This window comes from Mytilus californianus, unplaced genomic scaffold (genome assembly GCF_021869535.1).
Source record: "Mytilus californianus isolate M0D057914Y unplaced genomic scaffold, xbMytCali1.0.p SCAF_3, whole genome shotgun sequence".
Taxonomy (NCBI): Eukaryota; Metazoa; Mollusca; class Bivalvia; order Mytilida; family Mytilidae; genus Mytilus; species Mytilus californianus.
In genome coordinates this window covers 108,831,405-108,969,967 of record NW_026262679.1, presented here as the reverse complement: position 1 = coordinate 108,969,967, position 138,563 = coordinate 108,831,405, and the positions used below count along the sequence as shown (strand labels likewise).

General features: G+C 32.1%; 3 protein-coding genes across 9 annotated transcripts; 2 read left to right on the top strand and 1 right to left on the bottom strand.

Moving 5' to 3' along the window:
- Positions 1–6,726: 6,726 nt before the first annotated feature.
- On the top strand, positions 6,727–25,481 carry LOC127735738 (uncharacterized). Its single transcript, XM_052246023.1, has 14 exons — positions 6,727–6,780; positions 12,878–13,003; positions 13,361–13,438; positions 14,635–14,806; positions 16,012–16,088; positions 16,983–17,133; positions 17,549–17,607; positions 18,064–18,186; positions 18,412–18,483; positions 19,303–19,332; positions 19,822–20,021; positions 20,701–20,940; positions 21,457–21,520; positions 23,212–25,481. The coding sequence occupies exons 1-14, from the start codon at positions 6,733–6,735 to the stop codon at positions 24,061–24,063; spliced, it is 2,292 nt and encodes a 763-aa protein (XP_052101983.1). The 5' UTR covers positions 6,727–6,732; the 3' UTR covers positions 24,064–25,481.
- Positions 25,482–33,557: 8,076 nt separating this feature from the next.
- On the bottom strand, positions 33,558–121,880 carry LOC127735751 (complement C1q-like protein 3). 7 transcript variants are annotated; one of them, XM_052246037.1, is made up of 3 exons: positions 121,761–121,880; positions 117,861–117,911; positions 33,558–33,989 (listed from the first exon to the last, which is right to left on the bottom strand). In XM_052246037.1, exons 1-3 carry the CDS (start codon positions 121,846–121,848, stop codon positions 33,574–33,576), a joined length of 555 nt encoding a protein of 184 aa, XP_052101997.1. In that variant the 5' UTR covers positions 121,849–121,880; the 3' UTR covers positions 33,558–33,573. The 7 variants fall into 7 exon arrangements, 5 of the variants coding, with proteins under 5 accessions (XP_052101997.1, XP_052101999.1, XP_052101998.1 ...); XM_052246039.1 differs by lacking the exons at positions 117,861–117,911; positions 121,761–121,880 and adding exons at positions 82,485–82,535; positions 82,959–83,064; XM_052246038.1 differs by lacking the exons at positions 117,861–117,911; positions 121,761–121,880 and adding exons at positions 69,960–70,010; positions 82,959–83,063.
- Positions 121,881–128,195: 6,315 nt separating this feature from the next.
- Positions 128,196–133,515, top strand: LOC127735743 (uncharacterized). Its single transcript, XM_052246029.1, has 4 exons — positions 128,196–128,615; positions 129,017–129,076; positions 129,585–129,656; positions 132,059–133,515. Exons 3-4 carry the CDS (start codon positions 129,651–129,653, stop codon positions 133,016–133,018), a joined length of 966 nt encoding a protein of 321 aa, XP_052101989.1. The 5' UTR covers positions 128,196–128,615; positions 129,017–129,076; positions 129,585–129,650; the 3' UTR covers positions 133,019–133,515.
- The last annotated feature ends 5,048 nt before the right edge of the window (positions 133,516–138,563 follow it).

The following is a 138,563-nucleotide window of genomic DNA, read 5'->3' as shown; positions in this document are numbered from 1 at the left end:
TTTGTTTTAACAATATTACATATAATTATGTAGGAATGGCAAAGTCCATATAAAACCATGTTTTCCATGGAAAAGCTAAAAAAATCAATCTGATTGAAAATCATACAAAGTCTAACAACAATTATTCATAGCACATGAATATATTGTAATTGAGTAAGTTTTGTAAAATTCCAACTGTATTGTACTGTAGGAAATCTTGAGTTTAATAAACTCCTTAAATGAAGGAATGACAAAGATCCTTGTACATTATGGTTAGCCAAATGGCACCCCAAAAAAATATCTAATAAAATTGAGAATGGAAATGGGGAATGTGTCAAAGAGACAACGACCAGACCATAGAGCAGACAACGGCAGAAGGCCACCAATGAGTCTTCAATGCAGCGAGAAACTCCCGCACCCGGAGGTGTCCTTCAGCTGGCCCCTAAACAAATATGTATACTAGTTCAGTGATAATGGACGTCATACTAAACTCCAAATTATACACAGGAAACTAAAATTAAAAATGATACAAGACTAACAAAGGCCAGATGCTCCTGACTTGGGACAGGCGCAAAAATGCGGCGGGGTTAAACATGTTTTTTGAGATCTAAATTTGGATACATCTATACTACATGTACTAGACATGATACAACAGGAACAAAGCAAATTTGTCCTGTTCCAATATCAGTCAGGGGACTTACTTAAATGAGTGATTTTCTAAATCACTGATTCAAGTAACATTATGTCCATAAAGGTTGGAAGTAAGAGTTGTCTTTCTTTAATAATCACCTATTTAAGTAGTACAAATTAATCACCAGACTCAGTGATTTAATTTTATTGTAGCTTTAAATATAGAATACTAATGATCCAGGGACTAATTATGTTGCTAAAATTATCAGAACCAACATCTGTGTTGATAGGATGACCGGGTCATGTCAGGTGATGACCTTGTACTAAATCTAGGATAATGACATAAAAATCACTTGTTTAAGTATCATACCTCAATTTCCTTCCAAAAAATCACTTCTTTAAGTATCATTATTTTAATAACCCCCACTGATTTCAACACCCCCGAACAGTGAAATTTTGATCGCGAACAGTAGAATTTTAGTACATAATCTATAAGATGAAACCTTGAACTTTACAGGAAAAATACTCCCACTGCTGGGAAAAATCTGTTAAGAAAGTATCAGTTCATTATGTAAAGCCATTTTTATAGCATTTTTTCAACTAAAATAGAATTTGCAGCTAAATGATTGCATCAAAGGCATAAACCTTGCTGCTTAAAAGAAGCAAAAAGTTCATTTTTTTCAATTTTACTAATGAAAAGATATTATCTAAACCTATGTGTTTAAAATTTTGGTAAAACTACAAAATCACAATTTGTGACAAAACTTCGAATTTGCTACTTAAATAAGTGATTTAAACTTATTTCAATAAGTTGCCTGACTGAATATATTCAATTACATGAATTAAGGTAAACTGAAAGATTCTGCATCCAACAAATTTTCCCCAAATAAAAGTTTTGTTCTGTTCCTATTTGAACGGTAGGGTATTCCGGAAAACATTGGCGAAGAAGTCTACAGAGTCAAATACTTAGTATATAGTTTCTACTGATCCCTTTTGGGGTAATGAAATTCTGTGTCCAGCTGTAGCAAGGGAAAATCAAAACTTGCACATTAGAATATTTTGGAACTACAATGCATTTACATTGTTTTACTTCCATTTTCTAAATGTCATTATGAATATAATTCATAATTGCAATGTTAGAATTGCTATTCCCATGGCATGAACATAAAATTCAACATTGTAAAAGTGTACTTCCCTTTGCTCTTCATTGACCCATGACATTTTAGTCCCTTTAGGGAACAGTAGAAATCCCTAAAATTATAATTGCCTGTATTAAATATATCTTCAGACAACATTCTATTGATTAATATGCCATTATGGTCATGCTGTAAACACCACAAAATTTATTCTGAGTAAGACAAACATGTGCTCTGGAAAAGTTTAAAGACAAGGCCATGATACATTTAGTTGGACCATGATATAAACAAGTTTTCCTAAGTCAGGAATCTGATGTTCAGTAGTTGTCGTTTGTTGATGTGGTTCATAAGTGTTTCTCGTTTTTTATATAGATTAGACCGTTGGTTTTCCCTTTTGAATGGTTTTACACTAGTAATTTTTGGGGCCCTTTATAGCTTACTGTTCGGTGTGAGCCAAGGCTCCGTGTTGAAGACCGTACTTTGACCTATAATGGTTTAATTTTATAAATTTTGACTTGGATGGAGAGTTGTCTCATTGGCACTCATACCACATCTTCTTATATCTATTTATTCAGTTGGGAGTTTCAGAAAATCAAAAGTTGTTTTGGATCTTAAATCATTTTTTTGAAGCTTGCAGATTTCAAAATTCAAAGGGAGATAACTTTAAAGACAAAATTTTAGAATGACTATGAGAAGTATTTCTTCAGCTGACCCCTGGTATTTTCTCTATTGGTGTACTACTTTTTTATAACATAATCTCAAAGCTGAAATATGTAAGTTTTCAGAGAAAAAATTGCTATAGTGAGGAAAATTCTGATTAACTTGTGTAAAGCATATAAACAAGAGCAAAAAGCAAAAAACAGTCTGGAAAATTTAAATGAGTTAGTCTCCACACCTCATACCAGTGGTTTTTTTTCAAGGACAGAAACATTCTGAGCAACCAAAGCAGGTAAGCACTGATAGTAGACATATTTGTTAAGGTTCATCAAAAGGAATTGAAAAATATGGCCGTGTTTACACCAAAAAATTGACTATGAGTAGAGACAAACTGATGCATCTGGGAAAGTTTTAAGGCATGGCAGGACCTAGATATATAAAAGTTATATGTAGTCTATGTGTCAAAAAATTAAAAACTTACCTGGATTTTGATGTGCATTTTTTTCCAGTCTGCAGAAGATAGCAAAATAAACAAACACATGAGTTTCATTTGATACAGTCCACTCAGTTACGCAGTTAAAATCACCTATTGTTTGACAACTAACGATCAACTTTCAAAGTATAACAAATAAAGGCACTGAACTGTCAAACATCATATCAAGTTCATCTCCAGAAATAATAATTGGTACAGAAATACATCTGGATCCAGCTTATAACAATGCTGAAATATTACCACATGACATACCAAGTAGCCACCAGTACAAAATATACAGAAAAGACAGGAAAGAACTCTTAGACAAAAATGATGGAAGAGTCCTGATAATGGTAAGACCAGACATAAAATCAGATGACTGCCCCGATTTAGACACAGAATGTGAAATAAAATGGATTGAAATTATACCAAACGAAAAAGACCAAATACTTATAGGATCCTTTTACAGACCACCTGACTCAGAGGAGAAAGCACTACATGAATTAGAAAAATCACTTTCAAAGATCAAAAGTGATAAAAGATACAGAAATGCCAAAATATTCTTAGGAGGCGACTTCAACCTTGGTGACATCAACTGGGAGACAGGTGGAACGGTTCCTGGAGGGAGAAATATATATCGCAAAGCAACATCTTGATAAACATGTTGAACAACTTTTATTTGGAACAAATCAACAACCTACCAACAAGAAATGACAGAATATTAGATCTAATGGTAATGTCACATCCAACACTCATAACTAGAACCACCACATGTCCACCCATAGGGAAAAGTGACCACGACATCCTATCAGTATTAACAAATATAACACCGAAAATCGTTAAACAGCAAAGTAGATCAGTAGTCAACTATAAAAACGCCAACTGGGAAGAAATCATACAAGATCTCACATCACTCAAAAACAAATTTATTTTAGAATTCAAATCAGTACAAAATATGCACTCAGTAGAAGAAAACTGGGCACAGTTCAAAGAGGCCATCGAAACCTGCATTGATAGACATATACCAAAAAAGAAAATAGGGAAACACCACGACGTACCATGGATGACAACAGAGATCAAAAGACTTATCAGGAAAAAACAACGCTTGTACAACAAGAGCAAGAAAGCAAGAAACCATCACATAAAGAAGCCTTCAAAAACATCAGAAGCTTGATAAGGAATAAACTACACAAAAGCTACTGGGACTACCTTAATAACATGTTAGATCCAGAAAAAGACAACAACAGTAAAAAATTTTGGAAAAGCATCAAATCAAGAAACAAGACACAATGGGAATTGGTATTCTTAAGAACAATGGAGTATCAGCTGAAACAGCAGAACAGAAGGCTGAACTGCTAAATAATCAGTTCACATCAGTATTTACAACAGAAAACACCAGCAACATACCATCAAAAGGAAACTCACCATTTATACCAATGAAAGACATGACAATTGGAGAAAAAAGAGTAGAAAAAGCACTAAATAGACTAAATCCTGGTAAAGCAACAGGCCCTGATAAATTCCGGTGAAAATACTAAAAGAAACAGCCAACATCATTGCACCAATACTTACAAGAATCTATCAGCAGTCAATCAACACAGGTCAAATCCCAGAGGACTGGAAAAATGCCAACATTGTACCAGTATTTAAAAAAGGAGATCGTTCAAAACCATCCAACTACAGGCCAGTGTCATTAACATCAGTGGCATCAAAAGTACTAGAACACATTATAGTATCTCAAATTATGGACCATCTACATGATCTAGACGATCAAAATATCGTCAATGAAAATCAACATGGGTTTAGAGCAAAAAGGTCATGCGAAAGCCAACTTCTGATGACCACAGACGACATCACCAAATGGATGAACAACAATATCCAAGTCGACATAGCAATCCTTGACTTTGCAAAAGCTTTCGACAAAGTTGCTCACAAAAGGCTTTCAGAGAAGTTGCAATATTATGGCATTGGTGGATATGGAACAACCAGAACATGGATTGATACATTCCTCAGCAACAGGATCCAAAAGGTAGTTGTAGGTGGGGAATCTTCCAGGTGTTCCTTTGTAACATCAAGGTTCCCCAGGGTACAGTACTTGGACCAACATTATTCCTTGTTTTCATCAATGACATCGCAGACAATCTCCATTCCACTGCAAGCTTGTTTGCAGATGACTGTGTAATCTACAGACCAATTCACACAGAAAATGATCATCAACTATCATGACTATTGAAAGAAGATCTTGACACACTTGTTAACTGGTCCAGCACATGGCAAAGGGAATTCAATGTTTCCAAATGCGCAATAATGCAGGCCACAAACAAAAGATCGAAGACAGATTTCACCTATAAAATGAAAGGTGAAACTTTTGAAAAGGTTAGCCATCAGCCATATCTTGAAGTGGAACTATGCAACAACCTGAAGTATAATCTGCACATTGACCAAACTTGCAAGAAAGCATCAAGAGTCCTAGGCTTCCTAAAGCGCAACCTCAAACACTGTCCACCTAGTGTAAAGGAAAGAGCATATACCAGCCTTGTGAGACCAAAATTAGAATATTGCTCAACAATTTGGAATCCTCACACAAACAACAACATAAATAAATTAGAATCCATACAAAAGAACGCAGCAAGATTTGTCCTCAATAAACCACACGATTACAAAAAACCAGACAGCATAACAGAAATGGTAAAAAATCTAAATTGGGAAACATTAGACCAGAGGCGAAAAACATCTGACGTAATCCTCTTGTATAAGGTAGTCCACCACCTTATTGCCGTGCCTATACAACATCACCCTACTATGGCAGAAATAAAATCAACTCGCCACAGTCATGCATGGAAACTTCAGACAATTAGGAAAATTTGTCAATGTGTACAAATACTCATTCTTTCCACGAACAATCATACTATGGAACCAACTACCACCGCCTGTGATAGCCGTCCCAGAATTGGACGCATTTAAGGTGGCAGTCAGGGGAGTATACTAAACTTCCACATAATTGTAGTGTCCATTTAAATCAATACTACTCAAAATATTTATTATATAAGGGGAGCTTCTCAAACATCTTTCCCAACTTTGTTTATTTTGGCACCTTCTGCAGGAATGAAAAAAAATGAATAGCAAAATCCAGAAAAGTTTACAATTTTTTGCATGTTCGGAAACAAAATGCATTTAAAATTTAATTATCTAGTTCCTGCCATGCCTTAAAACTTTTCCAGGTGCACAGGTCTGTCTGTAATCGTAGTAAAATTTGTGGTGTAAATATGGCCGTATTAGCCAAAAGGTTATGATGAACCTTAGAATTGAGATTTTTTTTTAGATGTAACACTAACCATGCTAACACGTTACAGTATCAAAAACTCATAGGTAACACAATGGCATGTAGCATATATATGATATTACAGGAAAAGGGCTGGGACTATAACACTATATATTAGTCCTAGGAAAGGGTAACAAGCTAATGGTATAGATTTACATCGAGACGAGAGGACATTTCACTTACCAGGAATATTATTAAGTCTCTTGAATTTCAAATTATTCATAGAAATTGTTCAGTGTACAAAGTTGTCTAAAACTTAGATCTTACATGTGTACCCGTTTAAAATGACTTCTTCAGTGTATACTGCTGCTTATTTCAGTAAAATACAATTTAAATTTCGTGCCATTCTCCAAAATCAAAATCAACCGCTTACGCTCTACCAAAATATTTGAATTTCTCCAAATTGTCAATTATTTAGAAAATAAATTGATTTTTTTTACATCAAAATGTTATCAGGGAATTTATTTAAGAAAATTACAATCGCTTTTTGAACAATATTGTAGCATTGTTTCCATTTGTTGATATAAGCGATAAGCATGGCGGAAAAGTTTGATTTGTTGCTGATGAATGGACCATCATTTGCTGTAATGTCTTTCAATATAAACCAGATGTGAATTATATAACTTGAATGAAATGCATCCTTTATAAAATCTACTGTATTTTGACGTCCTATCGTTATTTTTCATGAAAGATGCACAAAACTTACATGGTTGTAAAAGATTTATACAGTTATGTCTTATGAACATTGATGTTATAAACATACTAAATTTTTAATTGAGACCTCTTGAAGGGGCATACATAATCAATAATGGCATTTTTGTTTTTGATACTGAATATCGGCATGAATATCAAACTAACCCACTAGGGCCAGCTGATGAAGTCAGTATCAAAACAAACATGATAAAATGCCGTTATTTTTTGTCTGCAATTTGTCCTAACAATATTTTTTTTAAGCTGAAAATATCAATTAAACTGCAAATATTAGTTAAACTATTTTTACACATTTAAAACATGATAGTTGTTCGGTTGTATGAATGAAGTGCATTTCATTGATACATAATAATTAAATGCAGAGGGACACCAACACGTGACATTGCTGCGCTGGTACATGATGTCATAACCTAACATTTTTGAGTATCAGGTCCTGTCCATGACATTAGGCAGTAGGATCAAACTGTCCATAAAGATGCATAATATGATAGTTTAATATTAATACTGTTGCCAAAATGTACATCTACAGGATACAAAGCATTGTTTTCATAGACCACTATACTTCTGAAATACTGCTTGCACTGCGTTAACAGTTAATAAAAAAAATGAAATTGATAAGATTGAAGTAGTCTGTATATGAGTAATTAAAGGAAAAGGAAAAAAGAGACAATTTGTTTGAGGAGGAAAAAAAATGCATTCTTGGTACTTCTGGGTACTGTACTTTTTATGTGTAGCGGCCTTGGGCATGCACCCATCAGGTACAACTCTTATCTTCTAGTCTCATAATCTAAATTGTTCTCCTCATAATGTCTAATGCCCTGCCTAGGACAATATTTTGTAAAGTAAAATAAACCATCTCAGACAAATCAACTAGGTGATCACATGATGGAAATTGTTCAGGTAAGCATATTTGGCAACGCATTCCAGTGAAAAAGTCCACACCATAGCATTCTGCAAAAGAAAATCACAAAATAATGTAAAAGAAATACATATTTTAGAAAACAAATTGAAGAAATTAAATGAGGGTACAAACAAAAAATGTAAAAAGGATGTTATTAACTCTTTTAAAGAGGAAATTAATATTATAGAAGAAAAACTTGGTAAACTATATGATTCAAAAACAAAAGGAGCACAAATAAGATCTAGAATTAAGTGGGTAGAAGAAGGAGAAAAAACACAAAATTCTTCTTGGGACTAGAAAAAGCTAGGCAAACAAGAAAAACTATAACAGTGCTCAGGGACAGAGAGGGGGTGATACATACACATCCTACAGAAATACTAAATCTTGAAAAGGAATTTTATGAAGAAATTTATAAAAGTTCAAATCCCAATAAAAATTTTATAAAAGATTATGTTATGAATACAGAATGTGATCATGTCCTAACAGATAAAGAAGGCGATAGTATGGAAGGTTTATTAAGCACTCAAGGATGCACAGATTCATTATTTAAAATGAAACTAAATAAAGCCCCAGGAATTGATGGCTTAAGTGTAGAATTTTATAGAACATTTTGGGAACATCTTAAAGAGTTTGCAGTCAAAACTTTTAATTTCTCAATTGATTAAGGGGAGTTAACAAATTCACAAAAATTAGGAGCTATTTCCCTTTTACATAAAAAAAAAATGATCCTCTCAGTTTAGACAATTATAGACCAATAACATTATTGAATGCTGACACAAAATTAGTCGCTTATTCACTTGCTCAAAGAATCATCAAAATATTACCCCAAATTATTCATGGAGATCAAAATGGGTATGTTAAAAACAGATATATAGCATATAATATTAGACAAATTCAAGATGTCATAGATTATGCAGACAAATTTAATATAGAGGGCGCTTTATTATTCTTAGATTTTTCAAAGGCATTCGATTCATTAGAGTGGGGTTTTATGTTCTTTGCTTTACAAAAATTTGGATTTAAAAATTCTATGATGAGATGGATAAAACTTTTATATTCTGACATAAAAAGTTCAGTTTTAAATAATGGGTGGATTTCAAAACCCATGAGTATATATCGTGGAATACGTCAAGGCTGTCCATGTAGTGCGATAATTTTTGTTATTGCTGTGGAGATTCTAGCTTGTAAAATTAGGCAAGACCATAACCTTAAAGGATTTGAAATCAAGATAGATGGAAAAACCCATACTTTAAAAATAAGTCAGCTAGCAGATGACACCACTCTTTTTCTCAAATCAAAACAAGATATTTCAAAAGCTCTTAACATGATTGAAACATTTGGTTCACTGTCAGGATTAAAACTTAACAGATCTAAAACGGAGGGTATTTGGCTAGGGAAACAAAAACACTGTAAAGAAAAATATGAAAATATTAACTTTACAGATAAACCAGTTGAAAGTCTGGGGATATATTTTGGGCATAACAAAGAAGAGTGTCATAAACTAAATTTTGAAAAACAGCTAGAAAAGTCTGTAAAAATTACATCTAATTGGAAAAAAAGAAACTTAACAATGATAGGAAGAATAACAGTTATTAAATCTTTAGATATTCCTATAATTACTTATTTGGCTACAGTCTCAACCTTGGGCAAAGAGTATTTAGATAAATTTAAAAAAATTATATATGAATTTCTATGGAACAATAAGACAGAAAAAGTTAAACGCACTGTATTAAGCTACAACCAACTAGATGGCGGATTAAAAATGGTAAATATAGATAAATATATAGAATCTATTAAGATAGGTTGGATAAAAAGATTAACTGCTGATAAATTTCTTAATTGGATGGTTATACCAAAATTTTATCTAAATAAATTTGGTAGCAATCTACTTATCTTAAGAATGAATACTTATAATATATACTCTCTACCAGGTACTAAAGAGCTACCAGAATTTTATCTTGATATGATTAAAGTATGGTTAAAAAATAAAAATAATAAAACTAAACATCCAAATAATTACAGACTTATCCGCCAAGAAGTCATTTGGGGAAATCAATTGATCAAATTTCAAAAGAAAACACTACTTTTCCAAAACTGGATAGATAGCAATATCATTCATATAAATGATATTATTGATGAAAATGGAGTCTTTTCAGAAAAAATTATAAGTTTAAAATTAAAAAATAAATCGAATTGTATAGCTGAAATCTCAAAATTAAGAAAAGCAATCCCAAAAGAATGGTTAAAAATATTAAATGAAGAAAGATCAATAAAAACTAGTGTTTTAACAAATAACTCACTATATATAAGTGAAAAAAATAATTGCAAACATAAACTAGAAAAATTAGATTCGAAGAAAATTTATACAATTTTAATAGAATATGATAAAGAAATTCCAATAGGGTATCATAAGTGGAACAGAATATTAAAATGTGAAAATATACAAAGTGAAGCTCAATATATGCAAAAATTTATTCATAACTATTTAAAAGATAATAAACTGAAAATGTGCAGATGGAAACTATTACACTTTATTCTTCCAAACAAAGTGTTGTTAAAACAATGGAAAATAAGCCATAACTCTACTTGTAATTTTTGTAACCTTACAGAAGACTATGAACATTTTTTTGTAACGTGCCACTTTTAAGATGAGTTTTGGGGGAAATATATAAGAGAGGGACAAAAGATACCAGAGGGACAGTCAAACTCATAGATCGAAAACAAACTGACAACGTCATGGCCAAAAATAAAAAGACAAACAGACAAATAATAGTACAGATGACACAACATAGAAAACTAAAGACTAAGCAACACGAACCCCACCAAAAACTGGGGGTGATCTCAGGTGCTCCGGAAGGGTAAGCAGATCCTGCTCCACATGTGGCACCCGTCGAGTTGCTTATGTTATTACAAATCCGGTAAATAGTCTAATTCGGTAAGTCACATTCGTGAAAAGGGAAGGGTATTGTAGTTACGACATAAGGAACATATCCGATATCATCTGTGAAACGGTTATTCCATAACGGTCAACCAACTCGTGATGGCGTCCGTAAAATTTACGAAGGGATGACTTCAACTTCACCATTTGGAACTCTTGGTTTAATAGCTTCCTTGTGAGCAGCAATCCTCTATCAAGGAAATCATGATAGGAAACACAAGCCCGGGAATATCGTATCAATTGGGAGATATATGCTCCGTATGCAGGCGCTGCTGGAATGTTGCTACATAGAAATGGAAAGTTCACAATTGGGAAGCTGAAATCATCTCTTTTGTCGTAAAGTTTTGTTTTCAACCGACCCTCATTGTCAATTTCTAGATGTAAGTCAAGATATGAGGCAGACTTAACTGTATCTGTAGTATCCTTTATCTCTAGTTCGATGGGATAGATTCGTTCAACATAGTCACCAAATTTTGTATTATTTAGTGAGAGAACATCATCTATACAGCGGAACGTAGAGTTAAAGGATATTGCTAACTTCTTATCTCTCTTCCTAAGAAGCTCCTGTATGAAGTCAGCCTCATAATAATAAAGAAACAAGTAGGCAAGAAGAGGGGCACAATTGGTTCCCATTGGAATTCCGACAGTCTGTTGAAAAACACGTCCTCCAAACGTAACAAATATGTTGTCAATCAAGAAATCAAGCATCTTGATAATGTCAGTTTCAGAGAATTTTTTGTTTGAATCAGAGTGATTCTTTACAAAGTAGGATTTATCCCTCCCCAAGACAAGATACTTGTATCTACGTTCGCCATTCTTTTTAATGAAACAAAGTAATACCAACTCTTTCAATTTGTCTTTTAGTTTGGAATGGGGAATACTTGTGTAAAGTGTAGAAAAGTCAAATGTTTTAATACTATTGCAAGATGAGAGAGTCTTAGATTGTATGTACTCTAAAAGATCTTTGGAATTTTTTAGTATCCACATCTGATTCACGCCACCTCTAGAATAAAGTTATTTGAAATAGCTAAGATTGGTAGACACATTTTCACTAAAAAAAATTTAATCTGGGGATATAAAATTAATGATGAACATTATTATGAAATAAACTTTTTACTTACAGTTATTGTGTTCACTATACACAAAATACACTATTTGTCAGAATATAGGACAAAAAATATCAATCTATATAATGTTTTTAGGTCAGAATTTAAAAAAGGATTATTATTACAAAAAAAATATATTAATATTGAAGGAAAAGGGATACTAGAAAAGATATATTCTTATATTTGACAACATTGTTATATTATTGTCAATGTTATTATTATATATGTATTTTACAGAACGGTTTGATAGATGATCATTTCATTTTACAATTTCAATGAGTTTTGAAAGTGAAAGTACCTCTTATTTCTTCCACAAATTTATATACTATAATTTTAGATTATATGGAAGATATACAAATTATGCTTACTATATGAGACCAAAATTTTTTTTGTGTACATACCTTCCGTGGCTAATGCAATTATATTTGGGAGACACGTGATGAAAGCAATTAATCCACACAAAAAAACAACAACAGAAAACGTTATACCGGACAACAGAGAAATATATTAAACCACAAACCAAATTCTGAACACGCTAAGATAACCCGTTATTCTGTTTTATTCTCAACATCTATCAGATAGTAACAATTGATGGTATATTAAAGAAAACTTTTTTTTTACTATATATATATAAAGTTCATATTCAGAGTTATAATAGTAAAATAATAGAGAAATAATCCATTAATGATAAACAATGTATTAAAGACATATAATATACATACTAACAAAATTATAAATATATACATGAAGATACCCTGGTCTTAGGGTACTAATATACAGGGATCTCCACTGAAATAGCTGTACCAGTGAAGAAATCTGTTAACAGCATGTGCAATATTGTTGTTGAATAAAAAAAAAAAAAGAAGAAAAAGTCTAGTCAATTTTCTTTCATGATCAGGCAAAATGGAAAAATTAAAAATGTGTAGCCTTTTTCTAATAAACATGGTGAATCACGTTGACAGTTAATAAATTGCATGATTGATATATGGGAGGCTACTAAAATAAGTTTATTTTGTTTGTTTTAGGGCAGGAGATTTTACAGTGCTCTCTTGAAATCACATAGTGAAATTATTCCAAAGAAAATGTTTTTATCAGATAACACTCTTGGACTGAGAGATGTTATTATGGAAGTGATTTCTATGTTGAAAGAGGTATGTAAGGAATACTATAGTTTTATTCAATTATTGTCTGGCCTGTGAAAAGTTAATGTCTCTGAAGATATTGGATAATTTTTATAATAAAGGGAAACATATTTTTTTTAGGTCCTATGGGATTTAAAACAAAAAAGTGCTACCTGTATATGTAGGTGTTTTTTACATTTTGCTGAAATGTCATTTGCATTTGGATCCTGCCTAAATCATAGTGTTTATGTCAGAAGCTTTTTTTCAAGGTCATGAAGGTTGTATAAATTCTCATACTACAATAAATTGAAAATCATATTCTTTTAACAGTATATATTGTATGGATATTATGTTTTTTAGTTTGAATGATTTTAATTTGTATTGTAGAATGAAAAGGTTGTGGTCAATGATGAAAACTGCAATAAATCAACCTGGGAGTCCTACATAAATATGGTGAAGAAAAAGGTACTCTTTTATATATTACTGTTCAGTTGATCAAATTTTGTAACATAACATAACATATCAGCTAAAAATCTGAAAATGAGTAAAAACACTTCTATTTATACAAGTTATATATATGATACTGTGGATTCATTATTAATTGTAGGATACCAATTTTCGTTGATTTCATGGGTATAGGTAAATCACAAATTAAATGTTCAACAAAGTACAAATTATATATAGGCTTGAATGCAGACTTCTTTAAAACCATGAAAGCGAATATCCATGAGAAAAACAATTTTTCCTAAATCCACGAAAAATTGGTATCAACTAAAATAAATCAATGTTTAAAATGTTCTCATGTTTTCTACAGTAAGACTTCTCCCACTTGTACTTTAAATGTCTTTTCATTACAAAATACAGCCCAATTTTGATGCTAAGCACCCTGCAGCCTCTTGGTTAAAAACTTAATACAAGGGAGAAGGTAATTCTAATGCCTTAGTACTATACCTTTTGTGAAGTTTTTATATAATTTATGGCATTGATGATAGATTTACAGGTAATTTGCACCATTATGATGGCTTTTTAAAATTTCATGAGAAAAAATACAATAAAAGAAAATTTCGGTTTATATATCGTGGTACTTAGTAAGTAATACTTTAAAAATTATTAAATGATTTCCATGTGCGTAATACATTTTTGGAATAACCATCAGGTTGGCTTAAAACAAAAATTTAGGAGACCCTAAAATATGAAACATTGAAGAGCACAAAAACTAAAGGAACTTAAACACAGCAGCTAAAATCTGTATATGGTAAACTGCATAATGGAGTTGCAACATTAGATTAAGCATAATTTCATAATTTTATGAATTTGAAATTTACTGGCAATATTTATGATTTGAATCATTCCAATACTGAAGCACTTATTTCTGGAGAAATGCCACCATAGAGAACTTAAAGAACACCACCAGTGGTACCAACCAACTGAAAGTAAAAAGGGAATGATATGATTTCCATTTGCACAACACATGTTTCTGGAATAACCTTTATCAGGTACGCTCAACACCATAATAATGGAAAGCTTAAGCCTTAACAGGTAAGACAATATTTAGCTCGTCTGTGAAAGAATTTTTTCAAGTACAATAAAACCTTATGTATTTTTGCATTTAATATTATTTTTAAAGTTCTAAATGTAAAAATATTATTTGCTTTTGCCAGACTCCATCAAAATCAATAGCTGTTGTATCAGTTCAACCCAAACATGGTTTGAAACAACTGTACTGGTCCCGTCAGTATTACATGCTGGATAATGATGGATGGGAACCATTACTGGACAGTTATTTGACCAAATGGTTTGATAGTTCCACAGAGGAACTATCTTATCATGTAGGTAAGTTGTAGATATACTAAGCATCTAGAAATACACAACTGACATGGTGGTATTGTTGTGGAGTGCTCGGCTAAAGGGGGGAAAGGCATTGATTCATTTCCAGCCCAGGTCAAATAAAGACTGGTACTTTTTAATTCTTTGCTAAGGACAGAGCATTTAAGAGCAGACTGGCTGTCTAGGAGTCAGAATAATGTGTCTGGGAAGATGACATGTCTTCCTGCAAACTGTTACCTGAACTATCACATTAAAAATCCAGCTCAGCATGATGGTCTAATACAAAACAGAGTTATATTTGTATCACATTGGCATTTTTCATTCTAATTCACATGTAAAACCGCTGAACATTGAACGCCAATCCGTATTAATAACATTACTTCTATAGGATTATCATTATAAAATAGTGACACATAATTAATACAGTAATATGATTGTAGTAATGATGTGACTTTTCTACCAGAAAAACATGGACCTTGAAATAAAAATTATGAACTCATTTTTTTTAACATGTCCTATTGCACAAAGGTTTTTTTTCCCTTTTAGCGAAAATGGAATATTTATGGAATTTTTTTTCTCTATCTTACATACTTAGTGAATTTTTGTTATAATACATGTACTGTATTTTAGAGACAGAAATTTCATTAAACACAAGGGAATTGAAGCCATAAAACAAATAATTAGAATATACCAAATGTATATATATATATACATGTTTAGACGTGTATATATATAAATGAGTCCCTACCATCACTTGTTTCCTGTAACTCAGACTTCAGTACAGGACTCTCACAGTTTTAAGGAATTTATTCCTCCTCCCAAACATCAATATTGAAAAAATTTACCAGCATATTGATTCGTGATAATTTGTATGATGTTCAAGATCATTATTTCAGTTCAACTACCACATGTCAAGATAAGGATCATTTGACATCTTACTGATGAAGGATATTAGTTATCCGAAATATTTAATATTTGTTCATGATTTTACTATTTTTTTTGTGATGTTGTACCCTTTTAGACTTGCTTATTATATATATATATATATATATATATATATATATATATATATATATATATATATATGAATACATCTAGATCTGAATTAATGTATTTGATGGATGTATGATACATTATGATTTTCACATTCAGGTGTCAAACATGTAGCCTTAATTCACCTTCTCCTTTTAAAATGTTATTGTTGTTTATAGTTGATGACCCAACATTAGTTGAAGATCTAAAAGTTATTGTTGAGGAATATCCTGTTATTCTACGAACAAATATTCAGGTAATGTTTAGGTCTTTAGGACTCATTGCTGTTAAATTTGTAATAGCTTATAATTTCTAATAAATTGTAAATATAAAACTATAAGTAATATACAGCAATTATACCAGATACACATGTATGTATCTGATTCATATTGTACAATGGATTAGAATGCTCTATTTTACTAATAATTATCATCTATTGCTGCAGTCATTTACTTTTCATCACAGGCTTTTTACAAAGCATGTTTTCAGTGCTATTTGTTTTTCCACTCATAGTTTCAATTCAGGTGAAATCATTCAAATATAATGCATGATAATTTATATATAATATCTGTTAACATGATGAAAGGCAGGTTGTCATTCAATACATATCTGAGTAGTGAACAGATTTGGATGTTGAGAATATATACTCATAATAACATGGAAAATTTCAGACGCAGTGTAAAATAATATTTATTTGATGAAATGCCAACTTTCAGCAAAGCATCAAATGTTAACACAGTATAACACAATTTAAAAAAAATTAATCTGCAATTTTTATTTGTAAAAATACTACTTTTAATACTTATTGTAATTTTGGATTGTAAAATGCATCCTTTTGAGATTTGTGTATCCAACATTGTCTAATATTTTGATATTTACTTGGAGCCCTGAAAATTTCTATTTTGTCCTTTAAGGACATCCACATACAGAAATATTGTAAATGTTCTTTTTTTTTGATAAAATACACTAATATTTGAAAGTATAAAAAAGAACAAATTGAGTCGTACCCTCACTAATACTTTTAAAGTCATTTTATATGCAATATTGTAAACCAGAATATTAACATGCTGCAAAATAATCTAAAATTTTCTATTAAGCGTTTAACAATGAGAAAAATTCTAACTTATTAGTTAACTTCCATTATTTTTAGCCAGATATCCCAGGACTGTTTTTCCAATGGGAGGCTGTTTTCTGTGAGGAGTCATTAAAGGCAGGAATTGTCAAGACTTGTCAGTTATGGTTCCAAAAATCTCAGCATGGAAGGATATTTATATTGTTAGATCTGACCAAACATCCTAGCTGTATGTTTATTTACCTTAAAACATGTCATCTTACCTTTGTGTAGAACAACCTTTTGTAAGAGAAACTAATTTATTGTAAATTACTTTTGAAGTAAAAAAAAGGTTATTGGCAGAGTTCATCATATTTGTAATAAATAGATTTGATATGGGTTAGATACTTATGAGACAGCTCTTAAATGAAGAATTTAACAAATTGAAAGTGAAAGTGCATAGGAACTCATTATCATTCCAAAAACTACTACAAGGTCTTCTGTTACGGCATCTAAAACCCTCAGCAAATTCAAAATTGTCACTTAAAAACTGGTCACCTTTATTATTTGTTTTTTGTACAGCAAGTACTATCCAGATATATGTTTTGCAAAGTCATTCATATCTTGTTTTATTTTATTTATAATTTCTACTATTATTTTTTAAGATATGGATTCCAGTTTTCAAGAAGAGGTTAAGAACTGTATGAAAGGCCTTGTCAAAAAGGTAATTGCAACATTGCAACACTGTTAGCACATTTTTACATATGAAATAAAGAGAACAAACTATGATATGGAAAGATATGTTGGAGGTAAAAAATCATATGTCTGACGGTTTAAATGTACTTACATATAACGAGCTACAGTCTTGTAATTCTCTGACAGAGCTTACTCTTTATAAAAAAAAATCTGTAAGAATTGAATTATTTTAGATAATTTTCTTTCCATAAACCTTTTTTAAGTACATGACATGTTTCAATAATCTTTATTTTCATTCCAGTAATTATTATTTATATGTTTATTAATTCTAAAAATTATATCTTTAAATTAGGCGAGGGAAATAACTCATTCTTCATTTTGTAAATCTAAAAATGTCACCAAAACTATTAAGGAGTAAAAATCTTATATATTGATTTTTTATGTTGTAAAATGTATTATAAAAAGGTTGTAATTTTTCTTGTAGCTAGAAGATGTTCCTGTGTATTTATACAGTGTTGATAAAGAAGCAGTAAAATATACAGTGCCTCCTAGTCCTGGGTTACTGGCAACAATTCAAGGGTCACATGGTATAGATTTGTTTAATAAGGTAAAGATACTACAATTAACCGTTCTGTTTTACATGAATAATGATAAGAATATGGTCAAGTCAGACATTTGGCCTTGAGGGTAACTTTTGTTTCATAATTTTGTTCATAAAAAAAATCCAGAAGCCTACTTATTCTGATCATTCATGTTTCATGGAAAGAAAAATTGTAATCATTAATGTAACTGGCCACTTTATAATATAATGTGTAATCTTTTATATCTGTAGAACACTGTCATGCTGTTTCAAGATCAACCATTTTCTAAAATGGCAGATTTGGCAGGTGTAAAACATGTAAATGTAAGTATCTGTATATTAAATACAAGTGTTAAATATAAAATTAGTTTTATCCACACAAGAAGAATAGAATTTTTTTGTAAAGAAATAAAAAAGATTTTTTTTCCCAGTTTCATTATGGATTTGAAGAAGTTATGCAACCATTAGAAAAGAAATAAAAAAGAAAAATTTGCTTGTGCAATCATTTCAGGATCAACAACAGAAAAAAAAAATCATAAAACTAAATACATATATTTTACTTTCAAGAAAAATATTTGGGCAAAATTTAAATGGATTAAGACTAAATATGAAATTATTTATTTTTTAAAATGAGTTCATGATTTGACATCGTATAGTAAATGCAGATCAATAAATTTCCCCATTTAATATTGATTAAATGATAATAGCAATTGGTAAATCAAAGAATTTACAACAAAAATTAAAAAAAAAAAAAAACAACTTCAGTACTGATGTAAATAAAGAGATCTCTAAATACAATAGCTCTAATGGAGCTTCTGTAAGTGGAAGTCATATAAATTTTGTGTATCAGCAAGAAAAAAATTATGACATATGCAATTTGGCATTACCTACATTTTACTGATGTAATAGATACAGGCAATGCAATGATATACAAAACCCTATTAAAGAATACTTCTTTACTGAAAGCATGCTCAAATAGTACTTAACATGGTGATATGACATCTCTTTCCATACATTACTGCAATATTACTGCTATACTTCTTTCCATCCATTACTGCAATATTACTGCTTTACTTTAATTAGAGAAGATTTCCAAATTTGTTAATAAAATCTGTGTTTATGCTCATGACTTGATTTTTTTAGGCTTCAAAGGTGTTACAGAAGCCAACATTAGTAAGTGTTATATGTTTTTTTTTAAATCTTTTTTTAAATCTATTTATTTCATTCTCTTCAAATATCCCTCAATAAGAGACCTTGATTGATAAAAAGATTGCCTGTCCCAGGATTTGTTAGAAAATATTATATTTCATTTTAAATTAAGGAATAATTTAGAATTATTGAATGTTTTATTCATGAGATAATTTCCTTTGATTTTTTTTATATTTCAGAACTTTTTAAGATTAAGAATAGTAATAAAAACATTACTGGTAATTCTTTGAGATATTTGTTATTTTGTATTTCATGCAATAGCTATCTAAGTTACCTTTACCCAATTTCTCTTTTAACTGATATCCAATTCTCCACAATTTTGAATAAATAAAACAAATATTACTTACTTACAACTCCTGTTAGCACCATGTGTCGCAAAACAAATATACACATTACAAATTTTGAAAAATTTATCACTTCTACTGTCATCAAATATTTTGCATTATATTTCAGATTTTAAATAAACTGATTTTCACAACACCACGTCAGCCAAATTTCCTTCAAGATATGGAGTTCAGAGTTGAAGAGGACCAATCACCTTGTTTACCTTTATATAACCTCAAAGATAGTTTCCATGGAAATTGTTTATCAGAAGAAGTAAGCCAGGGAATTAAAGCATCCCTGTATGGATCAAATATTGATTCCATTAAAAAGTAAGCTATTTTTTGGAATGTACCATAATTGCTTTATTTGAAACATTTATTGAACTTTCTCAACCTTTTCAAATGTTTCTTGGAAATCAGGATTTATTTAATTTCTTCTAATTATTAAATTTAGAATCTTACTTGTAGCGCATATAGATTACTAATCAATTCTCACCTTTACCATTTAGATATATTACACGTATTTTTTAAATGAAATCTTATACATCAAGTATATGCTATTAATGTAATAAAAATAGCATATTTATGGTTAATTAAAGTACAGATAAGTTTATATAATATTTATTATTTAATACAGACAGCTTACCTTAAAATTCTTGTTCACAAACACAAAGTGTCGTGATATCATTACAGTCATATGTTCAGTAGTTGTCGTTTGTTGATGTGGTTCATAAGTGTTTCTCGTTTATTATATAGATTAGACCGTTGGTTTTCCCGTTTGAATGGTTTTACACTAGTAATTTTTTGGGCCCTTAATAGCTTGCTGTTTGGTGTGAGCCAAGGCTCTGTGTTGAAGACCGTACTTTGACCTATAATGTTTTACTTTTATAAATTTTGACTTGGGTGGAGAGTTGTCTCATTGGCACTCATACCACATCTTCTTATATCTATATAGTATGCTTTAATTTAGGTTTATAGGTTGCCCAGTTAATACTTTCACTTATCTCAGTTTTCAGAAAAGTTTTGATGCCTACCTGATGAAAAAAGAAGACCCTTCTACTCAGTTGAATCCTGATGACAGTACACATGTATCTAGTGATGATGAAGTTGTACTTCAAAACAAATCTTTCTCAAGAGAGCTACCTAAGTGGATGTTGGGTACCAGTAAATCTACTTCATCTTCATCCCTGTCAAGTCATCGTTCTGACAGTGTCAACAGTACAGCTTCAGCAGATCAGAAGAAAGCCAAGTAAGAAAAAATATCATGACACAATATTTTACAGTTAACTGTTGATAGATTTGTTTTGAAAATTATCGTTCATGATTTTAAACAAGTTGATATGCAGTGCCCATGATGGTTATACATCAAGTTTGTAGTTCAAAATTTCTTCCTCTCTTTTTCAATATAAATTATGTTTTTTCAAAAGAAATTAATTTGTATGCATATTGATAGACTGTCAGAGTATTTTTATTAGACTGAAATATCTTGATTTAACTGGGCAATATTTAAAAACAAGAAACCTGTTGATACACCCAAGTACATTGGAAATTTTGAATCCTTTGTATGAATTCATTAGCAATAATTCAAGATGTCTTGATGACTGGAAATAAACCAATTAGTTCTATTTGTAGTGACAAAAATTAATATGAAAATAAAATGTTTTCAAATTTCTTGTCTTGTATATGTAACATGTGCTAATGTTGTCTAAATACATGAAATAGTGAATATTCACAATTCTGTAATTAGTTGTTAATATTTTCCCAGATCTACAGTTTATGTGATGTCAGAGAAGGAACTTGTAGAGGTAGCTACAGAAATCATGAAACAGGTATTTTTGTCGAGCCTTTGACTTTTGTCGAAAAAGTGAGACATACCGATCCTACATTCCGTCGTCGTCGGCGGCGGCGGCGTCCACAAATATTCACTCTGTGGTTAAAGTTTTTGAAATTTTAATAACTTTCTTAAACTATCCTGGATTTCTACCAAACTTGGACAGAAGCTTGTTTATGAGCATAAGATAGTATCCAGAAGTAAATTTTAAAAAAAAATTCCTGTTTTTCCGTATTTTACTTATAAATGGACTTAGTTTTTCTGCCAGGAAACATTACATTCACTCTGTGGTTAAAGTTTTTCAAATTTTAATAACTTTCTTAAACTATCCTGGATTTGTACCAAACATGGACAGAAGCTTGTTTATGATCATAAGATAGTATCCAGAAGTAAATTTAAAAAAAAAAATTCCTGTTTTTCCGTAACTTACTTATAAATGGACTTAGTTTTTCTGCCAGGAAACATTACATTCACTCTGTGGTTAAAGTTTTTCAAATTTTAATAACTTTCTTAAACTATCCTGGATTTGTACCAAACATGGACAGAAGTTTGTTCATGATCAAAAGCTAGTATCTAGAAGATTTTGTACTTGTTTATCCATATTTTACTTATAAATGGACTTAGTTTTTCTTCCAGGTAACATTATATAATGTCCGCAGTTAAATTTTTTAAAACATTTCTTAGATTCATAAACTATCCTGGATTTTTATCAAACTTGGACAGAAGCTTCTTACAATAAAAAAATTGTATCGAGAGGAATATTTTTATTAAATTTTTTCCTCATCTCATTTTTGTTGAGCCTGCGATTAACAGCAAAAGTAGGCGAGACACTGGGTTCCGTGGAACCCTTACACATTTTTATTTATTTATACTATTCTTGACCAATAAGACATAAAAAATAATAATCATATATGATATTATAGGTGTATTTTTGATTTCAAAACAGTTATAATTATATTTCATTTAAATATTAATGTCATCCATTTAAAAAAAAAATTAAATAAAATTTGGATGCAATTTGTATTCTTTTTCTATTATGTTATGAGATTGTTCTTCAAAGTAAATAAATACAACTGAGATAGGACAAAAGTTATAGCTTTATAAAAGAAGTCTGAGAACCTCTCATATGTTCATATACTGTGGATTTATTTATTTTCATGGGTACCAATTTTCTTGGATTGAATAAAACTCGTATTTTCTTGGATATATGATTTCATGGTTTTGCCAAAGTCTTATGTAAGCCTACAGAAATTGCGTTTTTGTTTGAACATTTAAATTCTTGGTTTACCTATTACAACGAAATCCATGAAAATTGGTATCCCACGAATGTTAATTAATCCACAGTAGGCGTGAATTTTGTATAATGATTTCTATAAATTACCAAAACATATATAAATTTTTCTAAAAGATTTCATAATTGATTATATGTACAGGGGTATATCAACTTTTCTTCATAGACAACATTTCTCATGTTGGATTCAAAAGATATTTTTAAATTTGAAATTTGAAGTGTTCAAAGCTAAATTCCTAATGTAAGTTAAACCCCATTTCAGATCAAGCTTTACTCATAAAAAGAGGTAAATTTCATTGTTTAACTATTGTTTTATAGGCAAGCTAGCCTATTGGAACCTTTTGTTGATAAACATGACTGTGTCATCTTTTACTAGAAATTTTATCTCAAATTTGCAGGCAGGGAGAGGAGACATTCTTCATAGAATTGAGGAAAGAGAACTGTCAATAAACACTTATTCAGAAAAGAAAGACAATAATGAAACAAACATTATAATACATAAAACAGAATCCAACTCAACAGCCATGGTTGAAGTAGCTGAAGAAAATGGAGTGGATCCTTCATGTATAAGTGCCTCCAGTAAAAAGAGAAGAATATTTTCAAAAAAGAAAACTACTTCTTCCACTGGTAATAGAACCGAGGACATATTAGATTTAGATTTTATGGACTCAGAAGATATCAAAGACACACTAAATGTGGAAAATTCAGGTTGTGAATCTGGTAAGAGAGGCAAAATTGTCTCTGAACATTTAAAAATTATGGAAATTAATCCGTGTCGACAGGCAAAACAAAATTACTCTAGCAATTTATTTGACACCTTTCCTGTTTGTGAAGAGGAAAGGGATATTGAGATGAAATCAAAGAAAAATTTTACTGACGAAACTTGCATTTTAAGTGAAGAAAAAAATCCAGACTCAGTTAAATCTTCAAATAGTTACCTATTTACAAAACTAACAAAAAGGTTACATGACCAAGTTGAAAGTAAATGTGTTCATATAAATGAATCTTGTTCTAGCAGAGATGAAACCTCTTTAAATATCGACCCTACAGAATTGTTTCAAAACTTACCAGAAGAGGATTCAGAAAGACAGAGTGTAACATTTAAACCAAGGAAGAAACTGAAGACTGTACAAAAATGTCATGATCACCAGTTAAATGATAATCATAACAATAATAATGTCAAGTCCTCTCTTGCCAGCACTAAACCAAAGAAACCTGACTTGTCCTTCTTAGATGACATATTTGGATGAATTACTTGCATTAAGTATTTGTTGATGTAAATTATATAAAGGTTGTTTAATAGATGACATAACAATGTTAAGACTACTAGATTATTTGCATAACTTTTACATATTCTCAGATTACATATTGATTATTGTTGTTATGACAAGAAACAGATGTATTTTAAAAATTAGTTCTACAGAAATTAAGCAATTTAGGATTAACCATAATAATTCACTACATACATGACATATGGCATATACAGATTTTATGAATGGAGGTTCTTTTTTCTTTTTAAGGTCACTTGGCTCCCTAAAAATTTGGTTAGCTATTGGCATCTCTTTGTATTTCCTGTCTATCATCCATTTGACAACATATATATATTAAAAATTTTCTTCTTAGAAATTACTTGCTAATTTTTAGAAAAATTTACCAAAATCATCCTGAGGTTGTACAGTTTCAAAATTGCATCATAATATTCTCACCTGCCAATCAACTTGGCTACCATTTATTTAAATGAAACATATGGGGAGGACAGGGAAGTTACAGACCAATTTCATTTTTTTCCCTAATTAGTTTAAGGGCATACGATACAGTTACATGGGAGGTAATGACATTGCTAACATAAAATGTTGTTTTTTGACATACGAAACTGTGACATGTCAAGAAAAAATGCATTTTTCGAATAATTTTGATTATAAGCTTGAAAACAAGTACATTGACTCCTCATTTTTAAAATGACATTTGGTTTGGTTCTGCATTATTTGTACCAACTTTTATGAAAAAATCACAGATGAAATTTTTTAAATTAGATAAATACACAGCAAAAAATACTGTTTTTTTTTTTTCTAAAATCATAAATCTTTGATAAAAATTAATAAATCCATTGAATTTTACACAAATTTAGAGCATACGCATGTAAAATGTTTTTACAAAAACCCGCTTGTGTTTATCTTTGAAAACAAAAAAGTTAGGTATGTCTATTAAAAGGATAGAAATGTCCAAGAAACCAAAATTTTGAGTAAATGCCCAAAATTCCCACCCCATTTGTCTCTAAAATTAGCACATGAAGGTATGTTTTTCTTACATATTTGAATTTACTAGGTGAAAAATAGCTTGTATGCAAATTTTTGTAAATAAATCATTGCGGGATCAAAACTGTATTGTATGCCTTTGTGTCCCTTAATATTGTCTTGAACTTAATGAAATATTAAACACTGGACTGTAAGCAAACAACACAATCAATCAATCCATGGCATATTTTGATTTTTCCTATCCATGTGTTACTCTGTTTCCCAAAAAAGTTGTCAACAAAAAATCTAAGACATTTAAAATGGGGAATGAATCTAAACTTGATGCCATTATCTCATAGAAGTTGTGTTCCTCCTATTTAGTTCAGAATCAGTTTACTTTTTTTTGGCAAATCACAATCTTTGCCATTTCTACATTTAAGAAAGTTACTAGCATAAAATAGGAATAGAATTAAAACTTGACACAATTACTATTAAAGTCACACTAAGTTAAAAATGTACAACTTCTATTTTACTGTTTGATCAATGATTTAAGAAATTTCCCACTGTAACATGTGGACTTAACTGTTCTTTTTCATATTAGAGATTTTGTCAACATATAAATCCTATAATTAAAAGGGTTATAAAACAGGACTGGAGAGAAATGCATGATAGCCTAATTATAGTTATACCATATGTAGTTGCATCTCATGAGCTCTAGAAATAGACAATGAGGGTCGGTTGAAAACAAAACTTTACGACAAAAGAGATGATTTCAGCTTCCCAATTGAGAACTTTCCATTTCTATGTAGCAAAATTCCAGCAGCGCCTGCATACGGAGTATATATCTACCAATTGATACGATATTCCCGGGCTTGTATTTCCTATCATGATTTCATTGATAGAGAATTGCTGCTCACAAGGAAGCTATTAAACCAAGAGTTCCAAATGGTGAAGTTGAAATCATCCCTTCGTAAATTTTATGGACGCCATCACGAGTTGGTTGACCGTTATGGAATAACCCTTTAACATTCAACATTGAAAACTAAATACAGATGATAAACACGGATCCCGAAAAAAAATGTGGCGACCTCTGGTGTTACAGAAGGGTAAGCAGGTCCTGCTTCTTGCAAGACACCCGTAGTGTTTCTCACGAAGGTCATTTTCAAATCAAAGGAGAGGATTAGCTTCTTAAAAAGGAATGTTAACATCTCAAACAAGTCAATTAAAGAAAAAGCATACATGTCCATCGTCAGGCCTACTTTAAAATATGCTAGTGCAGTATGGGACCCATACAAACAAAACGACATCCACAGATTGGACATGGTGCAAAGACGGGCAGCAAGATATGTTACTAACAGATATCACAACACCTCATCTGTTAGTAGCATGCTTGAACATCTTGAATGGTCTACCCTACAAGAACGAAGGAAACATAGCCGCTTAATAATGATGTATAAGCTAGAAAACAACTTTGTTAAAATCCATACATCCAGTAAGCTAATACCGAATGAACGCCCTTCCAGAAATAACAACGAAAAGGCACTTAGAATACCATCTTGTAAACAACTGTACGGAAGGAGTCGTTCAATCCTAGAACAATCGGAGAGTGGAACACCTTGCCCAACTCTACTGTCTCCGCCCCGAGTCCTGAGACCTTCAAGGATCAGCTCCGTCATTAGATTTAAATGCCATGTTTTTAATTGCACCTGTATATATATTAAATTGCACCCATTCTCTTTTTGTTTATTAATTTTCAAAAATATTTCATTCGCTCACTCCAAAATGTGGCAGAATTGTCAACCAGTTGACGGTGGTCGCTTACCGGAAGAAGAGGTTTCTACGACAACAGTAGAAGGTTATTTGAGACACAGATACCCCAGGTGAAATAATAGTCTTTTGGACGAACGGACAATGGAAATACGAAATAGAACGGCCACTTTTAAGTCTTGACTTATAAGTAAGGGATATAAATCTAAGATGTTTTCAAGGTGATTGTATTGAGCCTGTATTATTAAATGTAAGACTTAAAGTAAAGTTAATATCCAAAGTTTATATATCTATTTTTTTGCCAAGGCAAATGATCGCAGAACTCTCTCGGTGTCGATATCCATTTCTCTGTGAACATGTATGAGCGCCAACGAAGATAGTCTGTCCTGTACCATGGTTACACGTATATAAGTTTTCAGTCACCGTAATGCACTAAATGACCTATCAGACCGTAATTCAATTTCAGATTTTTTTTTGTGAAAAAAAATGTGCAAGCAAATGATTTTTTGCGTAAAGGCAGCTACGCGCCTGGCTCTGAACATGCTGAAGTCTTTACCAACAAAAATTCATTCAAAATACTTATTGAAGCATTTTGACTAGACCATGTACCTTGAATGCTTTGATTATTTGAAATTCTAACATATAAAAGGAGTTAAATTTACCATGGTTCAAAATACCATATCTAAGAAAAATAGTTAAAAAATCTTTTTCCATCATGTTTCATATATACCAAATACTAGTTACAGCATTATAACTATGTAAAGGAGTTTGAAAAGATATGATTTTTGATATTTGAGGTTTAAAGTGGGGGGTTCATGCATCAATACTATGGCAGGGGGGTCAAAATGCCATGGCTAAGTAAAACTTTCAAAACATCTTTTCCAGCATGTTAAATACATACAAACTACTAATTGGAGTATTATTACTATATGAAGGAGTTAGAATAGCTAGAGTTTTTTTTACATTAGAGGTCTATAGTAGGGAGTTCAATATACCATGGCATGGGGGTCAAAATACCATGATTAAGTAAAATTTTCCTCCAATTTAAAAAAAAAATCATAGCCAACATATTGTACATTAGATAATCTGCAATACTATTTATCTAAAACAGGATGGTTCAATTTTCCATGGTGGGGTTCAAAATACCATATGGGAAAAATAACCCGGGGTCAAAATACCATGCGGTATAATGACCCTGGGGTCAATTTTCCATATGGTATTTTTACCACGGGTTCACTTTTAAGGGGGTTCAAAATAAAGGAGATGGGGCAATAATGTCCTTAAGGATTTATTTAGCACAAAGATTTGTGCAAATTAAAAAAATTACCATATCTTTTCATACAATTGTCCTAACCATACTAAGGTACAAGGTTGTTTAGAAATAAAAGAAGAATGCGTCTGAGGACATGAATTCCCCACTCAAGCTTTGCTATTTTCCAAGTTAAAAACTCTAGAATGGGAAGTGACTCGTTGCCCAAATTTGAACTCTGTCTGTCTGTTGTGGTTTTAAGTATTGTGTATTAGCTTCATAAAATTTGGGTGAGGCAAACTTAAGTTATAGTGTGCAAATGAAAAAAAATTGCAATTTTCCAAGTTAGACCATTTGATATTCTGGGGGGGGGGGGGGGGGGCCAGGAGGATTTTGAAAATAAATAACTCAGCCTTGATAATCACAAAAATAAATGGTTTGTTCTGTGGTAGTTTGAAAATAAATTACCTGACTTGCAATGTATTGAAAATAAATAACTCAGCAGGTCTAATCGAAAGTATGAGATGACACCAGATTCTTCATAAATTCATCTTTTTTCCAAAAAAAAAATCGGGAAACACTTCCCATATCTTTTAATAATAAAAGTATAAATATTATTTAAATATACTTGAAATGTCAGAAAATTGGTTTCATTTAACTTGAGGTTAATTGTCTCAGGAACACTTACCTCACTTTTATTAAATCAGGGCCGTAACTACATTGAGACAAATGCCTCATGTAGGAAATTTCAAAACCAAACGCTTGTCTCAATATCAAATTGTGTTCACCGCGAGTGCCTTGCAAGAAGCAAGTTCTGTTCTCCCTCAGACGTAGCCCCTGATTTTTCGGGATCAATGTTTCTTATTTATTTGTCTTTTGTTCATTGATTGCCCTTCTGTATTCTGTTAGTGTTGCATTCATTTTGTAATATAGTAATTTTATTATTAACTTGATCATGAGTTTAAAAAAAACACAGCAGCCACAGACTTAACTATGTGAATTACATTTTTGCTTTATCATGCATATTTGTCTTTTGATGTTGTTCCTAGAAACTTAAGTCTTACACTGAATCTATAACGTGATTTTGCTTTGAGACCAAAATATTGTCATAAAATTATTAAAACAGAACTTGCATTTTCAGTTTAAGAAAGGGTCTGGGGAACACCCAGAAGGCATGATTTTGCATCATTTGTTCTATAGCTTCTTGGGCCTTCAGCGGTTCAAAAACCCTTCAAAAAAAATTTTGCCTCGCTCCGCTCGGCGAAACATGTTTGCCAATACTTTTAAAAGAGCCTTAGTTACAACCAAACTTTAATACTGTGTATGTATGCAATACATGTATATGCATTGGGGGATATAGATGATTCATTTCTGCAGAGGATAATAATTAATTCTGATTAAATGGTACATAATGACTTGACTATACATGAATTATTTATAATAAACAAATAATTTAAAAATTGTATGTTTTCAAATATTATAAATATAGTTGTGAAAATAAATAATCAGTCCCTTGCTTTAATGAAAATGAAAAATCTTACTTCAATAGTGCAGAAAATAGATAATCTGTCCTCTTAGTTTACAAAAATAAATAACCGATCCAAAACAAATCCTCCTGGCCCCCCCCAGAATATCAAATGGTCGTCCCCTTATATAGGAGCATAACTCTAGACTGGTAAGTGACTCACTGCCCAAATTCGAATACTGTTTGCAAGTTTTGATTCTAAGCATTTTGGATGAGTAAAACTTAAGAGTGCGGAAACAAAAATTGGATGGACGGATCGACGGTCCAGGGTAACACTTAATGCCCCCGTTGCCTATGTTTGGGGCATAAAAAATCACACTTAACTAGTTATCATGGCAACAATCCATGATGGAATATGTATATTTTGTAAAAATGTCTTGATTTTCCATGTTTTTAACTTCACACAGCTTTTCATAAGAAAATAACCATCATTGAAAGTAAACCAAGCAACTTTTCATCCTGTTTTTTGCTGTTTACAAGCTTTAGTAACCATGTCACCTCAAGTTTCCAAAATATTTTATAGCAATACCAAATAAAAAAGAATGGTACTTTGAAACTCCCAAGATATATGTTTATGACTCGGAAAAAATGTTCTGCAATGAAATGCAGGGTTAATTTCCTACAACTAAAATTTAAGGGAATATTTTTGTTTGTCCCTTTTGAACCTGTAACCATATGTGATTTACAATGTATTGGTGGTATTACACCTAAAAGACCCTACTCCTTTCTTCTATTAATGGTTGTCAGCTACTGGTATTATCTAAGATGCATTTGTTTATATCAAAGTTGACCTTATATTATAATTGATAATGACCTAGAGCCACTGCTTTATCTCCAGGTAATATACATCAAGTTGTCTCCTAACCAAGAGTTGTTGATAACTTTCAAAGCTAATCAGCTTTTTATACGACCGCAAAAAAAATTTTGTGGTCGTATATTGGTATGACGTTGGCGTCGTCGTCGTCGTTGTCGTCGTCGTCCTGCGTCGTCCGAAGACACATTGGTTTTCGCACTCTAACTTTAGTTTAAGTGAATGGATCTCTATGAAATTTTACCACAAGGTTCAATACCACAAAAGGAAGGTTGGGATTGATTTTGGGGGTTATGGTACCAACAGTAAAGGAATGAGGGGCCTAAAATAAGCATTTTTGTAACTTCCAGACATAACTTGTGTGTTAGTGTATGGATCTCTCTGACATTGTACCACAAGGTTCCATATCACAAAAGGAATGCTGGGATTGATTTTGGGGGTAATTGCCTCAAAATTTTAGGAATTAGGGGCCAAAAAAGGAGCAAAAAACAAGCATTTTTCTAGTTTCATGACAATAACTTGTGTGTAAATGTATGGATCTTTCTGAAATTGAACTACAAGGTTCCATATCACAAAGGGAAAGCTGGAATTGAGTTTGGGGGTAATTGCGGAAACGTTTAGGAATTGGGGGCCAAAAATAAGCATTTTTTTAGTTTCCAGACAATAACTTGTGTTCAAGTGTATGGATCTCTCTGAAATTGTACTGCAAGGTACCATACCACAAAGGGAAGGCTGGGATTGATGATGGGGGTAATTGCCTCAATATTTTAGGAATTAGGGGCCAAAAAGGGGCGAAAAACAAGCATTTTTCTAGTTTCAGGACAATAACTTGTGTGTAAGTGTATGGATCTTTCTGAAATTGTACTACAAGGTTCCATATCACAAAGGGAAAGCTGGGTTTGAGTTTTGGGGTAATTGCCCTAAATGTTTAGGAATTTGGGGCCAAAAAGGGGCCAAAAAACACATTTTTCTAGTTTCCAGACAATTACTTGTGTTCAAGTGTATGGATCTCTCTGAAATTGTATTGCAAGGTACCATACCACAAAGGGAAGGCTGGGATTAATTTGGGGGTGATGAATCATAAGGGGGTTCAAAAAAATTGGGGGGGATTTTTTTTTTTTCCTTTTTTTTCTTTTTTTCCTTTTTTTTTCTTTTAAAATTTTCCATTTTAAGTTGGTTATTTCTGATTTATATTTAAAAGCAAATAATAATGATATGGTAGGAGATACACACCAAACAGGATGTGTAAATTATTATATAATAAGTATTGTGCAATAGCAAGAAATTTTCAATTGCACAGTATTGCACAATAGCAAGAAATCTTCAATTGCACAGTATTGCGCAATAGCAAGAAATCTTCAATTGCACAGTATTGCGCAATAGCAAGAAATATCCAATAGCACAGTATTGCGCAATAGCAAGAAATTGTCAATTGTACAGTATTGCGCAATAGCAAGAAATATTTAATTGCACAGTATTGTGCAGAAGAAGATACTTCATATAAATTGCTTATTTCTTGACCAATTTCAATGGGGTTTTATTCTTGAATTCTTGGGGTTCTTTAATATGCTGAATCTAACCGTGTATTTAGTTTTTGGATTTTGGGCCCCGTTTTTAAATTGGTCCACATTGAGGTCCAAAGGGTCTAAAATTAAACTTTGTTTGATTTCATCAAAAATTGAATTATTGGGGTTCTTTGATATGCCGAATCTAACCGTGTATTTAGATTCTTAATTTTTGGTTCCGTTTTCAAATTGGTCTACATTAAGGTCCAAAGGGTCCAAAATTAAACTTAGTTTGATTTTAACAAAAATTGAATTCTTAGGGTTCTTTGATATGCTGAATCTAAACATGTATTTAGATTTTTGAATATGGGCCCAGTTTTCAAGTTGGTCCATTTGGGGTCCAAAATTAAACTTTGTTTGATTTCAACAAAAATTGAATATATGGGGTTCTTTGATATGCTGAATCTAACCATGTATTTAGATTTTTGATTTTTGGGCCCCGTTATCAACTTTGTCCACATTGAGGTCAAAAGGGTCCAAAATTAAACTTTTTTTTATTTCATCAAAAATTGAATTCTTGGGGTTCTTTGATATGCTGAATCTAACCATGTATTTAGATTTTGGATATTGGACCATAATAGGTGAATGTCCAATTTAAAATTTTTAAGTTCTTAGACCACATTCATTCTGTGTCAGAAACCTATGCTGTGTCAAATATTTAATCACAATCCAAATGCAAAGCTGTATCAAGCTTGAATGTTGTGTCCATACTTGCCCCAACTGTTCAGGGTTCGACCTCTGCGGTCGTATCAAGCTGCGCCCTGCGGAGCATTTTATTCCTTTTTAGTGTTGTTCAAAAAGCAATGCAGAAGAACATAAAATCAAACCGAATGTATTCAATGTAGTGATTGGGAGACAACGTCTGAAGAAGATATGTAATACCATATGTAGTTGTGCATCTTGGACACAGTACCTATAGATACTATTGCAAATTCAGATGTTTGTAACATGTGTATTATGATTGATTGATTGATTGTTGGTTGCTTAACGTCCAGTGGCAAATATTTCATGCATATTCAGGACGAGAACAAATTAACAATAAATACAATAGGTAGGTTCTGTAAGAGGGACGTCCGGGATTAAGGTCGGAGAAATTTAGACTGCCACGGGAAATGAGGGAATATTGGATAGGGACAGAAATTTTGTCTTGCAACAGGTCACCTACGGACCCCTAAAAGAGTTGTTGCAATGGTTCTTAACGTGCAAAGAGCGTGGCACTCTCTTTACACGAGGCATCGGATTTAACGTCCCCATTCTGACCGGACGTGGCTGCAAATTTGTACATCCCGCACAGCCAAACGGACGCCCCACTTTAGCAAGGGTTTTACTGCCGGTCGGAGGAAGACCAATGGTGACCATACTTCTATTCCCCAGTCACCCTTGGGGCATGTGTATTATGAATCATAGGCCAAAATTTTGAATTTCTAAGGAACCTTCTGTAACTTTGACGACCTTAATCTCTAACTTGGGCACTCATTTTAAAATTGTTTTGAATATTTGTTTATAATGACCAAATAGCCATCAATCAATAACCAGCAAGAACAAGACATAACCACAATCAGATCCTACTCTGATCATAATGATAAATCAATGAAAATTTTAATATCATTTATTGAGAAATAAGACTACCCGAAAATGTGCTGTAATTCAGTGAGTCGCTGTAAATAACGTAATTGCCATACGACTTTACAGCTATTTGATCCCCTTTCTGTACATCCAATATCATACTGAGTGCCCCTGTCTGATAAGCCGAACCTTTAATGTACACACTGGATACTACGGTATCATTGAGCCAAAGAGTTGCAACCAAGAATTTTCCATTATCACTCATAACCACTGAAGAAAATTGATATACTCCAGCAATAGGTGCAGTAAATATTCCAGTGCTTGGATTGTAGCCATTTTGAATGTTTGTGAAAACTTTATTAAACTTTATTATCTCCTTTGATGAAAGTGATTTTGACTTTGTCATAGCAGCAGAAAAGGCAGGAATTTTCTTCCTATTGAACAATGCACAGCCTTTATCTGCAAAAATAATGCATATAATAGTTAATCATTGATTCGAGTAATGATCTACATAATGATAATCTAAAATGATCGAAAAAAATCTTTGTACCCGGTAGTCTACTTTTGTATGTTAAAATGTTTATTGGCAGATGTTCACAAAAAATTTGGGACACAGGACTTTTACTTGACCATTGATATTGAGTTTGCCGTTGCATTAGCATTCCTTCGGAATGTAAGATTTTGTATTAGGTAGTTTTCCATTTCTTGAAAGTGACTATCATCATATTTGAAACTTATCGGATTAAATTTGAATAGAAGTATGTCATGCAAAATGGATGGCAATAATATTAATTTTGACAATCTCAGAAGTAGAAGACAGTGAAAATCAAAGTAAAAGCTGCAAAAAGCTGTCGATGTTACTCTGTTGTGGACAATTATTCTAGAACCTAATAAGACTGCCACTGCGGGTTGGGCAGTCATTTTTGATTCAGCTATGCTGGATCTATGCGATCACTCTGTTTTGAAGATGGTGCAGAATACTAAGTTGAAGACATATCATGAAACTAATTATGTGTTTTAATGACTTGCAGAAACTTTCTACACCATTTTAATCATCAACTGCCAACTTTTGACATGTTATTTGCCCTTAAATTAAGAAAAGATTGGTCGAACAACCCTTTTATTTTATATATACACTTGCATATAGTTCCTTTGTAAATCAAAATTTATAATGATTTACTCTATATGAATTAATTTGAAAAAGTAATTGTACATCAATTGAGTCAGTTGATAAGAATTTTGAAAGTATTATATTAGTATCTTATGCTTGTGTACGTTGTTGTTCAATGAAATGTAGGTCAACATGTGTATTAATATATCTAAGTTGATTCCCACACTTTTTTGAAATGGTATTACTCCAATTCTTTCCATAGGCAAGTAAAAGTCAGTATGATTATCAACAGTCATGATTTTCAAATAATTACAACCAAAGGTGTAAGTATTAATTGGAAACGACCCCAGGCTTAATTCACCACAGTTAATATCTAATGACCTGTTACATAATTAAATAGACACAATTTATTACACACCTAACAGAATACACAAATTCTTGACCTCAATAGTAAACCTACAAATGTATTATTTATTTTAATCTACACTACACTAAACTATTCTGTTAATTTTGTTAGCTAGCTGAATGACTAATCAGATGTGGGTTTTTTTCAAAAGAAAAGACAAAAAATAAAAAAAATATGTTTAAAAAATGCAAGCAAATTTAATTTCACTTGTAAAATCAGTGTCATTATCATCTGTCATAAGTCAATAATCAAGTTCTAATTAATTAGTTACAATTATCAGAAATTTGATTGAAATAATATACAAAATTGCATAACTCTTACCCGAGCATTTTCTGCAATAAAATTTATTTGTTTGTTCTACATTTATATCCCATTATATTGCTATTTAACAGTAATTGGAAATAAATCATCATTAGGTATTTGTACATTTATACAGGAAATGTATTTCTTCTTAATGAAGAATGAACACCAATTTAGATAAAAAATAGTTATTATTTTTTTTAATTTTTGTTGTTGAGAATGTGCATTTCTAAGGCCTCTTTCTGGAAATTATTAAGCCAGTTATTATTAATGGCATATAAAAAATATATTACTTATTTGAAGATTTCCCTTTCCATTCTTGTAAAAAAAATCTGACAGAGTCTAAAATTGAAATATCTATATATATATATGTATATATATATCAATATTTGCATTAATATTCCAAAATTCCCTACCTTTGGACAATAACATAGAAATTTTACAGTAAGATTGGAAATGAAAAGAGAAAAAAATATTGAAAAAAGTATGGTCAGAAATAATATCTGACTAGCTATAAATATGGCTGGATCACAACATCAACGATGCTTTGATTTTTTATTATGCCCCATACTATGTATGATAGTACGTGGTATTATGTAATCCAGTATGTGTGTCATTCTGTTCATCTGTCCATCCTGTATCAAGTTAAAGTTTTAGTTTAAGGTATTTCACTATGAAGTTGTGGTCTTAGTACATAATTATGTTCAATATGATGTGAACCTTAAAATATATGCCAAGTAAAGTTTTGAGCTGGATTTCATGAAGGAATCATCAGGTTAAAGATTTGTTTTAAGGTATTTTACCATTCAGTTGTGGTCACTTCAACTTGAAAGTTAGTAAATATGTTAATATTGATTTAATTCTTTTTAAAATATAGTCCGAATAAGGATATTAACATATATTTTGTGGTTGACTGAACTAGGGAACAGTGATACTGTGAGCGGGGCATGATGTCTATGGACAACTGTTGTTTTTCATAGTGATGACAGTTTACAAAAGAACTGTTTATGGTTGGAATATGAATACAGTTTTATTTAACCAAAAATTTAGAGTATGTTTTAACAATATATCTGCACATAACTGAAACTGCTACTAGACTGTCATTTGGAGTTGTTGCCCCTAAAAATTGCTATTTTTTTTATCCATTATTTGCAGGTTTGTTTCAAAGATGTACATTTCTGAAACTGCTCAACCAATTTAAACCAAACTTGGCTTGAATGTTCCTTGGTGAATTCTTATTTTAGCTTACAAGATTATAGCAGTCCATTAACCCATGTAGCTGTCATGACTAAAAATATGACTTTGGTGTAAACTAAAAATAATTGTATAATAAATTGAACACTGAAGCATAAAAAAATATTTGAAACTTACCTGAATCTTTCTTTAACAACATTTCGACTAGATCTGTGAGAAGGGAACTCTCTGAAATAAAATAGATGTAAATATGTGTATTATAATTCAGTCTTTATCTACAAGTTCACCATTAAGTATTAAAGTATTAAAGTTTGGAAAAGCATTGAACACTTATGCTTGATTTTAATGCAAGCTACTTTAATACTTTCATGCACAAGATCAAGATTTCAATTTCTCATTACTTATGTTTACATTGGAAACAATTTGAAACAAACAAAAAATTCAATCTTTTGCATTGGATTTTGATGTGTTACTGTTGTGGGAGATTGTAACTGAATGTTTTACTAGTTTGTTTTGCTTTGCTAATATTAATTAAGACATATTGATGAAAAAATGTGAAGATAAAAATATAACTTAAAATTTACTTTGTGCGTTATTTCAAAAGTTGTATATATTCTAAACAAAAGCCATAAAATTATTTACCTAGCTTTACGTCACATGAGCCCATGATCACATTTCCACAGACAACTAATGTAAGAACAGAGATGCTGTACATTTTTGCTAGCTTCATGGTGTATTCAAAGGGAAGTAATTTGTAATATTTCAATTATTCTGCATTATCTTTTATACTTGTGTTTTGTAATATAACATTACAAGGCCAGTGGAAATAGGAAACTAACTGAAATTTGATATGTTTAATGAGTTTTTGTCATGCCAACATTTCTGACAACAAAAGAATCACTTCAATTCTCAGAATTCTTCCAAAAGGTTTACTGTGTATACCTGTATGCAATTGTAGATGGTCCCAGACCCTAAGCTGCTTGCAGATTTTGTTTTAATGGAAGCTCAAAATTAAGGTTTTCCACTAATGTAAAAATATGAAAAAAAAACAATATCAAAATCTAGAAAGCATAATGGAAAAGTATACTTGCTACCAAACTTATTAAATTATTAAATATTACATGTCTTGTTGGAAAAAGAATTTCATTAACTTTTAAGCTATTCCTTTTTAGAATGTTAATTAGCTCAACTGACCCGTGTGAAGGAAATACACTCATCATAGAAAATCACTTCTGAAATTATGAATGCGAGGTTTTTTAAAGGCAGTGCTTTAATGCCTTTCTAGTTGCCGTGTTAATATTTCTTTCCGCGATATCCAACTTATCTACGTGGGGGGTCATTTAGCTCCAAGTAGATCCGGAAAATGTTGATTCTCTCCTCTTCTTATTGTGGTATAAAATGTTTTTTGTCTCATTTCATTTACATTGGGAAATAGAGAAACGATCATTGTGTTTTGTTAGTTTTAAAAACTTTTGATACTTTTGTATTTTACATTATAAGTAGTCAACCGATTGACAAACTAGAATTATTTGAATTCCGTGTGGAGAGAGGTCGGGTTAATTTCGAGTGTTATCTGCAATGTTTATAAATCATTTCAGTCGTTGATATAATAATTAAAGGTCGACTGAACATGAATTATATTATACAATTTAAAGAGCGTTTCTGTTTATGCACGCGAAACCGTCTAACGTTATTGTTATTTCGCAGTTATATAAAGTAGCAAATTATCGTTCCTGAATAGGTGGCGCCGTGGTAGCCGATTCCGGTTTCTGCACTGTGCAACTATTACAGTTGAATTTTTAATTAACGATGCCAAGTACTTGTTGTTGTGTACCTGGATGTCATTTAAGAGGAGGACATACATTTCCAAATGACTTAAAAAGAAGGAAAAGTTGGATCAACGCCATGGCCCATACGCAGATTGGACGAGAACACGATGAAATCGTGGGGTTACACTAATGTCCTGACAATGTCCTGACAATGTCCTGACAAAGTCCTGACGGATATGAAAATGCTAATTACGTTTTCATTATTTAAAGGATTTACTTTAAATTTGGAACCAAGCAAGATGACAACATTAATTTATTAAATAAAAGAAAAAAAATTAAAAAAAATATTTTTAAGAGTTAGAAAACTTGACCTGACCAAATTCTTCTGGCAAAAATCCTAACAAAGTCTGTACTTGATGTTGTATTTTGAGGAAATGGTGTAAAATGTCCTTTTTCCAAACACGATATTAAATGTGGTCGCATGTATTTCTCAATAAACTTCGTACGTCTTTGAGTGTTGAGTTTTTCTTTATGACAATATTCCACCATGTTGGCAATAGCATAAACACCACAGTCATATCCATTTGTTTGTTGTTGAACATCAGGTAATTTAACAAGCAAGTTCTTTTTTCCATGAGAATAAATAGCTGATAACTGAATTTCTGTCGATGGTGTTAATCTGAAATCTTTACTGTAACTATCTAACACATAAACGGCACTATCCTTTTTAGTCTGAAGAGATGTAATCCAATGAGATTTTCCGGTATGGTGAATTTGCACACATGGTGTATCTTGACTGGTGAATGTCCCGAAATTTTCTGTCCAACACTGTTTATCTTCATCAAAAAGAGGCGCTAAACCTGTTGATTGAAATCCAGATATAATTGGAAATTGTTTCGCTAGCATATTCATGCACACATTTATAATTTCGGAACATAGCCATGAATTATTCTCCAACATAAGTTTGTGTTCTGTATTTAAACTTGCAACCCAAGGTGTATGGTTTATACTTTTAGCGTCTGTTGTTAATTTACGCTTTTTCATCGGAAGTCGGCAGGTACTCTTCGGTGACACGGACGGCGATATAAGCTGTATTTCATCCTCATCCTCCGAAAATCGCAATTTCTTTCCTTGTTTAGGTGTATCACAAGTGTTCATATCCTGTTCCTTACATTTGAATTTATTTTTTTTCTTCGATTTAGGTGTTTCCGTTGTGGACGATTGTTTTCCTGGTGTTTCTGGCATATCGATATTTTCCACTATTTCTGAATCCGGCGCTGGTAAAACTTCGGTGTTATCATAATCATTCGCACGTGGTTTCTTTCTTCCCGATTTTTTGTCGTTCCTTTTCAAATTTCTCTTGGATAGTAGTCTTAAATTAACAACTCTCGGTTTATTATCGGTTTCATCACCTAAAAACATTTTTGCAGCTAATATATGGTAACATCTCTATACACATCCATAGCGGTCTTAAGCCCAGAACTAACTTCTTTTTCTATTGTTTGCAACACTGATGGAGCAGTTCGAATAAATTCCGGTGGATTAATCTTGTTTTTCACATTCCCATGAGAAAGAGGGGTATACACAGTTTCGTCACCTTCGTAATGCACTAACACTAAGTTCCTGTTATCTTTAAAGTTATATGCCGTTCTCTTAAATTGTAATGAACCAACTGCTCTATTCCTGCCTCGACCTTCTATTTGTCCTTTAGAACCGGGTAGTCTTATCTTGTAGAACTTTTTCTCTAACACAACACTATTAATTGTCACTGATTTACTCCCATAATGAAGTCACTGGTATTGGTCACACTTCCAATCATCATGGTTATCGGATCTTATCAAATATACCTCGTTTCCCTTAGGCTTTGCTGGTGGCATGTCGGATGTACGTGATGTATCTGGATCAGTTAAAATATCCACAATGGCACTCTGATGAATATGATCTGTAACTGAATAAACTGTGACACCACCACCAATTAAAACGGGAGGAGTGTTAGCAATAGGAGTGGTGGTAACTGGTGAGTTAACAGAAGGAGTGGTAGCAATAGTAGTGGTGGTAACTGGGGAGTTAACTGACGGAGTGTTATCAGTAGGAGTGGTGGTGGTAACTGGTGAGTTAACTGAAGGAGTGTTAGCAATAGGAGTGGTGGTAACTAGTGAGTTAACTGAAGGAGTGTTAGCAATACTATACCGTAACTGCATCAAAAGCTTACCCTGAATGTTGGTACCACTGCCATTCCAACCAATACCCCAGAAAGTGTCTGATACATTGTGTATCAGTTCAGATAATTTTGTACTAAGTAAATATTTTTTGAATTTTGCACACTGATCTAATTTAACTGCCAAAACTTCAAGCATGATGTCCTGCCTGAATAATAACCAATTCTGGTTAGTTTTTACATGTTTTGAAAGGACTTTGCAGTCCTTGGCTGTCGAAGCTGAACGAATAAGATGCGCCAAATGGAAATCGGAATGCTCGACAGCCTTGCGATACTGATACAAATGTTCAGAACTACTGAAGGTTAACCCCTGGAAAGTAAGAATACATGGATAAAAATTAGACAAAACATGACCGGCACCTTTAAAATAGATGGGAGTGTTAGTAACAGACGACGGTGAGTGATTAGAAGTGGAGGTAGGCAAGCGGTTAGAAGTGGAGGTAGGTAAACGGTTAGAAGTGGAGTTAGGCAAGCGGTTAGAAGTGGAGGTAGGCAAGCGGTTAGAAGTGGGTGAGCGGTTAGAAGTGGAGGTAGGCAAGCGGTTAGAAGTGGAGGTAGGCAAGCGGTTAGAAGTGGGTGAGCGGTTGGAAGTGGAGGTAGGCAAGCGGTTAGAAGTGGAGGTAGGCAAGCGGTTAGAAGTGGGTGAGCGGTTAGAAGTGGAGGTAGGCAAGCGGTTAGAAGTGGAGGTAGGTAAACGGTTAGAAGTGGAGGTAGGCAAGCGGTTAGAAGTGGGTGAGCGGTTGGAAGTGGAGGTAGGCAAGCGGTTAGAAGTGGAGGTAGACAAGCGGTTAGAAGTGGAGGTAGGCAAGCGGTTAGAAGTGGAAGTAGGCAAGCGGTTAGAAGTGGAGGTAGGCAAGCGGTTAGAAGTGGAGGTAGACAAGCGGTAAGAAGTGGAAGTGGGTGAGCGGCTAGAAGTGGAGGTAGGTGCGACACAAACAGGATTTGGTGAGATGGTACATGCTGGAACAGATGAGGACGTGGTGGTAGGAACATGCACAGTGTTAGAGGTAGATGAAGTGTTAATAAGAGAAGATACCAGATAACATACCCGTGGAAGAGCAGGCCACTCTTCAATCACCTGAATACCTGTTGAAGTTAGTACTGGTTTTGGTGTTGGTGTTGGTGTTGGTGTTCGTATCGGTAAAGTGAGTAGTGCAGTTCGGTACAGTGATTGGTCTACAGCTGGTTCAGTTGGGTCAGGCATTGGTGTAGGTGCTTTTGGTGTTGGCGTTGGTGTTGACGTTGGTGTTGACGTTGGTAGTTCCCAGATGCTGTCATGAGTATCCTTGGTTTTGCGTAGATGACGAATGGCGCTCTCGATGTCTTTCACCACAGTTGATGTACCACGGTAGCTTAGATGAAGACCATCTCGACTGAGTAGGTGTCTCTGGATAGTACCTTTCTGGGCGAATGACGGGTGACCAACGTAGTGGAGTCTTGGAACTCGGGTAGCTAGTAACTGTAGTTTGGTATTGAGTAGCCGAGCTCTCTGGTTGAGTTCCGTTAGGAAGTTGGTGCGCAGAAGTGCCCCTGGGAATTGGTTGTCGGCTCTAGGTAGGACTCCAGATATGATGATGTCTGCTGTTGGGTTGCTGTGCCAAATGTCTGATGTCAGTTGTTGGTATTTCCTGAGTAGAGTCTTTACTGATGAACCACGGGAGAGGTCGTTGGCGCCAACGTGAAGTACCACGGTGTTGTAGTTGTCGATGGTTGGTTGCAGTTCGTTGAACATCTGGTCAATACGAAAACCTGAATAAGAAAGCACATTAGTTTCAGATAAAGATAAATATTGATTAAAATACTTGGCCTGGGAATGGCCAGCAATCAGCACTGGAAATGAAGACATGATTAGAATCAAGTAATATGTAACAAAAGCACAAAAAATATATTTACAATTTTCTACAATTAATTACACTAAACAAAAGCAAGGAGATTTATATACAAAGAAAAATAGCACTAAAGCAATATATCAATTCGAATAAAAAGCACTGAGGTTGTATGTATTAGAGCACTATGAAAACTTTTGAAAGAGACTAAAAATATGTATTATATTTATAACTGTAAGTAACTAATGTTCACTTTTAAAAAGCAATCACCAAAGCTTGTAGAAGCCCATAAATACCAATGTATTGTTTATCATAAATTATCAGTCTTAATAATAGCTGGTCACAGTTCACGTTCATAATTAATTAATTGGATTAACAAGTAGGTGATTAATCTAATCATAACAAGCCCCTAATCAGATAAACAATTAGAGCAATAACAGAAAGTTAACATGCATAAACAATACTCACATTCAGCAACTGGTTCTAATATTTCTCTTTCGTTTCATTTCAACAGTATCTTTCTGCGTTCAATGTTGTAATATCATTGTGATCGGATATTTTCAATTTCAATAATTTAAGGTAAGAGGTTAACATTTTCTTTCAGTTAGAAAATTGATCAGGACAAGTTCGACAATGTCAGGTCAATATATTTTTACCCTTGCAATACTTGTTCACATTTTTTTCTTTTTGTCATTTAAATATTTAATAAAATATTGATATTTATCAAACTTAAAGACATTTATTTAAGAAATATACATAGTCTTTCTATTTTTTAAACGAACATGTCTTTTTTTGGTGAATAGCCTATGTTGGTCAGGTCAAGTTTTTTGGTCTTTTGAATATTTGCTTTCTTTTCATTTCTTTTTATTTCTTTGTTAAATGTCGAAATCTTCCTTGCTACTAAATTTGAAGTTAATCCTTCCAAAGATAAAAAAGAAATTAGCAGTTTTATATCGGTCCGGACATTAGTCGCGGCAAAATCGTATTGGTCAGGTCAAGTTTTCTAACTCTAAAAATTATTTTTTTTTCATTTTTTTCTTATATTTTTGGATTAAATGTTTTAATCTTCCTTGATATCGAATTTGAAGTCTATCCTGTGAATAATAAAAAAGTATTTAGCCGTTTCATATCGGTCAGGACATTAGTGATTTCAAAGTCGAAGTTGGTCAGGTCAAGTTTTCTAACTCTTAAAAATATTTTTTTTAATTTTTTTTCTTTTATTTATTAGATTAATGTTGTCATCTTGCTTGGTTCCAAATTTAAAGTAAATCCTTTATATAATGAAAACGTAATTAGCATTTTCATATCCGTCAGGACTTTGTCAGGACATTGTCAGGACATTAGTGTAACCCGAAATCGTGGAGTCCATCTCAATCAGCTGTTGTTTGCAAGGCACATTTTACTGAAAAAGACTACGTGCAGGAAACTATTCATGGTAAAACTTTATTTTCTTTTTAAAATATATAGTTATATATGTAATCGCCATGCGAATAAACCAAAGTCAGTTTACAACCGCAATTATCGTTTTAGAATAAAAGGGGGTGGTTAATTCAAGACGTCATAATTTTTTTGGATTACGATTCAATGTGATCTGTTTGAGATTTTTTGGTGCTTGCTACAATTATAATGATTTCTTACAAGAGGTATATCATACTGAGAATTATTTTAGCAGTAATTATGCTTATGTAGTAATGACAGGAATGCATAAGCTATGCCTCATAGACTTTCTTGAAAAATATCAATGACAATGTTAACAGGAACAAAACAATGACATGCTCTCATCTATATTATAGTTATTTAGGTACAAACAATGTATGTTTTTTGCAATACGTCTCTCATTGTTTGTCCTTTGGATTTACATAACATACATTTTGATGTACATTGAATCAGGCTAACATAGTTTTATCCAGATTGTAATGAATAAATCTAGTTAATATTTTGCCAGGTTACGAGTACAAAGGAATTATAGTTATCTCGTACCATTGTGACTCGTACCAATGTCAACTCGTACCACTAAACAAAAACTCGTACCACTGCTAACTCGTACCACGGTAAATTCATACCATTGTAAACTCGTACCAACTTATTTAAATGCATTCAAATGGTGTTTAATGATGAATATATACTTTAATTTCACTCAATACCTATCAAGTCTGTAAAATGTATATAATTTGAAATTACAATAACCAATTTGTAGCTAATTTTCCTTGTCTAATTGGATAGAGAAAACCGTGGCAGATTGGCTTTGTTGTCTCCCTTGAATAGACTCTTTTTTAAACTTTTACTGACAACTATTTGATTTAATTTTTAATCATACCAAATCAGTAACATTGAATAGATTTGGGTATTTTTCTATTGTTTCTAAAAGGAATTTTATTTAATGAAAGAATTTATTGATTGTGTTTTAAAGGTTTAAAATTGTTTATGACCAACAGTTAGAAAGTATGAAATTTATTTTTATACAATATTCAGCACATTTCAGCAGAATATGACCATGCTTATATGATTATACAAGTTGATTAGTAAAAGATAAAAAAAAACAAGTTGATTAGTTAATAATCAACCAATAGTCACACAATCAAAGGAATTTAATATATTTATAAGCATGGTAATTAAGAAATTACATTTGTATTTTTGTCAAAGTTTTCATTAAAATCTGGTATAAATTTCAAAGATATTTTAATTTTTTGTATAAAGCTTAAAAAAAAAATAATCATAAATCATTCGTATTTTTGTCTAAGTTTTCATTAAAATCTAGTATAAAATTCAAGTAATTCAACTTTTTTTATTTAGTTTACCAAAAAAAAAATCATAAAACTTTCGTATTTTTGAATATATTTTTAATGGTACGAGTTTGCAGTGGTACGAGTTCTGATTGTTACGACTTCCCAGTGGTACGAGTTTACTTTGGTACGAGTTTACGTGGTACGAGTTTACAATGGTACGAGTTAACTTGCTTCTGTACAAGTATGCATTGCTAATGGAAGTTCATTTAATTATCAAAAAACTAATGTTTTATAACCTTTTTCAGGGCACAAACCCACCATACAGAGACTTAAGTCTACTGCCAATTCCAGCCTATTTTCCTGGACCAAGCAAGAGACTGAATCGTCCGCAAAAAGAAAAATCAGGGCAGTTTCCTGTGAAAACAAAAGAACTAAACTTGATGAATATTGTAGTAGAAATCTAGAGGAAAGTTTTGATTGTAAAGTTGGTTTTCCTGAAGAAGTAATTCATACTGCAGACAGGATTTATGACTGTCCACCACCAATTGCCGAGCTAATGTTGAGCTTCACAGATGGAATTACGCAAACACCATCAATGCCTATATTTTCAGCAGAGAATTTTGAAATGAATACATGTGACACAGCCATGCATTTTTATATCGGTTTAGAGTTGTATACTAAATTTTTATTTGTTTTGACCACACTTGGTCCAACAGCACATTGTTTGAGATACATATATTTTCAAATTGATAGGGTGTCATTTGAAAATCATTATTTTTATGACTTTGATGAAATTGATGCATTATACAACCAACTTTGAACTGTCTAGATTCTAGATTGAAACTAGTGTTAAGAATATTATGGAAACATGGATTGTTTTTATGTCTAAACAGTGGCGTGAGGCTAACACTTGGCCATTTAGTGGTTTAGTCAGGTATTTTTCGCCATCCAACTTAGAATTAAAGTTTCCTACAACTTGGATTATTATTGACAGCACAGAATATCCCGTGATAAAACCTAAAGCTCCTAGAGCTCGGGCAACCTTTTCATCATATAAAAACAGAAACACTGAAAATACTTGTATGTTCGACACCTGGTGGTTTAGTCAACTATGTCTCTAATGCATATGTTGGTTGTACCAGTGACTGTGAAATAGTTGAAAGATGTAGAATAGTTCAATTATGTGATCCAGGTGACAGTGTGATGGCAGACAAAGGTTTTAATGTGCAAGATTTGTTTGCTCACTTTTTTCAAAAAAAGAAACAGAATTAGTTCCAAAACTCTTATACGGGATAGAAAAGTCTCCAATTAACACGTGCACATAGAGCTAATTATTGGACTTGGCAAAACATACAAAATTCTAATAAATCCTATGAATGGAACTGAAACAAAACTTTCATCTGAAATAACATTTAGTTGTTTTTGTTGTGTAATTTTAGAACTTGTATTGTGCCAAAGGATGCATAAATAAAAATGACGCAATGAAGTTTGTTCTGATATATATATATAAATATTATTTACAATTACATGCACATGTAAATTGTAATGCATATAAAAATAAGGAGATGTGGTATGATATTCAGTGAGTTTATCGAACCAAAGTGCATAAGAAATGGGTTAAGCAGTTACAGGTGTTACTGTCACCATACAATCTCCAACAATTAGAAAAACTTGTACCGTGTAAAAAATTTCAGAGATCTTACAACTAAGTTTTGTTGTCTCACCTTGACTTTGGTGAATTGTTTATATCTGTTGATGTAAATATAAAAAGAAGATGTGGTATGATTGCCAATGAGACAACTCTCCACAAGAGACCAAATGACACAGAAATTAACAGCTATAGGTCACAGTACGGCCTTCAACAATGAGCAAAGCACATACCGCACAGTGAGCTATAAAAGGCCCCGAAATGACAATGTAAACAATTCAAACAAGAAAACTAAAGGCCTAATTTATGTACAAAAAATGAACGAATAACAAATATGCAACACATAAACAAACGACAACCACTGAATTACAGGCTTCTGACTTGGGACAGGCACATACATGTACATACAGAATGTGGCTGGGTTAAACATGTTCGCGGGATCCCAACCCACCCCCTAACCTGGGACAGTGGTGTAACAGTACAATATAAGAGCGAACTATAAAAATCAGTTGAAAGAGGCTTAACTCATCAGATGGATAAATACAAATACAAGTGGACGTGGCCGGGTAGTTGTACATCCAAACAACAAAAAGACACTAAGTACAGATCTGATAGTACTCGCATTTACTGACAGCTAGTTCAAAGCCACAAACAACTGATAAAAAAATCTTGCATCTAAGACTAAATTATCAATCCGTAAGCTCCCTTTAGAATTTTATAAATTTTAGATTTTACATTTCTGAGTTATGGGGTTTTATTCATTAAAAAGGGGGGGGATTTTCCAGTTTTTGGACAACAACTCAAAAATGCTTTAAGCAGTTCGCATGAAACTTTGGTGAATTATTTATAGCTATTGATGTAATCTCCCTATTGATTTTCATAAATTTCAAATATGACATTGAGAAGAAATTGAACTTTATTTGTTTATAGTCTGGCAACAGATTTATTAAGTATTGCGCAACAGCACAGTGTATTGCACAACAGCAAGAAATCTTTAATTGAATATAAATTCAATTCATATAACCGATTTCAAGTTCTTTGACTACATTTATTCAGAAACTATAATATGTCAAATATTTAATTACAATCCAAATTCAGACCTGTATCAAGCTTGAATATTGTGTCCATTTTTGCCCCAACTGTTCAGGGTTGGACCTCTGTGGGTGTATCCAGCTGCGCTCAGCGAATCAGTTTATTACTTAATTAAGAACTCCGTTTTGTCGAGCCTGCGACTTTTGTCGCAGAAAGCTCGACATAGGGATAGTGATCCGGCGGCGGCGTTAGCTAACTTCTTAAAAGCTTTATATTTTAGAAGGTGGAAGGTCTGGATGCTTCATACTTTGTATATGGATGCCTCATGTTACGAAGTTTCCGTCAGTCACATGTCCAATGTCCTTGACCTCATTTTCATGGTTCAGTGACTACTTGAAAAAAAAGTTAAGATTTTTTGTAATGTTAAATTCTCTCTTATTATAAGTAATAGGATAACTATATTTGGTATGTGCGTACCTTGCAAGGTCCTCATGCCCGTCGGACAGTTTTCACTTGACCTTGACCTCATTTCATGGATCAGTGAACAAGGTTAAGTTTTGGTGGTCAAGTCCATATCTCAGATACTATAAGCAATAGGTCTAGTATATTCGGTGTATGGAAGGACTGTAAGGTGTACATGTCCAACTGGCAGGTGTCATCTGATCTTGACCTCACTTTCATGGTTCAGTGGTTATAGTTAAGTTTTTGTGTTTTGGTCTGTTTTTCTTATACTGTATGCAATAGGTCTACTATATTTGGTGTATGGAATGATTGTAAGGTGTACATGTACATGTCTAGCTGGCAGGTGTCATCTGACCTTGACCTCATTTTCACGGTTCAGTGGTCAAAGTTAAGTTTTTGAGTTTTGTCTTTTTTTCTAGTACTATATGCAATAGTTCAACTATAATTGGTGTATGGAAATATTTTATGATCTATATGTCAGTCGCGCAGGTTTTTTTTTACCTTGACCTCATTTTCAAGGTTCATTGCTCAGTTTTAAGTTTTTGTGTTTTGGTCTGTTTTTCTTAAAGGGAAACTTCGCAAAAAAATGAAAAAATGATATTATGTTCATTCTGTATAAAAAAGCACAAATTCATAAATATTAAAGTTTTATTCTGCTATATAAGAGATCACCATCGATTTTAAATTTAGAGTATCAATTCTCTGCATGCGGCCATTTTGACATCTTCTCGGTTTAGAAACCACGATATATCTATAAACCACAAAGGACCAAAACCAGCAGTAACATAACGTAGTCGTAATTGCGTGTCGATATCTTGTCAAGCGTACAGTTGTTTTATCCGACAAGAAAAGCATAAACAGTTTCCCGGGTAACAAAAATGATTATAATAGACACGGTTGTGCAACCTTTCCTAACTAACATGATACGGAAAATGTAATTATTTTTTTTAAATAACTATGGTCTGTCGTATTTAAACTGGTTTTTTTTACCAAGGATTTGTATTTGTTACTATACAAATCCTTGTTTTTACTAAGTTTTGAAACAAGAAATTTATATGGGAATTAGTTAAAAAGTCAAAGCTCAAAGTCATAAATAAGTGTCCCGTGTATAATTGTTTTCGAAAATCTAATTTGTTCATAATTCTTTTATGTAATAAACTTTTATGTTATAAACCAAGGCTCCGTGTTGAAGACCGTACTTTGACCTATAATGGTTTACTTTTATAAATTGACAATTTGTGACTTGGATGGAGAGTTGTCTCATTAGCACTCATACCACATTTTCTTATATCTAATTATTTAAATAAATTCAGACCTTCCCTTATCTGATCACCAGCGTGGCTAAAGGAATTATTCCCAGAGGTATTGTGAGGTGACACGTCCAGGTATTCATGCGATTTCCTGTCAGGCTTAAAAACTCTTATTACACAAATACATAAAGCAAGTTCATGCATCCCTTCATTTCTAAGGGTATTGATCAGTGTACACGGCCGATAACTTGTAACTTTCCATTTTGAAACTATCAGGTGTAATATACATCTTTGTCTTGCGTGTCCGATAGTGATATACTAGTCATTACTAAACACATACGCTTGTTTATAAATAACATTTCTGGTGTAAAGAATGATATTTATGAAAATCTAAATAATTCCAAAAAAAGATTTGATAAAATTTTTCCAAGGGTAAATTGTGGAAATGTAAGTATATACTCGTTGTCAATAATGATGGACATTTTGAAACATACAAATATTGATTTAACTAAAATGTACGCACTTCTCGATCATTGGTTAATACGCCTAGATAGAAAGTTACGGAACTATAGATAGTCGCAATTAAAAATATATACATGTTTTTGAATATAACAGAGAAACATCCAGATCCAATTTGATTTAAATACAGGTTGATATCTTACTTGCTTTGGTTCATCGAAGTTATGGACATAGTAAAAATCACAGATTTATATTTCATTTAGATTGTTCTCGAACAGTTAAAGAAATTCGTCATCACCACAATTGATGAGTATAATGTATAATGATGTGAACATGGTTCTAAAAGTACATTATGCTAACTTTCCTGTTCCGACATGCATGTAATATATATGCCACTGGACGTACACTAATGATCCCCAAAAAATCTATTTGAAGAAATAAAGAAACTTCACTCCGGATAGACTGATAGTATTTGTATTAACGTCTGATTAGCTAGATGGCTGATTAATTTATTTAGTTGGCTTGTGGGGGGAATAAACTATTCCCAAATATTGCACTTATGCATAAAATATTAAATGAGAGTAATATGAGAGAAAATATAAATACGAAAAGTCGCATATCTGGTAAAAGAAAGTCTCACTGGCAACTATAGAATTTCACGTACAATTGTCATTCTTAATCGAAATAACGGACAGTCATTAAAATACATGCATGTACACTTTGACAAAAAGGGGTGCCGCAGTTGCATATTATTCATCATAAATCTATTTCAAGTATATACTTTCCTGTCATTCTTATAAGTTAACACAGAGACATGTAACTATACATCTCTAGTTAACGACAATCAACCATATAAATATTTGAATCTGATGTGACTTACCGTTCATCTCTTTCTTTTTTCTTCTTTTTTTTTTTTATTTGGGCAGGTACACAAACATTGTAATGTAAGATATACCTGAGACTACTATAACACAGGATATACTGTTCCCAGGTTGGGAGTGGGGCGGTGGTTGGAGGTAAAGTATATTGAAAGTTTCAAAATAAGAACGTTGTATTTATGAATTTACATGAATAATTCTGATCTTGGACGTTGGTTCCTTTTTTTTAGTTCAGTGATTTAAATTGAGAGAAAAAAATCTAGTCAGAATTTAAATCGTACCGGCAATTTCCACCTAAGACTCCTCTAAAATCATGAATGGTCACGCTTCACAATCATCAGAATTTTCTTTGCATTGGTACATTCTGTATCGGTAGTGATTTACCTTGACATTTCCGGGTATAACAGAGCTACTTGTATATTACCTGTATGTGGTTAGGTGACGTCCCATGAGGTCTTACGTATACAGGTTCACATTGGTTTCTGATAAGGTTTTATGACATTCACACATCTGCATGTTCTGTATACCAAATTCTTATCTTATTTTCAGACCAAACGAGGATGTGAATATTTTCCAGGAAAAATATTGAGTATCAAAGTATCAAATTAATTTCGGGATTTTTTTCTTTCTTCGTATTAAATCACAGAAATTTAAAGAATATACTGCTTGTCCGCTTGAGGTGTATTCTTGTCAGTTAAGACTGACATATATGTCTCTGGTATAGAGTGGGTTTATGAATGAATGATAAGTCTTTCAAAGGTACAAGATATAAAGCACATTGAAAATTGATTCCTCCGGTCTGTCTCCATTCAAAAAAGGAAAGTTGACGTTATATTGATTCTGTTATTTTTTTTAAACATCGTTGGTCAAATAGCTAAAGTATGTATACGTTGTGAGATTTTAAATATTTTAATAAGGGCATTCCCGATTATGTAAATGTAGATCGCTGTGGACGGACCAAGCTATATTAATCATGTAACCACGATAATGTTCGCTAAACATTGAAATATTCCAGGTTAATACCCATGATAATTTGAAAAAAGTAAGTACAGTGTTTGGTTTATACGCTCGTTTTCGTGGGCCATTTTTATTTATAAAATTATTTAATTGAAAGTAATACAGAATTTCGATGTTACAACAAAATACTCACCTATCTATTATAAAATTAAGCTTACGCAAAATATAAAAGATATATATAACGGCGATTCAGGTATTTGCCACCATATTCCTCCCCAAATAATTAATGTTTTTATCATTCATACGAAATGTTGTTCACACCTGTAACGATGAACCGTGTTGGCTAAAATTCACTGAGTGAAGATCAAAAGAATAGAATTACAGAATGCTAATCTTTTAATTACCTTGAATTTAACCACGCATTCAACAGGTAGTCACTAAGTGTCACAGTACAATACACATTGTATTTACACAGTACTAGTGAAAAATGTTTGCTAGACTGAAGTAAAAGCCTTCAGGTGAGAATACAAACATGCATTTTTAAAACAGTATCAGTTATATATGTTTGTTCAAAATATCCGTCGGAAAAAAAATTCATAAAAATATATTCTATTGTATGATTTACTTTTATTACTATAATCATATCAGAAATCCTTTAAATATAAATCGTACATTTTAATTTTGAAAGTTGCACGGCTGATCACTTTACTTTCTCAATTATTAGTTGGTTAATAGCTACACCAAAAGTCGTCGATGCGCTTTAAATCGCGTTATTAGATGATTAACGAACAAGATTTTCAATGAGATTTATTCACTCCCGGCATGCAAAAAGACTTAAACTACGTCACATAAGTCAGGAAGTTCGAATAAATTAAATTATTAATTCCCAATTTTCTTCTTTATTAGTGTTCATATCCAGATAAAACTTGGTGAATATGTTTTTTATGGTATTATGAACATAATAAGATGAAAAATAAAAAATCGCGAATTTTCCCTTTAAACTATAAGCAATAGGTCAACTATATTTGTTGTATGGAAGAATTGTTAGCTGTACATGCCTGCCTAGCATGGTTCATCTGACCTTGACCTCATTTTCTTGGTTCATTGGTCAATGTTTAGTTTACTTGATTAATGTTAAGTTTATGTGACAGTTGTAATAAAGCTTTATATTTAGGACTATCAACATAATATCAATGATTAGTAAAGAAGGCGAGACATTTCAGCGTGTGCACTCTTGTTTCATTCATAAATTACTTTATACTTGGAAATATAAATTTGCTTGGAGTTATAGTTTCTAAAAAAAGTATTGTCATTGAAAGAGTTGACATGTTGCAATGTACATTTATTCTACATAGTTCTATGGTACCAAATCAAAAGTTTATATTAAAGAAAGAAGTCAAAGGTTTCCTATCATAGTTTAGTTACATACATTTTTTTTGTACCTGAGGTCGTTGAATATAGATCATTATATAAATAAGGAGATGTGTTATGATTGCCAATGAAACAACTATCATCCATACATTGTACTTACCAGTAACAAACCACATTTGCAAAGTTGAATAAAATACAGTTGATAACATTTACTTATTACTTAAAAGAAAATGCCAAACTATTTTAAACAGTATTTGACTATAAACATAGATAAAAAAAGGTACAAACTGGACATAATGCACTAGTTCATAAACAAGTGAGAACAATCGCCTTCATATAGTGCTCAAATATGACATTCATAAAACTTGTTCAATATCATTAGAGAACTCTAAATCTTAAATACTGAAAGCCACCTCTGATAAGTACAATGTAATATGCAAGATAATGATATAACTGGACTAAAAATACACACAACCTGTAATTAACTGCCTTTACAGCGCTTTCGCGCTTTGATTATTATTGCGAACCTGATACAGTTGTAATTCATTGACACTGTGCAGTAAAGAATCGAACGGTGTTTTTTTTTAATTAGTTTTCAAAACTTTTGATAGAGTTGCATTTTGCATTAGGTGGCACGGTAGTGTTTGCACTCCGAAATTTAGGTTGCTCCTTTATTACCCTACTTAAGTCAATGTATCTGAACAGTGTGATTGGACAAAAAATACAGTATCAACTGAACATACATTCCCAAACTGAGGGATTGTATTCACTGCATGATAAAAGGCCTAAAAGCACTAGTGGCCTTAGGTTTTTAAAGACAACAAAAAAAGTAAACGGTCATGATACATATTCAAATTCATCACTGAATATTATAATGAAAGTACTTCAATTAACTGTTTATGTAGAATTTTGGGCAGTGTTAGAAAGTGGTGAAAATTCTAAAAAGGCTATCATTATCCCTATGGGCCAGGAAATACTACCGTGTACATGTCACCATTATGAGCAGTCAACCGTTTCACATACCAGAATTACTAAAAAATCCGTGTGAAAAGGTACGGGTTTATTTCGAGTGATATTTTAATCTTAAGTTGTTTTTAAGATCGTTTCAGTCAGTAATGTAATTATGAAAAGTCGACTGAACTATGCCTAGTCGCTACATGTCAATGATAACTTAGCTTTCTCGGAAATCTGATTATTGTCGAGCTTGCAAAATTTATTTCGCGAAAGCGAGACATAACGATCCTAGATTTCGTCGTCTGCGTCGGCAGCGTCAACATTTAGGTTCAGTCTGTGGTTAAAGTTTTTTTTAGACATCAATAACTTTGTCAAACTTTGGAATTTCATGGAATTTGGACAGAAGCTTGTTTATGACAAAAGAAAAGAAAAACAAGAGCAAAATTTTGAAAATGTTTATTTTCATTTTCCGTATTCTACTAGTAAATGGACTTATAGCTTTTTTTTTATACGACCGCAAAAAAATTTTGCGGTCGTATATTGGTATTACGTTGGCGTCGTCGTCGTCGTCGTCCGAAGACACATTGGTTTTCGCACTCTAACTTTAGTTTAAGTGAATGGATCTCTATGAAATTATACCATAAGGTTCAATACCACAAAAAGAAGGTTGGGATTGATTTTGGTGGTTATGGTACCAACAGTTAAGGAATTAAGGGCCAAAAAGGGGACAAAAATAAGCATTTTTGTAATTTCCAGACATAACTTGTGTGTTAGTGTATAGATCTCTCTGACATTATACCACAAGGTTCCATATCACAAAGGGAATGCTGGGATTGATTTTGGAGGTAATTGCCTCAAAATTTTAGGAATTAGGGGCCAAAAAAGGGGCAAAAAAACAAGCATTTTTCTAGTTTCATGACAATAACTTGTGTGTAAGCGTATGGATCTTTCTGAAATTGTACTACAAGGTTCCATATCACAAAGGGAAAGCTGGAATTGAGTTTGGGGGTAATTGCCCAAAACGTTTAGGAAAAAGTGGCCAAAAATAAGCATTTTTCTAGTTTCCAGACAAAAACTTGTGTTCAAGTGTATGGATCTCTCTGAAATTGTACTGAAAGGAACCATACCACAAAGGGAAGGCTGGGATTGAGTTTGGGGGTAATTGCCCAAAACGTTTAGGAAAAAGACGCCAAAAATAAGCATTTTTCTAGTTTCCAGACAAAACTTGTGTGTTAGTGTATAGATCTCTCTGAAATTGTACTGAAAGAAACCATACCACAAAGGGAATGCTGGGATTGATTTTGGAGGTAATTGCCTCAAAATTTTAGGAATTATGGGCCAAAAAAGCGGCAAAAAAACAAGCATTTTTCTAGTTTCATGACAATAACTTGTGTGTAAGTGTATGGATCTTTCTGAAATTGTACTACAAGGTTCCATATCACAAAGGGAAAGCTGGAATTGAGTTTGGGGGTAATTGCCCAAAACGTTTAGGAAAAAGTGGCCAAAAATAAGCATTTTCCAAGTTTCCAGACAAAAACTTGTGTTCAAGTGTATGGATCTCTCTGAAATTGTACAAAAGGAACCATACCACAAAGGGAAGGCTGGGATTGAGTTTGGGGGTAATTGCCCAAAACGTTTAGGAAAAAGGGGCCAAAAATAAGCATTTTTCTAGTTTCCAGACAAACACTTGTGTTCAAGTGTATGGATCTCTCTGAAATTGTACTGAAAGGAACCATACCACAAAGGGAAGGCTGGGATTGAGTTTGGGGGTAATTGCCTCAAAATTTTAGGAATTAGGGGCCAAAAAGGGGCAAAAATCAAGCATTTTTCTAGTTTCAGGACAATTACTTGTGTGTAAGTGTATGGATCTTTATGAAATTGTACTACAAGGTTCCATATCACAAAGGGAAAGCTGGGTTTGAGTTTGGGGGTAATTGCCCTAAACATTTAGGAATTTGGGACCAAAAAGGGGCCAAAAAACAAGCATTTTTCTAGTTTCCAGACAATTACTTCTGTTCAAGTGTATGGATCTCTCTGAAATTGTACTGCAAGGTACCATACCACAAAGGGAAGGCTGGGATTGAGTTTGGGGGGTGATAAATCATAAGGGGGTTCAAAAAATTGGGGGGGGGGATTTTTTTTCCTTTTTTTTCTTTAAGATTTTCCATTTTAAATTGGTTATTTCTGATTTATATATAAAAGCAAATAATAATGATATGGTTTGATTAGGTAAATTAAATTTTTTTAAGTTCTTAGACCACATTCATTCTGTGTCAGAAACCTATCCTGTGTCAAATATTTAATCACAATCCAAATTCAGTGCTGTATCAAGCTTGAATGTTGTGTCCATACTTGCCCCAACTGTTCAGGGTTCGACCTCTCCGGTCGTATCAAGCTGCGCCCAGCATTTTATTTACAGTTAAAATTCAGATTAAAGTTTTTCAGTCATAAATTACTTCGTCAAATCTTCATGGAATTTTAGGAAATTTGGATCAAAGATTGTTTATAACCAAAAGACAGTATCGTGAGCAAAATTTTTTAAATATTTATTTTCATTTTTTCGTATTTAACTGATAAATGGACTAGATACAGTCTTGAGTTAAAGTTTGTTACACATGAATTACTTTATCAAACTTTCATAAAATTTTATGAAACTTTGGCACACGCTTTTTTATGATTAAGATATAATGTCTAAAGCAAACTTTTGAAACTATATTTTTCAAATATTAATTACTCGATTTGGCTTCTGTTTATGGCACACTCCAAAGATGAATAAAGTAAATACCGGCAATTGAGTGGTGTTGTTAGTTGCTCTTTATCATATTTGTTTTTCGTTTATTGCTTTTTATAGTGTGTTCTTGTTTTATGCTGTTGCACCACTTTCCCAGGTAAGGGGAACATTTGGCGCCATTTAACTAGCTTAACCTCGCCACATTCTGTATGTGCCTGTCCCAAGTTCGGAGCCTGTAATTTAATGGTTGTCGTTTGTTGCTGTATATGATATTTGTTTTTTGAAAGTTTGCAGTAGATTGCATCGGAAGTAGCCAGCTTAATTACTTTAGGATTTACTACTATTTTGATAAGCTTATAGCTTAAATAAAAATGGACTGAATGTTCACCGACAATTCAAATGAATTCAATTTCATTTTGAAAATTGGTATTACAAACACTACTTAAAAAATCAAAGCAAATCTACACGAGACAGCAGTTTCCACGTTTTATCAATAGAAAATTTGGAGGGCCTGATATTTTTTTCAAGTTGATTTTTTTACATCTATGCTTGAAATTATAGTATTTCTGTTTGTTTATGATCTTGTAATCTTTTAAAATTTTACGTTTGTAAATTGAATTGATCCTATATATTATGCATACTTTTAACTGTCAGACATTTTGTATGTTATATGATACATGCATGCTTTCCTACGAGATTTCCCAGACAGGCGCACTGACACTCTAGTCCTATAATATAAGACTTCGGAGTTTCATATCATTTACATTCAACGTTTTTTATCGGATATTTTTTTTTACTATCAATGTGGGTTTCAACATTGATAGTAAAAAAAAAATATCCGATAAAAAAACGTTGAATGTAAATGATATGAAACTCCGAAGTCTTATATTATAGGACTAACTGACACTCAATCTTCATATAATAATCCGACTGATAAAATTTACATTCTAGTCGATTCTTTTGAGTTGTTTTGAGACAAACAATAAGAAATATTCATAGTGTGTGTATATATTCATTATTTATGCACAACGCACTCGAGAATAACTGTGTATATTCATATTTTATGAACAACGCAATCGAGAATAACAGTTTGTCCTGTTATCGTCCATGTGTTTTAAATTTACGGTTTACATTTCTAATTAGTCAATACTTAATTCTATTAAAACAACCAATGAAAACACGTTAATCTAGTACATATAGTAAGCAGTACTACAAAATACCCTAGATTGATCCTGAATGAAACTTTTTTCGGAGTTGAAAAACGTACAATAAGGGATTAACGGTAAGTCACGGTACCGACTGTTGACACCGACTTTGACAGATAAATGAAAAGGGTCTACTCAAATATGATTTTTACGGCACACTTGGTTCATACAAAACCGAAAACCAGAGCGAAATTTGAGTCCAGATATTCCGTAACAGAATATTTAAATCGGATATGTCGTCAAGCTCATACACATGTATATGAAGCCAGATAAGTACTTTTGAATGATTTTTTGGAAAGTTTGCTATAGCAACACTTTCTTAAGGCATCGGCCTTAAACCGGAAGTGACAGACTATCTCAAATGTTCTGTTCCAAGATAATGTAGTACTAGTGTTTGAATATTGAATCTAGGAAGATGCTTATGAAATTTTGAGTTACAACTCTTTTCAAAAGATTGCAGTTTGAATAAAAAAGGAATGAATGTTCACCGACAATTCAGATGAATTTAACTTCATGTTTGAAAATGAGTATCACAAACACTACTTCGCGGATCTGCGCTGAAGAGAAAGAAATCTACGCGGGACAGCGTTTAATTCATGAATATTTCATGAATGAACATTTTCCCGCGCTATTTTTACTACGTACGATATTCACAAATGGTTGTTATTAAATTAGTAAAAGCCCGAAAGTATCGAAAGAATCCTGTATGCAACATGTTTATATTTTGACCAAGCCGTCGGATAATTGACAAGTGGTAAGGTTTGATTGAACAATACACAGGTGACAGAAAATTTTAAAATACTCGATAATCATATGGCTAATGTTTCACGCCAAGGATGAGTAAATACTGGCTTTGATAGAAAAGTGCATCGTTTTTGTCAAAACATCGATCGGAAGGTTTTGATGCAAAACACATTTGAAAACTTTTAATTCCGTTATTTAAATACTTGCTGTTTCACATTCCAATGTGGATATATAAGGACCTTCACTCGTTCAGCATGCTCAAGTGGATCAAACTGACAGCAGAAAAACATTGACTCAACGACAATTCTATTCCGAGATTACTCTGACGTCCAACGGCTGTTTTGCCAGACAAGCTGGGGCCGTAGGACGACGGCCCCAGCTTGTCTGGCAAAACAGCCGTTGGGCGTCAGAGTAATCTCGGACTACGACAATTCATATCGCAGCCTCATCAGTGTTACGAATAACAACAACATTTGTACACAAATTGTTACAAGGATAAGGCTCGTATTAAAAGCAACAGAGTCAGCTTCTACTTCTTAGAATAGCTCAGTGTATCAAGAAAGTGCTGTTGAAATTATTTACATGACTAAATAACATTTTTCCATGTACTAGCAAAATGACTTTCTTAGTGCTTAACAATGCAGTGGCGGATTCAGCACTTTTTATCCTCACACTTTATTCCTGTGGCAGTATGATTCTTTAAGATTGACCTATAATTAACAATGTGTCATCCTAACACAGAGGCAATGATTACTTAAGAATTGAATGCTTCTTTCGAAGTACATTTTGTATGATGCGCGGAAGCGCTTCATGCTAAAAATGTTCGCACGGTCAACGCTTTAACAACCCTATGAAATTACTAAAAGAAGCATTCAATACTTATAATTACATTTTTTTCGCTATGATCATGAAAACGCGATTACTATCATTTTTTTTCTTTCATTTATCTGTGCACTTTATTGTGGAAACGTGTGTCATCATGTATGTTACAATTCATGAAATTCATTTTGAAATGAAGAATGACGCGAGATTGCTGTTAGTCAATCAAAATAACGTATAATAATGAAACATACATTTAATGTAATTATTAGCATATCAAATGAATGGCTGAAAACCAAAAATCTAAAATGTTATTGCCTCAATGCTATAAATTTCACATGTACAGCAGCAACTAAAATTTGTTACAGGGTTATAAACACCTCTATGAATCTAGTGTTTATAAACTTTTTATTCCTGTCGTCATACTGCTATTGTTGATGCCCCCACCGTATTAAGTTTTACCCTTGTTCTACTGTAGGTATGTAAGTCCCTTACTTGTACGTACGTCCGCACATCCCATAATTGGTTTCTGTTCTCTTACTTTAGTTTGCCTGAACCAAATTGTATGAAACTTCTATGCAATGCTCATTACCACAAAACACTGATCAAATTTGAATTTTGGCGGCGTCAGTTATACCGTTCTAGAGTTATGCCCCTTTACAAATGTAAAAAGTGCTGATTTTTTCCCGTTATATAACTGTAGTTCGCTCAACCAAATGTTATGAAACTTATAAACAATACTTTTAACCATAAAACCAAGATCAAGTTTGAATTTTGGTGGAGTTATTTTAACTGCTCTAGGGTAATGCCCCGTTACAAATGGAAAAATTGCCGATTTTTTCGTTTCTGTTCTTTAACTTAAGTTTGCCTCAACTTAATGTGTAGGAATGTATACGCAACGCTTATTGTCCTAAATTTCAAAGATCTTTGGGGATGTTTGTGAAGTGCCTGCTCAGAACGAATGGAGCGGAAAACGCGATATTTGGACTTATATCCTTGCTGCCGTCGGTGGAATAGAATATCATAGGCCACAAGTTGAGCCGCGAGAACTGTTTTTTACAGTCATCGTCACTACCACGCCATGCATTCGTCATTTGATGTAACCCAATTGAAACTCATTTGTACAGTTTATTCTTATGTTGTGTTCCGCGACATTATGTATGTGCCTGTCCAAAGTAAGGAGCTTGTAGTACAGTGATTGTCGTTGGTTCGTATCTGTCATATTTATTTTTCGTAAATTGTGTATTTTATTAATTAGGCCGTTAGTTTTCTCGTTTGAACTGTTTCACATTTTTCCTATCAGGGATTTTTATAACCGACTATACAGAATAGGGTTTCTCTTTATTGAAAGCCGTTCGGTGGCCTATAATTGCTTACTACCATTTCATTTTAACTCGGGTGGATAAATGTCTCATTGGAAATCATACCACATCTTGATCTCCTCGTATTTATATCAATAGATAACCTTTATGGAGGCACGCAAGACAAAAGCTCAGACATATTGTGGAGACCTGCGCATGGCCATATTTTGGATTTTATATCAATAAGATCTTTGACTTTGACTTTGACTTATGAACAGACAACAATCTTTATTTAATTAAATAAATCATTGACAGTTATGTGCAACTTATACCTTGAAATGCTAATTTCTTCGTACTTTTTTATTTTGAGACGATCCTCTTCATTTTACCTGTCAAAGTTTGTGTAAACAGTCGGTACCGAGACTTTCCGTAAATCTCTATTAAGGCAACGGTCAACTACGATAGCAGGTTGGCAATCAACAATTCAAATAATCAGTTTCATTTCAATTTGTTTGTTGTTTATAGAAGGAAACAAAACAAAATCTGACAGCTCTATAATCATAGCACACATTAAATTTACAATAAAGCTTACACACAAAACTAACAGAGTGCAATTAATAGACTGTGAATGAAATTGCGGCTAAGAAATGCAAACTGAGAACACATGACTTAGAAATAGTTTAACAGAGAATACAAAAAAATATGATAGCTAGAGAGTTATTTGTTACCAACTAAGAACTTGGGAGTCACAGAATTTGATCTTAGAAACACCATGATAGCTGTTAACATTATGTATTGGCAATTTAAAGTACTTAGAATAAATGACTCAAAAACAGTTTTACTGAGAATTCACAAATCATTTTTGTTTATTAAGAAATATATGATATTATGAAATTAGCTAGATCGTTGATACTCTAGCATACTTCTCAGATTGCTTAATATCCCCCTTCAAAAAACGTCTGTGGGTTATATAGGAATCACCATGTCTGTTTGTTTATCCGTCAGGCTTCGTTTCCGGTGCATTACTTTTATACCATAAAACTTTGATTAAACATACTAAATATGCAATTGTATCTAAGGCTTGGTTGTGTCATACCAAAGTCAGGTCGCTCTGACCTTGACTTTGACCCCTTTGATGTCCGATTTGAGTCCTCACAACTTTTGTACTGTAAAACATACTGCAGTCAGTCCTCTCTGACCTTGACCTTTACCTTTGTTAGTTAATTTTATCCAATTTGTGTCCGGTTCATAAAGTTTTTACTTAAAAAAATCTTTTAATCAACCTTGATAGGCAGTTGCATCACTACATGGTCTTTGGATGTGTCATATCCAAATGTCAGATCACTCTGACCTTGACTTTGTCTTTTGATACGTTTGATAGTAAAGCCTTGTCTGGGTCATATCTTTTATACCTTAAAATTTTGGTTAATGAAACATGGTATGCAGTCGCATTATGGGCTTGGGATGTGTCATATACCAAAGTCAGATCATTCTGACCTTTTTCATTTGACCCTTATGATAGTTAAACAGTGTCTGGTTGTGTTTGGTGCATAACTGTTGTACTGTAGCACTTAGATTGACAAAACTTTATACGCAGAAAAATCATACTGACCTTGACCATCAATTTCAAAATTTATAGTATGCAAACTTCACACTTTGTTCCTGCGTCAGTATGATTCTTTCAGATTGAAGTATCATTAACAATGTGTCAAATTAACACAGAGGCAATGATCATATAAAATGAATGGCTGAAAACCAAAAATCTCAAAATGTCATTGCCATAATGCTAAATTTCACAGCAGCAACTAAAATGTATTACAGGGTTATAAGTACCTCCAGCAATCTAGTGTATATCAACTTTTTATTCCTGTCTACATATTGCAATTGTTGACTAAATCCTGTCATATAAATTTTCTTTCACTACGGTTGTATTGGTGTTAATTTTGTTGTCTTCTTTAAAATAGATGTGGCATTTAGTGCCAATGAAACAACTAGTTCAAAGGAGGAAGATATATAAACAATAATAGGTCACCATACAGTATTCAACAATGAGAAAACACCATACCATATAGTCGGCTATAAAAGGCCCCGATATTAAAAATGACAATTTCAAAAAAGAAATCTAACGGCTTAATTGATAACAATGCAATTTACAAAAAAAAAACAAATATGAAGGACTTGAGTCAATAAAAAGTACTAAATCACAGGCCCCTGACATGGAACATGAACATAATTCGGAGCATTCTTAACCTTGATCTTTCAAATAAAATATATATTTCTGAAGATATTCTCAAGCCTTGAATATAATTAAACTGAAATTGTGTTATTTTATGTACTCCACCGGAATTACATCACTGTAATTTGGCTTGAACATTGAATTTGGTATATTGATATATTCCTAATTAGGTAAACCTAAGTACATGGAAAATTTCATAGTAATACATCTACTAGCACAAATATAGGACTTTTCGTAACTCAACCGTACTTTGAATCACTATCCGAAGCAACTTTACATCTTTTTAAAGTTACCAGACTACGATAAATAACAAGAATACGGTAGTATCATTTTTTCGGGAGTTGGACATTGACAATCATAAAAAATAATTGGTGTCCTGGCATGGCAGTTTCTTGGAGTCATAATTTGAACTATTAACATTTTTGCTCGGACTAATTTTTTGAAGAATAATGATTTTCTTGGAAAGAGTGGACTCTTCGAGATGCATTATATTACTTGTACTCAATGTTTTTGAGATAAATTTGCACCAAGCCATCATGATGAACTAGAATGTTTTTTAAAATCAAGATGTGAATAACCACAAATAGCGAAAACCAAATTGACCCTAAATAGTCAATTGCACTTTTTTTAGTATAAATAAAAAAACAATGTGTTTCTCGAGAAAGTGAATTCGAAGTTTCTCTAGAGCTGGTAAAATTAATTTAAAAGATATTAATGCAATAATATGTTCTTTCGAAATACACTGTAGCATTACCATTTCCATGCCATAATATATTGAAAAATGTCTAAATATCTGATATTGTTAGCCATTCCTGAAAAGTAATATGTTTGATTACCCTCAACGTTTTCTCCTCGGTTACAAAGCTCGTTATCGAAATCAACTTTATTTTGAATCAATAGTCCACAACTCCGGCACTAAAGTACATTTTTGTTTGATGTTGATGTAACAGTGTCACAAACAATGTCATTTTATGAATCACATTGTTTCCAGTATCACCGTACGTCAATCCTTGTGCGATATAACATGCAGTGGCATGTCGACGTACTACAAGGCTCACTAGACATGCTTATTGTAATATATTGTACTATTGGTCTTCCTTCAAAAAACAAAATTTCAAATGGTTTTGTAGAAATATTATAAAGAATCAGTGCACTGTGTGTGAAAATGAAGGATCATGAAACAGTGAGATATTGGGCAACGTATTTTCACGTCAGACAAACTTCTTCTATCATGTACTTCATATTCGATTTAGCATTTTCAACAGGGAGCGGAATGCTCTTCGATAAATGAAGGGGGACAGTAATAAATGATAAAATTAGTCCATTACATAATGCGGTCTCGGATGCAATTATTTTTCTCCATATATGATAAAGATATTTAGACTATATGTAAATGAGGCAGTAGACCAGCAAAAAAAGTAAACAAAATAAAAAGGATCAGTTAATAAATTACACAATTTAATTTCAAATGTAACCAAAGTTTCCTTTAAAACATGATAAATGAAAACATTTGACTGTTTCAATCTTATATTATAAAACAAAGCTTAGAAAAATGACCGCACGTACGAAATAGCTTGCGCTGAAAAAAATCCAGTTAAAGTGTTGTTTTTTCAGTTTCTTGGAAATCTTTATTTTTTTCTTTCGACTTGAATGTAAAAATAATCGCATAAACTGCCTTTACAGCACATTCGCGCTTTGATTAAGGCAAGCTGGCCTATTATTATCACTGTATCATCTTTTACTAGATGTATATTCAAAATATTATTCAGACAGGTAGAGAAGACATTCTTCAAAGAATTCAAGAACAAGAATTGTCAATAAATACTAATTCAAAAAAGTAACACAATGAGGAAATACATATTATTATACCTAAAACAGAATCTGACTCAACTGCTAATGTTTAAGTAGCTGAAGAAAATGGAATGAATCTTTCATGTATAAGTGCCTCTATTAAAAAGAGAAGAACTTTTTCAAAAAAGAAAACTACTTCTTCCTTTAGTAATAGAACTAAGGACATATTAAATTTAGATTTTTTTGGACTCAGAAGATATAAAAGACACAATGATCGTGGAAAATTCAGCTAGTGGTAAGAGAGACAACATTGTCAACATTTGGAAATTATGGAAATTAATCAGTGTCGAAAAGCAAAAACAACTTTCTCTACGGATTTATTTGACACTGTTCTTGTTTGTGAAGAAGAAAAGGACATTGAGATAAAATCAAATAAAAATAATAGTGATGCAACTTGTATTTTAAGTGAAGAAAAAAGTCCAGATTCAATCAAAACTTCAAGTAGTAACCTCGAAGGTCGGTGGTTTTCTCCGGACACTCCGGCTTCCTCCACCAATAAAAACTGGACGCCACGAAATAGCCCAAATGCGGTGCTTAAAAGTGGCGTTAAAACACAAAAAATCAAATCAAATCAAGTAGTAACCTGTTTACAAAACTAACAAAAAACGTTACATGACCAAGTTGAAAGTAAATGCAATATTGTTCTCATGAATTAATCTAACTCTAGTAAAGATGAAACCCATATAAATATTGACCGTACAGAATTGTTTCAAAACTTACCAGAAGATGATTCATAAAGACAGAGTGTAATATTTAAACAAAGGAAGAAACTTAAGACTGTACAAACACGTCATGGTGACCAGTTAAATGATAATCATAACAATAATAATGTTAAGTCCTCTCTTGCCAACGCTAAACCAAAGACACCTGATTTGTCTTTCTAAGATGACATATTTGGATAAATTACTTGCATTAAGTATTTGTTAATAAATAATAAAAGATGACATAACAATTTAATGTTCTTTTTAAGAATACTAGATTATTCACCTGTTTTTTATATATTGATTAAAGTTGTTATGACATTAACAATTCGAAAGAAACCGATGTGTTAAAAAGGTGTCACTTTTTTATCATAGTGAAGCTAGTGAATTGCCATAATTAATCTTATTTAATTTCTGTATCACTGTGATACAGAAATTAAATAAGATTAATCATGGCAATTCACTAGCTACATTATGATAAATGCAGATTTCATGATAGGAGGTTCTTTTATCTTTTTTGTAAAGCTCACTTGGCCCAATAAAAGTTTGATTAGCTTCTGGTATCTTTTTGAATTTGCTGCCTTTCATACATTTGTCTGACAAAATATATGTATTAAAAAGTATCTACTTAGAAATTACTTGGACATTTTTAGAAAATTGACCAAAATCATACTAGGGTGTTAAATTTCAAAATTGCATCATAATATTCTCACCTGCCAAGTAACATGGCTGTCATTATGGGGAGAGAGGGGAAATTACAGACCAATTTCATCTTTTTATCTTTTAGTTATACAGCCGTTGTGTCCCTTAGGTCTACATATCATCTTGAATACTCATGAAATATTTGCTCTGGACTTTAAGCAAATAACAATCAATCAATCCATGGCATATTTTGTTTTTTTTTCCTATCCATCTGTCAGCGTTAACTTTTGCCCCAAAAATGCATTAGGTCGAATTACAATTACTATAACTATTGATTTTTAAAGTAATCTTTAAAAAAGGAGTATAAAGGAGTAGGGGCAATAAGGCCCTTATTTAGCACAAGGATTTATGCAAATTAAAAAAGTAACCATATATATTTTCTAACATTTGTCCTAACCATACTTAGACGCAATGTGTTTAGAAGAACAAATCGCATTTTAAATCAATAAATACTGCAGTTTTCTTCTTTCTCTTCAAAAGGGTCTATATAATGAATAATTTTGGTGTCCGAACATAAAAACCCTTGTGCAATTTATCGATATTTCTTGATCTTATGCATTAAACAAAAAAAAATGTGCAAATTTAAAATAGTTCTCAAAAACTTAATGTTTCTATGGCCAAAATTGAGCCTTAATGCCCTTACTCTTTCTTTTATCAATGTTTGTCAGCTACTGATATCATACAAGACACATTTGTTTCTTTCAAAGTTAGGCTATTTATTGATAATGACTCTGCTCTCTCTCCAGGTAATATACATTAGTTGTCTATTGACCAAAAGTTATTGACACCTATCAAAGCTAGCCAGCTTTTTTCTTTAAAACTGTTGTCCCCCCAAAAAAAGCACAAGAACATAAAATTAAACCAAATATTAAGTTCTAGAGGCAACAGGTGAAGAAGATGGGTAATACAAATATGTAATACCATATGTAGTTGTGCATCTTGGGCACAGTACCTAAATATTATTTCAAATTCAGATATTTTCTATATGTACATGTATCATAATTATGTCAAAACTTAGAATTTCTAAGGAACCTTCTGTTACTTTGACTTGACGTTAATTTTTCACTTGGGCACTCACTTATAAAATTGTTTGTAATATATAATTATGATGACTATTAAAATAACCATCAATACATAACCAGCAAGAACAAGATGACAACCAGAATCAGATCCTAAACTGATTATAATGATAAATCAATGACAATTTTATTGTCATTTATTGAGCAATAAGATTACCCCAAAATGTGCTGTAATTCATGTTGCTGCTATAAATAGTGTAATTGTAATAAGACTTTACGGCTATTTGATCTCCTTTCTGCAAGTCCAATATCGTACTGATTGTTCCTTTGGTATGGCCTGAAACTTTTATGGACACACTAGATACTCTGGTATTATTGTGCCAAAGACTGGCAACAAAGGGTTTTCCTCTATCATTCATAACCATTGAAGAAAATTGATATACTCCTGCAATAGGTGCAGTAAATATACCAGTGCTTGGGTTGTAGCCATTTAGTTTGTTAGTAAAAACTTTGTCAAATTTTATTATCTCATTTTCTGAAAGTGATTTTGACTTTGTTAAGGCAGCTGAAAAGGCTGGAATTTTCTTCCTATTGATCAATGCACAAAATCTACAAAAATAAAGCATATAATAGTTAAATATTGATTTGAGTAATTACACAATAACTTTAAATCCAATACAAGTATGAACATGTTTAACCCCGCCGCATTTTTGCGCCTGTCCCAAGTCAGGAGCCTCTAGCCTTTGTTAGTCTTGTATTATTTTTAATTTTAGTTTCTTGTGTACAATTTGGAGTTTAGTATGGCGTTCATTATTACTGAACTAGTATATATATTTGTTTAGGGGCCAGCTGAAGGACGCCACCGGGTGCGGGAATTTCTCGCTGCATTGAAGACCTGTTGGTGGCCTTCTGCTGTTGTCTGTTCTGTGGTCGGGTTGTTGTCTCTTTGACACATTCCCCATTTCCATTCTCAATTTTATGTAATCTAGAATGATCACATGTCATAGTAAATATAGAAAAGATCTTTGTACTTTTGTATGTTTAAATGGTTATTGGTAAGTGTTTACAAAAAATTTGTGACGAAGGACTTTTATTTTGTTTGCTGTTTCATTAGAATTCCTTCAGTTTCAAGCGGAATATGAGACTTTCACATTGTTTAAATATTAGATTTTTTATTAGGTAGATGTTCCATTTCTTGAAATGGACCATCATATTTGAAACTTCTGATTACATTTGAATACAAGTATGTCATGGGTAAAGAGTCAGTATATATCTAATATCTAGTAAACTATGATATATAGAGGAAAACTTTTGATGTGAAAATGATGATAATAATATACCTTCCTCCAGGTAAGATAACCATTAAAGATACATCACTGAAACTGCCACTAACAATAGACTTATTTGGAGTTATTTCCCTTTAATGGCAATATCTTTATCCATTTTTTGCAATCTTGTTTCAAATAAAGGCAACAGTAGTATACCGCTGTTCGAAACACATAAATCGATAGGGATAAAAACAAATCCGGGTAACAAACTAAAACTGAGGGAACGCATCAAATATAAGAGGAGAACAACGACACAAAAAAAACCACAACATTAAAATGTAACACACACAGAAACGAACTATAATATAACAATGGCCATTTTTCTGACTTGGTACAGGACATTTTAAGAAAACAATGGTGGGTTGAACTTGGTTTTGTGGCATGCCAAACCTCCCGCTTTTATGGCAATGTTAAATATAACATAAAAATGACAACATTACATGACATGACTACAATACAAATAAATGGGAGAACATATAGGACAAAGAAACACACGAATAATAGCTAACAAAAGGTACTAGGTTTAGAATTTAATACGCCAGACGTGCGTCTCGTCCACACAAGACTAACCAGTGACGCTCAGATGAAAAAAGTTTGAAAGCCAAAACAAGTACAAAGCTGAAGAGCACCGTGGACCAAAACTTCCAAAAAGTTGCGCCTAACACGGCCTGGGACAAGAACATCCTTATTATTTAGAATAATATATACTTTTGCAAACAGTAAATTTTATAAAATGACTATATAATAGATATACATGATAAAACCGAAGTGGGGACTAACTATAGAATAAAAACGGATACATTACATAAAACAACTTAATCCAAAGATATCTAAATTTGAAACTGCTCAACCAATTTAAAGCAAACTTGATTCCTTGATGTGTTCTTATTTTAGTTTACAAATTGTATAGCAGTCCATTTACGAATGTAGCTGTCATCACTGAATATAATATAGACTTAGGAATAAAATGAAGATAATCGTCTAAAAAGTTAAACACTGAAACCGATAGGGAAAATCTGACAGAGGCAGAACATTTCAAGAAGTCAAGATCTACTGAAAAACTTATTTTCTGCAATATTCATTCTGAAAGCACTTGAAAAGCAGCATATATTACGAAAAAAATAAATTATTGTGCTTTGAAAAAACATACTCACTGAAACAGTTGCAAAAAAGAGTGATAAAGGCTCCTAATAACTTAACTGGTTTGATTAATCAAATATTTGAATCTTACCTGAATCTTTCTTTATCAACATTTCAACTACATCCTTCAGGAGGGAACCTTCTGAAATAAAAGGAATTAAAAAAAATTGTGTTTTAATTCAATTTTGTCTACAAGTTCACTGCCAAAAACTAAAGTTTGGTAAAGTATTGAACGCTAATTCTTATAAATTTAAATGCAAGCAACTTTATTATTTTTATGCATAAAACAATTGTTTAACTTCCTTATATACTTTTATTACCAATATAAACATTGGAAACAATTTGAAACGAAAAAAATATCAATCTTTTGCATTGGACTACGATGTGTTATTGTTGTGAGAGATTGTAACTGAATGTTTTTACTAGTTTGTTTTGCTTATTTGATGTATTGATGGAAAAAAGTAAAAGATAAAATATCATAGTGATTTTTTTATTTAAACTTTGTACTTTGGGTGTTAATTCAAAAGTCGTATATATTCTAAACAGAAGCTATAAAATTATTTACCTAGCTTAACATCACAAGATCCCATGATCATCTCTCCATATAAAACCAATGTAAGTACAGAGATGCTGTACATTATTGTTAGATTCATGATGTATTCAAAGAGAAGTAACTCTGGAAACTTGTAATATTTCAATTATTCTGTATTCTTTTATACTTGTGTTTTGTGATATAACATTACAAGGTCAGTGGAAATTGGAAAACTAAATGAAATTTGATATGTTTAATGAGTTTTTGTCATGCCAATATTTCTGGTAACAAAAGAATCAATTCGATTCTCAGAATCATACCTGCCAACTTTTCAAAATCTCCATTGGGGATTTCAAGTGCAAGAGGATCTAAAGTTCCTTATATATTGCCATAAGTGTTCTTAATCTACTACTATATTGTTCGAATGAGTAGATATGTGTTTAAATACCATTTTAACTCATTTGAATGCATGTTTTGAGGTCTTCAGTTTATATAATAAAGAATTTCAAAATTCAGGTAAACACCTCTGATGGGGGATATCCCAAGTCCAAAGTTGTTTCGTCCCACGTCGGTTCAGCCCTGTAACAAAATAATGAAAAATTTATATTAACATCGGAGGATATTGTGACATATCTGATTCAGGGTAAATGTAATTTTCACAAAGTATTGATGATTCATGACATCGAACATATGGAATATTGATATCCTGAAATATTTCAGGACCTCCATATTCGATTTCATGATATCCTGCAAAATTTCAGAACCTGTACAATTCGATTCAGGTCCTCAAATATTCTTGAAATCGAATTATGGAGGTCTTGAAATATTTAGGGAAGTCATCAATGATTTATGTATACCCTGAATTTGAATTATGGAGGTCCTGAAATATTATCTCCTTAAATGCAATAATTTTGATCAACTCCGTGTATGATTGGGCATAAAACAATAGATGTTAAATATATTCTAATCTTCTCCCAAACATTTTTTGGATATTGTTTTTTGACAGTTAGACTATCAAGGATAAAATCTAGTTTAGGTGATCAAATTTTTATTTTCAGAACAAATATAAAAATTGCCACCGCATACATCTGTGTGGTTTTTGATCTTTACTTAAGGAATGACTATGAAAAAATAACATCAAAAATGTGGTGCACACTGAATAATACTACTATCGCCAATCAGAAGACGTGTTACTTCCAAAATTAAATTATTCAGTGATGTAAATTGATAAAATTTAGCTTTTTTATTTTGTGATCTCTAACTATCAGATTCTAGATATCTCTAATGTCAGTTAAATACTGTCTCTGTTATATAACTGACCTAGGTATGCTGTTCAGCATCTCAACACTAGTAATTCAAATCACAAACAAAATGTGATCAAATATACCTAATGAATATTAAATATTTAAATATTCGTCGAAGGCCCACTTTTTTTACCGTCCCCCTTTTATGTTATTATAAAATTCCTAAACATTTATGTATAAAAATTCATAAACATCTTTATTTCTATTCCTTATAAATATTTTTGAAATTGGGGCCGGATCGATTTTAAATATGGAGCCGGATCGACTTAGGATGAAACGACTTGGGACGGATAGACTTGGGGCCGGATCGACATGAAAGCTTGCTATATATCATATTTTTTTCACACATTATTTTGTACATAAATCTGGCCGTTAGTTTTCTCGTTTGAATTTATTAACATATTTCAATTCGGGTCCTTTTATAGCTGACTATGCGGTATGGGTTTTGCTTATCATTGAAGGCCGTATGGTGACCTATAGTTGTTAATTTCTAGAGTTGTCTCATTGGCAATCATACCACATCTTTTTATTTTCATATTTACACTATACGTGAGAAACAACAAATACTAGTAATGCAAAGTATTCAGTACAATGTCAATCTGCTAAGTAGAATGCTAGTCACTATATACATATATGTCTGTGTAGTAACAGTTTCTTCAGCAGATATTTTTTTTGGAGTAAAATAATCTGATATTTATATGTAGATACAGTAGACACTACATGTGAGCTTGGACATAATATATTATAATAGTCCCAGATGTGAGAGAAAAATCTCAAATGCAATTTAAAGGACCGAGAGAGAAAAATCAGAAGCCGATTGTATGTCTTGTATACTAGGGTATCGGGTCCGTTCGCTCCCAATACACGTTTGCACCCGTCACGTTCGCATCCCACATGTTCGCCCCCTGGGTCCGTTAGCACATTTTTTTTAAATTCAAATACCGATTGAATTATTAGATGTCTTTAAGATGTAGAAATCGAAATATTTATATTTTCTTTAATGAAAATTCGGGAATTTCAAAATGAAATATTTGTGTTGGGGTATTTGATGAAGACTGTATGGACCACCAGACAAACCAGTTGACGATTTTCCGCCACAGTAGACTTTGAACTTTGAGGACAATTGTGACTGTTAATTTAATTTAATACATAAATTCAAACGAAAAATCTAACGGCCTGATATATGTCCAAACAATAAACGAAAACCCAAATATGATTAACAGCAACAAACGACAACTACTGAATTACAGGCTCTTTATGTCTGTAATTATTTGTATTTCATGCAATATAGTAAAATGTCTTCAAGAAGAAATAATAAAAGAAACCAGCATAACCAAATAACATCGTCCATGTTTATTTCTTTCTTGAAACTATTGTCACAGTGATAACTGAACCAAACTTTATACAAATAAAACAAAAGACAACGGCTGATTTCAAGGATAAAGGTTAAAAATCTATTCGTGACATTCTGAAAGTTGGTATGCACATTCAATATCTGATGAAAGTGTCTTTATTAGTTATTAAGGGCATCCGATACAGTTTCACATTATATTGTCATTTTTATAATTTTGAAATATGTTGTAGCCCTGGACGAGTTATAAAAGAAATCACCAAATAAAACATAGGTCACCGTGCTTGTTTTCGAGAAAATTGAGGCTGAAAATTGGGGATTTTTGCACTTTAGTAAAAAAGTTGAGCAAAGGTATAAAAATTTTGGAGTAGATATTCTTTGTCATATATTGATAAGATTGGATTCAATCTGAAGCTGTGACAAGTGAAAATAATGGAAAAAAAAATCCCGTCAAGAATGACTAGTTAATTATTCAAGCCATGCTTAAAATTACGGATAAGATGCTCAAATTGGGATATTTTTTTACCTTAAAATGTGGAAATCGAGAGGTTCATATAATGTCATTTTTCTCATTTTTCTACATTAACTGTCTTTTGTCATGCTTTATCGAAATAGCAAATACAAAATATATGTCACCGTGCTGGATTTGAAGATAAATCGCGATTCATCCTAAAAATTGCGTCCCCCCTTGGTAACCTCAACGTTAGCGCGAACATGCACGACGTCACTGGCTGACAATTTCGACGTCTCCCGCCAATTATGTCTGCAAGGTTATCGGCGACATTTTCCAAATGTTTATATATTGCGTATAAAGAGCTACCTTAAAATAACATTGTTATTGTTTGGAAATAAAAAAAAAAATGTGTATCATAAATACCTCTCTCTTTTATTCTGTTCATGTTCCAAGTGAGAAACATCTCAGGTATAGTTATTGCGGACTGTTGAATTTTTTTACGGCTTAATTTAAAGAATCGCGGCAATTTAGAGCTGGACATGTCGGAAATTAATGTACACACTCGTGTATTGTTGACGACCATATGCTGACCTCTAGATGTTTTTTTTTTGGTTGGTGGGCTGCTGTTTCATTGACATACCCCCAAAACATTATGTTATTCACATTTTTTATCTGGCAAAAATGATTCAATTTATATCTGAAAAAAACGGGACATGTTACCTATTTATGGAAAACTGGCCCTACCTCTTTTGGTTTTGTACTATTATATTGGCATACATTCTCCTCGTAATAACCAGTATTTCATGTTTTTTTTGTTTTTGTAAAAGTTTCGATTAAAATCGGAATACTTTCATTAGAGCGTAATTTTGTTAATAAATTACTATATACTAGTATTATTTTAAAAGTTGTATCATCGCTAATAATTGCGGCATACCATTATTATTGCGTTCTCTCATATTTGACATAAATAAATGGAATAAAATGTTCCGTGACGAAATTTACGTCTTTTAAAGTGTTGATGTGGAATTATAATGATTAAAACTGGATTTTTGCGCTATCTGAACTTTCGATATGAAATTTGACACAAATTGATATTGACTTTGCTTGTTACTAAAATGCATCGTAAACCTATTTTTTTTTTGTGTGCTGTCCGAAAATGTGATCCAAATCAAAGATCAGGAATGAATGATAATAAAAATGATAATTGGCACGCATTATATGTTAACACCAAAAGGGTCAGTCGTCTTGAGATTGCTCAGTATACGATATTTTGTTGACTTCATTGTTCAAGGCCTCACAGAAGCTTCAAAACGAGGAACAGCAGAAACAGTAATAAGTGTTTAGATTTCTTATGATTTTTGTCGAGCCTGCGACTTTTGTCGCAGAAAGCATGACATAGGGATAGTGATCCGGCGGCGGTGGCGGCGGCGGCGGCGGCGGCGGCGGCGTTAGCTAACTTCTTAAAAGCTTTATATTTTAGAAGGTGGAAGACCTGGATGCTTCATACTTTGTATATGGATGCCTCATGTTACGAAGTTTCCGTCATTCACATGTCCAATGTCCTTGACCTTATTTTCATGGTTCAGTGACTACTTGAAAAAAAAGTTTATATTTTTTGTAATGTTAAATTCTCTCTTATTATAAGTAATAGGATAACTATATTTGGTATGTGCGTACCTTGCAAGGTCCTCATGCCTGTCAGACAGTTTTCACTTGACCTCGACCTCATTTCATGGATCAGTGAACAAGGTTAAGTTTTGGTGGTCAAGTCCATATCTCAGATACTATAAGCAATAGGTCTAGTATATTCGGTATATGGAAGGACTGTAAGGTGTACATGTCCAACTGGCAGGTGTCATCTGACCTTGACCTCATTTTCATGGTTCAGTGGTTATAGTTAAGTTTTTGTGTTTTGGTCTGTTTTTCTTATACTGTATGCAATAGGTCTACTATATTTGGTGTATGGAATGATTGTAAGGTGTACATGTCTAGCTGGCAGGTGTCATCTGAACTTGACCTCATTTTCATGGTTCAGTGGTTATAGTTAAGTTTTTGTGTTTTGGTCCGTTTTTCTTATACTTTATGCAATAGGTCTACTATATTTGGTGTATGGAATGATTGTAAGGTGAACATGTCCAACTGGCAGGTGTCATCTGACTTTGACCTTATTTTCATGGTTCAGTGGTCAAAGTTAAGTTTTTGAGTTTTGGTCTTTTTTCTTATACTATATGCAATAAGTCAACTATATTTGGTGTATGGAAATATTCTATGATGTACATGTCAGTCTCGCATGTTTTATTTGACCTTGATCTCATTTTCACGGTTCATTGCTCAGTGTTAAGTTTATGTGTTTCAGTCTGTTTTTATTCTTAAACTATAAGCAATAGGTCAGCTATATTTGTTGTATGGAAGGATTGTAAGCTGTTCATGTCTGTCTGGCATGGTACATCTGACCTTGACCTCATTTTTACGATTCATTGGTCAATGTTTAGTTTTCTTGGTTAAGTCTGTTTCTTAGAAACTATAAGCAATAGGTCAACTATATTTAGTGTATTGAATGATTGTAAGGTGTACATGTATTTCTCGTTTGGTTTATATGACCTTGACTTCATTTTCTTGGATCATGTTAAGTTTATGTAATAGTTGTAGTAAGCTTTCATTTAGGACTATCAACATAATATCAATGGTTAGTAAAGAAGGCGAGACATTTCAGTGTGTGCACTCTTGTATATATCAAAATGTTAGAATCAAAAGCATTAATCTTAAAAGCATAGAAGTTGACGTGTGTAAGAAACATAAGTTGGAGCATCGTTTATACTAAATACCGTTCAAGCAGTTTTTTTTTATTACACGCATGACGTCCCGCCCAAAGTGACGTTTTGTGGGAATTCGAACGCTTTAAGGTCGCGCCAATAGTTAACTCCCTTGAAACTGTATCGGATGCCCTCAAAGTCAAAGGTGTCAATTGCAAGCTAAACATTGCAATTTATGGTCGCACTGTGCAAAGGATACATATATATATATTTTTAGTTAAAATGCAATGAGATACGCTACTTCACGATTATTCACTAAAATATTTACATTTCTACAGTACAACTACTTCGGGTGTTTATAAGTTGATGATCCTTGTAAAAATTGAGCAGGATATTGTTAGAATCTCAAAGTACACGTTGGAATTTTTGATTCTGTGAATTTACATAAAGATTGAAAGACTTTTTGAAAATGGCCCTGGTGTGAAATGTATTCAGGATAAATTGTCCCTATATTCTTTTGAAAGCTAGCCATATATTTTCTATGATGATACTTATGAACTTGTTTGTCTTTTCTTCGACTTTCGTTATAGTAATTGGTATCTTCCGCCTCTTTTTTTCATTTTGGAATAACCAATTCATTAAATGTTTTTTTTTTATTTAAGGAATTTTGTAAAGCTTCAGAAACAGCAAAACATCTTGTTTACACAAGAAGCCAGTCAGACAATGACAACAACATTTATAAACTAGATTTGCAAAAGCGGATGGCACCCTCGTCCTCCAATTGAAAGGGTAACGGCAGCCATTTAAAAATTTTCAAAGTCAATTAGCGCATCTACACATGCCAATTAACATTTTTGTGAATCTTCACTAATTTTGGAGCATTTTGAAATTTGGACATTTTGGCTGTTTCCATGGTAACGGTGACCATTTTCAAAATTCCAAAGACAGATGCCACATTGGCATATGCCATGTTACATATCCATAAAGTTTTATTGGGTTTGATCTATTATTCTTTAAGAAAATGCAGCATTAATGTGTTTTCCCATAGGGTCAATGTTAAGCAGGTAACATTAATGGTTCAATTATTTGATAGTACATGATATGATGTGAGAATTTCATTTCATTCAATTCGATGACACTGCTGGTGGACGTTTCGTCCCCGAGTGTATCACCAGCCCAGTATTCAGCACTTCGGTGTTGACATGAATATCAATTATATGGTCATTTTTATAAATTAACTGTTTGAAAAAAGTATGAATTATTCGAAATACTAAGGATTTTTTTATCCCAGGCATAGAATAGCTTAGTCTATATTGGCACAACGTTTTGGAATTTTGGGTTCTCAATGCTCTTCAACTTTATACTTGTTTGGCTTTATTACTATTTTGATCTGAGCGTCACTGATGAGTCTTATGTAGACGAAACGCGCGTCTGGCGTATTAAATTATAAGCCTGGTACCTTTGATAACTATCATTTTAGGTTTTTCACAGTCAGCCTAATGGTCTCATGGTTCTTGCTTTACGTGTGGGAGGTCATTGGGTTGACCTGTATAATTGTTATACCCTCCTTATGGTAATATGGGTCAATATCTCCAGTGGGCCTCAAAATAAGGAATACAATTATGATAATCATGCAAACTAAAAATTTCTTTGCAATGAACGATATTGGAAATGGTGTTATTTCTTAAAAATTGACTGAGCTTAACCATTACTGTTTTTAAGGGCAGAAAACAATACAATAAAGAAAAACTTTGGAGTTATTACTGTGACTTGACTGTAAGTGTTGCTCTCCATCTATTGCAGTTCATTCAAAAATCTGACCCAATTGTAATTTTTTTATCAATCCTAACTGCTCAACTGGTCAGAAATTTTAACAGCTTCTGTAGAAAATCTCAGTCTAGTCATTAAAGTGCAAGGTGATAGAATAAAGCATGTTTTTTTTTAGTTTGAATTGTTTCATATTTTGTTTTGTTAAGCCTGTTATAGCTGACTATACAGTTCAGCTTTTGCTCATTGTTGAAGGCAGTACAGTGACCTACATGTATAGTGGCTTTAATCCACATTATTGTGAGAGAGAAAAACAGTACACACTGACCTCAGATATTCTAGAATTGATCTACTACCATATTCATATGTCACTTAAACATATAATTTAGGCTTTATTAACCTAATTGGTTTTAAGTCTGTGTTTAGATCTCAGATACGAATTAGCAACCTTTATCTATCTTATGTTTTTGTGGAAGATGCAGCCTTTGAAAAGAAGGTAATTTGAACTATGAACATTAAGGATAAATGTTTTTTTTTTATTTTTGACATGATAAATTTGTAAACCTTCATGGATATCAAACTTCGGCAGATGCTAATCTTCAAGACCAAAAATTAGCATCTTAAAAAAAATTAGAACTTTTTTTAATATTGTATTTTACTGATAAATGGACTCACATTTTGGTTTTGGGGTTTTTCTCATTGTTGAAGGCTGAACGGTTGCCTATAATTGCTTACATCCACTTCATTTGAACTATGGTGGAAAATTGACTCATTGGCAATCACAATAATAGATGAAATCACAATTTTATGTTCCTTTTAAGAATACTAGATTATTTACCTGACTTTTATATATTGATAATTGTTGTAATGACATTAACAATACCGAAAGAAACAGATGTGTTAAATAGTGATACAGAAACTTAATAAGATTAATCATGGTAATTTACTACATTATGACAAATACAGATTTCATGAGAGGCTCTTTTATCTTTGTTTTTAAAGCTCACTTTGCCCGATAAAAGTTTGGTTAGCTGCTTTTGGTATCTTTTTGAATTTGCCGTTTTTCATCCATTTGTCTGACAAAATATATGTATTAAAAAGTATCTCCTTAAAAATTACTTGGCAATTTTTAGAAAACTTGACCAAAATCATCCCTAGGATGTTAAGTTTGAAAATTGCATCATAATATTCTCACCTGCCAAGAAACATGGCTGTCATTATGGGGAGGGAGGGAAAGTTATAGACCAATTGCATTCTTTTTATCTTTTAGTTATACAGCCTTTGTGACATATCATCTTGAATATTCATGAAATGTTTGCAACTGGACTTCAAGCAAACAATAATCAATTAATCCATGGCATATTTTGTTTTTTTCCTATCCACCTATCCATCTCTCACTCAGTTTGCCCCAAAAAATTTGTCAACAAAAATTCTCAACAAACACTTAATATTGGAATGAAACAAAACATTATACCATTACCTCACAGCATTGGTGCTCCTCCTAGTTTAGTTTTTATCAGAATCATTTTTTTTTATTTGGCAAATACAATCTGTACCATTTCTACATTTAAGAAAGTTACCAGCATAGAATAGGAATAGGATTAAAACTTGACACAATTACAACGTACCAAGTGAAAATGTACAACTCCTAAAAATGTATTTTACTGTTTTATCAATGATTTAATAAATTTCCAACTGCAAAACATTGACTTGACACTTCTTTTTCATGTTAGGGAGTTTGTCAACATAAAACCTATAATTAGAAGGGTAACAAAACAGGACTGGAGGTAAATGTGGGATAGTCTGATACCATATGTAGTTGTGCATCTCATGTTTTTTTAACCTTTGCTTGGCATTGAATATGGATGCCACTACTAAACATAGTTGTTGCATAGCAACTTAAAAAAAATCTTACATTGAAATAAATAGGCTATTTTCAATTAGACTAGATCTAAATACATGTTTCAAAGTGTACCCACCAAGCTTTTGGGTCAATTACTTTAAAATGCATTAGGTCGAATTACTATAACTATTGATTTTTAAAGTAGTCTTTAAATAAGGGTATAACGGAGTAGGGGCAATAAGGCCCTTATTTAGCCCAAAGAATTTTGAAAATTAAAAAGTAACCATATATTTTCTAACATTTGTTCTAACCGTACTAAGATACAAGGTGTTAGGAAAAGAAAAAAAGTCGCATTTAACTAGTTACCATGGCAACAATCCATGATGAAATATTTATATTTGGTAAAAATATTATGATTTTCCATGTTTTTAATCAATCTTTAAATATAATTTAGATCGGAAAAGTATGTGTCAACCCAAGAAACAACTTTATATTTGGTGATATAATGGAAATAGCTATCGTAAAGCTTCTGTAAAATTATTTTGTTGTTTCTTGGCCGCGCACGATGTTTCCACACAGGATATATATGGATGGAATACTCAATAAATACTGCACTTTTCTTCTTTCTCTTCGAAAGTGTCCATGTTAAAATTAATTTTTGTGTCCTAACATAAAAACTCTAGTGTAATTCATATATATTTCTTGACCTAATGCATTTATCAAACAAAATGTGCAAATTTAAAATAGTTCTTAAAACTTAATGTTTCTATGGCCAAAATGGGCCTTAATGCCCTTGTCAGCTACTGATATTATATAAGATACATTTTTTTCTTGTTATCTATTTATTGGAAATGACTCTGTTCTCTATCCAGGTAATACAAATGTATAGATTTGTTGTCTATTGACCAAAAGTTATTGACATCTATCAAAGCTAGCCAGATTTTTTCTTTAAAACTGTTATACAAAAAAATATTGCAGAAGAACATAAAATTAATCCAAATGTTAATATATGGAGGCAACAGCTGAAGAAGATGGGTAATATAAATATGTAATATCATATGTAGTTGTGCATCTTGGGCACAGTACCTAAATAATATTTCAAATTCAGATAATTTTTTATATGTACAAACATGTATCTTAATTATGGAAAAACTTAGAATTTCTAAGGAGCCTTCTGTTACTTTGACTTGACCTTAATTTTTCAATTGAGCACTTATTTATAATATTATTTGTAATATATATCTATGATGACTAAATAACCAGCAAGAACAAGAAGACACAACCAAAATCAGATCCTAATTTCATTATAATGATAAATCAATGAAAATTTTATTATCCTTTATTGAGCAATAAGATTACCCGAAAATGTGTTGTAATTCATTGTGTTGCTAAAAACAGTGTAACTGGAATAAGACTTTACAGCTATTTGATCCCCTTTCTGCAAATCCAATATCATACTGAGTGTTCCTTGTTGGTAAGTCGAACCTTTTATGGACACACTGGATACTCTAGTATTATTGTGCCAAAGACTGGCAACCAAGGTTTTTCCACGATCACTATTAACAATTGAAGAAAATTGATATACTCCTGCAATAGGCGCAGTAAATATACGAGTGCTTGGGTTGTAGCCATTTAGTTTGTTAGTAAAAACTCTGTCGAATTTTATTATCTCATTTTCTGAAAGTGATTTTGACTTTGTTAAGGCAGCTGAAAAGGCAGGAATTTTCTTCCTATTGAATAACGAACAGCCGTTATCTACAAGAATAAAGCATATAATAGTTAAATATTGATTTGAGTAGTTACTCAATAACTTTTAATCCTTCCGTTTCAAGTGGAATATAAGACCTTAGAAGTTTTCACATTGTTTAAATATATGATTTTGTATTAGGTAGAACTTCAATTTCTTGAAATGGACCATCATATTTGAAACTTTAGCTAATTACATTTGGATACAAGTATGTCATGGGTAAAATGCAAGAATATATCTAATATCTAGTAAATTATGATATATATGGAGGAAATCTTGCAATGTGAAAACGCTGATATTCATGATATACCTTCATCCAGGTAAGATAAACAACAAAGGCACATCACTGAAACTGCCACTAACAATAGACTTATTTGGAGCTATTGCCCTTTTATGGCAATATTTTTATCAATTTTTGGCAAGATGGTTTCAAAGATATTCATATTTGAAACTTCTCAACCAATTTAAAGCAAACTTGATTCCTTGATGTGTTCTTATTTTAGTTTACAAATTGTATAGCAGTCCATTTACCAATGTAGCTGTCTTTACTGAATATAATAAAGACTTAGGAATAAAATGAAAATAATCGTCTAAAAAGTTAAACACTGAAACCGATAGGGAAAATCTGACAGAGGCAGCACATTTAAAGAAGTCAAGATCTACTGAAAAACTCATTTTCTGCAATATTCATTCTGAAAGCACTTGAAAAGCATCATATATTAATAAAAAAAATAAATTGTTGTTCTTGAAAAGAATTAACACTGAAAAAATGGCAAGTAATAACAGTCATACATTTCTTCCAAGGTGAGCGATACAGGCTCCTAATAACTTAACTGGTTTGATTAATCAAATACTTGAATCTTACCTGAATCTTTCTTTAACAATATTTCAACTACATCCTTCAGGAGGGAACCTTCTGTAATAAAAGGAATGTTAACATTTGTGTTTTAATTCAATTTTGTCTACAAGTTCACTGCCAATAACTAAAGTTTGGTAGAGTATCGAACGCTTATTCTTATTAATTTTAATGAAAACAACTTTAATATTTTAATGCACAAAACAATTGTTTAACTTCCTTGTATACCTTCATTACCTATATTAACATCGGAAACAATTTGAAACGAAAAAAATTCAACCTTTTGCATTGGATTATGATGTGTTATTGTTGTGAGAAATTGTAAATGATTGTTTTTACTAGTTTGTTTTGCTGATTTGACGTATTGATGAAAAAAAGTAAAAGATGAAATATCACAGTGATTTTTTTTTATTTTAACATTTTACGTTGTGTGTTTATTCAAAAGTCGTATATATTCTAAACAAAAGCTATAAAATTATTTACCTAGCTTAACGTCACAAGATCCCATGATCATCTCTCCATATAAAACCAATGTTAGAATAGAGATACTGTATATTATAATTAGATTCATGATGTATTCAAAGTGAAGTAACTCTAGAAACTTGTAATATTTCAATTATTCTGTATTCTTTTATACTTGTGTTTTGTAATATAACATTACAAGGCCAGTGGAAATGGGAAAACTAAATGAAATTTGATATGTTTAATGAGTTTTTGTCATGCAAATATTTCTGGTAACAAAAGAATCAATTCGATTCTCAGAATTATTCCAAAGTGTATACCTGTATATAATAACAAATAGTCAAAGAAACTTAAACTAATGCAGATTTTGTTTTGATGGAAGCTCAAAGGAATTCCTACTATTGTATTATAGCCTTTAAAACAGGAAAACCAACATATTAAAACATGAATACTACAAGAATAGGCAACTCTAAATGTAAAAATATGACAATATCATAATCTTATAATGAAAGGTCTTATTTGCTTCGAAACTCAGGAAATAATACATCTCCCTTAATGTGTCCAGCCAACAATAAGCCAATAAACAACAAGCGACATAACTTGCATTTTTATCAAGGGTTATAAGCAGCGGGGTCTGAGAGTTCTTACTATGAAATAAAAATCTGCAAAATAATCGAGATTTTACAACTAGGCTGGGTTACACTGCCCCTTTTTCGTCCTCAAATGTGTTTGTGGCCCTAACCATTTAGGAAAAAGGGTGCAAAAACAATACTTTTATAATACATTGTATAAATTGCTTATTTCTTGACCAATTTCACTGGGGTTTAATTCAAAGTCTTGAATTTTTGGGATTCTTGAATATGCTGAATTTAACTGTGTTTTGAGATTTTGGATTTTAGGCCTTGTTTTTTAAATTGGTCCTCATTGAGATCCAAAGGGTCCAAAATTAAACTTTGTTTGATTTCATAACAATAATGACTTATTGGGGTTCTTTGATATGCCGAATGTAACCCAGTATTTAGATTTTTAATTTCGGGGCCAGGTTTTAAAATTGGTCAATATTGAGGTCAAAAGGGTTCAAAATTAAACTATTTAATATTAAACAAATTAATTGAAAGGGTTCTTTGATATACTTAATCTAAATCTGTATTAAGATTTTTGATTTTGGGACCAGTTTTCAAGTTGGTCCAAATCGGGATCCAAAATTAAATTTTGTTTAATTTCAACAAAAAATGAATGTATTGGGTTCCTTGATATGCTGGATCTAACCGTGTATTTAGATTTTAGATTTTGGGCCCCGTTAACAAATTGGACCACATTGAGGTCCAAAGGGTCCAAAATTAAACTTTTGATTTCCTTCAAAAATTTGATTTTGTTGGGGTACTTTGATATGCAGAATCTAAGCATGTATTTAGATTTTGGATATTGGACCATAATAGGTAAATGTCCAAATTTCAAATTTTTAAGTTCTTAGACAACATTCATTCTGTGTCAGAAACCTATGCTATGTCAAATATTTAATCACAATCCAAATTCGGAGTTGTATTGCATAATTAATAGAAATTGTAAGTAGATTCATAGTTAAAAATAGATACAGCTTCAAATTCTAATTTTAGAGAAGAATTATGTATAAATATAGTTTGACATTTACTGTTCATTACTAGATATTTGAAAAATAATTAAAGGACTTCGTGCAAGGTTTGTTTGTAATTCTGTATAAATTAATTTTCATAATGCTATATAATATATTATATATATTTTAGTTTTTTTTTATGAACGAACCTTTTAAAAACTTAGCTAATATTGTCTATTAACAAATAAATTTATTAAATTATTGGTGTGCTTTGATATGCTGAATCTAACCGTGTATTTAGATTTTGGATATTGGACCATAATAGGTAAAAGTCCAATTTCAAACTTTTCAGTTCTTTGACAACATTCATTCTGTGTCAGAAACCTATGCGGTGTCAAATATTTAATCACAATCCAAATTCAGAGCTGTATCAAGCTTGAATACAGTGTCCATACTTGTCCCCAACTGTTCAGGGTCCTACCAAACTGCGCCCAGCGGAGCATTTTATTCTAGTCTGATATTATGTTTTATTGTTACACCACTGTCCTAGGTTAAGGGAGAGCTGGGCACCAACAAACATATTTAATCCCACCACATTCTCATGTAACAATAAAAGACGCACCTTACGAACTAGAAAACTTATACATTTGTACTCAGATGTTTAGATTTGGTAAAGTAGTTCCAGGCTCTATAAAACGAGGCGTCATCATAGACACAAACATCGAAAATGGGTCTCGGTATATTGATATTCTGGAATGTGATGCAGTGCTCCCGAATAGAACATCATTTGGTCGTTTTGAAGTAAGACTTTTTGCTGATAACAATCGCACTCCATGTATATACTGTCACATCACAGGTCATCCTTCATACAGATGTAAGGACAAACCAAGTCTCATGAATCAAAAGAGATGTTACAATTGTTGTGGTATAAGTCACGTAGCTAACGCCTGTACAAGTGAAGGATACTGCTCTTACTGTAACGTCAAAGGTCACGCCAGACGAGACTGTGAACAGTTCAAACAGGAAACAGAAAAAAAGGAATTGGGCAGTTATGGTCCTGAAATATTAGAGGGAAGACAAGACAATACAAAAAACATTCACACTGACGAAGATGACGAAGAATCCATCTCATCAGACAACGCAAATTGTGAAAGAGAGACCGTGTGTGTTCTCCTTGGAGCATCTAATTGTATTAGGCTCGGACATATCGACGATTCGTTAGTAAACGCTTCAATATCTGGAGGATCCTTTGACAAAATTGAACAAAACATTGATCTAGCTTTTCAAAAAACTGAAAACAAAGATATTGAAAAGGTTGTTATCTGTTTAGGCACAAATGACATAAGTAGAAATAAAAGTGACTCTGATCAAATAAACCTTCTTGTAACAAGCGCTGTCAATCGTGTGAAGTCTAGCTTTCCAGAGGCACAAATAGGCCTTTGCAATATCATACCGCGTAAAGGCAACGGCGCTCAATTTCAGAAAATAAATGAAACAACCAAAAATGTAAAAAGTTTCATGAAAAAACTTTGTGTTCGAGAACAATCTGTAGCATTTGTTGATATAAATGATCAATTTTATAAACACGGAGCTGTAATCAGAGCGTTGTTTGATAAAAATGACAGTAGCGGTGTACACATCAGCACAGAAGGCGCACAAAGAATTAACAGTAAACTTTGTGAGTTTCTTCATATTCCAAATACGAATTTAACCGTATCAAACACTCCGGTTGATCGCAAACGCAACAGGAGTGACAAAACTACTCCAACATCTGCAGACCGGACATCCAAAGTATCAAGAAAAGAGACAGGCATAGATTATGATTAAACCATGTAAATAAACACTCAAGACTATTTTAATCTGATTTTACTGTTAAAAAAATATTTAGAAAAAAAACAAAACAAAAACACAAATGTATCACTGTAAATATCATGTCCACTTTTTTAAACATATTTTTCGTATGTATATTGTATTTAGAAGTATTTCGTTTATATGCCTATATGTATATACTGCAAAAAGTGCAAAAATTGCTAAGATGTACCAAATTGTAATGTTATATATGGAGAACATGAATAAGTATCGGTTTATTAGACCTATTACGGTTTTAAAACGACGCTTAATAATTAAAGTTTTACCTGATTTGTTTACACACAGGTATACACATGAACGATCCGTTAAGTTTATTTTACCTAATAGACATAACCAGGTTCAAAGCATTCAAGTGAAACATTTAAATGACGAAAGAAAGAAAAAAAACCTATTCGAACTTAATATGTCTTTGTCAATTGCTTCAATAAATGTAAATGGTTTACGAAACAATAAAAAAACGAGATGTGATTTTTAATTGGTTGGTTTCAAAAAAGTTTGATATCATTTGTCTACAAGAAACACACTGTTCGAAATCTGATATTGATAACTGGGGTAATGACTGGATTAAATTTGGGGTAGGTGAATCCGTTTGGAATTGTGGAACTTTTGATTCAAGGGGAGTGGGATTCCTTTTGCAAAAGAAATTTTCCGAAAATGTAACTTTTATTAATCACGATGAAAACGGAAGATGTCAAATGTGTGATATAAAAAGAGATAATGCTGTATATCATATTGTTAATGTATATACACCGATCAACGGTTCCGATAGAAAGACTTTTTACGAAAATTTGCGTAATTTAAATAAAATGTATGACGATGATAGCGTTGAACACTACACCGTATTATTAGGAGACTTTAATTGTACTTTAGACAAAAAACTAGACAGAATGCCAAAATAATGACGTCGGTACAACAGAATTAAAAAATCTTTTGTTGAGATATGAATTAGATGATGTATGGAGATCTCGATTTCCAGATACAAAACGTTAAACTCGAAGTCTCGTATTGATTTTATTTTCTGCAGCAAATCTTTGAATAGTAAAATATTAGCACTCGTATATCACATTTCCCGTTTAGTGATCACGAAAAAGTTACATCAAAAATTAAGCTAGATGATATAGAAAGAGGGCCGGGTATGTAGATTATGAATTTAAATACAATTAAATCTGAACAGTTTTCAAATGCCTTTAAAGTCTTTTGGGAAGGATGGAAAAATAGTAAAGACATATATAATGATATACAAGAATGGTGGGATATAACCAAAAGTAAAATAAAATTTCTAACAATTGATGTTAGTAAAACACTAAATCGCTTATATAATAACAATCACATTATACAACTAGAAAAACGACTTGAAGCATTAAAATTGGTAGAGGAAAAAACAAATATCATCAATTCTAGAATAACCCAAATTGAACGCGAAATTAAGGATATTTATACAAATTTGACAGAATCTGCGAAAATTAGAGCAAAAATTAAATGGGCAGAGGAAGGTGAAAAATCTACGAAATATTTTTTTAATTTAGAAAAGAAAAATGGTCAAAACAAATTGTTGAATCGTATAAAAACAAAAACGGGTGAGTATAAATATGATATTGATTCGATATTAAAAGAACAAGTACAGTTTTATTCCACACTATTTACTTCTGAAGGGTGGGACAAACAGTGCGGTGAAAAGCTTTGCCAATTTATTGAAAATAAGGTAAGTTCCGACGATAAGGAGATGCTTGAAAGTAAAATAAATATGGAAGAATTAGAAAAAGTGCTCAAAGATCTAAAGACTAACAAATCACCGGGTGAGGATGGCATTATATCTGAATTTTACATTTTGTATTGGGATATAATAAAATATGATTTTTTTACACTCCTTCAAGAAATATTTGATAAAAATGCCTGAAGTAAATCACAACATAAAGGGGTTCTTACGTTATTACATAAGGGTGGTGAAAGAGAAAATATTAAAAACTGGAGACCTCTTACATTACTTAACACCGATTATAAAATCATAGCAAAACTTCTTGCAATGAGATTGAAAAAAGTCTTACCAAAAATAATACATCCAGATCAAAAAGGATTTGTTAAAGGAAGAAACATTAGTGATGCTAACAGATGAATTCAAGATATAATAGACTATATTGACAACGAAGACGAAGATGGAATAATAATATTTCTTGATCAACAAAAAGCCTTTGATAGAGTCGAATGGGATTGGGTGGATTTTGTATTAGAAAAAGTTTTAATTTTGGGGAAAAATTTAGACAATGGATCAAAATGTTACTTTATGATGCTATAACCTGTATAAAAACAAATGGACATGTTTCAAAATATTTTTCGATAACTCGTTCGGACAGACAGGGCTGTCCAATAGCACCCCTTATATACATTTTGCAAGCAGAACCAATGACATGTGCAATACGAGGTAACAAGGAAATTGAAGGGATTCAGATACCTGGTGAGGGGGGTAAAAGTATAGAAACTAAATTATGCATGTTTGCTGATGACACTCAGCTTTTTAACAAAAATGAGAAATCAGTAGAAAAATCTTTTGATGTCCTAACGCTATATGAAACAGCTTCGGGATCTGAAATTAATTATGATAGAACCAAAGGTTTACTTATAGGATCTCTTAAAAGGAAAAAACTAAAATTTAATTAAAATTAAATGGATTACAGGTAATGTAAAAACCCTCGGAGTAAATCACGGATATGAAATTGATAATGATGCTATATGGCAAAGCATTGTAGAAAAGATTAAAAACTGTTTCCACGTGTGGAAAAGCAGGAAACTTTCATTTAGTGGTAAAACCTTAATAGTAAGATATTTCATATTGCCCATGTGCAGTTATGAAATTGAAATGCGGGGAATTCTTGAAAAATATTCAAAAGAAATAAACAATATTATTTGGAATTTTATATGGGATGAGAAAGTTAACCAAATAGAAAGACAGGTTTGTTGTCTTGATATAACAAAGGGTGGAATGGGCATGACTAGTAAAAACTTATTCATTAGAAGTAAGCAAATAAAGTCTCTTTATCGCATTCTTCATGAACCATTAGAAATCTGGAATGCGATTGACAAGTATTGGCTTCGACAATTTGACAATAAGTATAATGATCAATATTTTTTATGTAAATGTTCAAATATTAACGGACTAAATCTTAAAAATATTCCTTTATTTTATCAGAAAATGGTCTATACATGGTCTTATTTTCTAAAAATTGGAGATAATCCCAAAACAAAGAACGAGGTACTTAATATGAGACTATTTGGTAATTCAAAAATTTCATTCCAAAATAAGCCATTGTTTTTTTCTTCCTTTCTAGAAAGTAACATGAAATATATCAAAGACATATGGAATGAAGAAACCAACGAATTTTACAGTTGTTGTTCTATATTTGAAAAACTTGTGGATAAAAGAAACTGTATATCGGAATTTTCAAGAGTTAATAGTTCAATACCAATCGACTTCTTACAAATTTTAGAAATTGATAATGAAATTAATGAAAAAAACAAACATAGAATTGAAACTTTCTGATGAAATGTTCATATTTGATAGAAATGACAAAAAAATCAAACCTAAAGAATTGAAACTCAAATATATTCGAGACACGATTAATAAGAATATATATCCAAAATGTCAAAACAAATGGCAAGAAATTTTTGGCACGAAATTAATTGGAAAATAGTATGGGACAATCTGAAAAAAGTTAATATCACCAATAAAATAAAAGAATTTCAATGGAAATGCATTCACAATATCATATATACGGAAAGTAGACTTACAAAATGCAATTGTCAAACGGAAAATGTCATATTTGCCAAACAGTCAATAATACTGAAAATAAAAGTTGCAACATTTATTTTCCGATTGCAATACAACCAAAATAATCATTAGTGAAATCAAAGATATTTTAACATTATGGAATGTTCAATTAGATGATGAAAATTTAAAACATTTTATGCTTTTGGGAGATAGCAGTGGTCAATCGAACCACACTTTACTTGTAAATCTCTTTTTTATTTTGACAAAATGGTCCTTGTGGAAAATAAGAAACAAAATAAAATATGTTGGGATACAGATATTTTGAATCTTTGGAAATCATACATGATAACCCATCTGAAATCTGTACCCTGTTATTTATCTAATAATACAATAGACAAAGAAAAAATAAACACATTAATTAATTTTATATGATAATTACAAACCTTGGAAGAGATAACAGTCACGATGTTATGTGGTCTGCCTTTTATGTCTCTTTAATTTGTATAAGGTAATCCATGGTTTAGAGGTGCACTCGATTATTTTATAATGTTATATTATTTATTACTAGTATTACAATTTAGAAAGATGTTCTTTTTCATTCATTGTCATATAATAGAATAATAAGTATTATTATACATGTACTACTTTTTCTTGTAATACAGTGCACTTTTTACAGCCTCCTGCTTCCCGGACAGTTGGTTTTAAATGTAAACGGGAATCCCCAGTTTGCATCCTGGGCAACTGAGGAAATTGTAAACAGGAATTTTTTGGAATAAGCAAGTATCTATTAAAAAAAAAAAAAATAAAATCCCGCCACATTCTGTATATGCCTGACCCAAGTCAGGAGCCTGTAATTCGTTGGTTTTCGTTTGTTGCTGACAGTGTATATCATATTGTAGGGGGGGGGGGGGGTTGTTTTGTACATAAATCATGCCATTAGTTTTCTCGTTTGAATTGTTTTACATTTCGTGGCCTTTTATAGTTTGTTATGCGGTATGGGTTTTGCTCATTGTTGAAGGCCGTACGGTGGCTAATAGTTGCTAACTCTGGTTAAATTGGTCAAACCACATCTTCTTATTTTTTTCCGAAATTAATTGCAACTAATTTTGCACCTGGCGTGGTGCAGGTGGATGATTAGTTTGAAATATTTAGACTGAAGTTATTCAGCAAAAAGATTATGAGTAATACTATTTTAGATGAAACTAAAGGTATACATAAAAATGAAGCGGAAAGAAAATTAAAACAAAAAAATTTGTACACAGCTTTATGGCGTTACCAATTCAACACTGTAATTAGATCTTTGAACATTGTTTTTATTGGTATTGATATTGATTTTATTATCAGTAAATAGAATAAAACTAAATATTATTTTTATATACATATGCATATTTATGGCTTTTCAATCTGTCGATATCTGTATCTTGCCATTGCACAAGGTCATGTTTTTTCTCTGACTGTTAATGACATCTTTACACTAAATCCATTTGATGTTGGATATATACCGATTGATATTTTAGTCTTAGATGCATGATTATTTTATTAGTTGTTATTGGCTTTAAACTAGCTGTCAGAAACTACGAGTACCCTCAGATCAGTTCTTAGTGTCTTTTTTGTTGTGGGGATGTATAAATTCTCTGTCACGTCTGGTCTGTGTTTTTGTTAGATGTCTTTCTGCTTTGTATCGATCTGATGAGTTAAGCCTTTTACAACTGATTTTTAATGGTTTGTTTTTATGTTTTACACCACTGTCCCAGGTTGGGGAAGGGTTGGCGCCTTCAAACTAGTTTAACACCGCCACATTCTGTATGTTCCTGCTCCAAGTCAGGAGCCTGTAATTCAGTGGTTGTCGTTTGTTGCCGTATATCATATTTGTTTTCATTCATTATTTTGTACATAAATCAGGCCGTTAGTTTTCTCGTTTGAATTGTTTTACATTTGTCATTTCGGGGCCTTTTATAGCTGACTATGCGGTATCGGTTTTGCTTATTGTTGTAGGCCGTACGGTGATCTATAGTTGTTTATTTCTATGTCATCAGGTCTCTTGTGGAGAGTTGTCTCATTGACAATCATACCACATCTTCTTATTTTCATTTTAACACTATAAGTGAGAAACAACAAAAACTAGTAATTCAAAGTTTTCAGTACAATGTCAATCTGCTGAGTAGAATGACATATATGTCTCTGTAGTAACATAGTTTCTAGAGCAAATTGGAGTGAAATAATCGGACATATTTATATATGTAGAGAAAATTGATACAGTAGACACTACATGTGAGTTTTTGGCTGAATTCGTTGTAAGGATAGAAAATTTTAAACACAATTGTATAAATGCAACTTTAGGACTGAGAGAGAAAATTCAGAAGCTGCTTGTATGTCTTGTATACTAAGGTATCGGATCCGTTTTCTCCCTACACGTTCGTACCCCACATATTCGCCCCCAGGTCCGTTCGCACCCTATTTTTATTCAAATACCGATTGAATTATTAGATGTTTTTTAGATGTATAAATCAAAATATTTATATTTTCATTAATAAAAATTCGGGTATTTCAAAATGAAATATTTTTTTTGGGAATTTGATGAAGAATATATGGACCATCAGACAAACCAGTTGACGATTTTCCGCCAGTAGACTTTGAACTTTGATTGCAATTGTGACTGTTATTTGAATTTAATATATCAATTCTTTGATAAAATGTTTTTATATTAGTGCATATTAGATAGCATTGGTTGGTGAATGGTGTATAATATGATGTTTCGTTTTTTTTTTTTTAATATTTTATAGTGCATGATAACATTTTGTGAGGGAATTCGATGTTTGCTATATCACGGTTAATTTCAACGCACTTTATGACCACTATACCAATCAGAATGAAATTTTTTGCAGTAATTTAAGAAATGAATTTACTTTGTATCCATGTATTATTTGTGAAACATTAAAAGTTTTAAAAGGGCGAATTTCTGTATAGAGTCAATAATTATGTAGACTTTTGACGCCCAAACTTTCTATTGCCTTAAATACGCAAATGAAAGTTCCGAAAACTATACAAATACAATACGACATGTTTTTGAAATTATAGCAAATCTTTTGGTTGACAAATTTTTATTCGTTATTGCAAAAAATTAACTTAAAATATCTGTCATTTTGTCCCTACCCAGTTTACCCCTATTAATTAGTATGATGTGGACCGGTCATTGTTATTGAATCTTGCGCAATTTGATTGGATTAAGTTGTTACTAGTTTACCTGCAAACTCTTTATTTTTTTATACACGTATATTGATTCAATCAAAACATGCATGAATGTGTACAGTACCTTAAATGACCTTCAAACTGGACACTGGACGAGTCCATATTATTTTTTATCAATGAAACTAAAGATATAAAAGGTAAGAATTGCCACTTCTTATATTTTCACAAAATTTTCCATATATAGAGTAGATAAATTATTTTTTAATAGTCTATTCTGGAGAAAAAAGAGAAAGTTTACAAATCAGACGTTTTATTCCATTAAACAAGTCATTTTTCAAAGAGAAATGCCGAAATACATTTTACACACGGCTACGCCAGGTAAAATTATTGTTTATCTTACTTAAAAAAAAACATTTTTCAGTCTCATTATAATATTATAATTACAATTAATCCCAAACCAAAGTAGTCGGTAGATAAAATCAAAATATGTCCGATCTGCCTATTTGTTGAAATCAAAATTCAATACGATCGTTTTAAGGTCAATTTCGTCTTCCTCACAAAATCTTATTAGTCACTATAGTGCTCTTTTGTGTTTTATAAAGTAGTAAGTATAAACATTTTAGTGCTGTTATTTAAATGAAATATTTCATTATTTGAATGATTGTGTACGGTTTAAGTTCTTGCAGTAGGAAACCTGTTTACGTTTTTAGAATGTCACTTTATATTGAAACAATAAAAAACTTATTTATAGCAATACACTAACTCAAACACGATTAAAAAAAATTTCAAAACAAAACCAATAAAAAGAGTGCGAACGGACCCAGGGAGCGAACGTGATTTAAGCGAATGGAACCGGGATCGTATACTAGTAATTGTAAAAGTTCTATTTTTTATACAATGAACTGCATTCGTTATTGTAATGGATCACAAGAACCCATCTCTCTTGTGTTCTGTCAAAAATATTTAGAGATAAAACAGTGAAAGAGAATACCACTTGCCTCATGAACCATTGCTAAACAAACAAATCCACTGTAGCATAGTAAGCAACTGCTATAGGTCAACGTACGGCCTTCAACAACGAGCAACTCCCACACCGCATATCAAGCTATAAAAGACCCACGAAATAAAACTTGAAATTCAAAATACTTCAAACGATAAATCTAACAGCCTGATATATGTACAAACAATAAACGAAAAACAGATATAATAACCAACACCAAACGACAACCACTGAAGTACAGGCTCTTTATCATGCTAATGTCTGTAATTATTTGTATTTCATGAAATATTGTAAAATGTTTTTAAAAGGAATATTAAGAATAAAAGAAAACAGCATAAGCAATTAACATCGTCCATGTTTATTTCTTCCTTGAAACTATTGTCACAGTGATAACTGAACCAAACTTTATACAAATAAAAAAAAGACAACTGCTGATTTCAAGGAAAAAGGTTAAAAAATCTATTAGTGACATTCTGAAAGTTGGTATGCACATTCAATATCTGATGAAAGTGTCTTTATTAGTTATTAAGGGCATCCGATACAGTTTCACATTATATTGTCATTTTTATAATTTTGAAATATGTTGTAGCCCTGGACGAGTTATAAAAGAAATCACCAAATAAAACATAGGTCACCGTGCTTGTTTTCGAGAAAATTGAGGCTGAAAATTGGGGATTTTTGCATATAGATAAAAGAAGATGTGGTATAAGTGCCAATGAGACAACTCTCCATCCAAGTCACAATTTGTAAAAGTAAACAATTATAGGTTAAAGTACGGCCTTCAATACGGAGCCTTTTCTCACACCGAACAGCAAGCTATAAAGGGCCCGAAAAATGACTAGTGTAAAACCATTCAAACAGGAAAACCAGCGGTCTAATCTATATAAAAAACGAGAAAAGAGTAACACTTATGAACCACATCAACAAACGACAACCACTGAACTTCAGGTTCCTATAGTCAATACCTGGTGAAAGTGTTTCTCAGTTTATTAGTTATTAAAGTCAAAGGTGTCCGAATTGCAAGCTGAACATTGCAACTTATGGTAGCATTGTGCAAAGGATACATATATATTTTTTTTATATTTAAAATGTAATGAGATACGCTGCTTCACGATTATTCACTAAAATATTCAAATTTCTACAGTACAACTACTTCGGGTGTTTATAAGTTGATGATATCTGTAAAAAGTGAGCAGGATATTGTTAGAACCTCAAAGTTTACTATACAGTTCATGTTTTGCTCATTTTTGAAGGCAGTACAGTGACCTAAATGTATAGTGGCTTTAATCCACATTATTTTGAGAGAGAAAAAAAACAGCACATAATTTTGGATAGCTGTGCTCGCTACTACATTACCCACAGCATAGGAAGCTAGTAAAGGTAGCTACAGCTGATCTTAAAGTAAATTACCCTGACTAATATTATATACTTCATTGACTTCAATCAAGTTTTATCTTAACACACTGATCTCAGATATTCTAAAAATGATCTACTACCATATTCATATGTCACTTAAACATACAATTTAGGCTTTAATGACCTAATAGGTTTGAAGTCTGTGTTTAGATCTCAGATAATCAATCAATCCATGGCATATTTTGTTTTTTCCTATCAATCTCTCACTCAGTTTGCCCCAAAAAGTTGTCAACAAAAAATCTCAAAGACTTAATATGGGAATGAAACAAAACATTATACCATTACCTCACAGCATTGGTGCTCCTCTTAGTTTAGTTTTTATCAGAATCCTTTTTTTTTATTCGGCAAATTATAATCTTTACCATTTCTACATTTAAGTAAGTTACCAGCATAAAATAGGAAAAGAATTAAAACTTGACAAATTAACAACGTACCAAGTTTAAATGTACAATTCCTAAAAATGTATTTTACTGTTTCATCAATGATTTAATAAATTTCCAACTGCAAAACATTGACTTGACAATTCTTTTTCATGTTAGGGAGTTTGTCAACATAAAACCTATAATTAGAAGGGTAATAAAACAGGACTGGAGGTAAATGTGGGATAGTCTGATACCATATGTAGTTGTGCATCTCATGTTTTTTTAACCTTTGCTTGGCATTGAATATGGATGCCACTACTAAACATAGTTGTTGCATAGCAACTTAAAAAAAATCTTACATTGAAATAAATAGGCTATTTTCAATTAGACTAGATCTAAATACATGTTTCAAAGTGTACCCACCAAGCTTTTGGGTCAATTACTTTAAAATGCATTAGGTCGAATTACTATAACTATTGATTTTTAAAGTAGTCTTTAAATAAGGGTATAACGGAGTAGGGGCAATAAGGCCCTTATTTAGCCCAAAGAATTTTGAAAATTAAAAAGTAACCATATATTTTCTAACATTTGTTCTAACCATACTAAGATACAAGGTGTTAAGAAAAGAAAAAAAGTCGCATTTAACTAGTTACCATGGCAACAATCCATGATGAAATATTTATATTTGGTAAAAATATTATGATTTCCATGTTTTTAATCAATCTTTAAATATAATTTAGATCGGAAAAGTATGTGTCAACCCAAGAAACAACTTTATATTTGGTGATATAATGGAAATAGCTATCGTAAAGCTTCTGTAAAATTATTTTGTTGTTTCTTGGCCGCGCACGATGTTTCCACAAAGGATATATATGGATGGAATACTCAATAAATACTGCACTTTTCTTCTTTCTCTTCGAAAGTGTCCATGTTAAAATTAATTTTTGTGTCCTAACATAAAAACTCTAGTGTAATTCATATATATTTCTTGACCTTATGCATTTATCAAACAAAATGTGCAAATTTAAAATAGTTCTTAAAAACAAAATGTTTCTATGCCAAAAAATGGGCCTTACTGCCCTTACTCCTTTCTTCTATTAATGTTTGTCAGCTACTGATATTATATAAGATACATTTGTTTCTAGTTAGGCTATTTATTGATAATGACTCTGTTCTCTCTCCAGGTAATACAAATGTATGCATTACTTGTCTATTGACCAAGAGTTATTGACATCTATCAAAGCTAGCCAGATTTTTTCTTTAAAACTGTTGTCCAAAAAACATAATGCAGAAGAACATAAAATTAAATAAACTGTTAAGTTATGGAGGCAACAGCTGAAGAAGCTGGGTAATACAAATATGTAATACCATATGTAGTTGTGCATCTTGGGTTCAGTACCTAAATATTATTTCAAATTCAGATAATTTTTCATTTACCTTAATTTTTCACTTGGGCACTCATTTATAAAATTATTTGTAATATATATCTATGATGACTAAATAACCAACAAGAACAAAAAGACACAACCAGAATCAGATTCTAATCTGATTATAATGATAAATCAGTGAAAATTTGATTATCATTTATTGAGGTATAAGATTACCCGAAAATGTGTTATAATTCATTGTGTTGCTAAAAACAGTGTAACTGGCATAAGACTTTACAGCTATTTGATCCCCTTTCTGTAAATCCAATATCATACTGAGTGTTCCTTGTTGGTAAGTCGAACCTTTTATGAACACACTGGATACTCTGGTATTATTGTGCCAAAGACTGACAGCCAAGTTTTTTCCACTATCCCTCATAACAACTGAAAAAATTGATATACTCAAAAAATACGTTCAGTAAACATACCAGTGCTTGGGTTGTAGCCATTTAGTTTGTTAGTAAAAACTTTGTCGAACTTTATTATCTCATTTGTTGAAAGTGATTTTGACTTTGTTAAGGCAGCTGAAAAGGCAAGAATTTTCTTCCTATTGAACATTGCACAGCCTTTATCTACAAAAATAATGGATATAATAGTTAAATATTGATTTGAGTAATTACACAATAGTTTTAAATGTTTTCACATTGTTTAAATATTAGATTTTTTAATAGGTAGAATTTCTATTTCTTGAAATGGCCCATCATATTTGAAACTTCTGATTACATTTGAATACAAGTTTGTCATGGGTAAAATACCATTATATATCTAATACCTGGTAAATTATGATATATAAAGGAAATCTTGTGATGTGAAAATGCTGATATTCATGATATACCTTCATCCAGGTAAGATAAACAACAAAGGCACATCACTGAAACTGCCACTAACAATAGACTTATATATATTTGGAGTTATTGCCCTTTTATGGCAATATTGTTATCCATTATTTGCAATCTTGTTTCAAAGATATTCATATTTGAAACTGCTTAACCAATTAAAAGCAAACTTGATTCATTGATGTGTTCTTATTTTAGTTTACAAATTGTATAGCAGTCCATTTACCAATGTAGTTGTCACCACTGAATATAATATAGACTTATGTGTAAAATGAAAATAATTGTCTAATAAATTGAACACTGAAGCAGATAGAGAAAATCTGATAGGGGCAACACATTTCAAAAAGTCAAGATCTACTGAAAAACTTATTTTCTGCAATCTTCATTCTGAAAGCACTTGAAAAGCAGGATACATTAAAAAAAAAAAAAAAATTATTGTGCTTTGAAAAAAAAAATAATCACTGAAACAGTTGCAAAGGTGAGTGGTAAAGGTTCCTAATAACTTAACTGGTTTGATTAATCAAATATTAAAATCTTACCTGAATCTTTCATTATCAACATTCATTTCAACTACATCCTTCAGGAGGGAACCTTCTAAAATAAAAGCAATTAAAAAAATTTGTGTTTTATTTCAATTTTGTCGGCAAGTTCACTGCCAAAAACTAAAGTTTGGTAAAGTATTGAACGCTTATTCTTGTAAATTTTAATGCAAGCAACTTTAATATTTGTATGCATAAAACAATTGTTTAACCTCCTTGTATACTTCATTACCTATATTTGTTCCTTATATGCCCTCGTTATCTATGTTAACATTGGAAACAATTTGAAACGAAAAAATATCAATCTTTTGCATTGGATTATGATGTGTTATTGTTTTGAGAGATTGTAACTGAATGTTTTTACTAGTTTGTTTTGCTTATTTGATGTATTGATGAAAAAAAGTAAAAGATAAAATATCACAGTGATTTTTTTTATTTAAACTTTGTACTTTTGGTGTTAATTCAAAAGTCTTATATATTCTAAACGAAAGCTATAAAATTATTTACCTAGCTTAACGTCACAATATCCCATGATCATCTCTCCATATAAAACCAATGTAAGAACAGAGATGCTGTAAATTATTGTTACAGTCATAATGTATTCAAAGAGAAGTACTCTGGAAACTTGTAATATTTCAATTATTCTGTATTCTTTTATACTTGTGTTTTGTGATATAACATTACAAGGTCAGTGGAAATGGGAAAACTAAATGAAATTTAATATGTTTAATGAGTTTTTGTCATGCCAACATTTCTGGTAACAAAAGAATCAATTCGATTCTCAGAATCATACCTGCCAATTTTTCAAAATCTCCATTAGGGATTTTAAGTGCAAGAGGACCTAATGTTCCTTTTATATTGCCTTAAGTGTTCTTAATCTACTACTATATTGTTTGAATGAGTAGATATGTGTTTAAATACCCTTTTAACTCATTTGAATGCATGTTTTGAGGTCTTCCGTTTATATAATAAAGAATTTCAAAATTCAGGTAAACACCTCTCATGGGGGATATCCCAAGTCCAAAGTTGTTTCGTCCCACGTCGGTCCAGCCCTTTAACAAAATAATGAATAATTTGAATTAATATCGGAGGATATTGTGACATAACTGATTCAGGATAAATGGAATTTTCACAAAGTATTGATGATTCATGACATCGAACATATGGAATATTGATATCCTGAAATATTTCAGGACCTCCATATTCGATTTCATGATATCCTGCAAAATTTCAGAACCTGTACAATTCGATTCAGGTCCTCAAATATTCTTGAAATCGAATTATGGAGGTCTTGAAATATTTAGGTAAGTCGTCAATGATTTATGGATACCCTGAATTTGAATTATGGAGGTCCTGAAATATTTCAGAATCTCCTTAAATGCAATAATGTTGACCAACTCCGTGTATGATTGGGCATAAAACAATAAATGTTAAATATATTTTAATCTTCTCCCAAACAAATGATTGATAGACAATTTTCGGATATATTTTTTTTGACAGGTAGACTATCAAGGATAAAATCTAGTTAAGGTGATCAAATTTTTATTTTCAGAACAAATATACAAATTGCCACCGCATACATCTGTTTGGTTTATGATCTTTATTTAAGGAATGACTATGAAGAAATAACATAAAAAATGTGGTGCACACTGAATAATACTACTATCGCCAATCAGAAGGCGTGTTACTTCCAAAATTAAATTATTCAGTGATGTAAATTGATAAAATTAAGCTTTTTTATTTTGTGATCTCTAACTATCAGATTCCAGATATCTCTAATGTCAGTAAACTACTGTCTCTGTTATAAAACTGACCTAGGTATGATATTCAACATCTCAATATTCGTATCATAAACAAAATGTGATCAAATATACCTAATGAATATTAAATATTTAAATATACGTCGAAGGCCCACTTTTTTTTACCGTCTCCCTTTTATGTTATTATAAAATTCCTAAACATTTATGTATTAAAATTCATATACATCTTTATTTCTATTCCTTATAAATATTTTTGAAATTGGGGCCGGATCTATTTTAAATATGGAGCCGGATCGATTTTAAATATGGAGCCGGATCGACTTAGGATGAAACGACTTGGGACGGATAGACTTGGGGCCGGATCGACATGAAATCTTGCTATATCTTATATTATTTTGTACATAAATCTGGCCGTTAGTTTTCTTGTTTGCATTTGTTTACATATTTCATTTCGGGGCCTTTTATACCTGACTATTCGGTATGGATTTTGCTTATTATTGAAGGCCGTACGTTGACCTATAGTTGTTAATTTCTATGTCGTTAGGTCTCTTGTGGAGAGTTGTCTCATTGGCAATCATACCACATCTTCTTATTTTTATATTTACAATATACGTGAGAAACAACAAATACTAGTAGTGCAAAGTATTCAGTACAATGTCAATCTGCTGAGTAGAATGCTAGTCACTATATACATATATGTCTCTGTAGTAACAGTTTCTTCAGCAGATAATTATTTTGGAGTAAAATAATCTGATATTTATATGTAGATACAGTAGACACTACATGTGAGCTGGGACATAATATATTATAATAGTCCCAGATGTGAGTTTTTGGCTGGATTTAGTATATGAATAGAAAATTTAAAACACAAATGTACAAAGCAACTTTTGGACTGAGAGAAAAAAATCTACAAATGCAACTTTAGGACTGAAAGAGAAAAATCAGAAGCCGATTGTATGTCTTGTATACTACGGTATCGGGTCTGTTTGCTCCAAGTACACATTTGCACCCGTCACGCTCGCATCCCACATGGTCGCCCTCTGGGTCTGTTAGCACCCTATTTTTATTCAAATATCGATTGAATTATTAGATGTTTTTTAGATGTAGAAATCAAAATATTTATATTTCATGAAAATTCGGGAATTTCAAAATGAAATATTTGTTTTGGGGTATTTGATGAAGACTGTATGGTCCACCAGACAAACCAGTTGACGATTTTCCGCCACAGTACACTTTGAACGTTGATGACAATTGTGACTGTTATTTTAATTTAATACATTAATTCAAACGATAAATCTAACTGCCTGATATATGTCCAAACAATAAACGAAAACCAAATATAATAAACAGCAACAAACGACAACTACTGAATTACAGGCTCTTTATGTCTGTAATTATTTGTATTTCATGCAATATAGTAAAATGTCTTCAAAAGAAATAATAATAAAAGAAACCAGCATAACCAAATAACATCGTTCAAATTTATTTTTTCCTTGAAACTATTGTCACAGTGATAACTGAACCAAACTTTATAAAAAAATAAAAAAAGACAACTGCTGATTTCAAGGATAAAGGTTAAACATCTATTCGTGACATTCTGAAAGTTGGTATGCACATTCAATATCTGGTGAAAGTGTCTTTATCAGTTATTAAAGTCAAAGGTGTCAATTGCATGCTAAACATTGCAACTTATGGTCGAACTGTGCAAAGGATACATATATATATTTTTCAGTTAAAATGCAATGAGATACGCTACTTCACGATTATTTACTAAAATATTTAAATTTCTACAGTACAACTACTTCGGATGTTTATAAGTTGATGATCTTTGTAAAAAGTGAGCAGGATATTGTTAGAACCTCAAAGTACTTGTAGGAATTTTTGATTCTGTGAATTTACGTAAAGATTGAAAGACTTTTTGAAAATGGCCCTGGTGTGAAATGTATTCAGGATAAATTGTCCCTATATTCTTTTGAAAGCTAGCCATGTATTTTCTATTATGATACTTATGAACTTGTTTGTCTTTTCTTCGAATTTCGTTATAGTAATTTGTATCTTCCGCCTCTTTTTTACATTTTGGAATAACCAATAGACCACTTTCGAGTATGTCCTTCACCGGAAAAAACTCGTTAATTATGCGCGCCTTTATGACGTCATTTACCAGATAGAGGGGATCGCCTGTATCCCTGCACTATTAACGTTCATCAATCGTCTTAGTGATCGTCATTGTGCAGGATAAACTAGAAATAATGTTTGTGCTGTAGGTACTTAATCACAGTTCCCTAATGACAGCAGTGCTGATTGTCAATTATGAGAATTCAATTTGCCGAATAATACATGCAATATAGCATCATAGTTTTCCAACCACTCGCTCAACATGGGAACGGAAGTGACGATGCCCCTAAACGCACGAATGATGTTCACTAAAACCAAAGTTTTTGATGGAAATAAATCGAACTCGAAAGTTGTCTATTCATTAAATGTTTTTATTTTATTTAAGGAATTTTGTAAAGCTTCAGAAACAGCAAAACATTTGTTTACACAAAAAGCCAGTCAGACAATGACGACAACATTTATAAATTAGATTTGCAATAGCGGATGGCACCCTCGTCCCCAAATTGAAAGGGTAACGGTAGCCTTTTTAAAATTTTCAAAGTCAATTAGCGCGCATCTACACATGCCAATTAACATTTTTGTAAAGTTTCATTAAGTTTGCGAGCAATAGCGGATGGCACCCTCGTCCCACAATTGAAAGGGCAACGGTAGGCTTTTTAAATTTTTCAAAGTCAATTAGCGCATCTACACATGCCAATTAACATTTTTGTAAAGCTTCATTAATTTTGGAGCATTTTGAAATTTGGACATGTTGGCTGTTTCCATGGTAACGGGGACCATTTCCAAAATTCCAAAGACAGATGCCACATTGGCATATGCCATGTTACATATCCATAAAGTTTTATTGGGTTTGATCTATTATTCTTTAAGAAAATGCAGCTTTAATGTGTTTTCCCATAGGGTCAATGTTAAGCAGGTAACATTAATGGTTCAATTATTTGATAGCACATGATATGATGTAAGAATTTCATTTTATCTGATATCCCTGGTATATTATTACTCATTGATTTTGAGAAGGCCTTTGACTCTATATCATGGGCCTTTCTCTTTAAAACACTGAAGTATTTTAATTTTGGAGACTCTATTATGAACTGGATAAAAACATTTTATAATGATATTACATCTACTGTCACCCAGAACTGCTGTCTGTCAGACTTTTTCCGTGTGGAGAGAGGCTGTAGACAGGGGGATCCTTTGTCTCCTTACCTTTTCTTGCTATGTGCTGAAATATTAGGCATTTTAGTAAGTAGTGATGAGATAAAGGGTATTACGATAGATGATTCAGAGTATATCTTGTCTCAATATGCAGACGACACATCACTTATTTTAGATGGGTCGCCTTCCTCACTGGATGCATCTCTCCGTATATTACAATTCTATGCTGAGATATCAGGACTGAAAATTAATTTAGACAAAACAAACGTTATATTGATAGGTAGTAAAAGACATAGTCAAGACAAAATATGTGTGAAGTGGGGACTGAAATGGGGTTTCAGTACCTTCAAATTATTAGGTATCACTTTCTGTGTTGATTTAGATAGAATGTTAAATCTAAACTATGCTCCTCGAATACAAGAAATAGAAAAAAAAAAGAATTTCATTTTAGGTTTTTCAAAGTCACCCTAATGGTCTCATGGTTCTTGAGATTAGAACTTTTTTTAATTTTGTATTTTACTGATAGATGGACTCACTTTTTGGTTTTGGGGTTTTTCTCATTGTTGAAAGCTGTACGGTTGTCTATAATTGCTTACATCCACTTCATTTGAACTTTGGTGGAAAGTTGTCTCATTGGCAATCATAATAATAGATTATTTACCTGACTTTTATATACTGTAAAAACAGAAATTTTCGTGGAGGATTTAATTTCGTTTATTTCGTGGAAAGAATATATCCACGAAATTAAAACCCCCACGAAAATTAAATATACATATGATAGCACTTCCATTTACTGGAAGCCACGAAATTAAATCCCCATGAAATCTTATATAGAGACAAAACCAAGAAATTTTAACCCCACGAAAATTTATGTTTCTACAGTATTGATAATTGTTGTTATGACATTAACAATACCGAAAGAAACAGATGTGTTAAATAGTGATACAGAAACTAAATAAGATTAATCATGGTAATTTACTACATTATGACAAATACAGATTTCATGAGAGGCTCTTTTATCTTTGTTTTTAAAGCTCACTTGGCCCGATAAAAGTTCGGTTAGCTGATTTTGGTATCTTTTTGAATTTGCTGTCTTTCATCCATTTGTCTGACAAAATATATGTATTAAAAAGTATCTCCTTAAACATTGCTTGTCAATCATCCCTAGGATGTTAAGTTTTAAAATTGCATCATAATATTCTCACCTGCAAAGTAACATTGCTGTCATAATGGGGAGGGAGGGAAAGTTATAGACCAATTGCATTCTTTTTATCTTTAAGTTATACAGCCTTTGTGACATATCATCTTGAATATTCATGAAATGTTTGCAACTGGACTTCAAGAAACAATAATCAATTAATCCATGGCATATTTTGTTTTTTTCATATCCATCACTTTATATGGGAATGAAACAAAACATTATACCATTACCTCACAGCATTGGTGCTCCTCCTAGTTAAGTTTTTATCAGAATCATTTTTTTTATTTGGCAAATTACAATCTGTACCATTTCTACATTCAAGAAAGTTACCAGCATAGAATAGGAATAGGATTAAAACTTGACACAATTACAACGTACCAAGTGTAAATGTACAACTCCTAAAAATGTATTTTACTGTTTCATCAATGATTTAATAGATTTCCAACTGCAAAACCTGGACTTGACCTCTTTTTCATATTGGAGAGTTTGTCAACATAAAACCTATAATTAGAAGGGTAATAAAACAGGACTGGAGAGAATCGTGTGATAGTCTGATACCATATGTAGTTGTGCATCTCGTGTTTTTAACCTTTGCTTGGCATTGAATATGGCTACCACTACTAAACATAGCGGTAACATAGCAACTTAAAAAATCTAACATTGAAATAAATAGGCTATTTTCAATTGAACTAGATCTAATTATATGTTTCAAAGTGTACCCACCAAGCCTTTGGGTCAATTACTTTAAAATGCATTAGGTCAAATTACAATTACTATAACTATTGATTTTTAAAGTAGTCTTTAAATAGGGGTATAACGGAGAAGTGGCAATAAGGCCCTTGTTTAGTCCAAAGATTTGTGCAAATTAAAAAGTACCCATATATTTTCTAACATTTGTCCTAACGATACTAAGATACAAGGTGTTTAGAAAAAAATCACACTTAACTAGTTACCATAGCAACAATCCATGCTGAAATATGTATATTTTGTGAAAAATTATGATTTTCCATGTTTTTAATCAATTTTTAAATTCAATTGCGATCAGAGCAGTATACGCCCACCCAAGAAACAACTTTATATTTGGTGAGATTATGTGAATAGCTATTCTAAAGCTTCAGTAAAATTAGGTTGTTGTTTCTTAGCTGCGCACGATGTTTCCACACAGGATATATATGGATTGAATACTCAATAAATACTGCGCAGTTTTCTTCTTTCTCTTCAAAAAGGTCTATGTAATGAATAATTTTGGTGTCCGAACATAAAAACTCTTGTGTAATTCATTTATATTTCTTGACCCTATGCATTTACAAAAAAAATGGCAAATTTGAAAAAGTTCTATGGCAAAAAATTGGGCCCTTACTCCTTTCTTCTATCAATGTTCGTCAGCTACTGGTATTATTTAATATACATTTGTTTATATCAAAGTTGGCCTTATATTGATAATGACCTAGAGTCAACTGCTTTCTTTCAGGTAATATACATTAGTTGTCTATTGACTAAGAGTTATTGACATCTATCAAAGCTAGTCAGCTATTTTCATTAAAACTGTTGTCCAAACAAATGCAGAAGAACATAAAATTAACCAAATGTTAAGATATGGAGGCAACAGCTGAAGAAGATGGGTAATACAAATATGCAATATCATATGTAGTTGTGCATCTTGGGCACAGTACCTAAATATTATTTCAAATTCAGATTTTTTATTAATATGTACAAACATGTATCATACTTATGCCAAAAGTTAGAATTTCTAAGGAACCTTCTGGTACTTTGACTTGACCTGAATTTTTTACATGGGCACTCATTTATTAAATTGTTTGAAATATATATCTATCATTACTAAATAACCAGCAAGAACAAGAAAACACAACCAGAATCAGTTCGTAATCTGATTATAATTATAAATCAATGATAGTTTTATTATCATTTATTGAGCAACAAGATTACCCGGAAATGTGGTGTAAATCATGTTGATGCTATAAACAGTGTAATTGTAATAATACTTTACAGCTATTTGATCTCCTTTCTGCAAATCCAATATCGTACTGATTGTTCCTGTTGTATGGCCTGAACTTTTTATGGACACACTGGATACTCTGGTATTATTGTGCCAAAGACTGGCAGCCAAGAGTTTCCATTATCAATCATAACCATTGAAGAAAATTGATATACTCCTGCAATAGATGCAGTTAATATACCAGTGCTTGGGTTGTAGCCATTTAGTTTGTTAGTAAAAACTTTGTCAAATTTTATTATCTCATTTTCTGAAAGTGATTTTGACTTTGTTAAAACAGCTCAAAAGGCAGGAATTTTCTTCCTATTGAATAATGCAGAGCCGTTATCTACAAAAATAAAGCATATAATATTAAATATTTATTTGAGTAATTACTCAATAACTTTCAATCCTTCAGTTTCAAGTGGAATATAAGACCTTAGAAGTTTTCACATTGTTAAAATATAAGATTTTTTATTAGGTAGAACTTCAATTTCTTGAAATGGACCATCATATTTGAAACTTTTGCTGATTACATTTGAATACAAGTATGCCATGGGTAAAATGCAAGTATATATAACTTATATTTAGTAAACTATGATAAATAGAGGAAATCTTGCGATGTAAAAATGCTGATATTAATAATATACTTTCATCCAGGTAAGATAACCAACAAAGGCACATCACTGAAACTGCCACTGTTTTGCAAGATTGTTTCAAAGGTATTCATATTTGAAACTGCTCAACCAATTTAAAGCAAACTTGATTCCTTGATGTGTTCTTATTTTAGTTTACAAATTGTATAGCATTTACCAATGTAGTTGTCATCACTGAATATAATATAGACTTATGTGTAAAATGAAAATAATTGTCTAAAAAGTTCAATACCGAAGTAGATATGGAAAATCTGACAGGGGCAACACATTTCAAGAAGTCAAGACCTACTGACAAACTCTCTTTCTGCAATATTCATTCTGAAAGCACTTGAAAAGCAGCATATGTTAAGAAAAAAATAAGTTGTTGTGCTTTGAAAAACAATAAAGACTGAAAAAGTGGCAATTAATAACAGTCATGCATTTCTTCTCATGTGAGTGATACAGGCTCCTAATAACTTAACTGGTTTGATTTTCAAATACTTGAATCTGAAACTTTCTTTAACAACATTTGAACTACATCCTTCAGGAGGGAACCTTCTGAAATAAAAGGAATGTAAAAATTTGTGTTTTAATTCAATTTTGTGTACAAGTTCACCGCCAAGAATTAAAGTTTGGTAAAGTATTGAACACTTATTCTTATAGATTTTAATGCAAGCAACTTCAATATTTTCATGCACAAAACAATTGTTCCTTATATGCACTCATTATCTATGTTAACATTGGAAACAATGTGAAAAGAATAAATTTCAACCTTTTGCTTTGGATTGTAATGTGTTATTGTTGTAAGAAATTGTAACTGAATGTTTTTACTAGTTTGTTTTACTTTTCTGACATATTGATGAAAAAAGGTATAGGATAAAATATCACAGTGATTTTTCTTCTATTTAAACTTTCTACTCTGTGTATTAATTCAAAAGTCGTATATATTCTAAACAAAAGCTATAAAATTATTTACATAACTTAACGTCACAAGATCCCATGATCATCTCTCCATATAGAACCAATGTAAGAACAGAGATGCTGTACATTATTGTTGGATTTATGATGTATTCAAAGGGATGTAACTCTGGAAAGTTGTAATATTTACATTTTTCTGTATTCTTCTATACGTGTGTTTTGTGATATAACATTACAAGGCCAGTGGAAAAAGGAGAACTTAATGAAATTTGATATGTTTAATGAGTTTTTGTCATGCCAACATTTCTGGTAACAAAAGAATCAATTCGATTTTCAGAATTATTCCAAAGTGTACACCTGTATTTAATGGCCCTAGAAATCTAAACTAATGCAGATTTTGTTTTGATGGAAGCTCAAAGAGATTTCTACTATTGTCAGTCTTATAGTCTCTAAAACAGGAAAACCAACATATACACACATGAATACTATAAAAAAAGGCAACTCTTAATGTAAAAATATGACAAATAACAATATCATAATCTTATTATGAAAGGTCTTATTTGCTTCCAAACTAAGGAAATAATACATATGTGGTCCCTTTATATGTCCAGCCAATAATAAGCCAAAAAACAACAAGTAAAATACCTTGCTTTTTTGACAAGGGTTGTAAGCAGCTGGGTCTGAGAGTTCTTACTATGAAATAAAAATCTGCTAAATAATCGATGTTTTACAACAGGGCTGGGTTACACTGCCCCCTTTTGCGTCCTCAAATGTGTAAGTGGCCCTAACTATTTAGATAAGAGGGGCCAACACAATACTTTTATAATAATTTGTATAAATTGTTTATTTCTTGACCAATTTCAATGGGTTTAATTCAAAGTCTTGAATTCTTGGGATTCTTTAATATGCTGAATCTAACTGTGTATTTAGATTTTGGATTTCCAAAGGGTCCAAAATTAAACTTTGGTTGATTTCATAAAAAGTAAAATCACAAAAGTACTGAAAAGTAAGGAAAGTCCCCAATCAAATGGCAAAATCAAAAGTTCAAACACATCAAACGAATGGATAACAACTGTCATATTCCTGACTTGGTACAGGCATTTTCTAATGTAGAAAATGGTGGATTGAACCTGGTTTTAAAGCTAGCTAAACCTCTCACTTGTATGACAGTCGCATCAAATTCCATTATATTGACAACGATGTGTGAACAAAAACAAAAGGTAAAAATGTCACAAATAGGGGTAAATAGTCTAATTCGGTAGGTCACATTCGTGAAAAGGGAACGGAATTGTAGTTACGACATAAGGAACATATCCGATATCATCTGTGAAACGGATATTCCATAACGGTCAACCAACTCGTGATGGCGTCCGTAAAATTTACAAAGTGATGACTTCAACTTCACCATTTGGAACTCTTGGTTTAAAAATGAAAATTCACAATTGGGAAGCTGAAATCATCTCTTTTGTGGTAAAGTTTTGTTTTCAACCGACCCTCATAGTCAATTTCTAGATATAAGTCATAATCAAATGGCAAAATCAAAAGCTCAAAAACATCAAACGAATGGATAACAACTGTCATATTCCTGACTTGGTACAGGCATTTTCTTATGTAGAAAATGGTGGATTGAACCTGGTTTTATAGCTAGCTAAACCTCTCACTTGTATGACAGTCGCATCAAATTCCGAAAAATTTGAATTATTGGGGTTCTTTAATATGCTGAATCTAACCCGGTAATTAGATTTTTATTTTTTTTTAAATTGGTCCACATTAAGGTCAAAAGGGTTCAAAATTAAACTTAGTTTGATTATAAAAAAAAATAATTGAAAGGGTTCTTTGATATACTTAATCTAAACATGTATTTAGATTTTGATTTTGGGACCAGTTTTCAAGTAGGTCCAAATAAGGGTCTATAATTAAATTTTGTCTTATTTCAACAAAAAATGAATGTATGGGGTTCTTTGATATGCTGGATCTAACCGTGTATTTAGATTTTGGATTTTTGGCCCAGTTATCCAATTGGGCTACATTGGGGTCCAAAATTCCAAAATTAAACTTTTGATTTTCTTCAAAAATTCGATTCTCTTGGGGTACTTAAATATGCTGAATCTAACCATGTATTTAGATTTTGGATATTGGACCATAATAGGTAAATGTCCAATTTCAAATTTTTAAGTTCTTAGACAACATTCTTTCTGTGTCAGAAACCTATGCTATGTCAAAAATTTATCACAATCCAAATTCGGAGCTGTATTGCCTAATCAATAGAAAATGTAAGTAGATTCATAGTTTAAAATAGATACAGCATCAAATTCAAATTTTAGAGAAGAAATTATGTATAAACATAGTTTGACATTTACTGTTCATTATTAGATATTTGAAAAATAATTAAAGGACTTCATGCAAGGTTTGTTTGTAATTCTGTATAAATTAATTTTCATAATGCTATATAATATATTATATATATTTTAGTTGTTTTTATGAACGAACTCTTTTAAAAACTAAGCTAATATTGTCCATTAACAAATAAATCAATTAAATTCTTGGAGTACTTGGATATGCTGAATCTAACCGTGTATTTAGATTTTGGATTATTGGACCATAATAGGTAAAAGTCCAATTACAACTTTCAGGGTTTGTTTATTGTTTTGTACATAAATCAGGCCATTAGTTTTCTCGTTTGAATTGTTTTACATTTAGTGGCCTTTTATAGTTTGCTATTCGGTATGGGTGTTGTTCATTGTTGAAGGCCGAACAGTGACCTATAGTTGCTAACTCTGGTTAATTTGGTCTCTGGTGGAGACTTGTTTGATTTTTGGTAATCAAACTACATCTTCTTATTTTTTTTCCGAAATTAATTGCAACTAATTTTGCACCTGGCGTGGAGCAGGTGGATGATTAGTTTGAAATATATAGACTGAAATTATTCAGCAAAAAGATTATGAGTAATACTGTTTTTAAATCAGAAGCCCTATAAGTAGATGAAACTAAAGGTATAAATAAAACTGAAGCGGAAAGAAAATTGAAACAAAACAAAATATACGCAGCTTTATGGCGTTATCAATTCAGCACTGTAATTAGATCTTTGAATATTGTTTTATTGGTATTAATATTGATTTTATTATCAGTAAATTAAAATAAAACTAAATATTATTTTTATATACATATGCATATTCATGGCTCTAAAATCTGTCGGTACCTGTATCTTGGCATTGCACAAGATCATGTTTTTCTCTGACTGTTAATAACATCTTGACACTAAATCCATTTGATGTTGGATATATACTGATTGATATTTTAGTCTTTGATGCATTATTTTTTTATTAGTTGTTATTGGCTTTGAACTAGCTGTCAGTAACTGCGAGTACTCTCAGATCTGTACTTTTGTGTCTTTTTTGTTGTGGGGATGTATAAATTCCCTGTCACGTCTGGTGTGTGTTTTTGTTAGATGTCTTTCTGCTTTGTATCGATCTGATAAGTTAAGCCCTTTTCAACTGATTTTTAATAGTTTGTTCATATGTTGTACACCACTGTCTCAGGTTGGGGGAGGGTTGGTGCCTTCAAACTGGTTTAACCCCGCCACATTCTGTATGTGCCTGTCACAGGCACTTGTTTCTATCCATGGGAAGGTCGACTATCCATATGTTATAGAAGCATATGGATAGTCGACCTTCCCATGGATAGAAACAAGTACCTGTGGTGCCTGTCCCAAGTCAGGAGCCTGTAATTCAGTGGTTGTCGTTTGTTGCCGTATATCATATTTGTTTTCATTCATTATTTTGTACATAAATCAGGCCGTTAGTTTTCTCGTTTGAATTGTTTTACATATTTCATTTCAAGGACTTTTATAGATGACTATGCGGTATGGGTTTTGCTTGTTGAATGCCGTAAAGTTGTTAATTTCTATGTCATTAGGTCTCTTGTGGAGAGTTGTCTCATTGGCAATCATACCACATCTTCTTATTTTTATATTTACACTATAAGTGAGAAATAACAAATATTAGTAAATCAAAGTATTCAGTACAATGTCAATCTGCTGAGAAGAATGCTAGTAACTATAGACATATATGTCTCTGTAGTAACATAGTTTCTAGAGCAGATTGGAGTAAAATAATCGGACATATTTATATATGTAGAGAAAATTGATACAGTAGACACTACATGTGAGTTTTTTGCTGAATTCGTTGTAAAAATAGAAAATTTTAAACACAAATGCATAAATGCAATTTTAGGACTGAGAGAGAATAATCAGAAGTCGATTGTATGTCTTGTATACTAGGGTATCAGGTCCGTTTTCTCCCTACACGTTCGCAGCCCACATGTTCGCCCCTTAGGTCCGTTCGCACCCCATTTTTATTCAAATACCGATTGAATTATTAGATGTTTTTTTAAATGTATAAATGAACACATTTATATTTTCATTAATAAAAATTCGAGTATTTGAAAATGAAATATTTTGGAGGAATTTGATGAAGACTATAGACCATCAGACAAACCAGTTGACGATTTTCCGCCAGTAGACTTTGATTTTTTATTGCAATTGCAATTATGACTGTTATTTAAATTTAATACATTAATTCTTAAATAAACTGTATTTATATTAGTGCATATTATATAGCATTGGTGTGTGAATGGTATATAATGTAATGTTTCAGGGTTGTTTTTTTTTTTTAATATTTTAGTGCACTTTTAAGTTTTATAAAGTAGTTACTCTAAACATTTTAGTGCTGTTATTTAAATGAAATATTTCATGATTTGAATGATTGTGTACGGTTAAAGTTCATGCAGTAGGAAACCTGTTTATGTTTTTAGAATGTCACTTTATTTTGTAACAATAAAAAACTTATTTATAGCAATACACTAACTAGAACACGATAAAAAAAATATTTAAAACAAAACCAATATAAAGAGTGCGAACGGACCCAGAGAGCGAACGCGATTTTAAGCGAACGGACCCGGATTCGTATACTAGTAATTGTCAAAGTTCTATTTTTTATACCAGGAACATATTCGTTATTGTAATGGATCACAAGAACCCATCTCTCTTGTGTTCTGTCAAAAATATTTAGAGATAAAACAGTGAAAGAGAATACGACTTGCCTCATGAACATTTACTAAACAAACTAAACCACTGTAGCATAGTAAGCAACTGCTATAGGTCAACGTACGGCCTTCAACAACGAGCAACTCCCACACCGCATATCAAGCTATAAAAGACCCATGAAATAAAACTTGAAATTCAAAATAATTCAAACGATAAATCTAACAGCCTGATATATGTAAAACAATAAACGAAAAACAGATATAACCAGCAACAAACGACAACCACTGAAGTACAGGCTCTTTATCATGTTTATGTCCTGTAATTATTTGTATTTCATGAAATATTGTAAAATGTCTTCAAAAGGAATATTAAGAATAAAAGAAAACATCATAAGCAATTAACATCGTCCATGTTTATTTCTTCCTTGAAACTATTGTCACATTGATAAATGAACCAAACTTTATACAAATAAAAAAAGACTGCTGATTTCAAGGATACAGGTTAAAAAATCTATTAGTGACATTCTGAAAGTTGGTATGCACAGTGGTTGTCGTTTATTGATGTGGTTCATAAACTTAAATAGTACTTCTCTTATTTCTGTTGTTCTCTACTAAAAAAATGTTTAAAATACAATGTTTCTACTCTCTCGATAGTAAAGCTAAGATTTTGATTAAATTCTAATTAATTTTGCTAAAATAATTGGCATGATGAAAACCTTTCAACTAATTTGAGCGGAGAAGTATCGTGCTACAGTCACAACAGATTGTACATTTCAATACTTTTAACATGCTAGTTCATTTGAGTTTGTTAGCCGTTATTTCTTTAAAAACTGTAAAAATGATGTGAATTATGTATATGACAGAATTATATTAGCTATAGTAGTGGTATAAAGGTACAATACAATTAAAGAAAGATTAGCCTACATTATTTCTCGAGTTTCTCTACAGTTAAAGGAGAAAGGGGGTGTTAAGACTGGTTTTTTACCCAAGGAACTGGAAGTTTCCGAGAACTACTTCAAATGTTCTCATCATACAGGAATGCAAGGTTGGCGCCTGTTAAAACGTTTAAACCCTCTGCATTTATTTCCAACTGTCTTAAGTCAGGAACCTGTTGTTCAGTGGTTGTCGTTTGTTGATGTGGTTCATAAGTGTTTCTCGTTTCTCGTTTTTTATATAGATTAAACCGTTGGTTTTCCTGTGTGAATGGTTTTACACTAGTCATTTTTGGGGCCCTTTATAGCTTGCTGTTCGGAGTGAGCCAAGGCTCCGTGTTGAAGGCCATACTTTGACCTATAATTGTTTACATTTTACACATTGTGACTTGGATGGAGAGTTCTCATTGACACTCATACCACATCTTCGTATTTATATAGTCAATATCTGGTGAAAGTGTTTCTCGGTTTATTAGTTATTAAAGTCAAAGGTGTCCGAATTGCAAGCTAAACATTGCAACTTTTTGTCGCACTGTGCAAAGGATACATTATATTTTTAGTTAAATGTGATACGCTGATTCACAATTATTCACTAAAATACATAAATTTCTACAGAACAACTACTTCGGGTGCTTATAACTTAATGAGCTTTATAAAAATGAGCAATGATATTATTAGAACCTCAAAGTACACGTATGAATTTGTGATTCTGTGAATTTATGTAAAGATTGAAAGACTTTTTGAAAATGGCCCTGATGTGAAATATATTTAGGATATAAATTGGTCCTATATTCTATTGGAAGCTAGCCATATATTTTCTATTATGATACGTATATAGAATTGTTTGTCTTTTCGCAGACTTTCGTTATAGTAATTGGTATCTTCCGTCTCTTTTTTACAATTTGGAATAACCAATTCATTAAATATTTTTTTATTTAAAGAATATTATAAAGGTTCGGAAACAACAACAAATCTTGTTTACGCAACAAGTCAGTCAGACAATGACGACAACATTTATAAACTAGATTTGCAATTGCGAGCTATAGCGGATGGTACACTCGTACTCCAATTGCAAGGGTAACGGCAGCCATTTTAATTTGGTGAGATTATGTAAGTAGCTATTATAAAGCTTCTGTAAAAATTATTTTGTTGTTTCTTGGCTTTGCACGATGTTTCCACACAGAATATATATGGATTGAATACTCAATAAATACTGCACAGTTTTCATCTTTCTCTACAAAAGGGTCTATGTAATGATTAATTTTGGTGTCCGAACATAAAAACTCTTGTGTAATTTATTTATATTTCTTGATCTGATGCATTTACAAAAAAAAATGTACAAATTTGAAAAAGTTCTCAATAACTTAATTTTTCTATTCTATGACAAAAAAAGGGCCTTAATGCCCTTACTCTTTTCTTCTATCAATGTTTGTCAGCTACTGGTATTATTTAAGATACATTTGTTGATATCAAAGTTGGCCTTATATCGATAATGAACTAGAGTCAACTGCTTTCTTTCATGTAATATACATTAGTTGTCTATTGACTAAGAGTTATTGACATCTATCAAAGCTAGTCAGCTATTTCTTTAAAAACTTTGTCCTAAAAAAATGCGGAAGAACATAAAATTAAACCCAATGTAAAGATATGGAGGCAACAGCTGAAGAATATTTAATACCATATGTAGTTGTGCATCTTGGGCACAGTACCTAAATGTTATTTCAAATTCAGATGTTTTTTATATGTACAAACATGCATTATATTTATGCCAAAACTTAGAATTTCTAAGGAACCTTCTGTTAATTTCCGAAGTTTGACTTGACCTTAATCTGTAACTTGGGCACTCATTTTAAAATTGTTTGGAATATTATGTTTATGATGACCAAAAAGCCATCAATCAACAACAAGCAAGAACAAGAAGACACAACCAGAATCAGATCCTAATCTGATTATAATGATAAATCAAAATCAATGAAAATTTTATTATCATTTATTGAGGAATTAGATTACCAGAAAATGTGCTGTAATGCATGTTGCCGCTATAAACAGTGTAACTGGAATCAGACTTTACAGCAATTTGATCCCCTTTCTGTACATCCAATATCATACTGAGTGTCCCTGTCTGGTGAGAAGAACCTTTAAGATACACACTGGATACTCTGGTATTATTGTACGAAAGACTGGCAACCATATATTTTCCAACTTCACTCATAACCACTGAAGAAAATTGATATACTCCAGCAATAAGTGCAGTAAATATACCAGTGCTTGGGTTGTAGCCATTTAATTTGTTAGTAAAAACTTTGGCGAACTTTATTATCTCATTTGTTGAAAGTGATTGTGACTTTGTTAAGGCAGCTGAAAAGGCAGGAATTTTCTTCCTATTGAACATTGCACAGCCTTTATTTGCAAAAATAAAGCATATAATAGTTAAATATTGATTGGAGTAATTACTCAATAACTAAATCCAATATAAGTATGTTATCTAGAATGATCACATGTCATAGTAAATGAAAAAAATCTTTGTTCCCAGTAAGCTAATTTTGTATGTTCAAATGTTTATTGGTAGGTGTTTACAAAAGTTTTTTGACAAAGGACTTTTTTTTGCTGTTTCATTAGCATTCCTTTAGTTTCAAACGGAATATCAGACCTTTGAAGTTTTCAAATTGTTTAAATATTAGATGTTTTATTAAGAAGATTTAACTGAAACTGCCACCAACAATAAACTTATTTGGAGTTATTGCCCTTTTTATCCATTATTTGCATTCTTGTTTTAAAGATATTGATATTTGAAACTGCTCAACCAATTTAAAGCAAACTTGATTCCTTGATGTGTTCTTATTTTAGTTTACAAATTATATAGCAGTCCATTTATCAATGTAACTGTCATCACTGAATATAGAAAATAATTGTCTAAAAACTGAAAACTGAAGCATGCAGATAGGAAACATCAAACAGGGGCAGCACATTTTAAAAAGTCAAGATCTACTGGAAACTCATTTTCTGCAATATTCTATCTGAAAACACTTGAAAAGCAGAATATGTTAAGAAATAAATAAATTGTTACTGCTTTGAAAAAATAAAATAACATCACTGAAAAAGTGGCAATTAATAACAGTTATGCATTTCTTGCCAGGTGAGTGATACAGGCTACTAATTACTTAACTGGTTTGCTTAATCAAATATTTGAATCTTACCTGAATCTTTCTTTAACAACATTTCAACTACATCTTTCAGGAGGGAACCTTCTGAAATAAAACGAATGTAAAAATTCGTACTTTGATTAAGCTTTTGTCTACAAGTTCACTGTCAAGTATTAAAATTTGTTAAAGTATTGAACACTGATATGTTTCTAATGTCGTAACTACCATCCTTACCCTTTTCCCGAATGTGACCTACCGAATTAGACTTATTACAGAGTTTGTAATAAAATTAGCAACACGACGGGTGCCACATGTGGAACAGGATCTGCTTACCCTTCAGGAGCACCTGAGATTACCCCCAGTTTTTGGTGGGGTTCGTGTTGCTCAGTCTTTAGTTTTCTATGTTGTGTTTTGTGTACTATTGTTTGTCTATTGGTCTTTTTCTTTTTTAGCCATAACGTTGTCTGTTTATTTACGGCATATGAGTTTGAATGTCCCTCTGGTATCTTTCGACCCTCTTTTATTGTTATTTTTAATGCAAGCAACTTTAATATTTTCATGCACAAAAATATTTAACTTCCTTATATGCCCTCATTACCTTGTAACATCGGAAACAAGTTGAAGCGAAAACATTTGAATGGTTTTTTTTATAGTCCGTTTGACTTCTATAAATCTTCAGAAAATAATTCTTAAAAATTCATTTTTACAAAAAAACATTTTTTTTCTTGATGTATGTTAATGTATGATATATACGAACTCTGACTATGAATATCATAATTTTAGGCCAATAATCAAAAAAGTTACCCATTAGGTCTCTATGTTACTCCTATTTTATTGTATAAAATACTTGATGGAGTAAGTATGAATAGTGTAACAACCTTCCATTCAAAACAAAAACATAAGACATGTGCTTTAAACCTGTTTCATTATACCATGTGACTTTTCTCATTTAAATAATGCTGACCAGCAAACAAACTTGGACTTCATTTAAGTTTTATGTCATGTGATTACTGAACATATTGTATACATGAGTTTGTATTGTTCATTGTTCAATTTCTATGAGTAACCTTAGTAATATTTTCCACTGGACATTACTAGTATAACATTTTTAAAAACTACAAAGTAGTTTTATGCAAAATTCAGTTTAGAAATGTTATTAAAAAGTTCCCCTTTTCATCAGTAAAGGTCTTTATGGTTATATTTTATCTAATTTTATTTTCATATTTTGAAATTCATAAGCTGTGTTTTTTCAAGAAAAAAGTAAATATTAAATGTATTCTCTAATACTTATTGGTGAAACTTTTTAGAGGCTCTCCATTTTGTTATTACTGTCATCATGCTTTAATCATGAAAAGCTTGCTTATATTCTTTTACAAGATATATACAGTCAGGATTCTACTTCGTCAAAATTATCTCCCCATTACGCCAGTTCATTTTTACAATCGTAAAAATGGAAGCCATTGTAGGGATGACGCGCTGCCAATTTAGCTCTTGAAAACTGATAAATTTATCCACATAGCACCATTACGATCCTTATATGCCAGTTGCATTTTAAAAGACAAATGTATCTACTAGCTAATGAACATCAGTTAATGTACTTGTCTGCATGCAGTCAACTTAAAACTATTATCTGATCGGTTGTCAGGTGGAATTTTAGAAAATTCATAAACATTTAAAAACAATTCTAATTAAATATTTCGTGGAAGGGCAGACTAAAAATTTTCAGTGGTTGAAGACTATAAACCCTAATTATCACACACAAAAAATGAAGTTTTTTCGAAGATATGCATTTTTAAGATCCAACTTAAAAGTCTGTCGTCAAGTACTTTTAGTAAAAATTTGCTATTCGAACACACCTACTCTTTTTGTGATTCATCAGAAAGGTATTTCGCTTGACCCATATATTGCATTTTTTAGTACTGTGAATTTTTGATGTTATAAAGTCAACCTGTAGCCTTGATATATAAAAATGATAGAATCTGAATCGAGATGATGTTTCAAACGCTCTTGCTTTATACGTTTTTAAGACAAAATATTCAACACAAACACACCCTAACATAAACAGGTGCACTCGATTTTCTCTTTTCGATGCAAGTGTTACCCATTTTTTGGAATATTTTCTTGAGTCACATAATAGAAGGGCAGATACGAAAATTAAGTAACAAATACATTGATATGTTCTACGTCCGTGATAAAAAAAAATTTAAGAATCGGAGGTTATGCATTTTTTAGATCCAACTGAATAGACACCCATGTCGTCGACTTGATATCTAATTGTTCTGCTTAATTATGTAATAGATAAATTGAAAACGTTTGCAAATGGTGTTTTTATGATAAAATACTTCGTAATTTAGTCGAAAACTGTCATTTTAGTTGTTTCTATTAACTTTTAAAATTTTTGTTACTATAGCAAACATTACAGTAAGCATTTATCGCCTTCTCTAACAAAGAGCTTTGATTCTTTTGTTCTATTTCAACTGGGTTTCCGCCTGTATATCTATACTATTCAAAGAGAAGACCTCATTTTGTGTGTCGCTTCTTTTCATTCCACAATAAATAAATCATCATGCCTCTGTGTCCTACAGGTACCTTGCATAGTCGCATTTGTCATCTATTCTTATGATTATTCAGTTTGGGTTATTTTGGGAGAAAAACGAAAATAAAGACGTCCGGATATTGTTTCCGTCATCAGACCGACTTTTAAGTCATAAACAAGACTTCCGGATTTAAACTTACAAATAATTTTCATAAGTCCTCGGGGACAGGACAATCATTATCGCGTTTATCTGCATTTATACTATTAGTATACTACTATAATATATAGAGACTCTCTATATATTATAGCAGTGATCGCCGTGGAGAAGAAACTTGGAATTGATAGTAAATAGCACATACACTTTATTTATAATATACGTATGTTCATAGGACTTCATAGTATACAGAAACGCGAAAATAATGGAATTCAACAGAAAAAAATAAAAAAAAATAACGGACTTTGGAAAAAAAAGAGAGGGCTTAAAATATTGTCCTGTCTCCAAGTACCTATGACTTTTGATACCTTTTCTGAAATTCTCCAGACATAACAGTGGCGGATCCAGAAATTTTCATGCATCATTGATTCCCTATATAATCAACAAATTTTCCCACAAAAGGGGGGGGGGGGGGGGTCCGAGCCCCTGAAAAAACCCTCTAAATCCGCCTCATCATGTAATCATTTACAGAAATTCGTCCTACAACAGTTTACATACTTTCAACGAAGCTCTAAATGCCCGCGATTTCGCGGGTGTATTCTAGTAAATATTTAATCAAATTAAGGTAACAAAAATTAAGATTTGGTTAGGAATAAAAACAAAATAAAACATCTTATTATTATAATATTTTTTTCCCCACAAATAACATCTTTGTAGATACATGCAAATTCATTTATAAAATCATATAAAACCAGTTATAAAAAGACTTAGATGATGGTCATTTTTCATGACATGTATAGTGTCCTTTGATATTTAAATGAGTTAAGTCACATGGTACAATGAAACAGGTTTAAAACACATGTCTAATGTTTTTGTTTTGAATGGAAGGCTGTTACACTATTCATACTTACTCCATCAAGTATTTTATATAAAAAAAATTAAAGTAACATAGAGACCTAATTGGTAACTTTTTTGATTATTGGCCTAGAATTATGATATTCATAGTCAGAGTTCGTATATATCATACATTAACATACATCAAGAAAAAAATGTTTATTTGCAGAAATGAATTTTTAAGAATTATTTTCTGAAGATTTATAGAAGTCAAACGGACTATACTAGTTTGTTTTGCTTATCTAAATTAAGACATATTAATGAAAAAAGTGAAAGAAAAAAATAACACAGTGACTTTTGATTTAGAATTTGTACTGTGCGTGTTAATTCAAAAGTATATATTCTAAGCAAAAGCTGTAAAATGATTTACCTAGCTTAACATCACATGATCCCGTGATCATTTCTCCACATAAAACCAACGTAAGAACACAGATGATGTACATTATTGTTAGCTTCATGATGTATGCAAAGGGAAGTAACTCTAGATACTTGTAATATTTACATTCTTCTGTATTCTTTTATATACTTGTGTTTTGTAATATAACATTGGAAGGCCGGTGGAAATAGGACAATATCTGAAATTTGATATGTTTAATGAGTTTTTGTCATGCCATCATTTCTAATAACAAAATAATCAATTCAATTCACGAAATTCTACCAAAAAGTTCATAGTGTGTACCTGTATGTAATTGAAAATGGTCTTGGACCCTAAACTGATTGCAGATTTTTTTTTTGATGGAAGCTCAAAAGGTTTTCCACTATTTCTATCTTATAGACTTTAAAACAGGAAATAGGGCAATATATTTTGTTGGAAAACAAATTTCATTACCTTTAAGCTATTCCTTTATTGCTCAACTGACCTGTACGAAGGAAAATCACTATTGAAATTATAAATGGTAGTTTTTATTATTGCAAACCTAATACTGTCGCATTTTTTGCATTATTAAAACACCGCAATAATTTCTGAATTTACAGATTATGTTGCATTCTCAATCTAGGGCAAGAACTAGATCTTTTCGCTCATCTCTGTTCTGTGCGGTCTTTTCTATATCGCCCCAGCTGATTCTGTGGTCCTGCAGTTCAGCTTCAACCGTTTTTCGACAAATTCTTTTGGGGTGCGTCCTTTTTCTTTTCCTCTCTGGTGTCCATCTTAGGGCAACTCTGGTCATGTTCTCAGCTGCTATACATTATTGAAAATGGCCAATCAACATAATCAATCTCCATTCCCAATATGCATGAAATATTTGCAATTGCCATATGTGTCTTTAATGTTTGTGTTACTTGTCATTGTGCTTTGTATCAAATCTGATGAGTCAAACAGTTTTCAACTGATTTTTATAGTTTGATTTTATGTTTTTCTGTTACACCACTGTCCCAGGTTATGAGAAAGTTGGGCACATGCAATCATTTTTAATCCGGCCAGTTCCTGTTATAAGTCTGGAGCCTGTAATATAGTGGTTGTCGTTTGTTGCTGTATACCATATTTGTTTTTTGTTTGTTAATTGTTTTGTACATACATTAGTTGTTTTTTTTTTAATTGTTTAACAATTGTCAGTTCGGGGCATTTTATAGTTTGCTATGAGGCATGGTTTTTGCTCATTGTCGAAGGCCGTACGTTGACGTATAGTTAGTAACATCTACGTCATTTGGTCTCTGTTTGAGAGATGTCTCATTGGTAATCATACCACATCTTATTTATATATTCGGAAATTATTGCAACACATTTTGCAGCTATAGTAGTGTATAGGATGAGTTTGATACATTTTAGACAGAAATTATGGATCAAAAATAAAATGAGTAATAAATTATTAGAAAATTAGAAGACCTACAAGTAGATGAAACACAAGGTATAAATTAAACTGAAGTGGCATAGGCACTTGTCTCTGAAAAAAATACATATATACTTAAATATAACACTTCCTTTGTCTGTGAGAAGATTATATAATTACGGTTGACATACTAGAAAGACCTGTTACGAATGATTCCAACAATAGAAATAGGCGTGTTATACACCATTTTATAGATAATTCTATGCAGATTTACGACATAACAAGTTTCAGTGGGATAAACAACTTCAGAATCGAAATATAACGGAAGTTCGCGACCGAATGACATTTCTCAAATATACGAGTTAAGTACCTTGTGTTATATTAAAGTATATAGGTAAATTAAATGAGCTGAGTAGAATGCTAGTAACTATAGGCATATCTGTCTGTAGTAACATAGTTTCTAGAGAAGATTGGAGTGAAATAATCGGACATTTATGTGTAGAGAAAATTGATACAGTAAGCACTACATATGAGTTCTTGGCTAAATTCATTGTAAGAATAGAAAATTTAAAACACGAATGTACAAAATACAGCTTTGGAGAGAAAAAAATCAGAAGCTGATTGTATGTGTTGTATACTAGTAATAATTTATCAAAGTTCTATTTTTGTATACAAGCCACTGTATTCATTATTGCAATGGATCGCTAGAACTTATATATCTTGAGTTCCGTCAAAAATATTTAGAGATAAAACAGAAAATAAGAATACAACTTGCCTCATCAACATTTACTAAACAAACCAAACCACTGTAGCCGATAGTAAGCAACTATTATTGTCACCGAACGGCCTTCAACAATAAGGAACTTTATACATCATGGCAAGCTATAATAGGCCCCGAAATAGCACTTGAAATGCAAGACAATTCAAACGATAAATCTAACGGCCTGATGTATGTACCAACAATAAACGAAAACCAAATATGATAAACAGCATCAAACGACAACCACTGAATTACATGCTTCTTATGTCTGTAACTATTTGTATTTCATGAAATATAGTAAAATGTCTTCAAGAGGAAAAGGATATATACTAATATGTTTTTACTTTTAGTTAAAATGCAATAAGATACGCTGATGCACGATTATTCACTAAAATACTTAAATTTCTAAAGTACAACTACTTCGAGTGTTTTTAACTTAATGATCTGTATAAAAATGAGCAATGATATTGTTAGAACCCCAAAGTACACGTATTAATTTGTGATACTGTGAATTTACCTAAAGATTGAAAGACTTTTTGAAAATGGCCCTGGTATGAAATATTTACCCAATATTCCTTTGGAAGCTAGCCATATATTTTCTATTATGACACTTAAGAACTTGTTTGTCTTTTTTTCGACTTTCGTTATAGTAATTGGTATATTCCGCCTCTTTTTTACATTTTGGAATAACCAATTCATAAATATCTTTGTTATTTAAGGAATCTTGCAAAGCTGCGGAAACAACAAAAAATCTTGTTTACGCAAGACGTCAGTCAGACAATGACGACAACATTTATAAATAATGATTTTCTGGTGAAGAACGTATACAGAAAAAAAAACGTTGCAATAAAAATCAGCTGAATAGGCATTTCTTTCACGGCATCTGTATGAAAACACTTTTTATTAAGTGGAAATGTTTGTTTCGAAGAATTGTTATCAAAATTAAAAAAAAATGATAATCAAAATTGTCCTGAACGAGATTGAAAAGAATTAAAAAATTATCGAGAAATTTGATTGTGGATGAAACTGACCAAACTACTATATCAAAATTGCTCAAAACTTTGTATGGAAATATTCTAAGGTAGCTGGTGTTGATCAAATATCATTGCTGATTACAAAATTGGTCAAACTGCTGAAATATTTACACATTGACAAAATTGTATTTTAGTTGAAGAAGTATACTGTATGTTAAATCAATAACAACAGTGGCAGTAGTAGTTAACATATTAATTAGGATTGTGACCAGGTTTGATCTAGACCATAGTCCAATTGAAAAAAAAATGAAAAAAAAGGTAAAGTCATTTGAGAACAACAACCAGAGTCATTTGACAATTTGATCTCTTTGTGTTCTTGATAATCTTGTCTTGTTGATTATTATTATCGATTTGAGTTCGCACGATAATTGCAAATTAAAAAAAAAACAAACGTTAAAATTTAAAAAAAAAAATTGTTATTTAGGGGTAGGTTCAAAAACTTCTATAAGATGTCAATCTACAAATTCATTAATATTTCTCCTATTTGATAAAATTGAGAATGGAAATGGGGAATGTGTCAAAGAGACAACAACCCGATCAATGAACAGACAACAGCAGAAGGTCACCAACAGGTCTTCAATGCAGCGAGAAATTCCCGCACCCGGAGGCGTCCTTCAGCTGGCCCCTAAACAAATATATATACTAGTTCAGTGATAATGAACGCCATACTAAACTCCAAATTGTACACAAGAAACTAAAATTATAAAAAATACAAGACTAACAAAGGCTAGAGGCTCCTGACTTGGACCAGGCGCAAAAATGCGGCGGGGTTAAACATGTTTATGAGATCTCAACCCTCCCCCTATACCTCTAGCCAATGTAGAAAAGTAAACGCATAACAATACGCACATTAAAATTCAGTTCAAGAGAAGTCCGAGTCTGATGTCAGAAGATGTGACCAAAGAAAATAAACAAAATGACAATAATACATAAATAACAACAGACTACTAGCAGTTAACTGACATGCCAGCTCCAGACTTCAATTAAACTGATTGAAAGATTATGTCTTCATCATATGAATATCAGGCACAATCCTTCCCGTTAGGGGTTAAGTATCATACCATCATAACATATATGAGAAGAACATAACCCGTGTCATGCCAACAACTGGTTTTTAAATAAATGTATTTAGTGCCGATGCAAAGACCCTATATGAGAATCATAACTTGCTTTTTTTAAATTTTTTTTTACCGCAATTCACAGTTTCGATCCATCTATTACAGTTCGCACAATGATAACAAAAACAAATACGGAAAATATGATTGAAAAAAAGGTAATTGAAGGGCAGCATAAGGAGTCGACTGAAGATATCCGCCATGTTGAAGTTTTTGTCGATATCATATCTTGCTGGACTTTTGTGCTCCCTATTTATCATACTTATCATAGTAATAGCAACAGTTGTGGCTCAAACAACATATTACATGGGTAATAAATCCAAAGTGTGGTTGTCCGATTTTCTGGAAAATTTCAGTGTAGATATGCTGCTTTTAATTTTACACTATCCGTATTTTTTTAAGATACAAGCCGTTTGGTTCTAATTTGTTCAGTGGTTCCATTCAGATGATAAAATCTTTGAGCTAGGTCGATTGACTTTTAAAAGGGAAAGAGAAATATCAGTTTTCATCAAAGTTTTCGAATAACCGTGGTGACGTAAATTAAAACATTGCCGGTCGTACATCGCGACCTTACAGTAAATGATACTACATTGTAACGGCAGGTCGAAAGTCATAATCTTTGAACTTTCATTTGATGTAATGTTTGCTTCAAAAGCTGGCGGGATTGTAGATTGGTTGAAGTCACAATTGTGACGTTTAAGTAACTAAAATGAACAACACAAAATGTAACTGGAGAAAACTAAACTCAAAACTCATAACTTACTTACAACTTAACGGAAATTATATAGACGGCCAAAAATATTTTCACTTGTATCATGTTCAGGATATGTTTCGGTTGGATGAGACTCACGCTAACGTAATGAGGTAACAGTTGATTCTATTTGTTCTGTCATTTTTTGTAACTGTAAGAAAACTTATAATTTATTGTTATTTAATCAATTTCTCAGTACACTTTTATAAATTAAGATAGCTAGGAAACACAAAATATAAAACATGAAAGAAAAGAAAATTATAAAAAAAGTTGCCGCTGAACTCCCATAATGTCGATAAATAACGTCGAATATCGCGGACGTCACACCCATTGTCCCTGTATCTACATAGATACGCGATAAAAGATCGTACTGAAAGTCGCACAATTTTTCGCTCCTGAATTTTTCCTAAATTTTAATAATGTTGCAGAAACTTCAAGATTTATTGACTTTCAAAGATTGGGAAGTTTTACAAGTAAGTTGATTACTTGAAATTAATAAAGTAATAAAGAAAAAAAAAAACTTTACAGAGAATTTAACGGTTTGTATGTTTTGATGACATCCATTTCTGCGTCCATCTTAACTGCAAAGAATTTACAGGCGTTCCCTTGCTAATTGTACCTTTATTGTAGTAGATTTTCTTACATAATTGAAGGGACACATTTTTTTCCGAGAAAACCACCAGGGGGTATAGGCAAGACAGCTCCTATCATTTACACGTTATTCATGCAGAAAGGAAAAAAAAAATTCTTTTCTAAAGTATTGAAGAGATATAAATTATTAACAGTGATTTACTATCAATTTGTCATATAAGATAAAATACTTATCGAAGCCTAATAAAACTTCGACAGCGCTTATAAATGGTTCAAGAGAATTCCTGCTTGTCGAACCAAACATGTGTGGGATTTTTCTCGCTGTGTTGAAGACCCATTGGTGGCCTTGGGCTGTTTTCTGCTTTTTGGTCGAGTTGTTGTCTCTTTGGCGCATTCCCCGTTTCCATTCTCAATTTTATGTAGGTTTAAATAACCACGAGAAGCTTTTGCATGTACTGTTTAAATATTCTCCATGGCCAAATATCCTTTCCTCTTTTTAAAAACACAAAACAAAACTATAAATGCATTTATTTTTTTAACACAAAATGTACTTTGTCAACTCAAAAGTGTATTAAGAACATGTCATCGGCCTAAATCTGCATGTAATATTTGCCACTGTACGCCGAGCGTTTGTTAATCAATATAATGGGCTGAATTTTTATATCTTTATTCTTTGTTTTAATGCTTTATTCACTTCGCCCAATCAGTACAAACCACATCTTATTTCATATTGGTCTCACATAGGTGCTACCTCTATGTGCCTACCTCAAACCATTTGGATAATCATAGCAAGCAATGTCATGTTTATTTGAAAGACAAACAAACTCTGAACCTGAAAAAATATTGAATCTAATATTCTTGTACATGTATTTAAATGAATATTAATGAAAAGAGATGCGGGTAATATGCAAATGAGACAGAAAACCAACAACACAAAAAACCCAAGACATTTAGAGGTCAACATTGTGTTACGGTCTTCAACAATAGACTGCTTGATTTGTTAAAACCTACCTCATTCTTAAATTCTCTATATTTTCCAGATCAAAGAAAAGAGACCAAGGTTTGGTCCTTTACGTAAAGTCCAAGATTCCTCTTCTGATAAACCAGCACCGGTAGAATGGCTGAATGGGACTACAAAACATCAAGATTTAGTTAGATTCGCCGGTGGTTCGGGAGAGCCTGTGAAAGATTATCACAAAGATTTGGTAAGAATCTTTACCTAAAGTAAAAACAATCTATTTACACATTACATATGCATGTGGGCTCAGCATATGGTTACAGTTTGTTATTATCAACTACTTGCTTTCTGTTATTATTGGTACACACTTATGAAAAATAATTGATAACACATTTTTTTAAATGTTATATAAATGTCTACCATGTAGAAACGCGAGTTAAAGACATTACCGTAAAAGTTAATAAAACACTGGACAACTTAAAATGTGCATATAATTGTTTGTATTTTATTTGTGCGCCTAGTGCAGTGACCAAATGTTCTTTTGTCTGTATTACTTACGTTATAAAATTAAAGTTATGTGAAAAATATAAGTAAGTGTAAATATTGTAAGTATATATACGTATATTGTATATCAATTTATTTTTGTAGGTAGCCGATTCCAAGAAACTTCCCAATACTTCCCAAGCTCTACAACCAAACAATCAGGAGGTATGTACATAGATCGTAAACAAAAATTAATATCTTACATTTTTTGAAGAAAAATAAATAAAAAAATATTAATAAGCTTTATTTATAGTCGGCATAGTATACTCAAAACAAGGACATACTATATAAGCTCAATTGAGCTTTTAACCGACATTAAAAGTAGAGAATGCCAACCCATACTAGTATTTTGTTTTAATTATCATATATGATAGATAATATATAACCAAAAGGTGAAAAAATCTTGTCGAAAGTAATATTATCATATCTATTTAATGATTTTTTTTATTGTGTGCGTATATACACGTATATGCTTACCCGAGAGATCCCTTCTACATCCGTTTTAAAAATACTCAAAACTGAACTGTAATTTACATCTTTGTGTTCCTACTGTTTACTTCTTTACACGACACGTGTTATTCTTTTACTTAAAACAAATCATATTCTAACTGAATACAGACAGCATCATGTTTGTCAGATCTTGCATTAACGTGTCTGCTTCCATTATTTTCAGACTTGTGACCATGTTGCACCAGGATTCTATAATATACAACAATGGAGAGATGCGTTTGAAAGGAAAATGCAGGTAATTGGATATATGATTTACTGAAAAAAGAAATTAACCGTAAACCATATACTTATCTACACAAGTTTTATTTTAATGAGGACTGACACTGTTTTACAGATATCAATAAACTGTTGTTTGATTATTTTTTTAGTTTCGGTTTCGTTGACGTGTACCCTCACATCCCCTTTCATTCATATATATATATTTAATTTAGACTTGTATATATATATAATTAAAAACAACTTTCAAACCTATGATTGCGTTGGATAAAAACCGCAGTTTTTATACGTGTGCATGTAAAACAAATTTCTTGGTAGAGGGGTCTAAATACAGCACAAACAACATTTTCCAAAAGACCAAAAAGTGAAAAGTATATTTTTAACAAAACGCATTAGACTAACAGGTCGAACAACTGATGTTCGTTAACCCTGCTGACTGCCATTGGCGATTGCCAAATAAATTAATCATCAGATGTAATATGGATCTTAATGAATAATCTAATACCAAACAAAAAACAATAAGCTTGCTGAAAAGATGGTATATCGCAAACATGAGGTGCAAAAATTTGTACACCATATCCGGATTTCGACAATTAATGTCTCTTCAGTGATGTTAGGGATCGAAACGGTATTTGGAGGCCATATTATTTACCTCAATTTAGGAGAGACTCTTGAATTTTAAAGAGTCGAAATAGGATGAACGGATCATATAAACCCGAAGGAAAATATAATACAAGCCCAAACGAAAAAATATAAATAAGTCTAAATTGAAAACAACGTTCAAACCTATGATTGCGTTGGATAAAAACCGCAATTTTTATACGTGTGCATGTAAAACAAATTTCTTGGTAGAGGGGTCTAAATACAGCACAAACAACATTTTCCAAAAGACCAAAAAGTATATTTTAACAAAACGCATTACACTAACAGGTCGAACAACTGATGTTCTTAAACCCTGCTGACTGCCATTGGCGATTGCCAAATAAAATAATCACCAGATGTAACAAAATGGATCTAAAATATTAATTTAATATCAAACAGAAAACAATAAACTTGCGGAAAAGATGGTATACCGCAAACAAAAGGTGCAAAAGTTAGTACACCATATCCGGATTCCGAAGACTTGAATTTTGAAGAGTCGAAATAGGATGAACGGATCATATAAACCCGAAGGCAAATAAACAAGTCTAAATTAAAAACAACGTTCATACCTATGATTTCGTTGGATAAAAACCGCAATTTTTATACGTGTGCATGCAAAACAAATTTCTTCGTAAAGGGGTCTAAATACAGCACAAACAACATATATATATATAGTATATCTCTAGATTCGCCTTACGTGAAAAGGTAACACTACGACTATTGAAGTTATATTTTTATATAGCGGATGTGGTCGAGTGGTCTAGATCGCTGGACATGAGGATAAGCGATTGGTGCTGAAGTGTATCAAAGGTTTGAGTTCAAATCCCGTTGAGGGACAAAAATTTGTCAGCATAAAAATCTAATTCTAACACTGTTGTGTTTAATTTTCAGACTTATATAAGCGATCTTAATATCAAAATCCAGAAAAAAATATTCTGATTTCCGAATAAATGGACATTTTCTATTTCAATTGTACGAGATTCTAAAACATTGTCATTAGCTTCTTGGCTGCAGAAAACCATAAAACTGATTGCTTCCCTATGATTTATCTGTGTCGCCCTGATCCGCTTTTGACAAAATCCAATATTACATAATCTACGAGACGTAAATCATGAAGGTAATGGATGGACATTTTTTATGGGAAAATTCAATGTGGCTTATCTCCCCCTGTTTTATATATTTCATGAAAGCTTAGAAATTTGAGAACATGTATAGAAATGCCTTTTTTTCCCAAATATTTGTCGAATGTGTTACCGTTTAAGAATAAATACTTGACCGCATTTCAAGCCATACTTGAGTGAAAACAAACAAGGGTTTCCCATCAATTCATTTGGATGCATATTATCTTAGATCTATAAGAATGCAAGAGCCAACTATTTTGTTGGACACTTTCAATTGACCTCAAGTGTAACATTTTTTCACATTTATTGAAGGGCCTGATCAAATTATCGTTAAAAGGGCTTTAGATATATGAACATGCCCATATAACAACGTTTAATGGTCAATGATTAATGAGGAATGGTGCATGGGGTGAGCTATTGCACGATTTCCAGATTTGCTTCAATCAAATGACCGTTTGGTCATTTTCACTACTAATACATTATTAGGGTATCAAAAACCATTACCGTAGTTTAAACCGTTGTATATTTTAACAAACTTTAATGTAAGTGTGAAGACTAAACATATTTCTTAACAAAACTGACATTGTGACCTAATTTTGAATTGAATTTAAATAGGTTTTATTCATTATCAATTATTGAGTGTTTTTTTTTATTTCAGATTCCAATGTATACAGGTTTCTGTACATTATACACAGAATATTCAGACCGTCTTGCTTCTCACTGTAATGGTGAATCTTATGATGATGACCACTCTTACCAACAGGACATTTATTGGTACGAAGAATCATATTATCGTACATCACATGAAATCAGTGAACATCACCGGAAGTCCGACATATCACAACTAGATATCACTTCCGGAATAGATAGTGATATAGCAGATATTGCTGCTCAGTTGATGAAAGGAGATTCTGTTCTTGATGTCGTTGACAACATGGCCGCTAAAGACGATTGGAGAAGCAGAATTGGTTTCAGTAAAAGTGTTTATCAAAGTCAGCCTGTCAAAACGAGAACCATGAAATTAAATGATTGTTCTGAGGTGGTCGTCAATATAATTAAGACAACCTATCCATTGCTTCATAAAAAAACAATCTCAAATACAAAGAAACCATGTCATACGCCATGTTTACCAGTTCATCGTCAAAATACTTTTAAGCAGATTCCAGTTTCTTCAAATTCACTCCTCCAGAGATCTCACAACAAATTGAATTTCTTGTCGTCGAAACAGAAAGCAGATCCTTCCAATGAACTAATTAGATCGAAATCAGACTGTGAAGTAAATTTTAGCAACATCTGGGACAATATAAACCAGCGTTTCGTCGTCTGCTCGGCTTACGAAAATAGAAGATTATCAAGGGTACCAGCAGTATTTACTTCTACATCTGTACCAATATCGGTAGTCACTGAAAACCGCAAAAGGAAAGCTTCATCCTCATTTTCTATTCAACCACCAACGAAACGTCAGAATATCGCTACTAAAAAATCTCAAGTTCGAAATCAAGCGGCATCATCATATTGTGATCTCTTTGCAACACCACTGTTTATTCCGTCTAAACAGAACCAGCCCGTTTGTTTTTCATCTGCTACGAAAAACTCCGGAAACTACCGACAACAATGAGGACAATATGACATTTCTGATGTTTAACTGTGATAAACTACAAATTTGACAATTACGGGTATTTTTTATAACATCTTTGTATATATTTGTACTTTTTTTACAACAATCATAAGACTTTATAATGGATTCACAATAATATTTAGATTCAGGTAAGTATACGAAATCTTGATCATTGACGCGAATCCATTCTTTAAAAGCTTTCAATTGATTTTGCTGCATTTTGACAAATATATTACTTCTTTTGATGTTTGTATCTATGAATGCATGATTTTTGTATGAATGTATGTATGTGTATGAGTGATGTGTGTGTGTATGCGTGTGTGTATGAGTGCAGGATGTTTGCATGTATGTCTGAATGATGATTGTGTGATTGAATGATGAATGTATGTTTTGCAAAGTAGAAAGTTGTTTGTATGGTATGTGTCTGCGTATAGATATATGTGTAATGCATGTATTGTTGATTGTGTATATGTTTATATAAAAAAAATATTTTTGAAACTCTCGTTTTTTTGTCATTTTTTTTAGTTAAAAAACATGATAAAAGTTTATCAATATTGGTCGAACGTCAATGAGATATCACAATCGTTTTGTTGTTGATTCAATCACTTGTCAATACGAAGGATTTTGTAGACAAACCAGGATAAGTATGCTAACCCTTTTCAGATAAGTTGATATCACCATCGGTTTTGGAAGTTCGTATTACTCATCTTTACAGTTGTTTTTTTTCTGGTTTATTCGTACACACATATCGCAGTTTTTGATTTGTCGCGTTCGTAGATTTTTTATTTCCATTCAATATGTTCTGCCTTTTAATTAGCTTTTATTAGATAAATCAACTTCCATGCAGTCAGTCTCATTCTACTCTTTTACGAAAATGTGGCGGACGCCATCATGATTTATTTGATCGTCATGGAATACTTGTGTCACAAAAACCACGGAATTATTCCTCTTGTCGTTACAACAATCCCGTCCATTCCCCTAGATTGTAACATTACCACATGCAACATAACACCGGATTTTTCTAGCTGGAGTAATATGGCGTGTATCACATTTGAGTAGGAACTGACTGCCTCCGGGTCGCCCGAGTTCACGCCACTTTTTGGCGGGGTTAGTATCGCTCAATCTTTGGTTTTCTTCGTAAAGTTTTGTTGTTCGCCTTTTCATTGTTTTTATTTCTGTTCATTGTATTGTCGGTTAATATTGGACATATGTTTTTCGATTTCCACTTAGGTATTCTCTCTCTTGTTACAAGCATGAAATCATGTTTGAATAAGATTCGTTGCGTTCTACAATGCACTCAAGAAGTTCAAACACCTTGCCATTAAAACAAGTTGTATGATGTTTTCGTTAATGCTTAATATTTATTCAGTTAAGTTCAACAGTGAAGAACCAGATTAAGATTTGTACATATAATTCCTATACAAATCAAACGGTAAACCTCCATTCCAGAGACAGACACACTTAAACAAACTATAGATTTGAATTTATATCAGTTAACAAATTGAAGGAAAAAAATACCCCCCTAAAAACAAGAAAAGAAAAGAAAAGAAAGTGTAGTTTCATATTTGAAACATTGATATGAACTAAAACTAAAAGATGAGACACCAATCCAACAGCAGCTACATGAAGACACCCAGAGGTCAACATAACGGTTTCATTGTAGAACAATGTTCTCAGCTATGTGTTATTCAATTTGTCCACCAAATTATATCACCTGGTCTGGTATAGGAATCATACCATCTTACACTACAATATCAACTATTCGACTTTTAAACATACAGTAACATATAATTTAATATCGGATGTAACATGTCTTCTGATAGGCTGAAAGTTTTTTGTCTATCAGCTCATAGACATAACTTTTTCTTGTGACCGTGACGTCATCAACGTTTTTTCATGATTTACTCCTTAAAAATGAAATTTGGAATTAAATCATAAGGAATGACTGTAATATTTTTTTTCTGTCTATTCGAAATAACCTCAAAAATGTGGTGCACACTTTTAAATATAATGCTACGCGGGTTATTCAGTGTGCACCACATCATCTTTAAGGTTGCACAAAATGTATCCTATCACTTTTGTTCTAAGCTATTACTTATTTTTGCAATTTTGTTATGGGGCTATTTTACCAAAACATAGAATATGATATAAAGATAAGAAGATGTGGTATGATTGCCAAGAGACAACTCTCCACCAGAGACCAAATGACGTAGAAGTAAGCAACTATTGGTCACGTGCAGGTACAGGACATATTTTATCTTAATTAGAATAAACAAAAGAAATTATTTACTTCTAGCAGATAGAAAAAATGTTGCACGTTTGTACCGTATCTATATTTTTACAAAGTTATTGTTCCGGAATTAATTCTTAGTGTCCTCTTCTCTTCCCTTTTTGCGTCAATTAAAAAAACAAATGACCGGTGAGTTAAGATGTAAAAAAATTGTCGTTTGCATATATTCCAGTGGCCAATATTTCATGCATGGTCATTGCGAGGACAAATTAAACAATACACCAAGAAAACAGGTATTGCAAAGTGGGTTGACTGTAATTGAAGAAAATATGGACTGCTACTGGAAAGAGAAATGTAACACTGATGAAGACAGAAAGTTGGCAATGTAATAGGCCACCTAAGGTTGCACAAAGAGTTGTTGCAAGAATTGTGTACATACTCTCTCTGCTTCAAGCTCCCATAGAAGGACCACGTGCGGTGAAAGCGTTTTGCTCTTCGCTATAGCAATCTATCGGTTTTACGCGGTGAAAAGTGTATATATGTTGACATATAATTCAGTTCTTGCCATTTTAGGAATCATCCACATATGAAGTAGATATCATCATGTGGATACGACTTATCTGAGCTTGCGTTTCCTATCATGATTTTTCTGAGAGAGAGTCGCTTCTTACATAGACTACTGTAAAAGGGCTGACCATTATGTAATTTCTGTGTCGCAAATTACAAAAGATATATTCCATTACAATACCTGCAGTCTTTTCTTCGACAATTTATTTTTACTTTTAAGGAGCAACAAACAGGTACCACACTAGTGTATGTAGTTGTCTTTGTTCGAATCTTATTTGTATTTGTTTGCATATGTCTGGTTTTCTATACTTAATTTATTCTCACTTTCTCTCAAAGCTCCCACGCTCGACTTGGCTCGACCGATCGGGCAACCAAATTTAACAAGATTAACTTTCTCTAGACTCAGGGCGCCATAAACCATGCACTATTAATTTAAGGCTTCATGTTGATTTCTAAAAGTCTATCTCGTTTAAATGACTCGTTGAATCTCTCTTTAATCCATTCGCTACAACATTACTTAGCTTTAGAATACAACGCGGTTCTGCATAGAAGTGCACACAAAAAAACTCGCGAAAGCAGCAGTATTGACCCGAATATCTTATATTTGAAAGGAGGTTATAAATTACAATATTAATGCAACCACAACATGGGTTGATTAGAAATGGTAACATTTGTTAAGATGCTTGACTGAAATAGATCTACAAAGTAATTAACAGTGTCGGTAAAGTACACTACTTGTCTTGAAAAATTGGTTGTAGAAGAATTACCAATTGATGCTGACCTCCTACTCTGTTGAAATAATCACTGTCTGTCAAAAATAATGATACAATGATTTTTACAAATGATGTATACTTGATCATGCTGTATCTATTTTCTATGTCAGCATGTTAAAATATATGTATAGTATATACTTATATTAACCTAACCTTAATTACTGTAACATTTACTTCCTAGTATTCCAAATTATTTATTGATATAGGTTATTTGTTGCGTCTTGTGTTTAATGGATTTATACGAATTTGATAATTTACAGATATCTCTTGGTCATACTTAAACATTATTGGCTTTTGGATTTAAGCCATCTTCATGAAGGTTAATCAGAAAAGCGCATCGGACGCATTGAAATTTTTTCACAGATTTACTCTGGATATTTAAGGAATTAATGTAATATTTTTTTTATGTCTATGTAGAAATAACATCAAAAATGTGGTGCACACTAAATAACACGCGAAGCGGGTTATTTGAAAGTGTGCAATACATTTTTTTAGGTTATTTGGAATTGACAGAAAAAATATTACAGTCATTCCTTATAATTTAATTCTAAATTTCATTTTTAAGGAGTAAATTATGAAAAAAAACGTTGATGACGTCACGGTCACCATACAAAATTATGTCTATGAGCTGATTTCCAAAAAACTTTCAGTCAATCAGAAGACGTGTTACATCCAAAATTAAATTATCGCCATATATCGTGCCTTTCTTTCCTTTTTATGACGTTGTTGTCTGAAATCTATTAGGTGGTACAGTCGTCTCTATTAAAGTGTTTACGACATGATTCCGTACAAGTATATTAAGTATTATATGCTTGATACAGAAACTACTATCTTTCAAAATATAGTACTGTTCTTATCATAGTAATTTACTTGTGCTTGTTTTCACAAGGCTAATTGTTTTTCCTGTACTTATTCTCATCGCACATTTGTTTCTATATCATTTAACTTTGTTGTTCCACTGGTCAAGATGAAACGATAAGGGTTTGAGAACATGTTGAACCCCGTCAAAAGTTCATGTGCACATCTTAAGTTATAACCCTTGTTAGAGGTTGTCTTTAGTATATCTTATTGTTTTTGTCATTTGTGTTGATTTCAAACCTTGATACATAGTGAAGTCTCGGTTAAATCTATTCATACCACTTCTAGACTTATGGCGATCTAGTCAAGAGCTTGACATACTGTAAAGACGCTTATCTATAATTGTTGAAGACCGTATGTTGACTTTTTATGTATTTGATTTCTTTTTGTCTTCGAATTGCCGTCTCATTGCCATATATTATAACTCCTTATAGTCATACAGATTTACATTGCTGATAAATGAGATGCAAGTTTTTCTTCACCTTCAATCAATATTTTTTTCAAATATTAGGGAGTATCTGGTTTCAGAAACTGTCCATATTATTTCCGTTGTTTTATAAGCCATTAATTTATGAAGATTTCAATAAGAATCAATGAGTAAAAAGTAACTATATTTCCTTCACCTGTATTTTTTTTCCTCGTCCAGATGTCTACTAGTTGACAGTGGTTCTTAAACAATTCAAGTACTCTTTTTGTCCAATTTTGATTTTTTTATGAATAAGTATATCAATCTCGTTGAGTCAATAGAGACTACATTGGCTAGAGGTATAGGGGGAGGGTTGAGATCTCACAAAACATGTTTAACCCCGCCGCATTTTTGCGCCTGTCCCAAGTCAGGAGCCTCTGGCCTTTGTTAGTCTTGTATGTTTTTTAATTTTAGTTCATTTATATGTTTTGGAGTTTAGTATGACGTCCATTTTCACTGAACTAGTACACAGTTTTATTTAGGGGTCAGCTGAGGAACACCTCCGGGTGCGGGATTTTCTCGCTGCGTTGAAGACACATTGGTGGCCTTCAGCTGTTGTCTGCTCTTTGGTCGGTTTTTTGTCTCTTTGACATATTCCCCATTTCCATTCTCAGTTTTACTTATTATAAATAACATTTTCTTGTACAATGA

Bases quoted from the DNA above. Each gene is read 5' to 3' on its own strand.
- LOC127735738 (XM_052246023.1), top strand. From the start codon at position 6,733: ATGGCGGAAAAGTTTGATTTGTTGCTGATGAATGGACCATCATTTGCT. The intron at 13,439-14,634 runs GTACTCTTTTAT...TGCTTTTGCCAG, and splicing joins TAAATATGGTGAAGAAAAAG to ACTCCATCAAAATCAATAGC. The intron at 17,608-18,063 runs GTAATTGCAACA...TTTTTCTTGTAG, and splicing joins TGAAAGGCCTTGTCAAAAAG to CTAGAAGATGTTCCTGTGTA.
- LOC127735751 (XM_052246037.1), bottom strand. From the start codon at position 121,848: ATGAAGCTAACAATAATGTACATCATCTGTGTTCTTACGTTGGTTTTA. The intron at 117,912-121,760 runs GTAAATCATTTT...GTTTTATTTCAG, and splicing joins ATCATGTGATGTTAAGCTAG to AAGGTTCCCTCCTGAAAGAT. The intron at 33,990-117,860 runs GTAAGATTCAAA...TTATTTTTGCAG, and splicing joins GTTGTTAAAGAAAGATTCAG to ATAAAGGCTGTGCATTGTTC.